Source organism: Pangasianodon hypophthalmus, chromosome 3 (genome assembly GCF_027358585.1).
Source record: "Pangasianodon hypophthalmus isolate fPanHyp1 chromosome 3, fPanHyp1.pri, whole genome shotgun sequence".
NCBI classification, from domain to species: Eukaryota; Metazoa; Chordata; class Actinopteri; order Siluriformes; family Pangasiidae; genus Pangasianodon; species Pangasianodon hypophthalmus.
Window position 1 is genome coordinate 8,716,622 of NC_069712.1, and position 115,130 is coordinate 8,831,751.

Below are 115,130 nucleotides of genomic sequence, written 5' to 3' on the forward strand. Positions count from 1 at the left end.
TGACTACGTCTTTAATAATTTTGTGTTTGCATTTAATTATTAAATGAAGCAGCCTGTTGTTTAAGTATTGGAAGGTTAGGTTAAAAAATGTAGGTTAAAAAAAAAAAGGTTGAAGAAGTTTTAACAGAGTCCAAAGTTACATTTAGATTCGATGACAGCAATACAATAAATTATTTTTTTAAACTGTACATAAGTAATCATATTAGTTTAGTTTACATTTATAAGTTCTTTGTACACTAAGCCTATTAAAAGTTCACTGGAAGTTGATTAAACCTTAAACGTACTAAATTGAATAGACTTAAGATTGAAAAGGTACAAGCTCTATACTGAATGTACATTCATATCTAAAGGAAACAAAAATAGAACTATAAAATAAAAATATCAGCACTGTTATTACTGAAGGCAGAGGATAGCAGGATATTTAATAGGAACAGCAAAATGTACTCTCAGAAAAAACTTACGAAACTGTACATTTCATTGTCACTGGGATTGTACCCTCCAGTGTACATTCTTTGGACCTTTAGTATGTATCTTTTACCTAGAAATGTGCATCTAATGTGCAACTTTAAAGCATTCATCTAAAGGGTAATTATGGTCCATTTATGTATTACCTATAAATACTTTTTAAGGGTGCACTACATGCACATTTCAAGTTGAAATATATATAGGTACAAAAGGTAAGGGTACCACTGAAGCAATAAGGAAAGACATAGTTTAGCACCCTCTTGTCTGAGAGTAATTTTAAAAAAAGACCAGGGACTAATAAATCTATCAAGACAGGTCATCATGTCTTATGAATAAAGGGCTATGAATATGTTATTATTTTATGCTTATATGTTTATATAGTGAAGTTTTTCTCTTTCAAAGATCGTAATTCCTTTTAATTTTTGTGGTCAGAAGCAAAGTACAGGATTGGAGATGAACTTCACTCATGAACTTTCCACCTCGCCGAATGTGGTCAGCAATGTTACACTCTACAAACCAGTATCATCATACATCTACCTTTCGGTTTATTCCATCAATGTCATCTTGGGCCTTCCAATACATTCCTATGTTTTGTGGCTTATTTGCACGGGAAAAGGAAGTGGAATAGTGGCAGAGTTCTTCAGCCTCAATCTCAGTGTTTGTGAGATTCTCTTCTGTCTGAGTAGTTTGGCCTTCCTTTCAGTCTCAAAATGTCCAAAACTTTATTATGTAGCATGTTTTATGATAGCACTACCCAATGCTGGCCGTCCTCTGATTAACTGTGTGATCTGCTTTGAGCGCTACCTGGCAGTGCTCTATCCTGTTTCCTTCCTGAAATACAAACCACTGAGATACAGACTGGCATGTTCTGCTGTAATCTGGATGACAACTCTTGGCTACTGTGTGTACTCTTTCTTTGTTTTAAGCGTAAATAATATGTACATGTTCCTTTGTGCTTACCTGCCACTGTACTTTCTCCTTCTCTTTATTAAATTGTTCTGCTCGTTGGCCATATTTAGAGCTTTGAAGTACCCAGGTCCAGGTGAGAAAGGGAAGGAAAGAGAGGAGGCCAATCATATGAAGAAAAAAGCAATTACAGTTATTCTGATAATCACAGTGACCATGTTTTTTCAGTATACTCCTATGTTTATTGTAGGGATTCTTTACAGAACTCTGTCAGTGGCAGAATTTAACCTGCTCTGGTGCATTGTGGTTGTCATCTTTTTGCTGTTAGGTTATGTAAGTCCATTTCTCTACATCTATAGGGTTAGAAGTCTTTCCTGAATTTCTGGAAACAGTTTTAGTTCCAAATAATTAAATATCAGATAATAAATTATTGTTTGAATATTAGTAAAAGAGTCCTAAATGCAAAATTTTATAATTTCAAGACGAAACATAGAGATTAATAACCTCAAAATTTTATTAGTCAGTAAATAATTATCGGTCACTGAGTGCCATTAACATTGTATAAGATGAAACACTTAAACTCCCAGAATCCAGTGGAGAGTCCAGACTTACATTCCTGACACTCATAAGCTCAATACATTTCCTATTAGTTTCACTGTAGTGAGCAATTCATAGCAGTTAGTAAATGATATGTTTTAAGGTGAATAATTCCATAGCAAGCTGAGACTGGAAGGGGTCATTTAGGCAATGTGTGTATATTCTACATATAATAAACAGAATGTTAATGAATTATAATGTGGACGATTTTGTAGTGCTTGCATTGTAACTCATATTTATGTTATGTTGGTGTATATGTTTCTACATTTAAAAAAAAAAATCTCTCAACTCTCAATTAATGCCCTTTAAAAATACATTTACATTTTATTAAAACAAAGTAGTGCTTGCTCTTTCACTGCCATGTTTTTTTTTCCACATTTGCATTCAGTTTGTGATTTATTTGCAAGCTTTCTGTTTTGCATTTGCAAAACGCATGATATAATGTTTCTAGGCTGTTGTTATACCTACACTTCTTAAACATGTAATGTCATACAGTTGTTAATAAGTAAACCATGTGCTTTACTTATTTTTTTCTTACCTTTCATGTTATAGTAACCAGTATCACTTTTTGAGCTCAAAGTGATTTTTAATGTGAATGCTTAACACTGTCTGACTTTTTGCACCCTTGGTGGATGCAATATTACTTGCATTCAGCATTAAATCACTTACTACAGCAACCCTAATCTTGAGTAATAAATATTAATTAATAAACCATGCTTTCTTTTGTGGTGACTGGACAGTTGTGATGCTTAGACATAGAAGTATGGCACTAAGTGAAAAGTTCAAGAATTAAAGCTCTAAAACAAAATTCAGAAAGTCAAACCATACAGAACAATGAAAAACTTGTAAAACAAAAAGGTAAAAGAAAGAGGTCCAATGTCTTAAACTGTAATGATTTTAATGATGACAAGCTAGGAGTATATATAGACAGTTAATGAACATGTGTAAGTATTGTGGAATGCCAAGTGGGTCATAAAGGAGAAGTCTGGGGAAGGTAGTGTGAGAATAACAACATCCATCTATATAACAAACCATCTATATTTTCTTACTTTATTTTCACAGGGAGCTAGAGTTAATACATATGCTATAATACATACAGCTACAACTACTTATATGAAACATCCAACCATTTTTTGTACTGCTTATACTATACAGGGTCTTGGGGAACCTGGAGCTTATCCTAGGGGACTCGGAGCACAAGACAGGGGACACCTTGGATGAGGTGCCAACCCATCGCAGGGCACAAACGTGCACACACACAACAGACAATTAGGAAATGCCAATCAGCCAACAACACAGGTCTTTGGACTTGGGTAGAAAGACAGAGAACCCAGCGAAAACCCCCAAAACATAGGGAGAACATGCAAACTCCACACATATAGAGCAGAGGCGGGATTCAGACCCCCAATGCAGGAGGCATGAGGCAACAGTGCTAACAACTAAGCAACTATGCCCCCCTAATTTGAAAAATATAAATAAATAAAGTATAGAAATATTATTTAGAAATTGCCTATATCAGCAAGTGATTTTATGTTATGATAATTCTACCATGCCTCACTTCAAGTTGGAAATCAGCATGAGTCTCAGTACAATGTATGTGCAGGGGTTAAATTGTGGAGCAGTGCATAATGATAATAATAATAATAATAATAATAATAATCATCATCATCATCATCGTGATCATCATCCTGATCATCATCATCATTGTCATCATCATAGTTCAGACAGGAATGAAATAATTTCAAATGAGTCAAATATTTTCCTTCTGTCAACCATTTATTTACTGTTGCATATTTTTATACATTTGCTCATTAAAACAATAACTTTATTTTTGAGTACTCTCTACTTCATATCACTTGAAAACATTTGTGTTTTGGTGAAGCAATGCACTGTATATGTTTCCAGATGAAAGCTATTTCTTGGCTAAGGTTCTAATGGCAAAATCACACCCACATTTTTATTGGCATCTAATGTTTAATTAAACTAGTATTATAGCTAGATGTATTTTATAACTGTATATTTTACATTTTATCATTATGGGGATGAGGATGGAGATTTTTTACACTCACATTACTTCATGTTCACGTCTCTCTCCTACTATTATTTTTACTGTTGCTTTGCATGAGATTATTTTGCTGTACAGGTTTTTAATGTGTTAATCCCTTTAGATAAATAGATATTACAGTGTTTGACAACCCAGTAGCTTTATCATTTGCATTTGTGGTTGGTAATTTCTTTGCATGCTTTTGTTTTGCATTTGTAGTGAATGTGTCATAGTTTAATACACAACGACTTCAAATATTTCCACAGAGCTTTAGGAACTATATTTTAATTACATCTTAGAGGCTAATATAAGCAATTACAGTATCTGGGCATTTAAAGAAAGTTGTTTTATTTATCATAAAGCCATGAACAAATGGAGATACTCATTGCCAGGTTTTAAAAGATGTTTTAATCTCTTAAACACCCAGGAACCTTTGATGGGCCCAGATTTGTTCTTGTAGCTACAGACCTTCTAAATTACTTTCACTGTTTTTTCTGAATAATTAGAGTAGTTGCTTAAAATATGCTTTACAATAAAAGGCTGAATAATCACCCCATTTCCCTGCCTATTTAACACCTTTAATAATAATGATAATAATAATAATAATAATAATAATAATAATAATAATAATAAAGAGCTAACATGACATCTCAATCCAGACAGTAGATATTGCTAGCCCAGAATTGTACCTACCTATGTAGTCATAATAAATGAGCATGATTAACAGAAATATGATTACCTTTGGCTTTATAATTAGGAACTGCTATGTTTGTGTGTCCACATGGACATACAGATGTTCCATCTGTAAAAAATTACAGACTGCCTCTAAGCAGACTCCACTCCAAGGTAGGTGTTACAACAAGCTCATCCCCCAAAAAGGCTTAATTATCATAGGGACCATTCATCTCGGTCTCAGCAATATGTGGATTATACCACCTGAAGTAATATTCAATCAATTATAGCATGGGAGCGGCATTGGGACATCAAGTACCATTCAGAAAGACATCTGTCTAGACAATCATATCACCCCACCATTTGGGTGGTCACACCTGTAATGACATCAATAATGTGAGAAAGGAAAGTGACCACTTCAATTGTTATCCTTAATTTACATTTAGAGCAAGACTTCATTTACATTACAGATGGGAAAACTAGTTTGAAAAACAGTATAAAATGTCTGAGCTGATATTGTTCAAGGTTCACTTTCACTCTGATGAATCAAAGCGCTTCATGTACTTTGTAACTGCTACGCTGCAATAAATTTATTCTTCACTGAGATCTTCGAAGTCCTCATCATTTTTTTCTTACACATCCATTTGGTTAACAGTAAAGGTCAATGATGATGACAGTGCATCTTTCTGTCAAAACTAGATTTGCATTCCTCCAAAGGTCATTTAATTTCATCGTTAGCTTGAACTATTGCTTCTCTTGAAGATTTTTTTGATTCTCAAGACTGTTTTTGATTCTAACAACTGTTTTAGTCTTGTTGGAATTCACTCATTGGACAGTGAATATGTTTTTTCATGTTATTTTGACTTGCTTGACTCACGAAGCTCATTGTTTTTGCTTTATTATTGTTGTTATCTCTTTGACCTTCCTAATATTGATGACAATTTTTGTTTTGCTCAACTCACCACATTTGAGTCATGCCCTCTCTCATCACAATATCACAGACTACATCAACCATTTCATGATATCATCAACTAGATTTTGCTAGTTGTATAGTTGTATATTTTCTATATGAAAATATCGATTTATGCGGAAAAAGTGCATGTGCATCAGATTTCTGCCTTTGTAGTATAAATGATAAGAACAGAGAACATGAAATTATTGCTTCTGAGAGAATCCATGTGTCTAATGCTATTATCTCCATTCCTTCTCTTCCAGAGATCTCTGCCATTCACATTAAGAAGCTAAGAGTATGCACTGCTGAGTTCATGATGGAAGGTTTTACACTTCAAACAAGGTAAATGCTTTTCTAGGTTTCTTGAGCCAACTTTATCTAACTAAATATTTTTCTCTAGCCATTAGGTTATTTGTAGTGAATCAGGAATGAAATAATAGGAAAGGAGACTTACACCCATGAAATCTTTAATCAGATTGTACCTTTTTAAAAAGCTTTTTTCACAAGCAATGGGGTTCTGAATCATCTATTTTATATGAATTTTAAATTTGCACATATGAAAACCTAAATAGAAGAAAGATAACACTCTATATATTGCAAACACATTTAAACTTAATTGGCAGAGGAAAGTTGTATAACTACAGAGCAGATGCATGTATATGTATATACAGTATATATATATATATATATATGTGTATGTGTGTGTGTGTGTGTGTGAGTGTGTGTGCATTCAGAAAGTATTCAGAGACCTATATACATCTGGAGGTATAAAGGTTTTCCTGTATGATGTGTCTTCTTCCAAAAAAAAAAAAATTCACCTGAAACTAACAAACAAGGGTTTCCAAAAACATAAGGCTTATCCACCAAATTGTAATTAGATAAATTGGGCCATAAGAACAGAAAGAACATACAGTATCTAAAATTCTTTAATCACATTCCACGATATAGTTCACATTTCAACATAATCTTGTTCACAATTTTAACTGTATACAGTGCAGTACTGACAGCTTAGTAGTCCTTATAAATATTAGTCAATATTCAAATTAAATTGAAATTACCTTCAAAGTTCTTTCACATGAAAGATCAAATGAAATTTATATATATATATATATATATATATTTCATTTGATATATACATATACATATATATATATATATATATATATATATATATATATATATATATATATATATATATATATATATATATATGTATGTATATATATAATCTAACTGCAACATCAGTGCCTTCGTCTGACCTTTTTCTGTGTCCTCTATTTTATCCTCCTCAGCAATTTAGTGACACAGACCATAGAGAACTCTTCATTTTTCCTTCCTACTGATGGTAATATGTATGTCTTTGATCTCTGTGCAGCCATCATTTTCAGCATACTTGTGCTTGTTGTGTCTCTACCACTCAACATATATGTTTTGCGGCTGATTGTAACGGGTGCCAGAAATGGAGTAGCATCAGAATTCTTTTCTCTTAACCTCTGTGTGTGTGAGATCGTCATTTGCTTCAATGTGGTGCCTAATATTTTCAACACTATACTCTACAGAAATCATGAAAAAAGCCCTTTATATTATTTTCTTGCATTAGTGTTCTCACTGCATAGTATCAGCCGTCCATTCTTCCAGTGCTGTGTCTGTGTGGAGCGATATGTGGCAGTGATCCATCCCATCATCTTCCTAAAGTACAAATCACTAACATATCGCATTGCATGGTCAATTGTTACCTGGATAATCATTCTAGGACTCAGTGTGCTTTCCTCAGTTATACTAATCAGATGTATATTGTATTATATTCTACTGCCAGAGTACTTACTTGTATGTTCTGTTAAGATTCTCTGTTCTATAGCAGTGCTTAAGGCTTTGAGGAAACCTGGACCTGGTGAGAAATTAAGTGTAAAAGATGCAGAGTCCAATCGTATGAAAAAGAAAGCTTTTTGGGTGATTGTGATTATTCTGGTTTTCATGATTATTACTTATTGTCCAATTATGATGCTGATATTTGTGTATGATTCTCTATCAGATGCACAGAGATGGATGAGTCTATCAGTGTTTTCTTACTTAATGATAATTGCTGGATTTGTGCATCCAATTCTGTATCTTCACAGGGTTGGAAAACTTTCTTTCATTCCATGCTTATGATTCTGTTCAAATTGCAGTGAATACCGCCAGCGCTACAATTTATTCATTTCTTCTAAACTATTTAGATGTTTGTGAAATAAGAAACTAATGTTTCTGGTTTTAGCTAAAGAATACACATGTTAATTTCTCACTTCAAAAGAGCTAAAACCTTTCAGTCTTCTGCATGGTAATGATTCTTTAGTAATAAATATTGATTGTGCCACACTGAAATGCAATCACTGTCCAGTCACAGCCTTAAGCTGTACTCAAGGTCATGGCTGTAATCAGAAAAGGGGAGTAGGGCCTCACTCTTGTAAATATGTACATTTCCTATTAGTTGCACTGTTGTGAACAATTCATCACCATTACAATATAAACAATATGTTTTAAGATGAATAACAGGATAAGAAGCTGAGACTTGTATGGGTCATTTAGGCAATGTGTGTATATTTATGTATGCTCATAAAATGTTAATGTAAAATTATGTAGAAGATTTAGTAGTGCTACACAGATGTGTGCTTAATGAATGTTCTCACCATCAAAAATGCATATATATTTAATTAAACAAATTAGTGCTTGATCATTCAGCCATTCAGTTTGTGATTTATTTGCAAGCTTTCTGTTTTGCATTTGCAAAATATATGATGTAATGCTGCTACGCTGTTGTACTGACTACATTTCCCAATATTGTATTGTTATGCAATTTTTAATAAGTAAACCATGTGTGTTACAGTGATTTGTTTGACACTTCATGTCGGTAACCACTATAAGCCTTCTAGTTCTGAATTATTTTAATGTCAACGCTTAATATTGTTTTTTTTTTCTCAGTGGGTGCAATATTATTTGTATATAATATTATATCACTTATTGCAGCAACCCTAATCAAGAACAATAAATATTAATAAATAAACATTACCTTCTTGTATTGTGACTGGACAATTACAATGCTCAGACAAAGTAAACTAAGTAAAAAGTTTCAAGAATAAGAGCACTAAAACAAAATCCAGAAAGCCAAAATTTAACATCCACCACTGAGGGACAGTCATTTTTAACATTCTGGAAAGGGACCTCTTGCCTCGCTGAGTAGGCATTACCAGGCATCGGTTGTTAACTGATCGCAGGTTGCCCAAAAGAACATAAACCTCGAGGAGAGTGTTGTGGTAGGGGGGTGCTGTTCCAGACAAGGTATTGTATATGAGCATCAAGGCCTTGAATTTCATGCAGGTGGCTACAGGAAGCCAGTGGAGGGAGACTAAGGGGGGTGTGACATGAGTCACCCATAGTAATAATAATAATAATAATAATAATAATAATAATAATAAGATACAGTTTCGCACTGTTTCAAATATACACTATACGGCCAAATGTATGTGGACACCTGACCTTTGCACCCATATGTGGTGCTTCCGCAAACTGTTGCCACAAAGGTGGAAGCACACAATTATATAGGATGTCTTTTTTATGTTGTACATTTAAGATATCCCTTCACTGGAACTGAGGGGCCCAAACATGTTCCAGCATGACAATGCCCCTGTGCACAAACCAAGATTCATAAAGACATTATCTGCCAATGTTGGAGTGGAAGAACTCGAGTGTCCTGCACAGAGCCTTCACCTCTACCTCACTGAGCACTTTTGGAATGAACTGAAACTTTGACTGTGCTCCAGTCTTCATCATCATCAGCATCATATTTCAGACAGGAATGAAATAATTTCAAATGAGTCAAATATTTTCCTTCCGTCAACCATTTATTTACTGTTGCATATTTTTATACATTTGCTCATTAAAACAATAACTTTATTTTTGAGTACTCTCTACTTCATATCACTTGAAAACATTTGTGTTTAAGTGAAGCAATGCACTGTATATGTTTCCAGATGAAAGCTATTTCTTGGCTAAGGTTCTAATGGCAAAATCACACCCACATTTTTATTGGCATCTAATGTTTAATTAAACTAGTATTATAGCTAGATGTATTTTATAACTATATATTTTACATTTTATCATTATGGGGATGAGGATGGAGATTTTTTACACTCGCATTACTTCATGTTCACGTCTCTCTCCTACTATTATTTTTACTGTTGCTTTGCATGAGATTATTTTGCTGTACAGGTTTTTAATGTGTTAATCCCTTTAGATAAATAGATATTACAGTGTTTGACAACCCAGTGGCTTTATCATTTGCATTTGTGGTTGGTAATTTCTTTGCATGTTTTGCGTTTGTAGTGAATGTGTCATAGTTTAATGCACAACAAACTCAAATATTTCCACAGAGCTTTAGGAACTATATTATATTATAACTATATTTTAATTACATCTTAGAGGCTAATATAAGTAATTACAGTATCTGGGCATTTAAAGAAAGTTGCTTTATTTTTCATAAAGCCATGAACAAATGGAGATACTCATTGACAGGTTTTAAAAGATGTTTTAATCTTTTAAACACCCAGGAACCTTTAATGGGCCCAGATTTGTTCTTGTAGCTACAGACCTTCTAGATTACTTTCACTGTTTTTTCTGAATAATTAGAGTAGTTGCTTAAAATATGCTTTACAACAAAAGGCTGAATAATCATCCCATTTCCCTGCCTATTTAACACCTTTAATAATAATAATAATAATAATAATAATAATAATAATAATAATAAAGAGCTAACATGACAGCTCAATCCAGACAGCAGATATTGCTAGCCCAGAATTGTACCTACCTATGTAGTCATAATAAATGAGCATGATTAACAGAAATATGATTACCTTTGGCTTTATAATTAGGAACTGCTTTGTTTGTGTGTCCACATGGACATAGAGATGTTCTATCTGTAAAAAATTACAGACTGCCTCTAAGCAGACTCCACTCCAAGGTAGGTGTTACAACAAGCTCATCCCCCAAAAAGGCTTAATTATCATAGGGACCATTCATCTCGGTCTCAGCAATATGTGGATTATACCACCTGAAGTAATATTCAATCAATTATAGCATGGGAGCGGCATTGGGACATCAAGTACCATTCAGAAAGACATCTGTCTAGACAATCATATCACCCCACCATTTGGGTGGTCACACCTGTAATGACATCAATAATGTGAGAAAGGAAAGTGACCACTTCAATTGTTATCCTTAATTTACATTTAGAGCAAGACTTCATTTACATTACAGATGGGAAAACTAGTTTGAAAAACAGTATAAAATGTCTGAGCTGATATTGTTCAAGGTTCACTTTCACTCTGATGAATCAAAGCGCTTCATGTACTTTGTAACTGCTACGCTGCAATAAATTTATTCTTCACTGAGATCTTCGAAGTCCTCATCATTTTTTTCTTACACATCCATTTGGTTAACAGTAAAGGTCAATGATGATGACAGTGCATCTTTCTGTCACCACTAGATTAGCATTCCTCCAAAGGTCATTTAATTTCATTGTTAGCTTGAACTATTGCTTCTCTTGAAGATTTTTTTGATTCTCAAGATGTTCTCGCTTCTTTTTACTAACAACTGTTTTAGTCTTGTTGGACGTTTTATTATCATCAACAGAATTCACTCATCAGACAGTGAATATGTTTTTTCATGTTATTTTGACTTGCTTGACTCACGAAGCTCATTGTTTTTGCTTTATTTTTGTTGTTATCTCTTTGACCTTCCTAATATTGATGAAAAATTTTGTTTTGCTCAACTCACCACATTTGAGTCATGCCCTCTCTTATCACAATATCACAGACTACATCAACCATTTCATATCATGAACCATTTCATGATATCATCAACTAGATTTTGCTCTACTAGTAATTTTCTGTATACTGTGGAAATAGACATATAATATAGATAAATAAAAATATCGATTTATGCGGAAAAAGTGCATGTGCATCAGATTTCTGCCTTTGTAGTATAAATGATAAGAACAGAGAACATGAAATTATTGCTTCTGAGAGAATCCATGTGTCTAATGCTATTATCTCCATTCCTTCTCTTCCAGAGATCTCTGCCATTCACATTAAGAAGCTAAGAGTATGCACTGCTGAGTTCATGATGGAAGGTTTTACACTTCAAAAAAGGTAAATGTTTTTCTATCCAGGTTTCCTGAACCAACTTTATCTAACTAAATATTTTTCACTAGCCATTAGGTTGTTTGTAGTGAATCAGGAATGAAATAATAGGAAAGGAGACTTACACCCATGAAATCTTTAATCAGATCATACCTTTTTTAAAAAAAACTTTTTTCACAAGCAATGGGGTCCTGATTCATCTGTTTTATATGAATTTTAAATTTGCACATATGAAAACCGAAAAAGAAAAAAAAGATAACACTCTATATATTGCAAACACATTTAAACTTAATTGGCAGAGGAAAGTTGTATAACTACAGAGCAGATGCATGTGTGTATATATCTATATATATCTATAGTGTCTGTGTGTGTGTGTGTGTGTGTGTGCATTCAGAAAGTGCACTTTATATTGCACTTTATATATATATATTTAGATATATCTATATATATCTATATATATATATATATATATATATATATATATATATATAAAGTGCAATATAAAGTGCACTTTCTGAATGCACACACACACACACACAGACACACACACACACACACACACACACACACATATATATATATATACATATAAATATATATATATATGTGTGTGTGTGTGTGTGTGTGTGCATTCAGAAAGTGCACTTTATATTGCACTTTATATATATATATATATATATATATATATATATATATATATATATATATATATATATATATATAGAATTTTTTTTTTTTTTTTTGAAAGAAGACACATCATACAGGAAAACCTTTATACCTCGAGATGTATATAGGTCTCTGAATACTTTCTGAATGCACACACACACACACACAGACACACACACACACACACACACACACACACATATATATATATATATACATATAAATATATATATATATATGTGTGTGTGTGTGTGTGTGTGTGTGTGTGTGTGCATTCAGAAAGTATTCAGAGACCTATATACATCTCGAGGTATAAAGGTTTTCCTGTATGATGTGTCTTCTTTCAAAAAAAAAAATAAAAATTCTGCTGAAACTAACAAACAAGGGTTTTCAAAAGCATAAGGCTTATCCACCAAATTGTAATTAGATGAATTGAGCCATAAGAACAGAACCAGACATACAGTATCGTTCCATGATATAGTTCACATTTCCACATAATATTTTGTGTCTCAGTTCACAATTTTTACTGTATACAGTGCAGTACCGACAGCTTAGTAGTCCTTATAAATATTAGTGAATATTCATGTAACCTTCAACGTTCTTTCACATGAAAGATCAAATGAAATTTTATATATATATATATATATATATATATATATAAATGTGTGTGTGTGTGTGTGTGTGAGTGTGTGTGTGTGTGTGTGTGTATACATATATATATATATATATATATATATATATATATATATATATATAAGCTAACCGCAACATCAGTGTCTTTGCCTGACCTTTTTCTATGTCCTCTATTTTATCCTCCTCAGTTTAGTTACACAGACCATAGAGAACTCTTCATTTTTCCTTCCTACTGATGGTAATATGTATGTCTTTGATCTCTGTGCAGCCATCATTTTCAGCATAACTGTGCTGGTTGTGTCTCTACCACTCAACATATATGTTTTGCGGCTGATTGTAACGGGTGCCAGAAATGGAGTAGCATCAGAATTCTTTTCTCTTAACCTCTGTGTGTGTGAGATCATCATTTGCTTCAACGTGGTGCCTAATATTTTCAACACTATACTCTACAGAAATCATGAAATAAACCCTTTAGTTTATTTTCTTGCATTAGTGTTCTCACTGCATAGTATCAGCCGTCCATTCTTCCAGTGCTGTGTCTGTGTGGAGCGATATGTGGCAGTGATCCATCCCATCATCTTCCTAAAGTACAAATCACTAACATATCGCATTGCATGGTCAATTGTTACCTGGATAATCATTCTAGGACTCAGTGTGCTTTCTTCAGTTATACTAATCAGATGTGTATTGTATTATATTCTACTGCCAGAGTACTTACTTGTATGTTCTGTTAAGATTCTCTGTTCTATAGCAGTGCTTAAGGCTTTGAGGAAACCTGGACCTGGTGAGAAATTAAGTGTAAAAGATGCAGAGTCCAATTGCATGAAAAAGAAAGCTTTTTGGGTGATTGTGATTATTCTGGTTTTCATGATTATTACTTATTGTCCAATTATGATGCTGATATTTGTGTATGATTCTCTATCAGATGCACAGAGATGGATGAGTCTATCAGTGTTTTCTTACTTAATGATAATTGCTGGATTTGTGCATCCAATTCTGTATCTTCACAGGGTTGGAAAACTTTCTTTCATTCCATGCTTATGATTCTGTTCAAATTGCAGTGAATACCCCCAGCGCTACAATTTATTCATTTCTTCTAAACTATTTAGATGTTTGTAAAATAAGAAACTAATGTTTCTGGTTTTAGCTAAAGAATACACATGTTAATTTCTCACTTTAAAAGAGCTAAAACTTTTCGGTCTTCTGCATGATAGTGATTCTTTAGGAATAAATATTGATTGTGCCACACTGAAATGCAATCACTGTCCAGTCACAGCTTTAAGCTGTACTCAAGGTCATGGCTGTAATCAGAAAAGGGGAGTAGGGCCTCACTCTTGTAAATATGTACATTTCCTATTAGTTGCACTGTTGTGAACAATTCATCGCCATTACAATATAAACAATATGTTTTAAGATGAATAACAGGATAAGAAGCTGAGACTTGAATGGGTCATTTAGGCAATGTGTGTATATTTATGTATGCTCATAAAATGTTAATGTAACAATTATGTAGAAGATTTAGTAGTGCTACACAGATGTGTGCTTAATAAATGTTCTCACCATCAAAAATGCTTATATATTTAATTAAACAAATTAGTGCTTGATCTTTCAGCCATTCAGTTTGTGATTTATTTGTAAGCGCCCCAGTTTACCCTGTCAGTACTGTATTGCATACAGGGTGAAATGGTAAACTGGGGCACTTAACATGATTATGTGTTATATGGATTTGTTAATATTGATATCATGGAAATCTGATTAAAACATTTTTTTTAGGTATTTTTCTCTTCTTATGGCTCAATTTATCTAATTACAATTTGGTGGACAAACCTTATGTTTTTGGTAATGCCTGTTTTTTTTAGCAGCAAACTGACAAAAATAATTTATTTTCATGAAGATGAACAAACAAAATGTAATGTAAGGAATCATCTTTCATATGAGAGAACTTTCAAAGTGCATAAACATTCATTAGTATTTATGTTTATGCACTTTGAAAGTGCTCTCATATGAAAGATGGTTCCTTACATTAGATTTTATTTTAAAAGATTATTTCAAAATGAAAAATTTAACTTAATATACAACTTGCTACAATCACTTTATAGTTTAGTTTACTTAAAAAAAATTCTAGGAAATCATTTTCCTGACCTTTTCCCCTAGTAGCCTGACTGCTTAGATTTGTTAATGTAACTCTTTTGGGTACTGTATATTTAATATAGCTTAAATACCTTTGTGTTTTGGTGAAGTAATGCACTGTATATTTTTCCAGATCAAAGCTATTGCTAGGACAAGGTTCTACTGACAAAATCACACCCACAGTTTTTTTTTATATGCCATTATTTTCACTCTTGCTTTGCATTACATTGTTTTGCTGTTCAGATTTTTAATGTGTTCATCTCCTTAGATAAATAGATATTACAGTGTTTGACAACCCAGTGACTATCATTTGCATTTGTGGTTGGTTATTTCCTTCCATGATTCTGTTTTGCATTTGTAGTGAATATGTCATAGTTTGGTGTACAACAAGCTCCCATATTTCCACAGAGTTTTTGGAACTATAATTGATTGCATCTTAGAACCCAATATTACTAATTACTGTCAGGGCATTTGTAAATTTTTTCATTTATCATTTTGTGTTTTCAAAAGCAATTAATAAATTGAGTTACTCATTGTCAGTGTTTTTACTCTTAAAAACCCAGGGCCTTTGGTGAGCCCAAAATTACATTGTTTGTTCTTCTAGCTAGACCTTTTCATCAGAGTAGTTTCTAAAATATAATTTAAAATAATCCTGAATAATTGTCCTTTTAAAATTGAACCACTTAAAAGGTTTTAAAGTGAATTTATAACATAAAGATTAATTTGATAATTTTATTTGGACAGCATATATTGCTAGCCCAGACATGGAATTGGAGCTGCTTCCCCACATCCACCCTCATTTACCAGTCATGTGCTGTTCCAAAGAGCCCTGCTGGTGCCTTCATCTGGGGCTGGGGCTTCTCTACTGCTTCTGACAAAGGCAGTTGCCTGCCTTGCTGGTTAGAGGCACTTGCACTGGTCCCTGGCGCTGCAGATGGTGTCAGCAACTGCCTTCAGCACCTGGTCATGCCGCCAACGGTAGTGATCCTCACCCAGCGCTTTGGTCCAGCAGCTTTAGAATGTGTTCCAGTGTTCCTCTTCTGATGCACAAAGGACATGCTGGTTATTCAAAGCTTGAAGAGGTTGGATGGGCTTGGTAGGATGTCATAGATGGAGTGGGAAGAACTTGACACTGAAATGTTCTGACAGTTGGCACCTGTCCTTGCCTGGGCTTAGTCGTAGGGTAGCAAGCCCTGCCCAGGCAGATACCATTGTCCCCACCAGAGCTCTCTGCCATAGCCATGATTCAGCCTGGTTTACTGAATCCTGCACCATCCATTTCCTCCCAGTTTGCACTTCAATGCCAGCCTGGTTGCCTTTTGTGTCACTTGACTCCCTGTGCTGGAGCACTTCACTTAAATAGGTGACCAGGGGCTCCTCACTCAGAATGCTCATGAGGAGCCTCAGTTTGGTGTTGTTCCTGTACAGAACGATGCTGCTCAGGCTTCATGGCTGGCCCAGCTACCTGTGGAGGTGATGACTGATACTCCATTCAAAGCCCTCCACATTTGACAAGGAGAAGTCTTAGACCAATAGTGTTGGTAAAGCCAACTCCTGGTCCATGACCTTAATGGACTCAGCATACCTCAGATTGCTGTAGGTGGTCTTCCCAAGGCTCTTGATCGGCTTCTCAGTGACTGATGTTATCCTGGTGCCTTCCAGAGAAAAGCAGAACTGGTCGGTCACCTTCCCCCTCTTCAGCACCAAGAACCTAGATTTCTCTGGCTTGAAGCTCATCCGAGCCCATGTGTTGAGCATCTGCAAGCCCTGGAGAATCCATCTGCTCCCCAGCACTGTGGTTGCTGTTACTGTTATGTCATCCATAAAGGCTCTGATGGGGGTTGTCAGACTCCAGACTTAGTATGAGGGCCTCTGCATTCCACCTCAGCTAATTTGACCACAATGTTCATGGCCAAGGCAAAAAGAAACAGTAAAATGGTACATCCAGTGATGACCCCTTTTTTCCAGGCAGTGCCTCTCTGACATGACTGCCCCAGAGGTAACTCTTAGACTGAAGCTATAATAATATTGCATTTTGTTGTCACTGTACTCATACTCTGACAATGACAATAAAGTTGAAGCTAACCTAACCTAATAGGTTAAAATGAGGACCCTGATCTTCCCTGGGACATGGTGCTGCTCCAGTGTTGTCTCCACCAGTTTATGTAGTATGTCAGGCTCCCACTGTTTTTCTGTCATCACTAGATTTTTATTCCTCCATAGATAATTTCATTTCATTGCTTCAATCCTTTAAGTGGCCTTTCTTTCTTTTTCTAGTGACTATTTTAGCTTTGTTGGAATTTTAATCATCATCAACATAATCCACTCATCTGACAGTGGATTTTTTTTGTGTGTTTGTTAATTTGACCTGCTTGATTCATTATTTCTGTGGTGTCCTCTTTGATCCTCCTAATGTTGATGAATATTTTGTTTTGTTTAACTCACCACATTTAAGTCATGCCCTCCCTCATCACAATATCACAGGCTATACAGCATTTAAGTGATACCATCAACTAGAACTTTGCTCCACTAATAATTTTCTGCATACTGTAGACATATACAGGTAATATAGATAAATAAAAAAATGGATTTATTTCTGCCTTTTCGATATAACTGATAAGAGCAAAGAACATGATATTATTGCTACTGATAGAAACCATGTGTCTAATGCTGTCCGTTCCTTCTCTTCCAGAGATCTCTGCCATTCACATTAAGAAGCTAAGAATAGGCATTGCTGAGTTCATGATGGAAGCTTTTACACTTTAAAAAGGTAAATGTTTTTGTATCCTGGTTTCTTGAATCAACAATATCTAACTAAACATTTTTCACTATCCATTAGGTTATTTGTAGTGAGTTGTTAACGATATGATAGGAAAAGAGATTTACATCCCTTAAATCTTTAATCAGATTGAACTTTAGGATTATTTTTCAAGTAATGGGGTTCCCATAGATCTGTTTTATATGAATTTTACATTTGCATATATGAAAACCTGAGTAGAAAAAAAAGACAAAACTCTATATATGGCAAACACTTTTCAACTTATTTGGCAGGAAAATGTTGTATCACTACAGGGAAGATGCATATATATATATATATATATATATGAAACAGGGTTTTTTTTTATAAATTATCCTTTACTTGAAAAATCTAATAAATAAGTTAACAAATAAACATAACAAACTGGAATATGCTGTCTATATTCCAGTCTCTCCAAGGCTACATCAAACACAGCACTAGATATAATATTATAATTGTACATTACACCCTTAGTAGAAAAAAAGGAAAAGATTTCTCAGGGGTTTTTGGGAGTTCTAACTTTCTAAAAGTGGGTCTATTTGGAACCTTTTGTGAAAGAGAAAACCTCTTATTTAGGGTGCTGGATATAACCTTTTGTTTAAAAATGTATATGTGGTATGATAACTTCCTTTGCATATTAATTGTAAAATCTAGGACAAATTAAAAATGAAATAATGAGATTTTGACTGCATACTTTTGAGGATGTAAATATTTTAAGTTAGTACATGGACAATGAGAATTTTAAATGTTAAAATTTCAGGAGGTTTTATAAAAGCATTAGGTAACTGCAACATCAGTGTCTTTATCTGACCTTTTTCTATGTCTTCCATTTTATCCTCCTCAGGAATTTAGTGATACACACCATAGAGACAGTCATGAACTCTTCATTTTTCCTTCCTACTGATAGTAATATACCTGTCTCTTCGCTCTGGACATTCATCAGTCTCAGCCTGATTGTGCTGGTTGTGTCTCTACCACTCAACGTATATGTTTTGGGGCTGATTGTAACGGGTGCCAGAAATGGAGTAGCATCAGAATTCTTTTCTCTTAACCTCTGTGTGTGTGAGATCGTCATTTGCTTCAATGTGGTGTTTGGTCTATTCAATATTATACTCTATAAAAATGATCCAAAAAACCTTTTGTATTCTTTTACAGTGTTTTTATCCTTAATGCATAGTATCAGCCGTCCTGTCTTCCAGTGCTGTGTCTGTGTGGAGCGATATGTGGCAGTGATCCATCCCATCATCTTCCTAAAATACAAAGCACTAAGATACCGCACTGCACTTTCAGTTGTTGCCTGGATAATCATTCTAGGACTCAGTGTGCTTTCCTCATTTATACTTATCAGATGTATACTGTATTATATTCTACTGCCAGAGTACTTACTTGTATGTTCTATTAAGATTCTCTGTTCTATAGCAGTGCTTAAGGCTTTGAGGAAACCTGGACCTGGTGAGAAATTAAGTGTAAAAGATGTAGAGTCCAATCGCATGAAAAAGAAAGCTTTTTGGGTGATTGTGATTATTCTGGTTTTCATGATTATTACTTATTGTCCAATGATGATTTTAACGTTTGTGTATGATTCTGTATCAGAACCACAAAAATCAGAAGTTATATCTGTGCTCTCCTACTTTACGATATTTTCTGGATTTGTGTACCCATTCCTCTATCTACACAGGGTTGGAAAACTTACTTTCATCCCTGGCTAAATGATCTCACCTTCAAATTACAGAGAATACTGCCAGCAATAAGATCTATTCTTTTCATTATGTTATTTTTATGTAATAAAATATATGAGTTGTCTAATGGTTAAATTCTTTTAGACGTTTGTTAAATAAGATTAAATGTTTCCATGTATGCAGCAGAATGACTATGATATGTAAATGAACAGTAGGACTTTTTTTTTTTTTACTAAACTAATGTTTCTTTTTTATATGAAGCATACTTCACATTAATTTCTCACAAAAGAGCTAAAACCTTGCAGTCTTCTGCATGATAGGGATTCTACAGTTTTATACTATTTAAAAACAGCAACAAAATTACAGCTGTACTATTTTCATGTTGCTCTTTCGTCACTTTTCTTTTAAGTGAAAAAAATAAGCATGAACAACAATACCATCTATATTTTATTATTTTACATCCAGCTTCAACAAGTAATATAAAATATAAAAATAAATAAAGAGAAAAAGAATGTAATTTCCTTATATGACATTGAAAATTACTTTGATCACAATATTATAATTTAAAAATAGCCTATATCAGCAAGTGATTTTATGTTATGCTACGATTGGCAAACAGGACAAACTTGGTCAGGCAAAAAACGCAGGAAACAGGGACAGAAATAGGATCGAACCAAGAATAACAAACACAATGATATGCAAGGCTCGGTAATATCAGAACACGAAATAAGCTAAGCATATACTTTGCCAAGAGCAAATGCCTGACAATATGTAGTGCTACCATGACCTCAAACCCACTGAACACCTTTGGGATGAATTGGAATTTCAGCTGTGCCCCAGGCCTCCTCGCCCAATATGAGTACCTGATCTCACTAATGCTCTTGTGAATAACCAAAAATTCCCACAACCATGCTCCAAAATCTAGTGGAAAGCTATTTCAGAAGATTGGAGGTTATTATAACAGCAAAGAGGGGAATAAATCTGGGCTGTTCAGCAAGCACATATGGGTGTGATGGTCAGGTGTCCACAAACTTTTGGCCATGTAGTGTATGTTCCAGTACCAATAGTGATTCACTGTCTTAGCACCACCAAGTGGCAACAGAAGTGAAGCTTCAAACCAAACTTGTGATTGATCAGGGGTCCTCATACTTTGACCAAATAGTGTAAATGATATAATTTCAACTGTATAAAATATTTTCCTTCAGTCAAGGCAAGTAATCATTGGTGTATACATTATATAGTTGCTCGTTAAAGCAAAATGTTCATTTTACTAGTTTAAAGTATTTGCTGTATCATGTGTCATTTTGCTGCTAAAACAAACAAGCATTACCAAAGACTTAAGGTTTGTCCACCAAATTGTAACTACCTTGTATGTAATACAGTACTGACAGCTTAGTAGTCTTTATAAATACTAGTGAATGTTTACGCAACCTTCAAATTTCTCTCATATGAAAGATGGTTCCTTACATTAGATTTTATTTAAAAGATGAATTAAAAATGAAAAATTAAACTGAATAGGCAACCTGCTACAACCACTTTATAGTTTAGTTTACTTAAAAAAAATCCTAGGAAATAATTTTCCTGATATAATAATAATTTACCTTTTCCCCAGTAGCCTGACTGCTTAGATTTGTTAATGTAACTTTTTTGAGTATTGTATATTTAACATAACTTAAATACCTTTGTGTTTTGGTGAAGTAATGCACTGTATATTTTTCCAGACAAAAGCTATTGCTAGGTCAAGGTTCTACTGACAAAATCACACCCACAGTTTTTTTTATATGTGTAATCTAATGTTTAATTAGAACAGGATTATTTTTTATAACTACCATTTTTTACATTTTAACATTTAATGAGGATGTGGCTTTTTTTACTCACATTACTTCATGTTCACTTCGCTCTCCTGCCATTATTTTCACTCTTGCTTTGCATTACATTGTTTTGCTGATTTTTAATGTGTTAATCTCCTTAGATAAATAGATATTACAGTGTTTGACACCCCAGTGAATATCATTTGCATTTGTGGTTGGTTATTTCCTTCCATGATTCTGTTTTACATTTGTAGTGAATATGTCATAGTGTGGTGCACAACAAGCCCTTAAAGTACAACATGCCAACAATTCCCATATTTCCACAGAGTTTTTGGAGCTATAATTGATCACATCTTAGAACCCAATTTTATTAATTACTGTATCAGGGCATTTGTAAAGGTTTTTTATTTTTAATTTATCACGACCTGTGTTTAAAACCAGTTAATAAATTAAATCACTCATTGCCAGTGTTTTTACTCTTAAAGACCCAGGACATTTGGTGGACCCAAACTTACATTATTTGTTCTTATACAGACCTTTTTTTTTAATCATGTTCACTGTTGCTACTGAATAATTCAGAGTAGTTGCTAAACTATAATTTAAAATACATTTTTGAATAATCGTCCTTTTAAAATTTAACCACTTAAAGGGTTTAAAAGTGAATTTATAACATAAAGATTAATTTCACAATTTAATTTGGACAGCATATATTGCTAGCCCAGACTTGTACTATTAATTTCTTGAATAGCAATGTATGAATCTTGATCCATCATGAGTTGCTAGGACCTTTACACAATTTCTTGATGCCAGATAGACTTTAGACTTTACACTTTACAGGCTTAGTGGTGTCCAGTTGTCCAGTTATGTTCAGATGCACACTCTATGTGTGAGGTATGAAAACTTTATGCAGTAAGAATGTTTAATCTCTGTCTGCTGAATTTAAAAAAAAAAAACATATACATACATGTGTTAAGGAAAAAATCTGATTACGTACTGAGTCATGTAAACTTAGAGTTTTTCCATTTTCAGATTATTTAAATACATATAAACAGGTTGATCAGATTATTAACAAAAATACATATTTTTAGTTATCAGGTTATGTAAATACTACTTAATTAAAAGTAGCTAATGGTTACAAGACAGTCACTAATCAGCTGTTGTCATTGAGTTTCGCATATAAATAAACACATTTAATTCATTCAGTTACATTCATGTCATTTAAAAGCATCAGGGGTACTGAATTCTATGTGTATGAATAGTGACATTATTTTTAATTCATTAGAACTGTGCTTTTTTTTTGACTGATTTACCTTTTAATGATGGTCAAGTCCACCACATTACTCTTTCACTTAATTTTATATTTTCCACTCCAGGGAGACCCTATGTCCTTTTGTGTGACATAAATAAATTATTAGAAAGTTTTAAGTGTTAAGTTTTTTACCCTTAGCTAATTATGAGGTCTTAATCATTGGTTATATCACAACAAGGACAATCTGCGTCAGTAATTCTGCATCAATGTGTCTTTCTGTCATCGCTACATTTTTATTCCTTCAAAGATAATTTAATTTCATTATTTGTTTGAACCATTGCTTTTCATAAACATTTTCAGTTCTCTATGTGGACCTCCTTCTTTTTACTAGAAACTGTTTTATTTTTGTTGGAATTTTAATTATCATCAAAATAATCCACTCATCTAATTTTTGGTTTTAAAATACATCTCAAGATGCCCTTGGATACAGTCATGTACAGGATCAGTTATGCAACCTGGGGTTATCAGGAGTTTCGGGCCTTTTAACATCAGACACCCTCACCCAAGTGACCCAGCTAGGGGTTTTCAGGCCCTGGCTTGTGTCTAAATAGCTTATATTCTATGGATTACCCTGCTTATCCTTCAGCCTTGCAAACATGTCTAACACAACCCTCCTCATTCCTCCCCAGTGACTAAGGTTTTAACAAGCCCCACTGGCACCATTAATACCTCTGCAGCCAACCTCTGTTGACTTGCCCTGTGCTCTCCACCCCTGTCTGTAGTACTCTTCCACTAAGTCTGCATACTTGGCTTGCTTCCTTTCATTGGTCTCCCTTGTCTTCCCCTCCCCAGCATGACAACCTGGTTTGATGTTTCCAAAACCAGCACTATGTCTGGTCTGAAGGTGGTATCTGTGATATTTTCTGGGAATCAGTGCTGCTTCCCCAGGTCCACCCTCATTTGGTAGTCATGTGCTGTTCCAAAGAGCCCATTTGGTGCCTTCAGCTGGGGCTGGGGCTGGGGCTTCTCTCCTGTTCTGACAAAGGCAATTGTCTGCCTTGCTGGTCAGAGGTGCTTGCACTGGTCCCTGGCACTGCAGATGGTGTCAGCAATTGCCTTCAGCACCTGGTCATGCCACCAATGGTTGTGACCCTCACCCAATGCTTTGGTGCCGCAACTGAGAACTTGCTCTAGTGTTCCTTGACTGAGGCACAAAGGGCATGCTGGTTATTCAAAAATTTCCCTGGCTGAGGACATTGGATGGGCTCGGTAGGATGTCGTAGGATTAAGAATTTGACATGGAAAGGTTCAGCTTGCCGCAACTCGGACCAAGAGATTCTCCGATCTAATGCCTGTTCCCATCTTGTCCATGCACCTTGTTGATGCATACCCACCTAATATGCTGGTCCTCAACCCTGTCTTAAACCTCTTCTTGGACCAGTTGGCACCTGTCCTGCCCTGGCCTCGGTCATAGTGTAGCGAACCCTGCTCGGCCAGATGCCATTGTCCCCACCAGAGCTCTCTGCTATAGCCATGACTCAGCCTGTTCTACTGCATCCATCATTGTCCATTTCCTCCCAGTTTGCACTTCAATGCCAGCATGGGAGCCTTTTGTGTCACTTGACTCCTTGTACTGTAGCATCTGTCTTGCACAGGTAACCAAGAGCTCTTCACTCAGACTGCTCATGGGGAGCCTCAGTTTGTTGTTGTTGTTCCTGTACAGAACAATGCTTCTCAGGCATCATGGTTGGCCCAGCCACCTGTGGAGGTGATGACTGATCATCCTCTCGAAGCCCTCCACATTTGACAAGGAGACGTCTTAGACCAGTAGTGGCCACAAAATCCCCCATCCCCTTCTTCAGCACCAAGGACCTAGATTTCTCTGGCTTGGAGCTCATCTGAGCCCATGTGATGAGCCTCTCCAAGCCCTGGAGAATCCATCTACATCTGGGTACTGTGGTTGTTGGGGCTGGGCCCCAGCCCCAGCCCCATCAGTTCATCCTTGAAGGCTCTGATGGGGGCTGTCAAAATCCAGACGTATGAGGGCCTCTGCATTCCACCTTGGCTGATTTGACCACAATGTTCATGGCCAAGAGGCCTCAGAGGTAACTCTTAGACTGAACCTATAATAATACTTTATACATTTCGTTGTCTCCGTACTCGTACTCTGACAATGACAATAAAGTTGAACCTAACCTAACCTGATAGGCTAAAATGAGGTCCCTGATCTTGCCTGTGACATGGTGCTGCTCCAGTTCTGTATCCACCAGTTTGTGTGGTATGTCAGGCTCCCACTGTCTTTTTGTCATCACTAGATACTTGATCCAAAAATCATTTCATTTCGTTGTTTGTTTGAACCATTGTTTCAACATTTTTCAATCCTCTAAGTGGCCTTTCTTCTTTTCACTAGCGACTGTTTTAGTTTGGTGAAATTTTAATTATCATCCATACAATCCACTCATCTGACAGTGAATATGTTTTTTCTCCATGGGTTTGGTTTTATTTCTGTTGTTACCTCTTTGATCCTCCTAATGATGATTAATATATATTTTTTTAACTCACCACAATTGAGTCATGCCCTACTTCATCGCAATATCACAAGCTATACAGCATTTCAGTGATATCATCAAGTAGAACTTTGTTCCACTAGTAATTTTCTGTATACTGTAGAAATATACAGGTAATATAGATAATAAAAATATGGATTTATTTCTGCCTTTTCAATATAACTTATAAGAACAAAGAACATGAAATTATTGCTACTGATAGAAACCATGTGTCTAATGCTATCATCTCCATTCTTTCTCTTCCAGAGATCTCTGCCATTCACATTAAGAAACTAAGAATTGCTGAGTTCATGATGGAAGCTTTTACATTTCAAAAAAGGTAAATGTTTTCATATTCAGGTTTCTTAAATCAACAATATCTAACTAAACAATTTCACTGTACATTAGGGTACTTATAGTGAATGATATGATAGGAAAGGCCAAACTCATAAAGAAGAAGGGTTTCTGTGTTATTGTGTTGATTCAGGTGTCCATATTTATTACTTATGGCCTGTAGTTAATGTTCATATTTTTGTATGATTCTTTATCTGATTCCCAGAGAGGGATAAAGGCATTTCAGTGTTCTCCTACTCTCCTATATATATGACTGTACATTCAATTCAATTTTATTTGTCTAGTGCTTTTAACAACTGACATTGTCACAAAGCAGCTTTACAGAAATAAATACATTCAGACAAAATTAAATCAAAATAAATTGTAAATGTGTGAATTTATCCCTAGTGAGCAAGCCAGAGGCGATTGTGGCAAGGAAAAACTTCCTGAGACGATATGAGGAAGAAACTTTGAGAGGAATCAGACTCAAAAGGGAACCCATCCTCATCTGGGTGATAATGGATAGTACAACTGTAAATAAATCCCTTCTATAACTGTGTATATAGAACACATACACATAATTATTTAGATTATATTTCTCTGAGGTTTATTGATTTCTTTGACCATGGTGCCTTGCAATGGAATGGCATCACACCCAGTGTTCCTGGGAGAGACTCTGGATACACAGCAACCCTGACCAAGATAACCACTCACTGACGATGAATGAATGATGATTTCTTTGACAAATTCACATGTTCATGTTAAGAGAATTGCATTTGAAATGCCTGATGCTCCTGCAGTAGAGCAACAATCTGAAATGGGATGTTCAAAAAAGCACATTATTGTGATGGTCAGGTGTCCACAAGCTTTTGGCCATATAGAGGATATAATAGTAGAAAATGTCTAAATTTGATCATGTGAGGGTTTTCTAGCTCGCCACACTTATCAGAGCCGTGCGCGCCCTCTTCTGGTTCCTGGGCGCATGTACAGCTGTGTTGGCGCAGGGAAGCCGCGAGGGGGCGCTCACACTAACGTTTCAAATGCAGCTCCACATGAATGATCCTGACGTAGGATTGAAGGCTGGCCAGGTAACGGTGTTGCTGGAAACTGGAAAATTTAATCAATCACAGGAGCTATTTTTGGAATTATTCGGGATAAAAGCGTCGGTATAATGCCTGGTAAGTCATATTAGATCTAAAAAAATCCTCCGTTCTGTTTTTACACGACTGTCGGACGACATCTCTGTGGGTTTTAGTCACTGAAAAACACGCGAGGTATTATTAGCTGCTAGCTAAATATTAGCCAGGTTGCAAGTGTTCGTTAGGTCCACGAGACACTCTTATTTTATCACTTGCTTTGCAGTGTGTTTGCAGCATAGTGTAATACTGTTAGGTGATAATATCCAAGTTGTGGATGTAAAAAAAAATAGCATAATCAAGGTGAAGAGCGCTGCTGTTGTTGAAAAGCAACGCCGTCGAGGCCTTGTTTCCTTTAGCTAACTTCAACGTTGGCCTGCTTCGTGATCTCGCGAGATTTGAGTGAGATTGCGCGAATCAAAATATCCCGACCTTTTTCTTTGTGTATAATTTGTATATGACGGAATTCCCCAAACTCTGCGCTACTCAAACGGGCTTCCAAGTGTTGATTCGAGTGTAAAACTTGGATGTGATGGCCAAGTACCAATTAAAAGCACATATCCAGCTTGTGCTAAACGCAGGGGGAAGGTGGGTGTATTAGCACACGATTCAGAGCAGCACTGTAGTGAAAAGTCAACATGCTTTACTAAGTCTATCATACAGTTGACTATAGGAGAACCTAAAGGAGTCTCATCCGGATTTTGTCATGTATCTTTTTACAAGATGAAATGGATGGATGTGCATGAGTGTCACAGCCTCAGGAGTAGTCGAGTTGATCTGAGACTTCCAGGGCCCCTAGGTCTGTGGAGCCTTTAAAAGGGCCTGGGCAAAATGGGAACAAACCATGGATCTTGAGCAAATGCATGCTATCAAGAACAATAAAAGGAAACTAAACCATTTCTGAAATACTCCCTTTTCCATGCAAAGGATTTTATATTCACTCATTCATGTTCAGTATGGAGTTTTTCCTGGTCAGTGGGAATCTGGAGCCTATCGCAGAAACACTGGATGGGAAAGAGGGAATACACCCTGGATGAGACTCCAGTACATCTCAGGGAACCAAGCACACATTCGCACACACTTGCACACTAGGAGCAATATAGCATCGTCAGTTCACCTACCAGCATGTTTCTCTGAGGGACACGGGATGAACATGTGCAACACTACATGCTGTTTCTCCATGTCACCCCGGATTAAATATGATCATTGTTGTTTTGTACATGTTTAACATAATTTGGACAGTAACTAAGCAATGATTTGTGGGATTTTATGAGCATACTGAATATTCTTTGCTTTGTTTTCAGACCACAGAAAAAAGTCTCCCAGTATTGCAGAAGGTTTTCTGTTTAGGGTTGCTCCAATCCAACGTTTCATTTTCTGTGTAATAGTGAACTGATTATGATACTGTCTCATACAGTCATCCTCACAGTAAACGAACCATTCATTCTGCAACTTTCTGTTCCTCAGGTCTGCAAAATATCAGAGACACGAATGCAGAAGACTTTAGAGAAACTTTAAAGCCATGTGATTATACAGCATAAACTACATGAGTGCATCACAAAATGTCAAATCCAACCCAGTGCCAATAGTCTTTAGTCGTTCATGAGAATTTAATTGTCAGCAGTGTTAGTGGAAGTTTTGTTTGTTTCTGGTTTAAAATTGTGATACGTTCATAGTATTTTCTACACTCTAAGCACTGATGGGTCACATCTCCTTCCATGTGGTTATAAAAAGACTGCAATTGCAATGACTGTAGACAGATTATTACAGATGGATTTTAAGTATCCCTTTATTCAATATCCATAGTCCTTTGGTGTTTAAAGGAGGTACTCGTATGGGAATATTCATTTGCTTAATCTCCCTCAGAGCCTGCAGATATTAACAGTCCTGAGGTGGCAAAGACACCAGGGGGCGGCAGCGGCCCTGGGAAAGAAGACAGCATGATGAATGGACACAAGGAAGGAGAAGCCAACCCCTTTGCAGAGTACATGTGGATGGAGAACGAGGAGGAGTACAACAGGCAGGTTAGTGTAACTTCTAATGCAGCTCAATGGGTTTTAGATGGATATGGATGGATTGGATTGAAAATTTCACAGAAAGATCTGAAAAGGGTATGATGTTTTTCTGTATTAGTTTACAGTATATCATACATGGAAAAAGTCTGTGTGGGTTTATGTATGTAATGAAGACAGTAAAACAAAAAGTAAGAACCTAATTATAATGTAAAAAAAATTCTGAGCTGTGTTTGCATCTGTAATTGTAGTTTATCTTAAATTCACACAGGTGGAGGAAGAGCTTTTGGAGCAGGAGTTTCTGGAGCGCTGTTTCCAAGAAATGTTAGAAGAGGAAGATCAAGATTGGTTCATTCCTGCACGGGACCTTCCTCCTGGAGTTGGACACATTCAGCAGCAGTTCAGTGGGCTGTCAGTCAATGACTCAGATGCCGAAGACATTGCAGTAAGTTCTTTGAGCTGGAACACTGAAATCAGTATAACATGAGTAGGGGTGTAACAACACACTCTGGTCATGATTCGATTCATGATACTGGCTTCACAATCAGATTCAATTCAATTCTCAGCATATTTTGAACAAAATTTGAATGAAGGAAAATTATGACTGAAAAGGCTCGTTTTTGGTTTCTGAAACATACACAATTGAAAAAAAATACAAAATACAGGCAAAAACAATTTTGTCTGTATTGAACTAAATAAATTAGAAATTGCCGTCACCTTTATCTTAAAAATAAATAAATAAACGTATAAATTCTCCCAATTATTTGATTGAGAAAACAAAGTCTCTGATTCCGTAGCAGCACCTGAGGCTTCATTTTAACCGGAAATGGAGGTCCATCGTTCCGTTGTTTGCATCATTACACCCCTAAAAATGAGAAATTCTTTCTAAACCAGTAGTTGTCTCCCTCTGCTCCAGTGTCTTCACCTCACCACATGATCTGCATGCATTAGAATAGACAGACAGATGGACAGACGTATCTGTCTGCAACAAGTTTTGCAAATTTAACTTTTATTCATGAAATGTTGATTTCTCCACACTGTAATATCTGAAATATGTAGCATCTAGTCATCCCACAATCCCTTGTGCATTTTCTCACAACTCCACAACGAAAATATAGTGATGATTAAGAGGGAGAGGACTCGAATAGTTCTAATCTAATAGTGGTTGTTAGTTTTGGTTCTCTCCGTTTTTGTTGCTTTTTTTTTTCTCTCATGAATAAATAACAAATTGTTAATTTATCTAAAAACTGAACACTAGAAAACATTTAAAAAAATCTGGTATTGTTTTACAAATGTTTGAGGAACTCGCACATTAATGTTATATCTTTTGTTTTTGTGTTTCAGCGCAAAAGCAGTTTGAACCCAGAGGCGAAGGAGTTTGTGCCAGGAGTGAAATACTAGGGATCTACTGGGCTCCCTCATAGAGACTCTTATGTGACTGCTGATGGTCAGCGGTCACCCCCACCTCATGCCTCAATTAAATTTGGTGTGTGTGTGGGGTTGGTGGGGTGGGGGGTTTTGATGCTCTTCTATAAGCTTTTTATTTTTATTTGTCTCCATGTGTACCCTGGGCGGGATATTGGGGTGGGCTGGGAAATCCAAGTAATGCCCCTATTGGACCGCTTCAGTTTGTGACTAGCTTTCTGAGAGGCAACTATGTTATTTCCACTATTGTGATAGTGACTACCAGTTTGTCCCTGGACATTGTTAAAAGTTTCTTCTAATTCCTTTCTTTTTCCTTTGTTTCTGTCTTCTGTTTTTTAAGGGAGGAAATGTGTCATTAGAGTGGGAGGGGAAAGGGGTGGGGAGAAGAATGATTGACACAAGGATCATTGGCAGGTGGACCAGTTCAAAGTGTTTGGAGCTGATGGCAGCTGACGTCCTGTAAGGGATTTCTAATGTGTTTATTTTTTCTTCTTCAATTGAAGTCCTTTCACTGTGCGACTTGCATTTACAAAAATGAAGAAAAAAAAGTATAATGAAATAAAAGAGTGGGTTCCCTCTTTGATGTGTTTTGCCCAGGATTTTAATGCATACAGCTCTGCAATGACTCAATATAGTGGGTATTTAAAGTGTTTTATTGTCTGAAGGTTCGCATCAGAGAAAATATAATGCACCATTATACAGTGTAAATTGCTAAAACTCTGATGATGATCATGGTGATGATGGTCAAAAGTTTCTGCTCAGGCTCATTTAGTGATGTGTTAAATATATAAATAAATTCAATAAGGCTGAGAAAGTTTAGATGGCCCTGGCAAGTTACCTTTAAGCCATAGCTGTAGAGTATATTGTTTGGTATTGCTGTATTAATGAATCGGATAGTGTTGTCCACTATCCTTAAGAAAAATTATATCACTGGAACTATAATCTTTCTATAATCTTAGTCACTAAAAAGGACTAAATGGTTAAAAATGTTTTTTGTTTGTTTGTTTTTTTCCCACAAAACCTTTACCAAAATTAATTTTGCTTTTTCTTCTAGGAAATCAGATTTAAATTTAATTATAAGAACTGCGTAATTTTTTTCCCAGGTAGCTGAGCTAACTCGATAAGCCTGGCATATTAAAACAAGCCCAGCTAATTTTTGTCAATTTTCAATTACCACAGTTGAAGCTAATCTTAAGCCTTGCGCAGTTACTATAGCAACATATGCTTTTGGACAAACCTGCTCTATGTCAGGCTAATGCTGAAGATTAGCGTAGCTAATTAGTTCTGTCGGAAATGCTGTGTAACCTCACAGTTCAGCCGGGCTAAAATAAGATTCTGTCACTGTCTAACAAATTGCTGCTAACCTAGGACATCTAATATTACATTATGCATTAAGTAGCCTAGCAAGTGGCTGGTGAGGCAATGACTGTTTATTGCGGCTATAACACAAGTGTGAACAGGAACAAACTTGTATTTCAGACATTAAATCTAACTTTGAACTGTTAAAATATGCAACGATTGATAAATTAAACATTGTAATCATTGGTAAATTGCTGTGATATAACTAGGGTTATTCAACACGTAGTTCTGGTCCACTAATTTGATTGGATGAGCAGTGTGCCAAGAGTGCATATATTTAGTATAACCACACTGGGACATTTCACTGTTTATATCACTCTGCTTGCCTGTGTTAACTACATAAAATTCCAATTCTAGAGAATTTACACTGAAACTGTTTACTGTTGAAACTGATGCATTTTTCATGAGTATAACTTTTGACTCAGTTAGATGAAGATGAAAAAGGAAGAAACGAAGCCAATTTCTCGGGAGCACTTTTAATGGGAGTGTACAAATCACTGTGGGCCCAACGAGCAGCAAGCTAATGGGATGTCAGGAACTCTCTGTGTTGGTATAGTAACATGCGATGCTCTATCAATCTGTGGCTTCTTCGGGATTTATTTCCACTAATGGAGAAAAAATAAACAAAATATTTGGCTATATTATGTCTAAAAATGTCAGGTACTCAATATTAATATCTTGTTTACAAGAGCCAAATCACAACCATGCCGATATTCTTGTTTGTTCATGTTAATGTGTTAAATAATGTCAGTTATGTAAACCTTAATATAAGTGTTATTAGTTTTGCCCATAATGAATTTGAATATTTATAAATGTTTTGAATTGTTTTCTTGCACATTCTAGAGTACCATTAATACTCAACTGGTTTCTTCTACTCAAGCTATTTCTTCATACTCTTAATGAGCAAAAGAAAAAAAATTACCCTTTCTACCTGGCATCTCACTGTCTTTTCCACTAGGAAATACTAGGACCCTAGAACTGCTCTTTGGTCTGTATGGCTCTGACTGGACCCGTAAATGTGAAGAACGGGTGTTTCTCTTTCACATGTTGTACTTTTGCAGAGGGATTTTAAATTTAAACATAGTAATTTTAACACTGGTAAATGTATATTTCCAGCACATTTTGAATAGCAAAAATACACGAGTATGTACACGAGTAATATATGTATTTTTGCTATTCAAAATGCAAAATACGTAAAAAATAATAACGCAAAATAATAGTATGATTTGTGATGTCCATTCGGGGGCACAGTGATATGGCAGCTGGCTTTTAGTGTTAGGCAAAGCCAAGGTTAAGGTCAAAGTTTTAGGTTCAGAATGAATGCTTTTTTTTAAAAAAATTGTGTAGGGTTTTTTTTTTTTTTTTTTTTTAGGATCAGAATGAACGCTTATGAATACACAAAGATTTCAAGAACAGCACTGTCTGTTTGATTAATAGACCTGTATTTAACCACGATGTGTTTTTACAGGGCTATACACGTTTGGTCTTCAGACTTCATTCTTTAATGTGGTATGACATTTATTCTGTTGCGGGGGACACAGTGGCTTAGTGGTTAGCACGTTTGCCCCCCTCTTCCGGGGCTGGGGTTTTGATTCCCACCTCCGCACTGTGTGTGTGTGTGTGTGGAGTTTGAATGTTCTCCTTGTGCTTTGGGGGCTTCCTCCGGGTAGTCCAGTTTCCTCCCCCAGTCCAAAGACATGCACCGTAGGCTTACTGGCATCTCTAAATTGCCTGTGGTGTGTGATTGTGCCCTGGGATGGGTTGGCACCCTGTCCAGGGGTGTGTCCCCTGCCTTGTGCCCTGACTCCCCTGGGATAGGCTTCAGGTTCCTGTGTAGGATTACAGAAAAAGGATGGATAGATGGATTTATTCTGTTGTAATGTGCCATACACGAGGAATGTAAGAAAGTGTGACAACATACCCCGCTCTCCTCTAATCATGTATCAGTAAGTCGGCTTTAATACATTCTCAGAAAGAGAACATGCTTTTACAAGAGAAACAAATGAAATCTTTGCGTCTTCGGCCACGTAACTGTTATAAATATTCTGTACTGGAGAGAGAATGTAACCCCAAATTATGCATGAAAATGTCACTGAAGCATAAGATTCGCATCAGTCGATCAGAAAGTTGTGTTATGTTGTGCAATGACGTTATTTCGATGAGGAGTCAGATGGGTCTTGTCGGTAGCTGGGCGGAATAAAAACTCGCCTTTTAAAGGCGGAGTAAATTTCCTCATTTACAGACCAGCAACAAGGCGAGTTTCATCTTCAAGCTGTACTAACTCAAATCTTAGACAGCTCACATTACCTGGACTTGAACCACCTCGACTTAAGCAGGACATGGACACCCATGTAAAACGAGGAGAGGTTTATTTACAACACCAAAAATATTCTGAGGTAAGCCTTCAGACACTTTTGTGTCGGTTTGTCTTTCTTTATTTTAGCACTTTAATAACTTTTTAAAGTAGATCTGAGAAACAAATCATATTGTATAAACGAAAAGAAGTTATATAGGCCTATATATAGGATAACACATTAGATAAGCCTATAATAACTCGGTCTACAAGTTGTATAGTATAACTTAGAGATACAAACTATTGGTCCTATTTATAACAAGAAGAAACTAATCAGATATTGTATCCATCTCTCATTAATGCCAGCATCAGTATTATTCCAGCCAGTTACCCACACAATAAAGCATATGAATAAATCTGTGCTATATAAAATGATTTAAGGTTCATTTTTCACATTTGTCTGAACAAGTCTTTCCATTTACAGCCCATGATGGAAAGTTATGTGCTGGTATGAAAGAGGTGTAGTGGGCTGGGTTTCTACATGTCAAGACAGAGCATACATCCCAGTTTGTTTCGCAATGTAGCACATTTTTGGTGACGCAGTTTCATACATTTTTATTATGTGATGTACCAAGAACCCAACCCCAAACACACACACTCACTCATGAAAGGAGGAACTGTTTATTGATTAATCCTCATATGGTTGCTAGGGCCTCAACCATGGTCCTGGAGTAACCCTTTTCCTGCACATTTTAGTGTTATCTCTGCTCCCATCATTCCTAATACACCTAATCAGATAACTAACAGCCCATCCCGAGTGGAAGTGTGTGTGTTAATGCAAGGAAAACTATAAAATGTGCAGGACAGGGGGTACTCTAGGATCAAGGTTGGGAAACTGTGAACTAAGCAAATCAGAAATATGGTCACCTCCTTTTTTGGACATCCTGTTCTCCAGCACTATGTAATTAATATTGAATATGCAAGGTATATAAAAATCAATCTCCATAGCTATACAGATAATGCACAGACTAACTACCCCAATGCTCAGATAAACTTGTAATAGCCTTTCTAGCATTGCAAATGGATCAATAACAATTTCCTGATGGATACATTTGACTTAGAAGGAGATTTTCTTTATACAAACTTAATAATGCAAATTGATAAGAGTCTGAACCATGCAGTTGTGTTTTTCTACAGAGTACTTTATTTTAACATTATTTGATCTAACTTGAACGTCTGTCACTACACTGTTTTCACAATACATTTTGCACCTTTTTTTCTGTTAATCATTATCTGCACAGCTTATTTTTATAATTTCTTTGTATATCCTTTATGTATATCTGAATTATTTTATTCTTATTTTTACTTATGTTTTCTTCTATTATTTGTATTATTTATACGCTTCTGCAGCACATAAATTTCCATTCTGGGAACAAAAAAATGTTATCCTTCATTTTACCTCCTAAAAAGAGAAGCTGTAAATGGTGCAAAACTTTGCGGCCAGAGTACTAACATGAGCTCGGAAGAATGAGCATGTTGCACCTACTGTGTTGCCACGCTGTCAGCACTTCTGTTTTTACTAAAGTCTATTCCATGCATGTTTTTCTCTCTGTACTCCTGACTTCCAATTTCCTTGGTCAGAAGTGGAAGCGGTATTGGCTAAACCTTTACCCAAACAACCGGAATGGTGTGGCTCGACTGGAGCTAACAGAAACAACTCCGGAACGATCGCCAGTTATTGTCCGGAAGCACCCAGACCGCAAGATTGTAAGGTTGGCTGACTGTATCAGCGTTGTTCGACTCCCCCCACATGCAGAGGCCCTGCCTGGGGACAACATGGCTGCCTTTTGTGTAGCTACAGATGAAAAGAGGCTGGTGTTTGCTGTAGAGAAAGAGAACTGTGGAGAGTGGGTGGAGAAGATCTGCGAAATTGCCTTTCAGGTGATGACTTGAACATTTTAGCTTAAAAATATTAACTGAAAATATAAGTTTTTCTTGTTTAAACTGTTTTAATTTATCTCCCATGGTGTGTTTGATGTCCTGGTTTCTACATTTAACAGAAGAGCAGTAATAATGTGCCACAGCTAGTGCTACAGATGGAAGAGAATCAAATCTATGCTTCCAGAGAAGAAGGTTGGTCTTAAGTTTTTAGTTTTATTGAATCAAACCAAACTGTAACCAAACTATCAACAATATTTGACCTCATTGCATCATGAATCACTAAATGTTGCAACAATATCTGAAATTATTCCTTTGACTGCCTGCTGAATGTCATTGTTCCTCTTCCTTCAGTGTTTGAGTTTCTTGTGACTGTACAGCAGTCCGAGGCATCAGTGCGCTGCAGCCTGCAGGGAGCGTACTGGTTGCAGGTTGGTGAAGACATGTTTATGCTCAAGGACACTGATAGCAAGCAGAGGGTGATGGAATGGCCCTACAAGCTACTACGCCGCTATGGAAGAGACAAGGTCAGTAAGGAGCAAGTCGACCAGTGGAAATCTAGACACCTCCATTGGAAAGCTAGATTGACAGATAATTTTAATTGTTAAAATTTAAATGCCTGTCATTAATCTTCATCTTCATTGAACTTATCACATTGGAAAGTTTCAGTATGAATCATTAAGTATGTAATTGTGATGCTGTGATCCACTTCATACCTATTTTTGTTGTTTAGTGATCAAATAAAGTTTTAAAAAAAAAGCAGCCAGTGGCAAAAATGATCAATCCACATCATACCAATGACTCAGTATGGCGAAATATCAATATTGACAATATGGACATAATGTCCCTTTCCAATATATTATATTATATACTATAGGCATTATATTGTATCAAATATATATTTCCAGTATATTTGATACACTATTATGTCTATAGTATGGATTTTATATAAAATTAAGCCTTTATAATCAGAGATTAGTTTACAATGTTTATTTTCTGTCACAGCAAATGTTATAGCCCTATGCATCAATTTTCTTCTCTCTTCCTATGTAATTTTTCAGACGACGTTCTCAATTGAGGCAGGCAGACGCTGTGATTCTGGTCCTGGCACCTTTATATTTGAGACCAAGCAAGGTGATGAGATTCTCCATCTCATGGAACTGGCCATCCAGCAGCAGAAGAGCCTGACTGTTACTGGAGGCAGCTCCACTGTTCTCTCACCTTGTTCGCCATTGCCTAAACGACCAGGTAGTGCCAACTTGCTGGACATTCACATCAACACCTATTCTGACTCCAGCTTAAGTCCTGTGTACTCAAGCCCTGTATGTCCAGGCTCAGCTGAACCAGAATACATCAAACCTGTCATCGGCTCTCCCCAAACAACACAGAGGCATCCCGGTGAACCCATTTCCTTGCCTGAAATTGTGTACTCAAATCCTGTTGATGCCGTTGGGTTAGACAAGTGTACGCATACACAACCAGTCAGCTCAGAAGTGACTGTGAAAAACAGCAGTCCTGGTCATTGCTATAATCAGGACTTAGAACCAGTGTATTCTGATCCTGTTGATGTTTTCCAGCCTACATTTAATCCCCAAAAATATGCCTCTGCCAATCTTGCTAAAACAACAGAAACACTTCATTATGTCAGTCAGTCAGAGCCAGTGTACTCTGAGATATCTCATTTCACACCATACCCAGCACAGAAACAGGGAAGCATGGTTCAGAATGAGGAAGAACATATCTACAGTTTACCCGAGGTTTGTGCAGTTCACAAAACACAGGAGGACATTCACACGAGCACTGCAAAAGACAGTAAGCAGAACACAAAATGTAACATGATAGAGGAAGTCATCTACAGTCAAGTCAACAAACCTAAGAAATCCACAAAGCCTCAAGACAAGTACACCATTTACAAAGCACAAGAGATTATGTCGGAAGACCTTGGACTGATTTAAAAGAGCAATGGCATTTCTACTGATTTTGATAGCCATTCATAAAGATTATGTAATAATCATATAAATAAAAGTTCCTATCTTGCTACACTCTCAATGTGTCCATCATACAAGTCCCTGTGTGAGTTGTTAATATAATCTATTAGAATGAGAGCATTAGTTTAAGCCTGTGATTTGAACTGCAGCTCTAACTACTATCAGAGCTGCTATTGTAGAAAAGAAATGATCACTTTCTGACCAGTCAGATTTGAGAACTCAACGTTGCTGTGGTATAAGTATAAAATGTTTCTGTGGTTTCTGATCATCAATCCTCTATTGTAGGGTTCTACATAGAAACTTTATGGGTTCCCCAGACATATATTTAAATAGATAAATATGTAGATAGATAAATAGATAGATAGATAGATAGATAGATAGATAGATAGATAGATAGATATTTTGTAAGTGTAGATTATAGTTTTGTTTTTTTTTTTACAGTAATTAATTTGCTCATCATCATCATCATCATCATCGCACACACATATTCACACCTAGGGCAATACAAAAATGTGGTATGGATTGAAATATAGTGTTTTATTTGTTATTACTATTATTATTAATATTATAGCTGTTGCCACAAAGTTGGAAGCACACAACTGTATAAGATGTCTTTGTATGCTGTAACATTACAGTTTCCCTGAAACTAAGCAGCCCAAACCTGCTCCAGCATGACAGTGTCCCTGTGCACAAAGCGAGCTCCATGAAGACATGGTTTGCCAAAGTTGGAGGGAAAGAACTTGATCAGCCCACATAGAGCTCTGACCTCAACCCCCTGAACACCTTTAGGATGAATTACACAATCTCACTAATGCTCTTGTGGCTGAATAAGCAAATACCCACAACCACATTCCAAAAACTAGTGGAAAACCTTCCCAGATGAGTGGAGGTTTTTATAACAGCAAAGGGAGACCAAATAGGGAATGGGATGTTCAACAAGCACATATGGGTGTGATGGTCAGGTGTCCACAAACATTTGGCCATACAGTCACAATTATTATTTACTATTCTACTGGAATCTTGCAAATCTTAATTTTTTATTTCAGTCTTAACTAGCTAGCTAGATATAGTACACTGTAGCTGTACTATATTTGAACAAACCCTGTTCTGACATATTGACATATTGTGACAGTTCATTCAGCCAATTAGTCATGTAACAGCCATATACGAACTCCAACTGCTATACCTAAGTACAAAAATATAGACATTAGGCATTTTTAAATGTCCGCCCCACATCTATGCAGCATGGAAGAAAAGGCTACTAGAAAAGTCTACTTCTAAATTCTTTATGTTTATTACACATTTGAATTTCATGAATAGAGTGAAGGCCAGCCATGTAGCAGTGTGGTTGCTGCATCAAGTTACTTCAAGTCACAGCTATAAACCTTTTTGTGTTTTATGTAATGTCAGTATCTTTATTATAATGTCATATGTTTTTGTGATTGGAGTATTTATGCTCTACTGGCCCCCTGTGGACTCACCCCACTGTTTTCCATTACTACCTCCCTGCATGCCTCTTTTTCCTATTGCACTTTATTTACATCCTGTCAGCACTGTGTATGTCACGCATGTGTGTTATGATGACACTAAAGATCTAACTTGACTTGAATTAGCTTAGCTGACCTAGATAACCTAGAGTTGTGTACTCTCTCTACTTCCATGTGTTATTGAATGGGGTACTCGAGATACTTGTCATGATGGGTTGTTGTATGGTCTTGTTGCAAAACTGGCAGTTTATATTGTCCTTGGCTACTACAATGTGCTATCACTAGACAGTAAATTGATTACACTATAAAGTTGTATTTTGTTCTGTTAGTCTGGTTTCCCCTGGGCTCAAATGTAATACTCCTGTTGTATTTATTTAAGCAGCATGTCCAGCATCTTAAACATGTTCTTTCCAGCTTGTAAAAATGTGGACCTTAAAGTTAAGTGTTCTTTCTGTCAGTCTAAAGGAGCAGGGGTCAAACATACAACCCAAGAAACCTTGAACCAGAGAATGCAACCTTTTAGTTTATAATGTGTTTGCTTCCAGTTTAATTACAGAAATAAGCCAAAAAAAAAAAAATCACTTCCAACACAATCACTTGATGTTATGCCCTAAAACTGCACATGTCAATTCACACATGTGACTTCATGTGACAATAAGGGATCACATGTGGAAATGTATGAATCATGTGATAATCCACGAAACCACGAGCTCTACATGCGAACAATTTATATACGGAAAATTAATAAATGAATCATGTGGGTGGTGGGGGGTGGGAATCAAATGTGAAAGTAATGCACTACATGTGAAAAAAATGTGTGATTTGTGAAGTGTCACTAAAAACCACGTGTAAATTTCACATGTGAACCATGTGATCATTCACATGTGAAGTTCATGTGGTTCTTCTGTAAGAGGAGGGAGAAGCAGCATTAGTTTCTATGTCCTGAACATCAATATTAAATCCTACAACATTTTATTTTAAATGTTCTGTTTGATAAAGTAATAAGCACACAATATCAATATTCGCTAGACGCCAGAGTGGTCCAACCACCAATAGTGTCAGTTTTTTCCAAGAGAAATGGATTTATTTTGGGACGTTTTTTTAAAAAAAAGTTAATTAAAAAATGAATAAAAAAATAAAAAAAAAACTGTGAGCTTGATCTGCTATCTGCTCACAGCAGGTGCATTACAATGCAATATTGACTGAATATTATGAATAGGCTGAATGGTGTTCGCTTTTATCTTATATTCATGAGAGCATTTTTTATTGCTGAAAATAAGTTGATTTGAATAGAAACACTGCTTGTGTTATCAAGCATTAAAGCAAATCACAATGGACACTTCTTTTTATTTATGAATTAATGTTCAGCTGTTATTCAATGTTTTGGCCCACAGCAAACTGGAAAATCATTAATGTGGCTTTCTGGTGAAACTGAGTTTGACACTCCTGGTCTAAAGTGGCTTATGTGGGTGTCTCATGAATGCTGAAATTCAGGCAGTAGGAGAATGGACTCCAGCCCAGAATGCAGCATACCAGAGATCCATTCTAGCATTTTCAAGGTGCTTTAGGCTTCTTATTGGGAACTTTGCATATCATTGCATTGGGATTACATTGTTTTTCCGAGGCGCACTTGCTTACGGCTACCTCCTCTTGGCAGTCAGAAGCAAACAAACATCTATAGCCTATATTATTTGACTTTTCAGTTTACTCACTCTCAGAAACAGTGCTCCTGTGCCTAGTGTTCCCTGACCAGGATAAAGCGCTTACTGAAAATGAATGAATGAATGAATGAATATAATGATTAATTATGTGTATAATCAGCTATAATGTATGTAATGATGAGATTGATCATGTATAGTGTTGATGTATACTTTCAGTGTTATTTTTTTATTAAGGTATTAAAGGTATGTTACATTAGATTGAAGCAGATGTTTGACGACAAGTAAAGATTAAGTCAGAAAATACATTATTTAACATACTAAACAACATAGTCTGAAAAGAGAGAGAGAAAAAAAGACAAAGGATTCTCTTCCTTTTTCCCAAATGCAATTTCATCATTAATATTTGGGGCTGTAGACTCAGGGCATTACATGGTAAAGTACTTCTCCATAAATTTAATAGTGTTTCTTTTTTGTTGTTTTGTTTTGTTTTGTTAATAATAAGCATTATGGACCTTTTCAGTAACTCCATCTCTAATAATAAATATATGTTAAATTTTGGTAAAAGTTTAGCAATTTTTTTGTTTGAATCCAGAAGTTAGGCTTTCAGTGTTTTTTCCTTCCTGTAGTGTGACAGACATCACGAGGGTCCTCGACGTCACTACTACAAGGCAGCCGGAAGTCTCGTGACGTCACCGGCGAACGGCAACAAGACGACGGTGTTGCAACAATACGGTTACATTTTATCAGCAAATCACTGTTCTGGCTTTATTTTCATACTAAAAGGAATTCAAGCGAAACGGCTCCTTTTCGCATACACTGAAAGAAACGACGGCTGTGTGTCGTTTCCGGTGGCTTTCATTATGTCGAATCGTCTGGCCTTTCAGACTCAGCTAGCCTCCATCATGGAGGTGCTGGCGAACGCAGCCGTGGCAGAAATCTGCAAACTGGTGGACGATGACTACGCGGTGATTAATCTGCAGATGTCTCAATGCCAGCGCGAAAACAAGGCTCTGAAGAGGAAACTCCATCTGATGGAGCTGCGAATGGCCCGAGGTTACGCCGAAAGGAGAATCCGCGAAAGCTCAGGAAATCGCTCCAATAGAGTCCAAGTGAGCGCAAATCTATCAGACAAATACAGAGCTCCTGTAGCTGGTACGTACCGCGATATCTGTCCGGAATAAACCACCAGCCACCCCAAAGCTGGTTCTTTTCCACTAATAATCCTCCCGAAGTGCTTTCTTCCTCTTATACCACAGCAGATTTACACCGATTACATTTTGTTTGTTTGTTTATTAATGGATTAATTAATGGAACTTTTTATCCGTTTATAGTTACAGCTAATGCTGTGGATCGACACAAATGAATTCCTGTTATCATTATCTTTATAACCTCAGTTATAAACAGTAAATCCCTTACCAATCTCTCTTTTCTCTCTCTGTCTTAAAGTTAAAACGTAGCTTGTCGTGTTGTCCTCACTCCTGAAGACTTTCCAGTACTTGGAAACTTACTGACCGTTACAAAGTGCTGGTTCTGGAGACTTGTTCTGTAACTGTTAAATAAACGTCTCCTTACACCAAGCATCACTATATTAACGATTGTACACTTTTTTTGTTAAATAACACATTTAAAATGTTTTATTAGCCTTGATTTATGTATACTGTTCGCCATACAAGTCCCTTTGATTAAATTATTACTACAGAAACCATAATGCGTTAATATAAACCCGTGAGTTGCTTTGCATTACTGCCACTTATAGAAATGTAATCGACACCTTCTAACCAGTCAGATTCGAGAAGTCAGAAGTGCTGTGGTATAAGTATTTGCAGTAGTTTTACACAGTTGTATTCTTCCATGTACTATAGTACAATAGATGTTGCATGTTCATTACATCCTGTTGTGTTTTGCTTTTCTGTTCCAAGACATTTTTCCAAATCAAGATGAACTCTACGGGAGGCAGTTAAATGAGGATGTTTGGAGAGATGGGGAACCTTCCAGTGCAGATGTGCAGATTGGGCATCCAGTCATCAAACATGATGAGAATGGGGTAAGCAAGGGTTGCACGACCTGCACAAACACCTGATTTAACTAATCTGTTCATTGTTTGAATTAGTGCTTGTGTCAAAGCAAGAAAACATCACAAAAGTGTGGATGAAGCCCTGTTGTGAATATATAACTACACTGCATTATGTATGAAATAATGGTTTCTGCAACTCCATGTACCTCACTGGTAACCCTTAAATTTATTGTCATCTCTTACATATACATGAATATAATGTAAATATTAAACTTCATAGAAGCATACAATACGCTAGACTCAGACTCCTACTAGACTGTGGTAACAGTGTAAACAATAAGTACGCAGGCCAACAGGATTTTTGTGAACAGGACTATGTTTCCACCAGTGTAAAATGTAACCGGGGAGTTTAATTAATTAATTAATTAATTGTTATAGTCTGTGCACGGGGCAGCAATACAGATACATGCTTTTTTTTGGAACAGCATAGATTGGTTTCTGATTAGCCATCAACACTGTGTCAGTGACATGTAATGTGTATATTTAATAGGGGAAGTAATAGGGGTTAAAAATACTTGAGTGATTTTCATGCTCAAACGCACTTACTAACTTAGTCATGAACTGAGTAGTTGAATCAGGTTTGTTTTAACAAAGAAACACCTAAATTTATTGGGCTCTAAATATACTCCACCATAAGAGATATGATTCATATCAACATCAGCTGATTAGAGAAATAAGTCTTATGTCTGTAATCTGCTATGAATCCCTGTAGTTCAGCTTCTGGTGTTTTCTCTCAAAAGCATGAAGACTCCAGCCAGGCTGGACCAAACGCTGTACTTGTTAAGGCTGAGACATCTGATGAGGGCCACACACAGCAGCAACTATTCATTCGAGAAGATGGTGAGTAGATGGATTAAAGATTTTATTGGCATTTATAAATAATAGAAAACCAACCATGTTTAAAATGAATAAAGCCATAGAGAAAATAGAAATAAAGCATTGCGTCATAAATATTAAAAACTGTTACGTAGAAGGATGTATGGTTATAACCTGTTGTGTCTATATTTGCATCTATCTCCCACTGTTTCTCAGGAGTGGCAGAACCTGTGTGTGAGGGTGTGGAGGCAGATTATGGTGCTGCTCATGTGGATAAAGTGGATGGTCAGAACTCCAGGACGCGGCACGAGGCTTTGGAGGTCAGTGGATCTGACAAAGTGCTTAAATCTGAGCCACAGTTTGAGAACGCTGAGGGGTTATCCCAGGAGCCCTTGGGAGGACAGGGACAGGCAGAGTTTGGTGTAAGTGGGGAGTGCGCTCCTTTGGGGGAGCTATTTATGCAAGGGGGTGATGATGCGGACCCACAGCAGCCGTCTTGTTCATACATGATGAGTGACAGTAAAACTGAGAGCCAACCTGAGCATCTCCCACAGAAACCAGAGATCATAGAGGTTGAGTCTGCAGAGGAAGGAGATGACGTCACTGTTTGGGACAACAATAAGAAATCAACAATACACCAGACTTTGCAAAAGTACCCAACCACAAGAACAGAGCACCTTAATAATTTTAGCATTCCTTCATCCAGCCTATCACGGTTGACCAGTGACTTTCCAGTGGTGGCATCAACATCTTCAGTTATACCAGATGTGGACAGTTGGCAACATGCCAAAGGCGTCAGTCTATACCAGCCAAGAATTGGACAGGCAAGACATGAGCGAGCTCACAACGAGAAACTCTTTACTTGCAAATATTGTGGAAAAGCTTTCAACCGCCCCAAGAAGGTGGAGATCCACCAACGAATCCACACGGGCGAGAAGCCGTTCCGCTGTAACACCTGCGGGAAGCTCTTTGCTGAGGCCGGAAACCTGAAGAAGCACCAGAAAGTTCATACAGGGGAGCGGCCCTACAGCTGCACCCAGTGCGGGAAGGCATTTGCCTGGATACGAAACCTCAAAACCCATCAGCAAAAATACCACCCTGATATGCTCACAGCAGAGGAACTACTGTCCCTTGGGCCAATCAACAACTGACCAAAATGACTTATGGACATGTAGATGGATCAAGCTGCATGCAACTGTGGGTTGTTTATAGTATATTGATATGATATACAGACATCTAGAATACTGATGAGAAACATCAGCTCTGAATTTGGTCCAACCAAGTATTTTACAGTCTGTACTGCTTGATTTAAGTGGGGTTCACTTTTTTCTTTTTTTTTTTTTTTTTTTTTTTTCCTTTTTTCTTTTTTTTTTTTCCAATAAATGACACAGAAATTTACTCAGCTGATAGTACTAAGTACCCAAAATGTTGATCTATAGTTACTGTCAAGCCCAGACATAAGTGGTTTTAGTGGCAACTATTTGGAACTGTATGACTCCAAAATAAACTTTGATTAATCAGTGCATTTGTTTACTCCTTTGAGGGGAAAATTGTTAGTTTAAATGATTTTGTAGAAATATTTTTTTTTTCCCCATAATTGTTGCCTGTATGACAAGGTTAGCTGTATTATCCAGATAGCTTCAGCTGAAACTCAAGACTATCCAATAGAAGAAGAGGTAAGAAGGGATCTGCACTGGTGTTTGTCTTACCTTATCTAACTGAGAAATCCTGCTTTGTAGAATACCTCTTAGTCAACCAAAAAAGTACTTGTAACATTAAATCACAACTATTTTGCTACTATCAACTATCAGCAAACAAGCAAACACTGGCTTTATTCAGTGGTCAATATTCAATAAAATGCCCCTTTGTAGAAACCTCTGAGCATGGGTATTATTGTGTGTTTCAATTTGGATCTCTTAGGTTCATGTCTGCAGACATATGTGTTTTGTAGAAAAATTAACTGGGAGCAAGGAGAGAATAGAAGCATAAGTGTTAAGCAAAAATGATGGATTCTACATTAAACTGTATACCTGTCCACACAACAAAGCCACAAAACATCAACCTTCCACTGCAAACTTTAATTAGCTAACAGGAGAGTGCTAGCTCTCACTTGAATCACTTGTAAATACTAGAAGTGTGCCATACACTCTTTTACCTTTCACCAACACACTTTTACCTTATGCTGATTATCTAATGTATGAACCTAATGTTAGCTAGAATATTAAGTTTTTTTTCTACACATTAATTAAATTTGGAGCATACTACAAAACTTTGCTCTATTACAATGCATCTGTGGAGGCAGAGCCTGTACTATGAAAATTTTTCCAAATGCATTACAACATGGCACTAAGCAAATATGTAACATACACCAACACCTATTTAATGGGCTGTTGCCGTGATTGTGTTTGTGTATGTAACATCAGGCCTCAGGTGGTAATCCTCAGTCTTTGTGTGTGTGTGTTTGTGTGTGTCTGCACTATAGTGCCAAAAGACAGATGACGAAGAGCCAGACGTGCTGTTCATCAAGGAAGAGCATTCAGAGCTGGAGGAGCAAGAAAGCCAGACACATGGTGGCATGACCCTGCAAGACGGTGAGTCAAAGCGAGTGAGGAGAAGTGATGAAATATAGTAAATGGGCCACACATCAGACTTGATCTCTCAAGGTTTAGTCCTGGTTATATGTGTGTATTGGGCAAAGCATGAAACTTTGCAGTACCCCATTTTAATGAATGAATGCAAGTGGAAACCTATGCTTGGCTTGAGTCAGCTCTTTCAGCTAAATATCTTGGTACCAAGATACCTTCTTATCTGTACTGGACAAAGTTTGCAATCTTTTGACCAGTGATTTGTTTTTTGCTTAACTATTTCTGAAATGGTTACATAAAATAATAAAAGCTACCTTTTAATTAACAAAGTAACATTTAAAATATTACATTTAACTTTTAATATTTTAAAAATTGTGAGAACAAATGTACTTTGTGATGCTTCATTAAGAATATTCATTTAATCTGACCGAAATATTAGGATCAAATTGTAGAAATTGGGGAATCACCTGATAATCATAATCACCTGATAATTTTGGGTTTTTTTCCACTATTAATATATTAACCAGTTTTGTTACTTGTCATACTGAAGTGAAACCTCACACATTCACTGTCATGTTACTATAAATTAAATATCCTCTTTTTTGTAAAAAAAAAAAAAAAAAAAAAAAAAAAAAAAAAAGCTCCACTGTATATTTATCCACTGAGGTTTTGTGTGCTCCTCAGGATTTGTGGAGTCCAGCACGGACGTTTGTGGAAATGGAGTCTCTTCCTCACCTGCACAGATCACATTAGCCCTCAATGTACAGGAGGTCAGTGTGGATAATACAGTGATAAAATCACAATATAGCTGTCAGTCTTGCTCTAATATCAAAGTTCTGTACTCTTATACTCAGTACCAAACATTTATTGTATGCATTCTTTTGGGTTTTTTTGGTCAAATGAAAGACTGATTATTTTGTTGTTTTCAGACTCATGAGCTGGAGTCATCCCTTGTTAAGGGTGAAAGCAGACTTCAAGAAGAACACCAGGGAACTTCCAGTCAGGCAACAGACATGCAGATGACTATACAGAGTGAGTAAGATATCTGTGCAATGATAATAGAAAAAAAGTTTGCTTAGTCACCAATTTCCTGTAGTACTCATTTAGTGACTTAAAGTAACTTTAAAGAATTGATTTCTTAATTTCTTGTTTCATTGGTGTACAAACATGTTTAAGATGAGCAAAATTCCTGATGCATTTCTTCTGTTATCCAGATGTGGTAGACTCCCAGACTGCTGGGTCTCTGTGTTCACGTGAGTCAGTTCTTCCTCAGAGAGAAGTCAAAGTGTGGGATATCTCCACTTCCCAGTCTCATCTCCAAGGGCCAGATGAGAGCAGCAACATCCCACTTTCAAACCAGAATGCTCAGAGAAAAACGGTAGTGTCTGTCGATGTGCTAGGGACAAATAGTACACTGTATGAGAGAGCAAAGGACATGGAGAGTTCTTTTCCACGATGGGCTGCGAATAGCCCCTCTGACAGTCAGCCATCTTGTTCTTATATTGTGGAAGTAGAGCAAGACCAAGACTGTGTTCTGGTGCAGCCGGGACCTGTGTCTGTTAGGGGTAGGCACAAAGCGGCTGCATCAAACAGGCTTCAGGATGCCAGAGGGCTTCATAGGGTGGAGGCAGAGTGGAGCACGGTCACTGCTTCAAGCCAAGCCCATACTCAGCAGTTCAGTCACTTCAACAGGACTCGATTAGATGCAGCAAACCGAGCAAATCTCACTCAGGCTGTTCCAAACTTGCCACATGCTGGAGTTTCTCTTGCTGGGCTACAGCTTCCAAGGCGCATGGAGAAGGGCAAAAGGAAAAGTTATATCTGCAGGTACTGTGGAAAAGCTTTTACTGGGCAGTCTAACTTAGAGGCTCATCAACGCATCCACACTGGAGAGAAGCCTTTCAAGTGTGAGACCTGTGGGAAGCTCTTTACAGAGGCAGGAAACCTGAAGAAGCATCAGAGAGTTCATACTGGAGAGAAACCGTTTGTGTGTAATCGCTGTGGGAAACGTTTTGCCTGGATCTGCAATCTCAGGACACATCAGCAGTCAGCTTCCTGTGGGGGAGTGTAAGGCAAAATCTGACCTGATCACTTGCACTGAAAAAGTGCAAATATTCACACAAAATCTGTGTGCTTGGTAAAAATGGTTGGATAAGTGGAATCAGATAGATCAGATTTAGTAATTATTAGACAATGACAAAGTGTTTAAACACATAGTGATAGAAAACTGCAGTGTGCAGTAGGGCTGGGCAATATGGCAAAATTATTTTAATATCTTGATATAATAACATCATGATACCCTTTTTTAATATCATTGGCTGTCAGTACTTTTATAACTCCTTTGTTACTCTGAAATGTAACTGACTGGCCATTATTTTGTACCAGTTTCATTTCCACCTCTTTTTTCCTTTCCATCAAATGCTTCAGACAAAAATCTGTGAACATATAGTAGCTTGTGTTGGCCTTGTTGTTTGAACCTCAGCAAAATTATATTGTGTATCATGAAGGTGTCTTTAAGTATCATGATATGATATTTTTGCCGTATCGCCCACCCCTAGTGTGGATGAGCGAGGATGAACAGAGTTTGAAGTTGTATAAAACACATGGTGCTTTCCTCTATATTGGTTTGGTGCCTTAATTGTTACATGTAGACTTGGTCTGATTTCAGAAATTGCAAACACCATTCTACCTCTTGAATTTTTCTGCGGACAAAAACAAAGCAATATGTTTGAACCAGATGGAAGAATATCCAATTATGATTCAACTCCAGAACATGTTCGCCTGGTAATACAGAAAATGATAGCAATGTACCATGAACTTCACTGTAAGCTGACTCATTGTAAAATAATGAAATGAATAAGATCACATTAAATGTTGGACGCATTTGTAAAACAGAAGTGAAATTTGTGAACACTTACACAAGGTAGGCTCTTAGACCACAGCGCTGCTGAATTCTCGATCCTGATTGGTCAGAAAATATTGATCCATTTTCTATAACAGGTTTATTTTAATGCTCTCTTTCTTATCGATTCTATAGTAACAACTTACACAGGGACTTATATGGAGGGCATTCCACATATTCTAAGATTAAAAAACATGCTATTTAAGAAAGAAAAAAGTATAATCTTTGATATGGTGACACTTTTTCAATTAGTTTTTTTTTATGTTAACATACACTATATAGCCAAATGTTTGTGGACACCTGACCGTCACACCCATATGTGATTTTTGAACATCCCACTCCAGATGTAGTTCCCCTTTTGCTGTTATAATAAACTCCGCCCTTTTGGGAAGGATTTGCTCATTCAGCCACAAGAGCATTAGTGAGATCAGACACTTATGTCAGGTGAGGAGGCCTGGTGCACAGTCAGTGTTCCAATTCATCCCAAAGGTGTTCAGTGGGGGTGAGGTCAGGGCTCTGTGCAGGCCAGTAGAGTTCTGTCACTCCAGCGTTGGCAAACCATGTATTTGTGGAGCTCGATTTCTGCACAGGGGCACTGTCGTGCAGGAAGGGTTGTTATTAGTATACTGTGCCTTTGGGACCTCATAACTATTAAAAAATGATTTAAGGTTTTAAGATGTTCTTTGAATATTCACCATATTTATAAGACTACAGACTACATATTTCACTAATATTTCATATTCGATGTTTCATTTCCAACAATATTTCATATGGTCCCTAAAAACCTTTTAGAATTATGCATTTTGTTATAGAATTAGTTTAATTCCTAACCATATCTGCATCAGACATCCTTTTTTCCAAAACTAAAGTAGCAGCAAACATCTTTGAACAAAATTTGGAATCATATTACTTGACTTCTTGTTATTTATAAGAAATCAATTATAATTTTTTTAGCTGTGAAGAATTATTGATTTATTTTAATAAAGCATGAAGATGACTGGGTGGACAAGAACATGACAAGGTGGACAAGGACATAAAGTGGACAGAGGTAAGACTGAGTTAAGTAATATATTACATTGTTGAAACAAAAGTAAACAGTTGTGATTTCATGAGAATATTTTGGTGAATTTGCAATATAAATCTAAAGAATTTGGATCTCAAGGTTTGTTCAGCTCATATTTAAATGCATCGTACCAGAACCTTTTGAACATTGTCAATGACAAAAGCCCTTGGCGAGGATATGAAGCCTCAAAGTATGCTGCAACCAAACTGATTATTGACACATAAAGTGAACTGATTTTAATGATGTAATGAATTTATTTGAACTATTTAAGGAAATGGTTTTAGACATTTACAGAACTGGTTTTAATGATTTACTTGAAATGCTCTTCCACATACTTCCAAACTGACCGCTCCAACTGGATGGAGCATCTGTTCAAGGCTTGTGGTTTAGCCGTAATGCACAGAATCTGCCCATCATTATACAAACAGGTATCTTCTCATGGACTTGGCCAAAAGAATTTGTTGATACTGTTGAGGTGCTTGCACTTCCCTTTAATACTGTTTTCAGCAACGTCCAGTATTATGCCAATTTTAAAGTCTCAAAATGATGTAGGCCTAATTTTTAGAGGCATCCTCACTGTGTTTGTGTGTGTCTTTTTTAACAACACGCCCTAATTATACACAAAGTAGGGAAACATTTTCCCCATTTCACAACCCATTAAAAAGACTTCAATCTGATGCCAAACAAGAACAGCCTCCCACACCTGTTAGAAGAAACCTCAGCAAGCTACAAAAAGTAACCAGTGGAACAGGACGGCCAACCACACAATAACATCAACACTGTAAACATAAAATGCTCAGAAACATTTGGGAAAAAATTTTTTTCCTTCTTATTGCTATTAATTTCATTATTATTATATTATTTTTGCTATTGTGATTTTTTTTCCTTCTTATTGCTATTATTTTATCAAACTTTTTTTTAAAATTGTGAGTAAATGTGTATCTCTGTAATTTAATGTTACCATTGCTTTGGCAATGTAAAACCTTTTACCATGCCAATAAAGCTACTTGAATCTTGAATCCTGAATTGTGTTCAATTCACATGAGTGAATGTGTTCAATTCATGAGGTCCCTTTCCAGAACCTTCAAACTGACTGTCCCTCAGTGGTGGAATGAACTTCCAACCTCAATCTGGACAGCAGAATCCGTCACTATCTTCAAAAACAGCTAAAGACCCAGCTTTTCCGTGAACACTTAACTAACCCCTAACTTGTCCCCACTCAAAAAAAATAAATAAATAAAATAAAAAAATAATAATAAAAAAATCTTCACTTAAACCACCTCTTATACCACTATTCTGTTCACTTTGTTTCAATAGAACGCAATTAAAAGTCTTGTATGGTAGCTCTACTTGTATTGTTCTCTGCTTGATGTATTTCTTTGGTGTATTAATTGAAGGAATGAATTGCGATGTATCTTAATTTCCTCCTTTGTAAGTCTCTTTGGATAAAAGCATCTGCTAAGTGCAAACATAGCAGAGGATGGTTTCGATCCATCGACCTCTGGGTTATGGGCCCAGCACGCTTCCGCTGCGCCACTCTGCTGTTGTCTGTGGGGGCCTTGGTTATCTACTACTTGGATTTGTGAAACAAATAATTCCTTGAATCTTGAACTGTTAGCGATACTCTGGTGGTACCACTCTTTCAGCTACTTAAAGCTTACGACCACTTTGGTAAATCATCCACAGGTCCACAATTTTTCTGATGTTTTAATACAATGATGTTTTAATTGAATTCAAACAAATTGCAGAAAATAAAATGCTTAGCACGGTCTTGTAGGTTCATTCTGTATAACATCAAGAAAATCAGACCCTATCTCACTGATCATGCCACACAGCTAGTAGTCCAGGCTATTGTTATCTCAAAACTGGTCTACTGCAACGCACTACTCCTGGGCCTCCCAGCCAGCTCCATCAAGCCCCTTCAGATGATTTAGAATGCAGCACGCCTTGTTTTCAACCAGCCAAGAAGGACCCACATCACACCCCTCTTCGTCTCCCTCCACTGGCTTCCTGTAGCCTCCTGCATCAAATTCAAGGCCTTGATGCTCATGTACAAGACCTTGTCTGGAACAGCACCCCCCTACCTCATCATTCTCCTTGAGGTTTATGTTTCCTCCCACAACCTGCGATCAGTTAACGACAGACGCCTGGTAAGGCCTACTCAGCGAGGCATGAGGTCCCTTTCCAGAACCTTCAAACTGACTGTCCCTCAGTGGTGGAATGAACTTCCAACCTCAATCTGGACAGCAGAATCCGTCACTATCTTCAAAAACGGCTAAAGACCCAGCTTTTCCGTGAACACTTAAGTAACCCCTAACTTGCCCCCCCCCCCCAAAAAAAATCTGCACTTACACCACTACTCTGTGCACTTTGTTTCAGTAGAATTCAATTAAAAGTCTTGCATGGTAGCACTACTTGTATTGTTCTCTGTTTGATATATTAATTGAAGGAATGAATTGAGATATATCTTAATTTCCTCCTTTGTAAGTCTCTTTGGATAAAAGCATCTGCTGAACATTAGCATAGCAGAGGATGGTTTCGATCCATCGACCTCTGGGTTATGGGCCCAGCACGCTTCCGCTGCGCCACTCTGCTGGTGTTTGGTTTTACTTGGTTACCTACTACTTGGATTTGTGAAACAAATAATTCTCTTTTTCAACAATATTTCATATGGCCCCTAAAAATCTTTTAGAATTATGCATTTTGTTGTAGAATTAGTTTAATTCTTAACCGTATCTGCATCAGACATCCTTTTTTCCAAAACTAAAGTAGCAGCAACAAAATTTGGAATCATATTACTTGACTCCTTGTTATTTATAAGAAATCAATTGTAATTTTTTTTTTTTTTATTTTTTTTTTTTTTTTTTTTTTTTTCAGCTGGGAAGAATTATTGATTTATTTTAATAAAGCATGAAGATGACTGGGTGGACAAGAACTTGACAAGGTGGACAAGGACATAACGGAGTGGACAGAGGTAAGACTGAGTTAAGTAATATATTACATTGTTGAAACAAAAGTAAACAGTTGTGATTTCATGAGAATATTTTGGTGAATTTGCAATATAAATCTAAAGAATTTGGATCTCAAGGTTTGTTCAGCTCATATTTAAATGCACAGCACCAGAACCTTTTGAACAGTGTCAGTGTAAAAATCTTGTATGGTAGTAGCACTACTTGTATTGTTCTCTGCTTGATCAAATTCAAATTTTGTCACATGCATAACCATACACAGTACTACTTGCAGTGAAATGCTTTATACAACTGTTCTGACATAAAATAAGAAAATATAGAAAAATATATACATAAAAATATATGAAGGGATAAAAAAAACTGTATAAGAATATTTATATGGATATATGGATGGAAGATGTAAGGTGCAGATATGTGCAGTTTGTGCAATAATGTGCAATACTAAATACTAAATTGCAATACTATAATACATTAGTGACGTTATATAATTTAGATGTAAATTGAGGTTGGGTGTTTGAAGATGTATGGATGTACTGCTTTGGTGTATTAGTTGAAGGAATTAATTAAGATGTATCCTCATTTTCCTTTCTTTGGATAAATGTAAACATAGCAGAGGATGGTTTCGATCCATCGACCTCTGGGTTATGGGCCCAGCACGCTTCCGCTGCGCCACTCTGCTGCTGTTTGTGTTGTTCTGGTTTCTCAGGATTCTCAGGATTCTCAGGATGTGTTTGATATTTGCTAGCAGTTATTGCTGGTACCTTAAAATATAAGAACGAGTTTGGGTCTCTTAGTTCCAGTGAAGGGAAATTGTAATGCTACAGCATACAAAGACATCCTAAACAATTGTGTGCTTCAAAGATTGTAGCAACAGTTTGTAGGTGTGATGGTCCGGTGTCCACAAACAGTAACAGTCACGGGAAAGTCCTCAGGACAGGAGATTCTGTGGTTTCTTGGTAACATGACAAGCTGTTTGTTGTTTCATTAAAAAAAGAGAAGTTGATGAAGGAACGACAGTTTATAGCTGTAATCACATAAGTGGCATCGGGAACTAACTTGTGTCGCGGACGCTCCACAACAATAAATAGAAATGATATTTTTTTTAAGGACCCTCAGTGACTCATATAATCTGCCATCTCAGTGAGTGCACAGCCCGGCTAGCTCAGTCGGTAGAGCATGAGACTCTTAATCTCAGGGTCGTGGGTTCGAGCCCCACGTTGGGCGCAACACGTCTTTTCAGACTTTCCGCCGTGAACGTAAGAACTACAACCCGAAGGTTTAGGGAGATGCTTCTCGGATGCAGTCACATGTCGAAAATAACATCCATCAATACACATTAATGGTGTTAGTAAGCATACTAAAACTAGATAGATAGATAGACAGGTCCCCAAACCCTTTTCCGTTTCTTACACATATAAAAAGAAAATACAACGATATAAATTCATACATATTTTTAAAAAAAGAATTTTGAGAATTTGTAGAATAGGGGAGAAGAAGAAAAGAGGAACGCCGTAGCAGAGGATGGTTTCGATCCATCGACCTCTGGGTTATGGGCCCAGCACGCTTCCGCTGCGCCACTCTGCTGGCGACGATGACTCTTGTCGAGCCTGAATATGAAACAGACATGGACTATTAAGGCGCCTAACGCGGAATTTTGTGTGTGAAAATTTTGTGAATTTCTTTTTTGCTTATGTTTTTGTACTGATATGACCATACAAGAACGGACGGTCTCATTTCTGAAATCTGATTGGCTGACCCGCGTTCGATTAACTCGCTCAATAAAATCGTTCAGCCAATGAGGTTTCAGAAATGAGACTTTAAAACGATAAATGACTCGTTTTAAAACGTAAACCTAGCTCATGACTTAGGATGAGGGAAAAAGACTTATTCCCTGACCGGGAATCGAACCCGGGCCGCGGCGGTGAGAGCGCCGAATCCTAACCACTAGACCACCAGGGAGAGGTAGAAACTTGCTTGGTGAGACTTACAGATACAGATACCTCATTAATTCTACTGGTGTTTTTAACCAGCACATTCACTAACCAGAGAAACATGTGGTGCTGTGTAATGTTAATTATGCCAGCATACATAGGCCATTCTACATATGAGTAGTATTGCAAGTTGAACCATGATCTATCATGTACTTACCCTCCAATCAAGCGTCTGTTTGGAGACAAAACATTTTAGCTGTTAATTAAAAAAAAAAAAACACAACGGGAGAAAACAGCTCTAAGGTGAGAAAAGTAAGTTAAATGCACACCAGAGCCCCCACCAGGGGGCGACAAATACCACTGCTTGCATACAAATAAAAAAAAATAGCAATAGTTTCTTTTGTGATGAAGAAAATCAGTAAATGTATATAACTGTAAGTAGGTCCAGATATGTATAGAATCAAAAATATAGGATTAGCTTATAAAGCGTAGATTAAAGTGTAGACTGTTATTCAGTGATTTTATTATTTTTAAATCAGTAGTAATAATCAGTCCCATTGCTAGCCAGTGTATATTAGCACTGCTCTACCGCACAGTAGTAGCCTATGTTCTGCTAGCTATTTGTTAACTTTAAAGCTAATATTATTAACAAATAACTTGAGAGAGTTTGGCTATCTAAAGAAATTGTGCTTGTCCTTTTCAGCTGACACCCCAAAGTATTTCTTCTATATACAGAAATATTAAAAATACAGTAATACAGACAAGCTAATTAGGGATTATCCCAAGCACTGAAACTAGCCTGCTGTCTAAATTAGAAGATATAACTAGTATTAAGGCTCCACTGAATAAATGTTGTGGCAAAATATATTTCTGTGTTCAACCAAATGTGCATGACTGATAAGTAACTTTTTTGTGAGTTAACACATCAAGGCCTATAGAGTAGTTAGCCACTTGACTTGAACAAAACACACTTAAAAGGTTAAGGCTCTAAAATGACAAACTTTTCCTTTATTAGTGTCAGGAAGAAATAAAAATTATTGAATAACATTAGATAAGGGGAAAGACCCCCCCGCCCCCCCCCCCCTTTTTTTTTAAAATTTTTTTTATTTATTTATTTATTTTTTTGAAAGCTTAGGGTTTACATAAGATTAGGCTAAGCAGCAAAAAATTCTATCAAAAAAAGAGGATAGTGTTTCTCGCATTTATGTTAAACTGCTGACAAGACAATATTTTACTTTATTCTAAATCACAACTGAAAATGTTTATCTCATCTGAGAGAGACAAGGACAAGTGCAGAAAGTTGGGTATTTACAAAATCATCTTTGCTCCACTGTCATCATCTCTCCTTACCATGTCCCGTCTTCCCCTTTTTTATCATCATTCTCCTCTTCCTGAGTGAATGTCTCTCCCTCTGTCTGTTTCATCATTTCTTTACTTTGTCTCTTCCCAAGTTCCCTCATCACACATGGCGTGAAGTTGACTAAAAACAGAAGGGAGGAGAGACACAGCAAACTGAAGACAGCTCCAACTCCAAATACTAACTTTCGGTTAGCAATTTTCCCTTCTCTATTCTCCACATCAGGAGAGAAATCCACTGCATTTTCTTCGTGATTGGGTGTCAACACTGCCCTCTCCAAGTCATCCCAGGCAATCATGTCATTGCTTGTATTTCCATCATAGTTAACGGACTTAAGGACTGCTTGTTCTTGTTCGAAGTTACGATTCACATTTGTGTCTAACTCTGCAAATGTATCTGATGCATCAGTCATCTCAAAGTCTGAATCTTCACTTTCTAGAGTCCAGAGGTCTGCGTCTAGATTCACCCTTATCCAGCCTGATCCTTTGGCTAGTCTCCGAGTCCCATGTCTCTCTTTGATCTCATCCATCTCATTGTGGGTAGACACGAGCTCACAGGTGGAGACCAGAAGTTCTGCTTTCACAAGGGGTCCTCCACCATCTCCTTGTGCAAGGACACGCTGTGATGGGGCAGGTGTTATAGCAACCACCGATTCAGCCAGTGAGGATAAATGTAGAGAGAAAGGGATTTCGCTAAACGCAGAGAGCAGAATGGCAGTGTCATCACCAAACTGTAGCCAAACACTAAAAGAAGCTTCCTGTGAGACAAGGGTAATGAGGAAAAAGAAACAAAAAAGTGCAGTTGTAGAGAAAATAACAGATTGTTAAAAAAGAGAGAAAAATCTGTCTAGATTTTTAATGAATACTTTTTAAATATGTGGCTGTAGTGCTGCATGGTGATTGGACTTGTGTCATACTCTTAAAGAGATTTCATATCCCATTCAATGTTTTTTTTTTGTAGAAGAAAAGAAGACCTTTGAAAAAGGGCCTTCAAGATTAAGTTCAGTCTTTAACCTTCACTTACTACTACTAATTTTAACAGATATTTTGTAACTGCTAGTACAAGAGTGACAGCCGAAACTATGAATACTTACTTGCCCATGGTTATAGAGTGTGTTATGAGAAGTCACAGTTGCTGTGATGACAGAAGGATTTGAGGAGCTTGAGGTGACTGACAGACCAAGACCACCCACTAAATGTACAGAAAGGTCACCAGGGGCCACAGGTTCAGAGGTCACAATGACATCAGCAGTGCCAAGCACACCATCCCACTGACTAGATATCAGCTGAGAAAGAAGGAGAAAGTTCTGTATAATGCTGTAAAAACTGATTCAGTATGTCACTGTACTATACTATACTATAATAACATCATAAGAATGTTGTATGTTTTATGGTAAATTCTTAGACTTTTAGGTACTAACATTTAGTGAAGTAACTCCAGGCTCTAATCCAATTACATAATTTTGCTCATGAAGAGCTGCGACACGAGAGTTCTCTATCCTCAGGCAATCACGAACCAGGTCTGTTACATCTACAAACCAATCAGGTGATCCAAGCATGTAGGTAAGTTGTCCCTGGGCTGACTGGGCACTGAACTGTGCAAGAATCTGTATGGTGGCCCTTTGATAAACTGGAATGCATCTGAAAGAGAAAGAGTAGGGCGGTTGAGAGAAAAAGACAGAGGAAGACAATTTTAGTTATGCTAATTTTACTTTCTAATTACATGCCTTCCTATTAGTTCCACAATGGTGTCTGGATTCAGTGCAGGGTCTCTGTGGAACTGAATGGCACACAAAGCACTGTCTATCTAGGTCGGTCATATATGCATTCACTCAGCTTAGTAACCGTTTTATCCTGATCAGTGTCAAGGTGTATCCATAGAACACTGGGTGCATCCACATATGGGCATGTTTTTGGTAAATGGGAAGAAACCTGAGATCCCAGAAGAAATTCATACAGAGAGAGAGAGAGAGCACATGTGAAATGCCACACTCAGCTCAAGGATTGAACCAGGGACTGTGTCACTATGCCACCACAAACTTGTACAACAGATTGAATTATTGAGTCATCAGAAGTCATTTGGAAATTAAAGCCATAAATGTTCTGTCATTGATACAAGAACCCATGCTACAGCAACAACAAACTTTGCTGATTTATATATACTGATGAATTTTTAAAAGAATTCTTCATTATTTCTTAAACTTATATATTTATTGTAATTGTATTCCAAGGACTGATGTGTACCTGTCTGTGTAGTAGCTCCAGCCCTCAATGGGGCTCAGGACAGTGTCAGAGAGAGAGATACGGAGAGGAACTACTGGAGCCCACACAGCCAGGCATAAAGAACCTCTGATCATGCCCAGAGAAAACTCCACCTCTACACAGGTGCTGCCCACCCCGGATTCACTTCCATCAACATAAGCAGCAGAGCAATCACTTGATACCTGCAAAAATGTGATCTGCATTGTAAGCACATGGAAGATAGCAGCATATTTAAAGCACATACCTACATACACCTTATAGCTAATGTAGCCTAACAGATAATTATTTTATGTAATGTGTAATGTGCTTTTCAAAAGTATCACTTTACCTTGACAATGTCTTCATTGGTTGATTGACAGTTTACTGCTGCAGTAATATCAAATACTTTGCCATCCTGCCCAACCGCCAGTACTACGACCGGAAGGGAAACTGATTGGCTAGACAAGATGGCTGTGTTCATTATTGTGTTGCTCTGTTAATGTAGGGAAAATAAAGAATGCAATGGTTTAAAGCCTTTCAAAAACAAAGCTCAATTCAGGTTAAGTTTATGTATGAAGCCCAAATTCACAAGTATGTCCCAATGGACATTGCAGGCCCTTAACTATCGACAATCCGTAGCTCCCCAGCCTTATAGAAGACAAAAGAAAAATATATAGGAGAAAATGGAATAAACCAAAGGAGACACCTCCCCCACTATGAGGATTTTCAATGTGTGTAACTAGCTACAGTATATGCTACGTTAGTGACTTACCACTGTGATGGGAGCAATGCCCACTATCTCTCTGTCCGAAAAGGAGAGGAAGGTCGTTACTGCCCAATGTTGTGAAACCAGCCTATTGCGCGTGGTGTCCTCCACCCACCAGTTTACTGGAACTGTCATTGCGACTCCAAAGCTCCTGTGTAAGCCCTCAATTGAGAGACAAGCCACCAGTCGCAGAGCTGAGGTGCTGAGCAAGATGATGGAGAGAGAAATGAATAAATTAATGAAATGATTTGAGATTTAACAAATGATTGACCTTTTTCACTCAGTAAACTCAGAATATACTGCACAGAACTAAACAGAAAAATAACGTAGTCAAAGACCAAGCAACATTAAAAACTGCATATCACTGCTAGCGCAATACTACAATCTAATCGTTTGAATTATTATCTCAGAGAAATATACTATGTAATATATACTGGAAACATTACACATTCACACTATTATGTTATAAAAACTTTTAACCTTACCCATGTCTGTCTAAAACAGTACCAGTTCTGTGAGAGATTATGGAAATTGTGTCATGTTTGGAGCCTGATGTCTTCTCAACTTTAACAGCCCACAGGTGAGAGTTTTTGTTTGGATGGGCTTGTAGTGACAGTAACCCTTTCTTCACTTTAAGCCTGAGCAAACAAAAAAAGCATTGCAGCATTGACTGTAAATTTCCAGAGTTATCAATCTAATATGTGTGATTCTAAAGATAATCAAACATACTTCACAATGAGGAAATCTCCACTAAAATTCGCCCTTAGATTTAATGAGACTCCAACTGGTTGTCCAGCTCTCACAGGCCCCTTGTTATAGTAAATCAGTACATCTGAATTCAGCCATAGCTCATCCTGCTCAAGTTCACTGGAGCAGGAAAAACCTTGCGTTGTTTTGTTACTTTTGGTTTCTTTATCCGGAAGAGCCACAGATCCAATGTAGTACAGATTTCTCTGTGACTGCTTGCCCACCACACATCTAGGAGGTGATATCTTATGGTTGGTCACACTGCCAAATGAAGAGTAGTACAGCTGGATCATATCACTAAGGATTCCGGGTTTGGCCCTGAGAGATGCTGGCAAGTTTTTTCCCCATGGGCTGTGGTTAGGGGATCGGGATCTGTATGGATGGCGTTGTTTGAATCTTTGGCTCTGGTGTGGTTGAACAGTCTGATCAGGCTTAAACCAGTCTTTGGGTAAAGTCATGGTGACCACACACAGCCCTAGAGGAGGCTTCCAATGAACATGGTGCAGGGGACAGATATTGGAAAAGAAAAACAACACAAGTATAAAAGAATGCAATACATCAAACATCATTGTTGCAAGCAGAAGGGTTTCAGCAAAACGACCTGCTTACTGGTTGCATAACCAGTTATGTAAATTATTTGTAAATGCATGATAGGCACTGGCTCTCTACAACGATGGAATCCTGCAATGCTTTAAAGCAGGGGTCATTAACTGGCAGACCACGGGCCAGATGTAGACTCAGTAAAGTTTTGGACCAACCTGAGTACAAAAGTTCAATCACCTTTATTTTTATTACAGATTTATTTTTTGAATAAAACTGTCCATAGTTCATTGACTCCATGACATTGTGGCTTCTGTAGCAGATCCTCTGTTGTGGCTTATCTAGTCATTTGCGTAAATCATGCATTTGTGTAAATTATTTAGCTGAGGGGAGACCAAAGACTAGCTACAATGCTAGAGACATAAGCTCAGAAAGGGGAGAGCTTTCAGCAGACTTTCATAGATTTTTCATCTGTATAGTCTAATTTTTTTCATCTCAGTGGTCTAATTAGTGAACTGCCAACATGGCGTGTTTAAAAATAAGCCAATGACAAATACAGAATGTTTAAAGCCAAATGGACAGTGAAGATTGTGTTTATTATCTGCATCAAATTCAAGACTGACATGTTTCCTCTGTTCAGTGGTGTTACTCAAAAGTGGTAATGCGCAGTGCCAATGTGAAACAAAATATAACCACTTCGAATTGTCTTACTTATTTATAGTCATAAACTAATCCTTAATGGTTAAGCATTAAAAGGTAACTGCTAACGTCATTCAGTTATGTTATTTGCTCATACAGACCTTTGTAAGCAAGGAATTGTATGTAAAGCTTGCCCTGCATCTTTGGCAATACCTGGGCAATGCAGGATGCTTTCTGCTCCTCTGTCTGTTTGAAAGCATGAAGGGTCACACATGTTCTTCTGCTTGAGTCACCTTTCATATGGAACAACACTCTGACTGTAAAACCTTCCCCTCGTTCAGCCTCCCACTTTTGTTCAACTGTTTTGGAAAGCAGGTATGCCACAAGAGGTACAGATAACGGAGCTAAAGGTTCAGAAACAAGCTGGACAAAAAAGAAAAACGGGGGAAGATGAGTAATGGACAAATACTACATTCAAACCCAGTAGAGGTTGAAATGAATTACAATTGAATGTTGGAAATGTACCTGAGTCACTGAGTAAGGACCAAAAGTAGCATGGAGGACTGGTTTAGAGTCAGTTCCTACAGGAGGCATGAGCAGCAGGGACTGCGTAAAGGAGAAAGGGCTGGAGTTGGTAAAGAGGAGGCTCAGATCAGCTTGAGACACGGTGAGAGAGTGCCATGGGGGAAGGACAGAGATTTGGACTGGGAGGGAGAGAGAAGGTGGAGGCTGGGTGTGGGCTTGAGATTAAGGAGGTGGGGAGAATAGAAAAGTTGGAGATGACATTGTGCATTGATAAGAGAACTGATTTATTAAACTCATATTTTGTAGACAAAAATTCAATCTTTCTACTAACACCACCACATTTAATAAAATCTCAGTGCTATTCATGGTCACTGTATGACAGTATATGAGTTAATATGTATAAAACATTCCCAAACTGGTAAAGAGTCACTGTTGGGCCCATGAGAAATGACCTCAACAATGTCATTAGTCCTTGGATTATTCCTCACATGTAAAAACAGAATGATTATGTGTTAATTTTAAAAGTTAAAATGCACCGTAGATACATGTTGTTTGTACAGGACTATTAAATTTAGTCATGGAATTCCTGGAATGCTACTGGTTTAAAGTATTTTAATAATTTCAGTTTCAACCTAATTGTGGCTTTGAGGAACCAGATGCTGGGAATCCAACTACACACAGCCTGAGAGGAGTCTTTGAGTGAAGTTGGAAGAGAGAGCAAATGCTATACACAAAAACTGACGTAAAGGAAAGTAATATATCAAATGCACTGAGGACATCATAACAATCAGAAGAATGTTGTCAAAACAATCCATGAATTTCCTGAATAAAACTCATGTACATGGTAATCATGGTAAACTGGGATTCTTTAAATGAACAGAAGCAGACAATTACAATATTAGTGGAAGCAAATGTGGTTGTTATGTGCGAATAAACTGTTTTGAACTTACAGAGCACCACAACGCAGCAGAGGATTATCAGTTTCATAGTCAAAGTGCTATATAGCGCTCCAAAGATTCTGAGCTCAACCATCACTTCATCCCTAAAACAACAAGAAAAAAAAAAACATCATCCCCCCAGTCCATCCTTATTTGTAAAATTCTACAAATTGTTGTCATGTATTCCTGAATTTAGGTTTGCTGACAAATTAAACTCAAATTTTTTTGGAAATTACATTGCAGAAAATGGTAAAGGATCACAGCTGCGAGTTACTATATGTCTATATGGCTGTAGCAGTTAAGAATGAATTTATTTTCTTACCTCATTTGTTTGGTGTCTCCAGAACATGAAACAGAACGTAGAATTTTGGCCTCTCCCTTCAGGCATCTTGACCAATTTAAAAGCATTTTCTCTGTGTATTATTTTCTTTCACTATGATACTGAGTTAAACAGCTACCTGTTTTGCCAGTGCTTCCAAAATGTCTAGTTTTGTTGAAAATGATTTTGGAATTGCTCTTCTCCATTTGTTTATATGGTGGTTTAAGTTTTTTCTCTTTCTAATTCTCATTGATCTATAGCCCTGGTGCCTGGATTGTTGCCTTCTAACTATTTTACTCTCTCTATTTCTCTCTCTCTCTCTCTCTCTCTCTCTCTCTCTCTCAATCCCACTCTACCCTGCACAGTGCAGATTTATTCATTTAAAATGGTAAATAATCCTCTTTCTCTGTTCCAATTCGCTGTCATCCCTCGCTTTTTTCATCTCCCTTTCTTGTTTGTTTGTATATACAAGGATATATACAATGTATACAAGGAAATGGTGGCTCCTCCAAAGTGAGGATACAGCGGAACTAAGAATTCTGACACTATTGTCTTTGTTATTTAATATACTTATAGTGTATATATCCACTTCAAATCTACACGCATAATGTGTTTTGACTTTGTACTTATAATGATGCATTAAACAAAGCATAAACAAAGATATTTTTATTAAAATTTCTAAAAACTGAACTGATAGGGAAAAAGTATATATATATGGCCAAAAGTTTGTGGACACCTGACCATCACACCCATATGTGTGTCTTCCCTAAACTGTTGCAACAAAGTTGGAAACACACAGCTTTATAGAATATCTTTATATGCTGTAGCATTAGTGAGTAGTGAAGTGACTTGTGGCCAAGTATGGTGACCCATACTAGGAATTTGTGCTCTGCATTTAACCCATCCAAGTGCACACACACAGTAGTGAACACAAACACACACCGTGAACACACACCCGGAGCAGTGGGCAGCCTTTTTTTTTTTTTTTTTTTGCTGCGGCGCCCAGGGAGCAGTTTGGGGGTTCGGTGCCTTGCTCAAGGGTCTCACCTTGCTCAAGAGTCTCACCAGGAGAGGGCGCTGGTCATTCACTCCCCCCACCCACAATCCCTGCTGGACCTGAGACTCGAACCCACAACCTTCAGGTTCACCTTCGGGTTACAAGTCCGACTCTCTATCCATTAAGCCACGACTGCCCCCTTATTACAATTTCCCTTCACTGGAACTAAGAGGGCCAAACATGTTCGAGCATGACAATGCCCCTGTGCACAAAGCAAGATCCATGAACATATGGTTTGCCAAAGTTGGAGTAGCAGAACTCGAGTGTCCTGCACAGAGCCCTGACCTCAACCCCACTGAACACCTTTGGGATGAACTAGAACTCCAACTGCACACCAGCTCACCTCACCCAACATCAGTGTCTGACTTCACTAATTCTGTTGTGGCTGAATGAGCAGAAATCTCCACAGCCATATTCCAAAATCTAGTGGAAAGCCTTCCCAGAAGATTGGAGGTTATTATAACAGCAAAATGGGACTAAATCTGGAACAGGATGTTCAAAAAGAACATATGATTGTTATGGTCAGCTGTCCACAAACTTTTGGCCATATAGTATGTGTATATATATATATATATATATATATATATATATACACACACACACACACACACACACACAGAGAAAAACCAGCAGTCACTCGAAAAGACTTCCAGGATGAGCTGAAAACATCAGGAACAACAGTTACACAGAGCACAATACGCAGTGAACTGCACCATTACCATCTACAACCCACGCAAAACTCCTCTGCTGAAACAGTAGCACAGATGCATGTCTAAAATCATTTACACAAACTCTTCTGGAGCAATATACACTGGCAATCATTTGACTTTGTTTATAGAGGATTTTGAAATTGCAAATCTATCAGAGGGACTCTTGTAACCTTGGGGAAATGAAGACGATTAGGAATGGGCCAAAACTGAACCGTGATGTTACAAAAAGCACATTATGTAGATGACTCGAAGCTGTAACTGCCAACAACGGCTGTGCAACAAGGTACTAATGTTATTCATTTGTGGTGTCTGAATACTTTTTCCCAATTAATTTTTTTTAAAAATCTTTGTTTATGCTTATGTTTTTTCATATTAATATGGACAAAATCCAAAGACATTAGGTGTGTAAACTGGAAGTGGAACTATACTAAATAACAAAAACAAATATGTCTGAATACATATTTCCCACCATTGTAAATGAACAAAAGTAGACATCACTTAAATTGACCATTTTAAACTTTTAATGTTTGATTTCAATAAGAGGTTATTAAGAGGGCAAAAATAATGCATGATGTATTAAAGTCATAATCCTGTTAGCATATATTGTGTGTGGCATATAGTCTGTATAGCATATAGTGAATTTAGATATTGTCTTCTCCATTAAAAGGGAAGTCAACATTCCTATTTTACTCTTACTTACACTATTCACCTTCTTTTCCCATATAATTATAGGTTTTAGTAGATAAGAGAAGTACCTAGCTACGTCAATGATATTTTACTTGAGGGCGGTGTTCATAGGCCTACTTGTGACCTAAATAAGTCCATTATGACAGCTGACATGAACCTACTTCTAATGGGTGTCAACTGTGATGAACAATGTTGTAACACTTTACATAAGCACTACGTTATGCCTATATAAGCCCTTTATGACACGTGACATAAACCTTAATAAACATTTATAAAGGGTTTTTAAAAGAGGAGTTAGTTGATATTTTTAATGACAGTTGGAGACAGTATGACATGTTTTATTTTACTTTATTTTTACTTATTTTACTTTACTATTTACAGGTTGTAATAATAAGCCTTTATAAATGCTAATGCAGTTTCATTTTACTTTATGTAGCCTTATGAACACCAACCTTAAGTGACGGGTTACCAGAGAGGAGGTCAGAATATTCCTTTATCAGATTCACTTCAGCTCAGTGATAGAATAGAAAGAGATTAGAGACAAAGAGCTTAGCATAAACCTATAGCATTAAACCACACAAAGCATTCACACACTCAGGATGTCAGACTATCGCAATCATTCTCCCACACACACCAACACACTGATAAACACAGATGTCTGCTGCTTATTCCTTTGCTCATACGTACTGTACCTCCATGCCTTTGGTGCTGCATAACTAAAACTGTACAACAAACCTTTTTTTGATCTATATGGCACCTTTGGTCATGTAAAAAAAAATATACAATGACATATTTAAACAATTAAGGCATAAGAACATACAAACCGCTTTATGCATACAACTCATATTTGTGTTGCAGTACATGCATGGAAGGAATGGATGATGGATGGATATGGAGGAATTTATTCGCTGTGCTAATCTCTACATGTAATCTGTTGTCAGCTGTCATTGTGCTCTGCTGCAACCTCATTCAAACTATAGAGATAATCCGCTTTTCTGACCTGAGGATGAGGAGGAGATGGCACTTATCCATCCACCCTCCCTCCCTCTCTCCCACACACTGAAACAAAGTATGTCTTATAGAAAATAGAATAGAAAAGTTTTATTTGTTCAATAATACAATAATATAACTGCTGCTGTAGATACATATAGAAATTATTCTATTTATTATTCTATATTAATTCGTTTTTAAGGAGATACTACGATTCATTAGGAAATGATAATGAATTGTGATTCTATATACACCAATGTTTCCTTAATTTTTTAAAAGTATTTTTCAAAACACTTATTATAACATAATTCTTGATGTTTTATATTTTTTTTATTATTATTATTATTTTAGTTACCTCACACATATTTTAACTAAATTTTTTTTTTCCAGTTTCCTAATTGTTTTGAAATTGGATAGTGTTAACGTCATACATTAGAGTCATTTGTGTATCTACAACAGACTTTTTAATCTAAAAGGTCTTGAAATACTCAGTAAAGCATCAAAAATAGTTTTTGATGTCTTTTTTATATTATTTAAATCTATATTGTTCAAGGTTACAGCTAAAAGAATAATAATAATAATAATAATAATAATAATAATAATAATAATATACATCACAGGTATGTTGCTTAAAATTCCTGTACCTCCAATGTAAACTGCTTTCTCGTGCCTTTTTACTTAGTCATATACACGTCAGCTGCCTATATCTATCTGCAGCAAAACAAAATTTCTGGGTGTGTACACGTCTGTGATACAGTACAGATATAAACACATGGGAAAGATGCTGAAGCACATGCATACCCTTACATTTATCTAGTAAAAACATTCTTAACCAAACATGCCTCTCTCACAGTTGCATTAGTCGTAAATGTTTCAGTACTCATAGTGCTTTATATCAACAACAAAAAATAATTTAGTTGGCTAAGCTAAGGATGGAAAAGGATAAAGTGGATCAAGAAAATTCTACCCAATAATACTTATCTTTATTAGAAAGAAAGGAAGGAAGACAAGAAATAGAAAAGAATGGACAGAGATAAAATAAATGAATGAGTGAAATTTGGACTCTGAAAGAAGCAGATGGAGGAGATCTTGTGAACCTGCAATATTTTTAGAGCAAGAGATAGAATGAACGACAGAAATAACACAAACAGGAAGTTAGTCCAAACACGACAGGAAACCACAGTGCTGCAAAGCTGTGCATTCATATTCTTCTCTGCCTGTCTCCCAGCATCACCTGCTCTCACACTCCCCCTCTCTCTCTACCTCCACCCGAATTCACACAATGGGAATCATGCTCTAACACACACAGTCACACACACACACACACACAGAGTGAGAGAGACAAAGATTCATCAAGCTTTATTTATTAAATAAAAGAAATAATAGTAACGCTTTACATTTAGATCCACTTAACTGACATTATGTAACACATTAGTGAATAAACCAATATTAATTACTAAAATAACTAACACTTAATAAATCAAATACTAAATAAGCCAAATATTCAACACCTGAATAAATCAATGTTCATACCATCAGGGTGTAAAATGAATCCCACACTGAACAAAATGAACCAACACCTTAGTTAACATGTTCGTGTTTGATAACTGGTCAAATTGAGAACTGAGGCTGAAAAGCAAGTTCCAGTATTTACACCTGGAGGCCAGAGTTCAGGAAGCTGACAGCACATAGCATCATGCTATCATTTCATTTTTACTAATATATGTGGACTTATTTTTCTTTCTTATTTTGAAGAAACAGTAAATACAGGTGTACTTCGTTAACAATTTAACAAAATCAATCAATACACAGTACTTATGGTTTATTAATGCTGGCGTTCATAGTTTGTTTATGTTAACCAATGCAGTAAATAATGCTAGTTACAGAAACCTTAAAGTAAAGCATTACCAAATAGTTATTTAAGCACTTCATTAAAACTGTATCACATTACATATTCAATCTCTACAACAGAATGCATTAATTAAAATCAAAATAGATACAATCTAAACAATATAACAATAAGAGACAATATAATAGACTATTAATTATTCAGAGCAAGAACAAGCAAATAAAGAACAATTTTGTTAGGTTTATGAATCAATCTCAGGTCAAAAAAGCAAACCAATAAATAAACTATTTAGTATGCCCTGTGGGACTAGTTTATCAGAAAGATTATAAATTTATGTGTTATAACAAAAGTGAAAACATATAAATTGGTAGCAAATTTATGAATTCATGAATTAATAGTGATAGAACATGTGGGTGCAGATGAAGTAAAAGTCTGGCTAACACTATGAAATATACATTATTTTGTTTGCCAAAATTTAATATCAGACCGGCTGTTACGATTACCATGTTGATCTTCACACAACATCAGAGCCTTCAAAAGAAATATTTTCACAAACTCCTACACTGTACGAGAGGAGTTTAACCGCCATATGAGTCGTAGTCACTGTTCCTGTTCGACGAAGGCTCTCTGCTGGGATTTACCGAAAGTCTTTCCAAACCTGGCAACACACAAAAGTCTAATTGTATCAAAGTGCCAGTGTGTGTGAGTGAGCAGAATTTAGGTAAAAGTCAAAATGGAGAAGATGCGAAATCATTAACAATAACTGACCTATATACTCAGGTTACTGTACTTATATTCTGAAGCACTTGTATTTATGATTTTCTTTCACTTAAGACTTGATATTTAGTCATTACGTTCCAAGAAAAAAAAATAGATTGGGTACTTTATAATCTACATATTTCGGGAAAGCTTCTAGCAGTTGAAGAACAGGGGGTTGAATGATTCCTTGATGTACATTTCTATATTTCATGTGTGATTGGTTATCTGTACACCCACAAGCAAGCACAATGGAGGTATACACCGAAAAACAACTATGAAAAGCTCTTGTGGTTCAAGAAATTTGGATAAGAAAAATCTATATTTATTTAACCTGTTTGCATTGACAATTAACTATTAGCTGCAGTCTAGTTTGTATTGTCAGAGTTATCATGCTAGCTAACATTTGAGCTATTTGGGATGCGCCTGTAGCTGTTGTTAGTTATGCTTAGTTAATGTTTGAGGATGTTCCTTGGTTCCTGGTCAGAAGTACATTAATATACAAATTCAGGGGTTTAATTTTGAATTCTGAATTAAAATGCACTTTAATTTAAGTAAAGAACAAGGAGGAACTGTACTATTATTTGAGTAAGGAATTTGTGTACTCTTACCAACTCTGCTAACAACGGCTTACTACCGGATGCAGTTTGCAGAGTCAGTTTGCTCAGGTTTGCAAAATTATGTTGCCTAGTTTAAACAAATGATTCATCTGCTCTTCTGTGTGGCTACCAGTGCTATCAAAAATAATGAAAAGAATCTGGAAAAATTCTTTTGAAGACCTATGGAGAGCAGTAGAAATAAATTGAATCTGTGGTGAACTTGTGGACTCGTCTGAATTGTTTAACGCAATTGCACTGGACTACATAGTTACAAAGTTGATATTTACATTAAAAGTGGCCTATTATTTAATGTGCTTTCATTAATGACATATAAAATGTTCTCTGTTAACCCTTTTTTCGGAAAAGGAAAGTCTGGAAATATCTATTCTGCTGAAATAAATATATATATAAATATATCTGATACTCAAATCATCTATCTGCAAAAAAAAAACATATGCACAGCACTGTACATTTCTCACGTCCTACAATTATTGCACTTTTTCAGTATTTATGTATTCAAGATTCAAGGCCTTCAAGTAAACTGAGAAAAGCGCAATATATACAAAATACACAAGAAAATAAATAAAATAACAACATAAAAATAAAAAGTACTAAAAAAGCAGTCATGCATTCAGCATCTGTGCATTGTCCTGGATATTGGATTGTGATCTTGGATTTACCTGTTTTAATTGACTAACAGTCTCTGCCTCAAGACTAAATAGAGGTTGCCGTCTGTGTGTGTGTGTGTGTATAAACACTTACCAGGATAGGACTGCCTCTTCGTTGTATTGTTATTGGGATTACCAGCCTTCCCTCTATGGTAGGACACTTGAAGAAAAAAACATCAAAGGAGAAAAAATATCAAAGAGTGAAAGATATTGAGTGTTCATTCACCTCTGCAAGAATGTTCACGTGTGGGGGTGGGGGTGTGTGTGTGAGTGAGTGTGTGTGAGACAGTGAGAGAGAGAGATAGAGAGAGAGGGAGAGAGAGAGAGAGAGAGAGAGAGAGATGACTCACCACTCTGGCTCTGTGTTGGGCCGATCCAACGATTCTGCTGCTTCTGTGAAACTACAGTAAATTAAAATAAAGACAAGTTAACCACATGTTGTATATGTTAATGCTGCACTAACATTTCCAAACTTGTATTAAGAAGTAAAAAAGTGATTCACTAATTGAAATATGTACCAGGGCATATGCTATTTTTGTGAGCAATTTGGAATGTCCACTGAATGTACTGTGAAGGTTTAAACAACTTAAAACCAAGTTTCACTATAAATGTCAGTATTTACAGTGAACATGAACGATTTTTACCCTATAAACTCCCAGGAGACATTGACAGGTACATGCATTCCTACTAGATTCAACTGTAGTAACTAAATAGGTTTTGGCTTTAGGATGAATAACTGAATAATAACCTGGGGGTTAGAAATTAAAAATAAAGTTTCCGTGACTCACATCTCTTGCGGACAGCTATGTACGTTGGCTGTGCAAATCGACAGAGAAGGATGGCAAGGATCAGTGTCAGTAACAAGCCTGTTATTACTTTATAGACCACCAGTTCTTTGCTTTCTACATCTGAGAAACATAAATACAGTGGTTACTGTAAATACATTGTACAAAATATGATTCTGTAATTTCATTGCATGTTACACACACACACACACACACACACACATATATATATATATGTATATATATATATATATAAATACATTTTCACACATTCATACACACATTGTATATATATATATATATATATATATATATATATATATACAAAACATGTATGTATATTTTAATATATATACATACACACACACATACACACCTTTGCAGGTAACGTATATTCCAGTGCATGCTTTTTCATCGGAACCAGTTAGGTTTTCATAGATCGTATAACCTTGCCACTCCTGGGGCTTCTGGGGCTTCTGGGACTTGAAGCCAAGGAACTCTCCACATCTCCTCTCCTCACATAACTCATAACCCAAATTGGATTTTATAATATAATCAGTATTGAAACAAAGATACTTCTCAGGTCGTGTATAATTTAAGGAGAAGTATATGAAGCCCTGACACTGGTTGTCCTTCAACCATTTCACCTTTATCCTGCCCACTGCAGGCGGCGGTGCCGCAATATTGGGCTTATTGGTGATTGTGGGTGCACATGTAGGTATGGAACTAGTAACATTATGAGCAGGAGTGGATTCAGTGGTAGTCCCGTTTCCAATAATTGATTCTGTAACAGAAATCATAGAGAATGTGAGGTTATGAAGTAAAGAAAAGTAAAGAAGTAAATTGAGAGGCAAACGCTGAACTGTTTTACATAGTATTTCGTAATAGTTATTAGAGTGGCTTTAGGTTTGAAACTGGATAAAAACAGTTGCTACGAAAATGGTTAAGACTATTTGCTAGTGATCAGAAGCACTGCGAGAGACCCACTGGGTGATACTGCGATTGGGGTGACATTTGTGTCCCACTGTTGTAACTTTTACAAATGTGTATGTAAAGTTAAGGAGAAGATGTACATTACAACAATCTATGAACATGTTTCAGATAAATAACATTAATAGAACTTGTCTAAAGCACTTTTGTCTGCCCCATTTTTGCCTGTCCCAGCCCAATATAACTATAATTTACCTTGAAATATAATCAATAAAATACTTCAAAAATCTTATTATTTTTGCATAAAGGTGTTAATCCATTTGCTTGAAATATCCTTTTCCACGAGTCATCTATTATAGGTTATGAAAAACATATATTTTCACCGTGTTCCACAACAACACATTCACATCCCATAAGTTATACTTGGATATTTCATCATCTGGATTTCCTTAAGATCATGGGAATATGGGACTCCAATTCTTTCCCCCTCTTATTGTGATATTGACTGACAAGGTCACTTTGAAAGTACTGCTGCTACCCAAATTATATATTTGGTATCCAGTTATATACATAAGTAAATTATGAATTTAAAAAAAATTATGTTAAATAATTAGGATGAAGTTAATGTACTCACACCATTAGCATGGATGTGAGTTAAGCACATTTTTTGTATTTGCTAATTCTGTGTTAAAAATCTCATCCCTGTTACGTTCAACCCTGTTACTCATTTAAGAACAAAATGCAGCCATTATCAGCAAAGAAACCTTGAAAAAAAATTAGACGTTGTTGCATGAGATAAGTTAACACGTTTTCCATAAGGTTAAATGCGTGTTTTCTTAAATTATTGAAAAATGAATGCAAAGTTTAAATGCATGTTTTCTTAAATTATTGAAAAACGAAAACAAAAAAATGTTACGAGAGGTAAATGGCATGCCAATTGTGCAATCGTCATCCCTCAACTACTCAGCTCTACACTCTGATTGGAGTCGTAAGTGAATTAAGCTTGCAAAATGAGTAAATGTAAATTCTGTAAAAGATCGTCTTCACAATTCTCACCACGAGTCAAAATTTTTTTATCATCCCTTATTATCATTTTTGGTGAAACTCCAAGAAATGTGTTCAATTTAAATTTTCTAATTCTAGAGTATCAAAGTGAGAAATGGGTATACACGAAATATGAAATATTTGCGACATTTTATTTTATCGGAAAACTATCTACATCTTACTGGAAAAGGCCGATCTAGATCACACTATCTAGGCGCTTGTAGAACACGACATATATTTGTCTTACACTTGACATTAACACTTTTAACTGTAAAACAAATCTAGGCTTATAGCAATTTACAGTCTTACAGTAACTGCTTCACTAAACAAGTGCACTTGTCTTTAATAAAGCACTCCCCATTAGAATATGTGAGTGGACGATGAATAAGTCCTTAAATACAAATATTAAAGTATTTGATGGAATAATTCTTTATTTTTTTTACCTTATTTATTTACCAGTAGTGGATAAACTGTAATAAAACATTAAAAAAAAAAAAAACCTTTTGACTGGCAGTGTATGTGAAAACTCAAATATGAACGCTGTCATAGCGCATCACTACTCAAATGTGTAAATCTATTGAAATGATTAGAATTCATTTTTACAAATCAGTCCCCACTATGCCACTGACTGAAAGTGATAATATTTTAATGCCAAAAACACAACTTTCTAAATTATATTTGCTGTTGTTGCCTTGTCATGACAAGCTTTTATAATGCTAGGTCATGACATACGACAAAATCAACATCTGCGGCTTTGCTCACATGCTCACATGCACTTTTGCTGTTTTTGTAGATAGCATTTGAAGACATGCTTCATTTTGTAGTCCTTTTTTTTTTCAAAGTGTGGCTTGAACACATTTGCACTGTGCAAGCTGAGGCTTTGCAGGATTTTTGATGGTGTGCTCAAAATCTAGACTGAGCTGCTAATATTATTCACATTAAAAACACTATGTAGGCTAATACCTAGGATGATTCCTAATCGTTTTTTAAGCAGGTATAGCATCAGTCATGACAAAGCAAACACTAAACTGAATTAATTTGAATTAATTTAAATATATTGTTTTATGGGACTTTAAACAGTACATTGTAAAATTAGTATCTTTGTAGAGTTTATGGGGCATACTGATGTATTTATAGTTCAGACGCAACACAGACACAATTTTAATCGTTGATAGAAAACATCAATCTAAAACTCAACGATAAGAATTTATGGAGTACGTTATGGTAAGATAAAGAATCCAGTAAATGGATCAGAAATTACTACATTAAAAAATGACTATATTAAAACCTTACTGTATTAAGGTAAATAAATAAAAACTTTTTGTTTTGCTTTTATTTGCAAAAAACTTTAAATGCAATAAATTCTGACAAATCATTTACATTCTGAAAACAAATAATTTATGTCTAGTAATGTTTATGCAGACTATCTGTGGGCAAGTGAATCATCTTCTGAAAAATGTACTTGTGAAATATATTATACAATCACTAACAGACCATCTAAGACCACAAGATTAAACCTATCACTTCTGCAAATCAGCTATTTAGCCAGGGACCCTGTTAACTATAAAGTAAATTCCATGGACCCTGAACTGTACAGTACAGGGTACAGATTTAGTTTACGAACAACATACATCTATTCAAATATTAGACACATAATTATATTCTGGCTATATACTGAAGCTGTAGATCTCTCATAAATATAATAGCGATGATAATGGTGGGTTGTTACATTTTCACCACTGTAAAACAAAACCAACAAAAACAGACCCCAGGCTATGATTCCCAGACCCCTGGATGTCCCCAGACACACCACTGGTATCGATAACAATATGTTGAGGGAGTGGTGGAAACTAAAATAGTTATCATTCCAACACTTTTTAAGCACTTTCAAGATTCAAGATTTTATTTGTCACATACGCAGTTATATACAGTATATAACTCACAGTGAAATGAAGGCCTGGCCTTTCACTCGGCCTTGTAATTTGTACACTGACAGAATAAAAAAAAAACAATTTGCAGAATGTGTTTGAAATTTTTCTACGGTTAAAGTACCGCAACTGCACAATGTCGGTGCATTCAATAGTAAGAAATGAAACAGAAAGTTAAAATGCATACTTTTTGGCATGAAGGAAATAGGAATCGGAGGTATTGTGGCTGTTTTCACTACAATTTTAACTGCGTTTATACAAATGCAACAAGCAAGAGGGTAGACGTGGACCTTGCATAAAGTGAAGTAGTGATTGTGATTGTAACCAGCCAAAGACATTATTGAATCAGTCGGCACTATTCTTGTAGTTTTTCCCATTACTTGATTATTACTTTACACATGATCATGTGATACATGACTGATGTTTGCACAGCTATAAACATAAGTATGGTTTTAGAATATATATAATCGGAATACTATAAGGTAGGGATCTATCCATCCATCCAGGCCTAATTAGAGTATTAATATGATCAGAATGATGTGTACCAGAAGATGAAACAGTTGACTACACTGGTGTCATGACATATGACAAAATCAATTTCAAAAGCAATCAATTTGCCGCTTTGCTCACATGTACTCTTGCTGTTTTCGTAGATTGCACTTGAAGACATGCTTCATTTTATAGTTCTTTTCTGTTTTTTTTTTCAAAGTGTGGTTTGAACACAGTTGCACTTTGCAAACTCAGGCTTTGCAGGATTTTTGAGGATGCGGTCAAAATCTAGATTGAGCTGCGTTAATATAATGATTAGCCAGTGGCGATTTGAAATGACGAACATGTATTAACTCATAAAATCTAAAACCATATTTAGATTGGATGATTCCTAAACTGTTTTTTAAGCAGATACAGGAATTAGTTGTGATTATAAAGGAAGCACTAAACTGAATTAATTTCCTGCATTAAATATACAGTATTGTTTTATGGGACTTGAAACAGTGCCTTAAAGAATTAGTATCTTGTGAGTTTATGGGGCATATTGATGCATCTTTTGGTCTTTAAGACAACATGTATAGTTCAGACGCAATAGGCGCAACATAGGCAAAACTGCTGATAGAAAACATCAGTTTACAACCCAATAATAAGAAATTATTATAATCGGCATACTATAAGGTAGGGCTCTATCCATCTAAAGGCCTAATTAGAGCATTAATATTATCAGAATATTGTGTAGCACTCTAAAAAAGATGCTACCAGAAGCTGAAACAGATGGCTACACTGGTGTCTGTCTGAGAAACTCTCAAACTTGCTAGCATGTCTAAAGTTAAATGCAGTTCTGCACAACACACACCCATTTCACCAATTAACTTCTGACATATAAAGTCACGCAACTTAGCAAAATCTGTTTTTGTGGCCCCCGTGGATTCACTCAGGTGCCCTTGATCTAGAGCAGAATCCACCATGGAATACATGTGATATGACAGATCATTCCCAATAAACGCTGTGGTGACATCGTGTTGAAACATAGGTCATGGCCCAAATTTTATAAATATAAAGAATGAAAGTAGTACTCACCGCCAGCGAGAACAGCCGGCATGAGCACCAGCAGCAATAGGTGGTCCATCAGTAACTGTCAGAAAATATGGAGACACCGTTAGAACTGAATTTACTTCTTTCACAGTTAGTCCAAAAATATTGTTTAAAATCGTATTTAAAAAGTGAATCTACAGCTATGTTTCCTGCCCATTTAAAAGCTGAATGCTGAGGGGTTATGAATAATATGAAGGGTGAAGAAAAATAGTATGAATAGTGAAGAAAATGCTGAGTTAAAAGAACATGAGTTAGTGAAAAACTAACACATTTCAATTTCCAAAACATCAGGCCTTTTAAATCAGCTTTGTCTTTGAAGAACAAATGAGCTCTTCATACCTGAAGATACAATCTTCCTCAACCACAGCAAATCATCACTCAATTTTATTGAGTTTGTAACCTCTAATAGGCCTGTATTGTGCATTTCGCCTTTAATCTTAAAAAGCAGATTGACTGCTGCAGATTTGTGTAAGGCCTACGCCTTGACTAAGTAGAACAGCTGTACTTTTTGTGACTGAAGGTTTAATGCTGATTTTAATCATGCAATGAAACATTTACATTTCTGGGCTCTTCAGCGAATTGAGCACAGATGATCACAGAATAAATATTACAGTTTGGCTATCTGGAGGAAAACAAAACATAATCTGGGACTACATAGCCTTTTCCTTGATGAACCACCATCTTAAACCAGGATTTTTAGATTAAAGTGCATCCCGTGTCAAGAGATACCCAAAAAGTTCTTACCTTAGCTGAAAAACACACAAAGCAATGTATAGAGCAAGCAACACATCCAAATGAAGCGAAAGGAAACAGGCAGAGGTGTTAAAACTATCCTTTTTTCATTTCTCCTCCCCCATCATCTCTGTCTAACTCAGTCTCTCCATACAGTGCATCTCCACATCTTGAATGTTGCTCTCTGCACACTGCTCCGCTTCCTCACTTCAAAGGAAGACTAAGAAAAAAAAAATCTTAAACTTGAGCAAAAAAGCCACGTAGACTGTAATAAGTGGGTGTTAGCACAGTGAGTGGCATAATAAACGAGGGCGAGAAATAGTGATGTAGTGTCGTGAGTAATTTTATCTGTGTTAATTTTTATACAAACTGTTCCTCTGCTTTTTGTGGAACCAACGCACTAAGCACTGCAGCATAAAAACAAGATGACAGAGTGATTATTTCTTTACCTTACTTCCTGTTTAGATGGCTGTAATGTTGAGGTTTTTAATGGGATGCACATGCTGGGTGTCTGAGCATTTTGTAGAGGACTAACCTTAATTCTAATGATTGTAATAAATCTGAATTCTAATAAACTCAAATAATTCGGCAAAGAAATCAAATTATCTAAAGGAACACGGATGGAACACCCTAGAACACATCTTTATGTAAGTTCATCAGGAATTTTATAATCTGACCCATTTTTGTGACCACAGAGTATAGTTTCTTTCTTTTTTAAGATGATGTAAGATGATGATTCACATACGTATTATAAATTTTAAATAAGAAAGCCCAAGAGGGAGGGCTAATTTTAATGACAAATAACAATTCAAGGTAAAACACAGAATGCAAATGATGCAAGAGCCTAATACCTAGTCGCTCATCATTTTTCTTTCATCTTACTATTGCTCATTTCTTCTTTTTTTGTTTACACCCTTTCCCTATCGCCTCTTTACCCTCCTTCACTCTCTCAGTCTTTGTCAAGCTTCGCTCTGTTGGTTTACCATGCCGTAGTGGTGTTGAAAGGCCCGTAAATTCTGGTTTGCCAAACAAAAAATCCCCGAAACACCTCCTCAAATCTCGATTATGATTCAGTTTTAACTGTATTTCAATACATTTGGAAAGTGAGTCAAACTGCCTGTTTTGCTTTACCTAATTAAATTCATAAAAAAGACTCTTAACTTAATGCCTCTAAAGCCTAAACACTGAGAATGTACAAACTCTATTTAAGATTCATTATATTAAGTGTTAAAAGTTTGTTTTCTGAATTCTAAAAATTTGATTTAAATAACAAGGGCAAAACAGGTAATCTAACTCCCTTTCCAGGAAATTAGAGGCTCAAGCATGATAATAATGCAGACGACGGCTTTCATAGATCAACTTCAGTGTTTAATATTCACACCAAAGGAAATAAAAATAAAAATAATACACTTAACAGGCTACAGTCATCACCATCAATCCCACAGAATGCCTTTCCTCTAATGCTGCACATCACAGTGTGCGACTAAATAAACACCCCATTTCCCCTCCTTTATTTTATGCCAGCTTTCTCCCTCGTTTCAGGTCCTGAGGACGGGCCATAGATGACAGGGTTTTGCTCCGAACCTGAGTCTTAATTACTGAGTTCATGAATTCATTAAAGCCACCTGAGGCTTTATTGGGGATGCCTCTAGTTTTTTTTTTTTTTTTTTTTGATTGCTTGTAAGTTAAAAATAATGTCTGATAAAATAAAATTCAACAGTTTACCCCGAGCATCTTTTCTAAAGCTGACGGTTCGCAGGCTCGCCCCCAGGCCCTTTTACCGTAGGGACGGAAGCTGTTATTGTGGAGTGCAAATGTGATTCAAAACGGTCATTCTACCAGTCAACATATAGAAGATACACACTCCAAAAGGCGGGGGTGCTGCAGGTAACTACATACAACCTCCACAGATACATACAGCCTTCATTTATATCCATGTCAGGTAAACCAGAGCTTTGCCGGTTATTAATAACATTTATAATTGAATTCATTAAGCCCTTATTACCATTACCATTGTAACAGACAAATAATACTTATTACCATTGTAACAGACAAATATGGGCTTACAAGATTAATCTGTCTGCGCAATCTTCATTTGAGAACATTTTCAGTGTCAAGATGGTTACAGAATGCTGTATGTAAACTCCAAAGGATGTTATGCAGCTCAAACTCCCTCGCGTGCTCACTGTGCTGTGTTATGGTTCCCTTTGCCTCAAACGCCACCCCATATACTGTGCTATAGCAGATAAAGATATGTTTATATTATATTCCCCTTGTTTTGTTTTTTTTTTATTTACCATTATTATTCATATCTGTTTATACAAATCACACAGTCTTCACTAGAGTATTTAAACAGTCCCTTCATGTAATTCTCATTGTTCTCAGTCAACAAGCTGTACATGGAGCAAGGGAAGTGTGAACAAAACAAAAATGAAAAAAAAGAAAAAGGTTAAGAAAGAGAGAAGGAGAGGAGAGGAAAAAAAAAGTCAGTTCAGCAGACAAGGAGATGAATGAGGGGAGTGAAGGAGCAGGTGCAACGTTGCATTAAATACAGAACTGACTACTCTCGTAACAAGGTACAGACAATATGATTCAGGGGTCAAATATTTCCACCCAAATAAAATGCCTGGAAATGTGGTGTTAAACATGTAGACAGTTTGTAAAGTAGTTTGTGTCTTCAGTGAATGGTAGTGCTGTTATTTTCTGGACAGAGGGGAAAAAAAAAAAAAGCGGCTACATAAACCAGAAAGTAGCCAGGTAATAAATGATTCTTATGATTAAGTAGTGTAACGTTTCTCATTACTAGTTAAATAAAAAGTTATGATTCTGAATTATGGACCATATCCATATGAGGCCAAACAGCAACACAATTCCACTGAATTGAAACATAATGGCAAATTCAATAAACACAATCAACAATTTGAAATCTCCGATCTGGAAACATGCTAGAACAGCCAGGAACTGAAGCAAGTCCAAAGGTGACTGACGGCCATTTTGGTCTCTGACGGATTTTTGGAGCAAGTCTTTCACTGAGGTGTCAGAGGGGGGGGAGAAAAACATGTGGTAACCGAATTTCAAACATTTTGTGCAAGCCTCAAACAGGAAGAGAAAATTTGGGGGTATGCAAACCACAAATCTCAGTGTCATTTGGAGGCAAAAGAGGAGGGAGGAAAGAGACAGAGCAGAGGTGAGGGAATAAGAGACACTGAGAGAGAGAAAGAGAGAGAGAGGGGAACACTGTGGTTCAGGAGTACGGCTGTGGTACACCAAACCCTGGCCTATAAAGCGGCCTACCTGTAGGTGACTGAGAAGGGGGCATATGGGAGCCTATGGGGTAACTATAACCTCCATAAGGGTATGGGCTGGGGTAGGGTGCATTACTAGGGCCAAACTGCCCAAACGGAGGACCTTGGGGAGCTGGAAATGCAGGTTGGGTGGGGTACGGGCATGTGGATGGGGCAAAGGCAGGCCGGGCAGCGGGGTAGCCTGAGGATGGAGTAAAAGCTGCGGCCTGGTTTGAGTAGGGCTGAAAAGCACCAGAGGGGTTGGAGGGGGCAGCTGTAGAGGCCGAACAGGGCTGGCTAGGAGGAGAAACGGGGTATGGAGTGTATGGTAGGGCACAGTTGGGCGGGTTGGCGCTCACGCTGGGTTTCTGCTGTGGCTGTTGCTGGGGTTGCTGCTGTTGCCACGGTGACACGGAGCCGGCCTCCGGATTGGAGCACGGCTCTGGTGTCACGCCAGACTCTCCGGCTCCTTGGTTCTTCTGGCGCAGAATCTCTTGCAGCTTCTCAACGCACACACGTCTTCTGTGAGCAAGGCAGCGGAGAGAGTGGAAGCGCTCAAGGAAGGAGTCTAGTGATAAGGAACCCTCTAGAAACTCATCAGCTAGAACCTGTGAGAGAGCAAGACTAAGACTGAGACAACAATTGGTGTGTGAAAGCAACTGAACTGATGAAAGATAATGAGAATTCTGACAGCTAAACATGGAATTAAGTGGCAATTGTTTATATACAGGTAAAGATAGTTTAATATAAGTTACACATCTTTGAATAGCCACTTACCTCTGACTCTGCCTCTGTGTTGGCGCCCTCTGCCTGTAGACGAGATGATAACCCCTCAGGAGACACCTGGCCCATAATCTCATCTAGAGAAAGAAGAGGAAAGGGGGGTGTTGGATAGAGAGAGTAGAGAGGGAGTGAATGAACCCATACTTTAACAGAGAACTGAGAATATTTTAATTGCAACTGCAATTCACTTTGCAGATAGCAAACTCCTTCTTTAAGCCTCCTCAAAAGGGGCTTTTTTATTGCTATGTGATGTATATCAGCTAGATCACAGTGACACAAATCCAATACAGCAAATAGAGCAGCAGTTCTCAATCCCAGTCCCAAGGACCCTATAAACAGAAGATTCTTGTGTTTACCTTGCACCATCACATACTAACACCCAGCAGACAAATATTGAGCCATTTATTAACAGATTCATGTTGAGCCCAAAAATGCCAGCACAGTCCCATCATATAACGCACAGCAACAGCAACAACAAAGATTATTCTTTGACTTTATCTCACACTGAAGAAAAAAGCAGTTTAACAAAAATAAATTACATCAATATTTACATACCTATTTATGAAAAAAATCAAAACAAGTATATATACACAAGTACATATTTAGGATAAATTGGGCAAAAAAAATTAACAGATAATAATGAACTATAATCTATAATCGTGGTGAGCAGCAAAAGAGATGGTAGGTTTAGTGTCAGAATTATGAATCCTTGGAACCAACCTACCTTGTGTCAACAGTTCACACTGGTGGTGAAACACTAATAATGTGGGAATTTTTTGTTTCTTGACACACACTGAGCCCCATAATACCAATCAAGCATCTTTTGAATGCCAGAGTCTATTTGAGTGTTATTGCTGACCACGTGCACCCCTTTATGTCTACAATTTACCCATCTTATAATGGCTACTTCCAGCATGATAATGTGCACATGACGTCACAAATATGCTTACACTATATTTGCACTATTGTCACTAGGTTCACTTTAAACAGAACTGTGTACTGGTCGGCGCTGCACTGGGACTTACTATGCTCACTGTCTGTCCCAGTAGTCACTGTACTGTCTTGTACTGTTTTGTACTGTCTTGTACTGTTTTGTGCTGTTTGCACTTGTGCACTTTATTGTATAATTTATGTAGTCCCTTGTAGTTCTGTGTTGTTCTGTGTTTGTCTTATGTAGCACCTTGGTCCTGGAAAAACGTTGTTTCGTTTCACTATGTACTTGTATATGGCTGAAATGACAATAAACTCCACTTGACTTGACTTGACTTGAAAAGGCAACTTGTCTCAAACTAGTTCCATGAATGTGTCAATGAGTTCAACGTACTTCAACAGTCTCCCCAGGCACTAATCCAAAACCTTTTGGCTGTGGTAGTATGGGAGATTCGCCTCATGAATGTGTAGCTGACAAATTGGCAGCAAACACGTCAACATGGACAGGGAAGGGGGAGGCAGTATTAGTATGGTGTTCCTAATTAAGTGGCTGGTGAGTGTATAATAGTCTATTCACACTGACCACCATAAGCATATTACCATTCACAGTACAAATCAACCTTTATATGCAAAACTAATAAGTATCTGTTGAAAATAAAACACGCATTCTTTGGTATGCAGTACTGCTGAGTACATGATGTTTAATACTCACAATCCACTCTGACGTGGGGAAAAAAAAAAAGAAGAAAGTCATATGAGCATACAAGGAGCATGTGTTCTCAATTAAGTCACTAAAAGAATGGAAAAAATGAGAAGAGAAACAAAATAAAGTCTGTCCACATTCTCCGTGACTCCCTGAGCAAGGTGACGTAAGTGAGAACACAACAGGATAAAAATAAGTCTGTATGACTTAAGAGAACAAACAGGACAGTCTTGCTGAGCAACATATTGCTGGACTGGTGGAAAATGAAAGCTTTACAAACACAGATGACAGGATAAGGAAATCATCCACACTGCAAAATTTCTGTGATTAGTTAGACTCTAGCCAAACTGCAGTTACTGTAGTTTATAAAGCCAATGTAGTATTTGCCCACTTAATAAACAATAACAGTAATTTTTTTCATCTACTGTTAATGATGTACCTATTTTTCAAGACAACTGATATTTTTTCTGTATCATGACAGTGTGGTTAAATTTAGGATCCGAACAGGATTCCCTTGAATTATATTCACAGTACAACGCCTCTAGGAGAAACCTGATAACACTATCACACGCCAACACCACCTAATTTTAGTACAAGTGCTAGCTGTGGAGGTGCACAGTAATTTCTTTTCATCTTACATACAGTGATGAGTTTTAACAATAGAAGCTATTGCTTTTTTCCTGTTGCACACATGACCTTTCATTTTTTAACAGTTCTCCTTTCCTTACTGTTGGCTCATATTAGGTAGTCTGTCTTATACTTACTTTTCCACAAAAAGGATTACCAGTTTTAATTAGTATACAAACTACAGACAATCAAATATATACGCAGACAATCAAACCTACTTGGAGAGTTTGCGATGCGACAAACATTTCTAAGTTCAGTTAAGACTTTCTTTTTCTACTTTTCCTTCAGGTCCTCAACTATTACCATATAGAGACAAGGTAATTGTTTTCTTTCCTCAAAGTTAATTTATCTCATGGTGCCGTTTAAAAACGTACAATCTCATTTATTCATCTTAAGTAACCTCTTTATAAGGTTAGAAGTGGATACGGAGCCTATGCTGAGAACACTGAGGGTTAGGCAGGAATACACCCTGGATAGGATGTCGGTCCATCACAGAGCAATATGCACACATACATATATACCTAGGGGCAACTTAGAGTAGTCAATCCATGTTTTTGGGAGGTGAGCAGAATCTGGAGAGCCTGGAGGAAACCCATGTGCACACAGAGAGAGCATGTGAAACTCCACACTGTGAGTTACCTGAGCTCACGATCAACCGGGGATCCTGGACATGTGAGACAGTATCACTAACATAAATATGTTTATGTACTAGTCTGTGTCTGTGCATAGTTTTGAAAATATTAAATCCTTGACATTGCTGGTAATCTGTAATGTTTAGAAACTTTTTCGTCTTTTCTCTTGCATCCCTTAAACTAACATGACTTCGGCCAACCTTGCTATCAGTGAACATTTCTCTTATTTGTCCCAGTTCATTACTTCTTTTTCCCTAATCTCTCATCTACACTTTACATTTCAGTATATCCAGTGTTTACCTCTGAGAGCACAGTGCTGTTTGTATCTCTCCCTCACTTCCTCCAGTTCATTATATTTCGCCACCAGCCGTTCTCTATCTCTCTCCAGTCGTGGTTTCATGTCGAGGTTCTGTTCAGCCAGGCTGCGGTTGGAAGCCAGAGCCATTTCCCTTTCCAGTTGAATGTTCTGGATCTATGAAGAGAGAAAGAGTCAAAAGTGACTGTTCATTCCTTGGACAGGGAGCATATTTCCCAGTGATATAAAGTTCCCACATACAGAAAGTTGAATTTATTTAAAAAAAAAATAATTTTCTGTTAGTTCATTTCAACTTAATAAACACAAATTACATTATCTTAATGCTTTATGTAAGGACGCCTTAGTCTAATGATATGTTATGGCATGCAGTGTTTGTATTGTGTTTCATTTGTGTGTCCTGTGAAAGTGACACCTGACTGGTGTCATGGTCTAACTGGATGTGCCCAAGCTCGTCCACATCGGAGACAGCAATTCCACTCAATGGTGGGGCTTCGGACGAACCAACCTTTAGAAACCTTCAATTCTGAGGGAGTGTAAGCAATCGACATATGCTGGCAAGCTACTGAAAACTAGTTACCATTCTGATATCTGGCATGGCAAGGATGTATGAAGATGCGTCATTTCTTTTTGGTCTGCTTTTTCACTTGGTTTTGGGAAAGAGTATTCTATTTTTGTTTCTTTTTCTTTTATTATTGTCTTATTTACCTGCTAGCCCACCCTGAAGCTTTTCTCCTGTGCTGAAGCTATGTGTTTGTGTTAGATAAATTAGAAGCAAAACATATTTACAACAAATTTCTCTCACTCAGCATTTTCCTTGTTTTCTTGGACTATGATCTCACTCAGAAACTGCAGGTGCATTGTAGGTATCCTAGTGGCTGCAACAGTATTAAAATAAATTTTAAATAAAAAAAAGATAAGTTCTTCACACTCTAAGTGTTATTGTTATACCTATTTTCGGTACCAGCATGAAGCTCTGGTAACCCTCTTGTACATTTTTAAGAAAGTGAACTAAAGCATCTTGGTGATGGTTATCTGTGGGTAAACAACCTTCACTGTCATTATCAGAAATGAACTTGACCAATGATTTTTGATGGAAATGTACACTAACAAAGGTGAATGCACTGCCAGTAGACAACTCTTGATTGGAATCTCCTAATCATCGACTGAATATAGAATTTTTGCGATTGACCTGTAACCTTACTACACTGAAATTCATATGTGCTCCTGACAAACGATTGCACAGGCCCTGGAAAATCGCTGTCCTCATTCAAAGCATTCCCATCAAATCAACAAACAAACCAGGGACTAAAAAAGTGCAGACACACCACCATAATGCAAATGCAAAAATACTTACACATTAGGGAAAATTATGAAAGCTGAAACCTATTGAATCTCACCTCATCTGACTCCAGTGCCATTGACTCCACCCGCTCCGAGTTATCCAGCAAATCCTGGAGCTCGGATTGTCTGAGATCCTGAAGCTTCTCCATTGATTTGCCAGTACAGCTGTCAATCAAAATTGCAGACAAGAAGACATTCATATAACTACTTATGCAGTGTTTCAGTCTTGTCAAGGCCATTTCTGTTTTTAGGAATAGTAACAATCTTGTTGGCTTCATAAACCAGTTAAAACACTATACTATCCTGAATCTAAATGATTACAAACCAGTGTTGTTTTGCACTTACCCAGGTGCAACTTTTCCACCTGCCAACCAACTGAATAATAAATACAGAGCAAACACAGACACTTGTTTCCTTGATATTACAAATACTGCTCATTATAATAACAGATATAAAAACAATATAATTCCTGAAGTAGATCTCTCCAATCTTTGATTAATTGGATGGACAGACTTGACATTTTGAAAGACTGCACCTGCATTCATTCAATATTATGGCACACATGGACAATAACCCTTTATATTGTACTAGTCCTTTTGTTTGTGCTCTTGCTTATATTAATGACTGTCTTTCAATATATTTCATGCTTCTGTCAGTTCTTTGTACAAGGGCATGGACAATCCTCTGATATACTGAACCAGTACTTTTGTATTTTGGAAAAAAAAAATTCCTGAATTATTTACAGACCTATTTATTTACTGCATATTCTACATAGGCTGCTACTATTCTTTTTTTGTATTCTTGTCATAATGACACCACTACTGTCCTACTTATATTTATTTGTCTTCCTTGTCACATATCACTGCTATCATGCCGCTGGAGCACTTTATTTCCCCCATCAGGGATTAATAAAGTTGAAGCTGCTTGTTGTTGTTATTGTTGTTGTTGTTATGTTGTCTTAATTCTAATTTAACCCCTGGCTAACAGGCACCGATAAATTGTGTATAAGCACAACAATACATGTATCTAACGTTGTCTGAATAGAGATCACGTATTTTATTAATTTGTGAAAAATACAAATACTTACAAGGTGCTAGCAAATCAAATTCCTCGGGTTAGAGAGCACATCGACAAACATCCGACTTGAATCGGAAGCCAGTGACGTAAAATGAACACGGAAGCGCTGCCCTTGGTTGTAAATAAAACTAATAAACATACGTCTCTGTAAATGTTTCACGCGGATTTAACCTTCAAATCACCCAAGAATCTGCAATGAAGCCGGTTATATCCGCTAATGTTTGTCGCTGTCTGCACGGCACTTTGCTCTATTTATCGAAAAGAGCCTTTTCAATCAGCTAAACAGCTAGCAGCCAAGAGCAAATATAGAAGGAAAAAACGTCGAATGAAAGACGACCACAAAAAGTACACGAAATCTCGTTTCTGGTAAAACGACGGAAACGTCGAAACAACGACAGCATCCAGGAAATGCTGCATTTAATAGGAAATATTCACTCTCTTAAGCGAAAGTTTCACTTCTTGCTGACAGATACCGCCGCCATATTTTGGTATAATCCACTCTCAATTCTGTCAAGGGGGGTTGGTGGAAATGCTACACGACACAAGTTGGATTTAAAACAAACAAAAAAAAACACTGTTTAAAGGAATATCGTCATTTAATTACAATATTTACTAGTTTAACATATAATATGATACATTTCGCAAGAGGTAATGGTAACATGTTGAATTTGTAACTAACTGCTGTTCGCTAGTGGTATCGTCCGTTGTTCAGCTGACTCATGGGAAACCCCAAAGTGACAGGAATGTTCCATTCTTTCCCTGGCAGCGGGGAGGCGCAGCACAGTGGCTTACTTCCATTACAACTGTTTTTGTATACGTTATGTTTACTCTTCAATAAACTCTTTATACTGCTGCTCATGATGAGATCACAGGAAAAGTAGACTGAGTATAATCGTTAAAAAACAAAACAAAACAAACAAACAAACAACAACAACAACAAAAAAAAACAGTAGATGTAACAAAAAGATTAAGTAAATACCACTATCAGTCTTTGCCAGCTGCTTGCTGATATTCTTACAATTTTTTTGTTAGACCTTTTTTTAAAAAGTTACATTTATTTCTGCAAATTAGGCCTTGTCTCATTAAACATGTCAATTTGCATGCTTTACATAAAGCCAAAAATCTACTGTTTGGATGATGTTAGAATTAAAATGTTAATTTCCCTGTAAAGATAAAGACCTTTACAGTAAATTTTGTAGAAATATTTCTTTATTGTTTAACCAAGAAAACACCATAGGTTGTTATATAAAAAAATACATTTTTTTGCATTTTCAGTAGGAAATCTAACATAAATCCAAAAATGATCACTAATCAAAAATAATCAATAATATGACATTAAAGCGCATGTAAAATTTCATGAATGCAGGTCATCTAGACACTGATATTGTTGGCTCTGAATATGGTAAAAACTCATTCTGAGGAAAATGGTTATAAAAACAGAGTGATTTCATGTTTCCACACAAGTGAGTGTGGTTTAAAAGGCTTTTTTTTTTTTTTAAATTGACATGTATTGTCATATACATTGACATACACTCACTGGCCACTTTAATAGGAACACCTGCATGAAGTTATCCAATCAGATAATCATGTGGCAGCAGCGGAATGCTATAAAATCATGCACATACAGGCCAAGAGCTTCAGTTAGTGTTTACATCAAACATCAGAATGGGGGCAAATAATGTAATCTCAGTGATTTTGACAGTGGCATGGTTGTTAGTGCCAGATGGCTGGTATTTCAGATACTGCTGATTTCCTGAGACTGTCACATAGAACAGTTTCTAGAATGTACACAGAATGGCGCAAAAACAAAAAAATACCTTGCTGATGAAAGAGGCCAATGCGGAATGGCCAGACTGGTTTGAGCTTACAGCAAGCCTACAATTTCTCAGAACACACAACTCGCCAAACCTTGGCAAAAAGCCAGTAAGCCTGAATAGCATGCATTAAGTCTGGCCATTTTCCTCTGACTTCACTCATCAACAAGGCGTTTCCACCCACTGAACTGCCGCTCAGTGGAGATTTTTTGTTTTTCGCACCATTGTGTGTAAACTCTAGAGACTGTTCCAATGGTCAAAGTCATTAAGATAACATTTTTCCCCATTCCACTGTTTGACGTTATCATTTACCATTTTACAATGTGCATCTACTAGCTTATCCTTATTATTCTTCTGTTGTTCTGCCTTCTGTTGTTCTGCCTTACACTTACAGCATTATACTGAATGCATTTTATGTAGGTACTGTGCATAGCTTCTGTACTGTCTCATATATTATATTATATTATATTATAGTATAGTATAGTATAGTATAGTATAGTATATGACAGTATAAAATCTATTTGACATGACCTCCAAATTCCTAAAACAGGCTCTGTGTCATTTTAAGTACTCGTAAAACCTGAATACAATATAAATATTTACAGTACCAATACAAAATATCTTAACTACCTTGCTTAGAAACATGAGTACCGAAAAGCATCTTGAAAATACATCTTCATGCTATATTAGGTTATTATATCTAGTGGTATGATTTATCAAATAAATATCCCAACAACTAAAATATCAAGTGTCAAAGTTATATAATCACAATGAAGCCTATGTGTAAAGTATGTCTAAAAAGTGGCATCTTTCATATGTAGTGTCCACTTAACACAAAATGCAGAACTTTTTTTACATACACTACAGTTTGCAGCACCATGCTTACTTTTCAAAACTTCATTTTTATTAAAAAGAAGTATGAAATTAAAAAGTATATAAACAAACATTACAATTTATGAGTTATACATCACATTTTACAATTTCTCAGTTATGCAAGTATATATGTTATTATACTGGTGTATTATAGGCTTGTTTTTTTTCAGTTTGTTTTCAAACCTTTCATAGCTGAAAATAAAAGGAGGCCTTGAAGAGTGAGTGCTCCCATGTCATAAACCAAAAGCAGTGCTGAGATTGATTTGAAATATTCCTGTAAGGAAACAAAAAAGGTCAAAGCTGTTGCAGATTTTAGAAACATTACGGCATTATCTGCTTAATGTTGTAAATGAATTAAGGGCAAATTCAAATAAGAACAGTCACTGGAGGCCTACAGCCGTCGAAACTCACAATGACTTCTTGTTTTGGACAAATAAATTCTGTAAACTCTTCAGATTCGCAGGTTTTAACAGATTTTATGTCATTGACTGCGTAGCCATAAACAACAATGGCACTCAATCCCACCAACAGCCCAAAGACACTGGCATACAGACAGCTTTTCAGCTAGAAAAAAAGAGAAAACACACAAAGAATTACAGTAATTGTGTATTATTGTAGCCAGTAGTACGCTATAATATTGTTATTTTTCTCCTTTTAATCTGCAGTTAACTACACCTAGAGTTAAAGTTAGAAATTTTGGCAGAGGTTACCTGAAGCTAGCTGCTTTGGCTGCATTCTGAACATAATCTAACTATTATATATTTCACAAACACATAATTTTGATTTTAAAAATAACACTTTAGATTATAAAAAAAAAACTTGCCAGTTTCCTGCTTGGAGTTCTTTCACATGCCATTGCAAACGATCCTCCACCCACAAACTGCACAGAGATGACATTACAGAATCATTATAGAAAGTTTATACATGTAATTGACTTGTGCTCTGTTATTTTTGTTTAATGTTTAAGGTAGATTGACAATTTTAAGATAAATTTTATGGTAAGCAAACAAGACATGAATTCCTTTGAGTGGTTAATTTGCAGGCATTAAATATGTGACTATTTTGCAAGTAGTGAAAAATAATAGACTATAAAAAAAAAACTTACTACAGCGCCGACAAAAACCGGGCACAAATGTAGTACTTTTATGTTGATGCTCATGTAGTAAGCTGGAAGTCCCAGAAGCACTTGGAACAGTCCAAGTAATATTGTCATAACCTATAAGATAAAGAGTACCATATTTCAATGGACTAATTTAACACTGAACTACAGCTAAATACCAATAAATTAATAGTAATAATAGAGTAAGTGCAGGAAAGTAACAGCAGCATCCATGGGGCCTTGGTGTCAGTTCGGACTACTTTTAATGTAACTTCACTGGTACATACAGCAATAAGCAAAAAGAAAAACTAGCAATAGATTTTATGGGGTGTCTGCAGTTTTGCGAAACAGAATAAATGATAAAAGCTTATCTAACAGATCCACATCTCATCCTCATGTTTTTTTTTTTTTTTTTTTGGCTATATAAGCCAATCACTCACCGCTACAACCTCAGGATCGTAAACCCTGAACAGACGATGCAGTTTGCATGGAGGTACAATCTGTGACTCTGCCATCTTAAAAGAAAAGGAATATGAACATCAATATATAGAAACACCTCTTACTTTAACAATCTTTTTTTTTACTAATCTTTTTACTAATTTATGTAAAATTTGATATTTTATTACAATTTCATATCATCTTATCCAAAGCAACATCTAAATAATGCAGAATGCAATCCAAAGCTTTTATCGGTCCTGTAAGCAAATTCACAAATAGACTTTGATTCCTTTCTTGTTGCTAAATAACACTGGAGCAAAGGTCTGCTCAAATGTTTATTCACAGAGCTGTAAATAGGTCAAAAATAAATGTTAGAAATTAGGCAATCTGGTGGTGTTTGGTGAAAATGACCTCCAGTCAGTATCTGTTGTGACACTAATTGTGCCTCTACAATGATTTATTGAATAATATTCCCAATAATCAGTTATGGTGCTCATGGGGTTTTGAAAGGGGGATCTCAATATAAATTCCACATTGTAAATGATTAGGCTCAATGTATGTAAAGTAGTAAATCAAATTTCTTTTTCCTGTTTTTCCATTTCATATTGGATTCATGATTCATTTAATTGGCTTGTGAAACAGCACAGAAATATACAATTTAATGGGAAATAACACTGTATACCTACCAGCAAATTATGTAAGAAAGAAAGAAAGGAAGGAAGAAAGAAAGAAAGAAAGAAAGAAAGAAAGAAAGAAAGAAAGAAAGAGAAAATGTGAATTTATTTATGTATTTATAGTTAGTTAGTTAGTTAGACGGTCTGTTTTAAACAGTTACATGGCTGGAATATACACTTGTTCACTAGCATCACCTTCTGGACTGTATTTCTATTAGGAAATTAAAAAAGAAGGGCAGGGGAAAAAAATCAGAATAAAACAGCAGTATCATTTTGTGTAGGTAAAATATAGTAAATGAATATACACTCCCTGGCCAGTTTATTAGGAACACCTGTACACATGCTCATTCATGCAGGTGTACAGCTATACAATCAACAGCGCAACGCATAATGGAGAATGAGGACAGTGAATGTTGTTTTTATAAAGGACTTTTAAACTGCCAGACAACTGACTGCTTGATATAATGAAAATTAAATTAAACAAATGCCTGAAGTACAAGATGTGAATGCAGGGTTGGCTTAAATTTAAAAAAAAAAAAAAAAAAAAAAAAGACATGCATAATAATTAGGGATGTACCGTATGTATCATGTCATATATTTGTATTTATAAAAAAATAAATAGAAAAGAAGGTCTGAGGATATGGATGTAGATTAGAGGTGCTGATGTTTGGTAGGCTGGTGTAAATCAGTGGCAAGGGAGAATGGCATAGTAGGAAAAATATCAAGGGGTTGGTGAAGTATTGCTCTGTCTCTACTTTAATCTTGGAGTCTGGAAAATATTTTTTTTTACCTTTAAATCTGTTTAATTCTAAACTTATTTTCATTTACATACCATATACATCTATAATAGGAACTGTACTTGTATATTGACTGTGAGCAAGGTGGACTAATGGACTAACACAGAATAATGGACTGATATTTGGGTCTTATGCCATGGTGATCTTGAATTCTCAAATCTTATTGGACAGAAGATGTGCATTATCTTTGAATACTGGAACATGGAACATGACTGATAGGTTTATATTAATGCACTCGTTCTAATACGTTATTGTTTCTATAGTTATACACATAATAGATTCTATAGATACACACAGATGGTCCACATAATCTAAGACTAATAATAAAAAATTTTTTTAAAAGAAAAAGTGTTAACAAAGTAAAATGTATAATTGTTGGTGTGGTGACTTTTTTGTTTTGAAAATTTATTTAACAGTCACTGTGCTTTGTGAAGTTTCTCAGCATGGGAAAGTCTTCAGGACAAAGGATATTACGCTTGGGAGTTTAAACTTTAGGCTGGGGAGCGATTGACTGTTTATCGTGGCTATAAAATAAGTGATAACCGAAACTAACTTGTCTTTCGGACATTCCAAAACATTAAATCTAACTATAAACCATTAAAATGTGCGGTGTCATTCATTAATAAATTAAACATTGTAATCATTGGCAAACTGCTGTGTTATAAGCAGAATAGCACACTCCAGTCTGTGCAGTTATACAAAAATAATGCACTTCGGGGTGATAATGGCGCTCCGCTTCGTGTTGTGCTGCATCACACCACCCCAGAATGCATTATTTTCACATAACCTCGCAGTCTGTCGTGTGTTATTCCTTACATAATACATTGGTTTCTTTGTTGATCCAAATGAATGTATTAAAATGTGTTTATGCATGAATGGTTTGTGAAGGGAGGGAATAGTGGAACAAATTCTTTATAGTGGTGAAATGCATACTGCAGGGGCCACAACTGACATTTACAATGATGCAGCTTCCTAAAAATTCTCTAACTTAATCCGTTCAGTCTACAAGTACTATTCTGCAGTGAACTTCAGGAAGAATGGCAAAAATATTAACTACAGTTTTATGAAGCAACTGAAGTGTGTTTATTCTTTCACTGGAGATTTCTGTACAGGAAGTGAGTGGATACTGGAACCAATCCAAAGAGAAAAAGATACGCTGAGAGAGAGAAAGACAGGGAGCTTTGATGAAAACCACATGTTCTGGTTTCAACATTGTGGAATGCAAACTGAAAGTGTGTTTGGAGAGAGATGCAGGCTCTACACTCTTCAAAACAGAGCTTCATATTATAAGACAAGAAAAAATGCATAACCATGCCCTCAAAAGCTGTGGGTTTCTGGCTCATGGATAACAAAAGCACTGACAAATGGACAGTTAAAATGGGGTACAATGAACTCCAGTACATCAACACCGAAAGAAGGGGTGGACTCCCGAGTTAGTGTTGCCAGATTGGCCAGCATTCAAACAATGATGAACATTTTTCTCCCCCACCTCCAGCAGTTTTGTAAGTAAGTAGTGCTTCTCTCACGGTGGCTTATAACATAAATGCATTATCATAAAAATACAAAATCTATAAATGCATTACTGCCATTTACTTAGCTATTTTTATATTTATTTCTCAGTGAGTGTGTATGCTTGTGTTCATAGGTACAGAAAGATGACAAGTAAACATATTAAATATATACACATAAGTATGCAGAAAGATAATGCAAATGATCTTTTTCATTATTTTTATCCTGTCACTACAACCCCTCTTCAGGGGACAATAAGAAATTTGTCAGCAATATATAAAGTTACATTTGTATGAACTTTTAAAGCCACACATGAGAGGGATAGGAAAAAAAGGAAAGAAGGAAAGAAATGGAAGAGAAAGAAAAAGAATAAAATTATGAATATATTAAAAAATAAAAACATTTAGAGAGAGAGAGAGAGAGAGAGAGAGAGAGTTATCATGAAAATCAACCAACCAAAATCAAAACAGAAGAATAAGAACGAATACATGGGAGGAAATAAATTTTCAAAGAACATTAAAGATACAAAAGGAGAAAAACAATACAATAGGGAAGTGATGTAAACTATTAAAGTTTGCTTAAATACAGACAAAAGTCCATGTACATAGCTAATCACATGCCATACAGGTTAAAAGTAGCAGTGAGATACACACTAAACTGTGCAGTAAGGCAGGCTTTGTTATGAACCACCTTCAGTTTGCTTCCTAAATAATTTTCTGCCTAGCTTTCTTCAAGTCTGACTTTCAATTTATACACGAAACAACATATTTTCTTAAAATACAGTAGCCTGGATTCAGTCTGAATCCGCTTTTTAAAAAACTAGCGCTATTTAATGCTAAAGCATTATATAGAGTTATGTGAAATTATATTTTGCCAACAAAATTACACCATGTATGTAAGAAAAAAAAATTTTCTCTTACTCAAAGCAGCAGTAAGGACAATCCATAAAACATACATGGCTGTACTAACTGAACTAATAGTAAGAGTTCGTCATGAAAGCACAATAACGAATACCACTTTGTGGTCTCTTTTGTCATGTATGGTGTTACAACAGGTTGGAAGAAATGATGCAAATGTACTGTGAAAAGAATATCAAAATAAATTTTAATTTAATATGATGATTTCTCCAAAAGCCATAAAAATGATCATGTATTGTTGAATAATAGGGATCAACCGAATAAAAAAATGCGTGTGATAAACAATTTCATTTGCAATTAAAATCCTAAGAAGCACTTCCTTTCTCACACCTGTTTATGTTAATGTGTGTGACAATAGGTGGAGAAGGAGGATACAGTGGTACACGTCTACAAACCAAGTATCAAGGCCCATGCAGCCACAAACAGATAGAGTGTATTATTATGTGTATTATTCACTATTATACCACAGAGCTCAAATCTGAGTGGTCAGAAGGTGTTAATTTTTTTGTAACAGCAGCTCTGACAATAGCATCAACTGTAATTCAAATCACAGGTTTATATTAATGTGCTTGTTCTGATAACTGTCTTTGCCAATTTAGTTCTATTCAGAAACTCTATTCTGTGTAGTATTTTGAATAAAGTGATGAATTTAATCTTTTACTCCATTTATCCCTTTACATCACTTTGTCATTAACTTATAACACAATCAAAAGCACTTCTGACATGTTGAAAACAACTTCAACATTCAACTAATAATATTAAAATGAGATTACATGAGATTCCACTTAAACCAAGACTACTTAGTTTAGATATCATTTGCAATATTATCAACATGATAAAAACAAAAAACAAACAAAAAACAAAAACCCTGCATGTCATGTGTAAATGAAAGGTATGTATACCCATAATATCTTACGGGTACATTTTTGGCTTTAGGTCCAAACTCCTGACCGCATAGCAGTCTAACATAGATTTGTGTTTCTCTTTTACCAAACTGAGCATAGCAAATGACATTTATAATTAACCAATGAGTTGAATAAGATGTATTAAATGATGTAGATTGGTAAACTTTGTTCTCTAAAGCACTGCATTACTGCAACCCATGCATTAGGGGCCATTTTTAACAATCTGGCAACACTGTCCCCAGTTGTCCTAGGGCCAGTTATCCCCAACCACCCTCCCCCCCCGCCCCCAACCCACACACACACACACACACACACACACACACACACACACACACACACACACACTCTTCATTGCTAAACAACATGATGTCTCAGTGGCAAGTGACAAAATGGTGACATTAGTAGTTTACTAAAAAAAGACTGAAACCACTGCACACACCTTACTATTAGGATGTACTTCTCCTACACACTATACACACACTTGTAACATTTGAAACATCTGAAATGAAAGATTGGTCTAATTAGGTCTAATCAGAACCATGGACTTACTTTGACAGCAGCAGTTGGTTCCTCAGTAATCACTTTATTCAGCAGGAGGAAACAGAGCTGGAGTAGTGGTGATGTTTTCGAGGAGCACAGAAAATAAAGTGCGCATGTATTAGTGCACTAGGGAGTGAGGGAGGAGGGGGCTGCTGGAGGGAGCACGTCTTTCTGAGAAACGGGAGGGACGTTAAGTGTGTGCACTTCATCAAGTCTCTCTCGGGTTCATTTTTGTTCTCTCGACTGAGTAACTGAAGTGGAGAGTTTGGAGCAGTCTGAAGATTTCCACACTTTAGGTAGGTTAATAGGGTAGCATTAATGATAATAATTGGATATCTTAAAAAAAAAAAAAAAAAAAAAAAGTTAGCGGTTTGTTGCTAGTTGTGTGTCGTCGTGTTGGTGTCTGAGCGATGCTGCCTGGAGCAGTCACCCTGTTTACGTCGGCTGCGTCCCAAACTGCACACTCACGCACTACAGAGTAGGGAAGAGTAGTACACCACAGGGTTAGTGTGTGGCTTTGGACGTGGTCTCCGTGTAAAGTTGGCTAACATATTCTTAACTTCAGCGGATTGTACCTGAGTGAGCTGCTATAAAAGTCCCAAATTACTAGTTAAAAACAACAATTTCATAATTGAGCATCTTGCAGAAGCAGCCACAGTTCTTCTGATGACTTTGACTGTCACAATTACTTCTTATTTTTGCAAAAAAAAAAACCCCAGCAGCCTTCATTATGTTTTTTCTGAAAAGTGGTCTCTTACGTAATCTGCTGCTTTCTTTACTGACATACAAACATTTTCCTGTAACATTTAATTCTGTGCCAGAAAACTAATGTTTTGAAATCTAAAATGTTTTTGTACTGAATCAATAATGTAGAAATCATAAAATTTAAATAAAAATCTAGAACAAAGTTTTACTAAAAAATATAGAGTGCCTAAGACTTTTGCACAGGACTGTATATCTGTATATCTTGCAGAGTGGGTTGATACATGTGACATCCGTCTCCATCATGAATGTGTCACTCATCCTTACAAGAATAGTTAAAGAGCATGCTAATGACCTCCACCATTGAAGAAAGAATGAAAAAACATTCACATACACTCCACTTTGCTCACTTTTTATTCTTACCTCATATCAAATCTCTTGTAGCCCAATTTAAGGAAGATGACCTCTGTGGAGATAGCTTAACATTTTATTATCAGCATTTTTAACAGCACCCCATGGTGAACCAGATATAAATTCTGTGACAACCAACCCCATCCCCCCTTTGTTATGTTGCTGTTATATTATTAGCTATAAAACTATATTGTTTATTAATCTATAAAATATTTTCATATTTGTTCCTGAGGTTGTTCAGAGGAAGTTTACTTTTTTAAAGGAAATTACAGGTTAGTATAATACACCATATACCCAATTGTGACGTGTGTGATGCAAAGCAGCGATAAACTTTGATTAATTCATCCAGTCATTCATTCATCTTCTGTAGTGTGCTTGGTCGCGAGACCCTCACCAAGACAATTCATTTATCTTCTGTAGTGTGCTTTATCTTGGTCAGTTGGGAATGCACCTTGGATAGGATGCCAGTCCATCAAAGGCAACCATGTACACACACATTCATACAATCTTTCATACCCAGGAGAAATTTAGAGTAGCCAGTTCTCCTACTGGCATTTTTTTTTTCCGGAGGGGATTAGAAACAAGGGAACTCAGTGGAAATCTAGTGCAGACACAGAGGGATCACGTGAGCCAGCAACACTATCCTCTACAAGCTTTCAATATTGGTTAAACTGAATTCAGATTAATTACATCCTTAATCTGTATGAGTAAAGTTTTCAGAAAAAAAAATTCCCCCTTTCCTTAGTAGTGTCTTATTTATGTAATTTTAAAAAAAACTAATAAGCTCACTAAATAAGCTTTGCTCGAGTAGAAACCTACTCTTTTATTAAAAAAAAAAAAAAACTACACTGTTAAATGCTTCTCTTTTTCTTGCATGTCCAGGTGCTGAACAAGAATGGCATTGACAGTGTCAAGTGACTTGTCTGTCAGTGTATCTACAGACCAGAATGTTAATAAATTAACAGACAAACAGGAGTTACTGAGAAAGAGCATACAGAAAGGAGAACCCAAATCAATAGGGGTAAGTCACTGTGTCAAGTGGAGCCCAGATGTTCAGTATTCACTGTTATATATAATATAAAGTTGTTAACAAGTTTAAAGTGTGAAATACAGGCCAGGAAAAGGCATATGAATGTTTCATGATCTCTGTGATGCTAAAGTGTTCTCATTATAAGCCTTACCTGATATCAAACAAGACGAGTCCCACCTTACTGAAATAAACAGTCTCCTCCTAGATTTCCCAGGTCGTGCTTGGATTTCTGATCATATCTTACTCTGTGCCACTGCTCTCTGCCAATCTCACAGAGGTCGTCATGTTTGGCGTGCCGTGGTGGAGCGGCGTATCCGTAAGATCATTTTTTCACTACCATCAACATTACCACATGCTGTTAAGTTGACAACAGGCCTACATCAAAGAAGTCCTGTTATCAGTCAATAAAACTTAATGTACATTAAAACCACTGTCACCTCTCCATGTGTTTTTTTTTCTTTCTAGTTTGTCATTGCAGGTGCTGTTGCTCTTGTAATGGAAAAACATAACAGCATTTCTTCGGTGAGTTACACTTGGTGGAAGGTTCCCAAGATGTTCTGCTATTCAAAATTGGAAATTGTATAAGTACCAATATATTATCATAAAATTAGTTTTCTATAGTAACAGGTAATTCACAGGGGCTTGTAAGGCATATAATCCACATAATTTAAGCCTAATAATAAACTGATTAAAACATGCTGTTATTAACAAAGAAAACATGTAAAGGTTAACATGTTTTTTTTTTGTAAAGAGACATTTATTTAACATTTATGGAAGGCATCCATAAGTTTTCCAACATGGGAGAGACTTCAGGACAGAGGACTTTGTGTTTTGTGAAAAACTGCAGTTTTTGTCTTATTAACTTGAAGAAAGAGAAAAAAGAGAGAGAGAGAGACTGGTGAGGGAAAAACTGTTTCTAGCTGCTATAACATAAGTGATAACAGGAACTAACTTGTTTCATGAACGTTCCACAAGATTAAATGGAAATAAATGTATAAAATGATCAAAAGTATGACATATTGTTCTTTAATTAATAAATAAATTGATCATTTGTGGTATAAGAGGTTTACATCACTTCAGACGTGCTTCGCATTGGGCCATATCACACTGACCCTTCGTTGATTATTTTCCTATAACAAAACGCCCTGTTGTGTTTTATTCCTTACTTATCAAAAGTAGTGTTAAAATGAAGCAAAACACAATTTGAGCACTGTGCTGTTAAAGGAGCAGAGACTGCTAAATGTAAGGTTTCCACCAACTGACCAGAAAAAGGTGCAAGTTGCGGTAATGGGAGTCATCATACACCTTCAGGTCCAGTGTGCTTGCAGTCTCTGATACAACAAGCTAAAAGGAGAGAAAGTAAATAGTGATGTTAAAGTAGGACAAACGAGTGTTATTTGTCATGGTGGTTATGATGCAACAAAAGCTCAACCCGTCCCCATCTCATCATTTCCACTGATTATTTCCTATGATATTTGTTTGTTTACCATCTCTAGGTTTTTACATGCATGGCGGTCACACTGTTGGCTGCAGTCATCTCAGTCATTGCAGTAATCTTCTACATCGTTGACATTATGAAGCACCCTCAGACTATTTGCAAGATAAACTCAGGACATACATGTGATTTCGAGTATTATTCCACGGTATGGTAGAGACTATTGTGCCATCCTGAACCTTTACATCTCAGTTTCTTTAATGTTGTAATGCATGCGAAAACCTGGCAGCATGTTTTATTTACTTTTACATGCTACAAGCTACACTGAGAAATCACTGATTTTACTTTTGATTTTTTCCCCTTTCTTTTTCTTAGAGACTCAGTGTAGACATGAAGTCAATTCTCCTGTCCCTCAGCATGGTGCAGACTGCCATCTCTTCTGCTTTTGCATTTGTTCTGTACAAAGAAAAGCAAAATTTTAATAACTACCAGGTAAGAGCTATACATAAAAACATCTGTCTTAACTCCTGACCCTGCTCAGTTCTGCTACTGTATTCTCATCCTAGAGGGTTAAATCAGTATTGCTGCACAGCTGGTGCAACTTGTTCAAAGGTTCATGCACTGGTCAATCTATAACCTAGTGATGGGAAAGTTCCAGAGACTTAATAAATTCTCTGCCTCCAAAAACATCTAAAATATTCAGTTATTTATTTTGCTAACTAAAAACATTTCAAGCACCTAAACCAAGAAATGTGTTGCCAACTTTGTGACTTTGTTGCTAGATTTGGTGGCTTTTGTAGTCTCCTTTAGCACCTTTATTTAAAAAAAAAAAAAAAAAGCTTAGCAACAAATCAAGGAAGTTTTTGAGCAGATGTTAGCAACTGTGATGCACTAAGTATAACTCTTTAGCTCACATCATAGTTGCTGGTTATACAAGCTGAGAGAGTATAACCAACTTTAACAAACATCTGGAAACTTAAAGAGATGTTGGCAAATGTGGTCTGAATATGAGGCACAAACAAAGGTCTCTTCATGATCAGTTTCCTTTGATTGCATTGTTCTTTGACTGCGTAACTGCCTTGGCGGTTTCCAGCTGTTCCCTGCAGAGTACTACAGTCACAAGGGTGTATTACAGCTGCACGTGTAACACATAACAATAGTAAAGTTTAAAAACGGCATTTTAAAAAGAGTACTGTTTTTTGTTTTACATTATTACTTTATAAATCTTTCAAATGTTGAAATTGTATGATATAGTATAATTACTTATATTAATGGTATCTACATAGAACTTAAGCTTTTCAAAGAGGATAACACTACTTAATGGCAGTGGTTTCAGGAAATCTGCCAAAACCTTTACTAAATTTGTTAAGATCGCTTTTAACCATAGGTAGCTTAAAACTCATCAATATTTCTACTAATCTATGTCTAGATAAAATCTATATAGATGAATCTCTCTCTCTCTCTCTCTCTGTCACCACATAAAATCAGATCTGTACAAGCTACAATATTCAGCTCTTTTTGATGCTATCTGTGTCTCTAAATCTGTCTAAATCTGTGTCTCTCTTTTTCTCAAGTTTGTGAATTAAGGATGTGCTGTATATGGGGGAAAAAAATTGACGGATCTGGACTTCAATCAACCAGTCACCACACATCTTTATTTTTACATACTTCTATAATACATGGGTTCATTTATTCTTAGATATAATGTATTGTATAATGGACAGTATGTATGGGATGCATTGGAAATTGTATTAACATTTTATAAAGTAGGCTGCATATAATAAATCTTTCTAATCGCATTACAAAATTGTGTTGTAAAAGAGTACATTTCAGCTGCATACAGAGTTCTAGCCTACTGTTTTGCTCATTTCCGTGAACATACAGTACAAGCTGTGTTGTGTCGACTCTTGCAGCTGGTGGCCTTTAACCTTACAAAATTCTTCCACAAGTCCCCACAGTATTTCTGTCTCATAACAACAGAAGTGCTCAGCTCTTCTGCTTCATCTGTAACGGGAAACAGTCTACAGTGTCTGTACAGTAAAAATGTCCCATAATTTCTTATTATCCTCCAAATTTAAAGATGCCAAAAAATGAATGTGCACATTCAATTGTTAGCTACAGCACATTTGTTTTGTGTTGTTTTTCTTTCTTAAAATGTATTGATTTGTGTCTTTATATGATAATTTCAGAGAGAAAAATATCAAGGAATTTTTATTATGTTTTCTGAATGTTGCAATACAAGTAAGTTCGTATAACACATTTATAATGGTATATATGTTGCCTTTTTATTAAAAAAAAAAAGTCAAAAACTTTGAATGCTTTTCTGATTCTTCCTGCATAATCTTCCACAGATAAGGCTGTAGCAAAGACGCGTTCACGTGTCATGCCTTAATGTTTACTGTGCTGCTCCCTTGTTTGATAGACATTTAAGTTCTTCCTGTTGTTCTGAAAGACTATTAAAGCTCAAGACTGTCCAAAGAAGTAATGAGTTCAATATGTTATGTTTGTTTTTTTGAACAAAAACCCCTCCAAGCTGCACTACATTAAACTCTAGCCTATGTATATATGTATAAGCTTGAGAGCAGCATTTTGTTCATAGGTTTCTTACATTTACAGTTTGTACATGATGTTTTCAGGTGCTTGTTTAATACTTTTAAAATACTTTTACACCTGTTTTACCACCACTTTTGATGTTCATTTTTGCTTTGGCCCATGTTAAACTTAAGACTTAAAATTCTTGAAGTGATACACTTCTATTAATCCAATGTTGCAGTGGTTTATGGGATTGAGTCAACTTTGAGTTCATGTTTTTTGGTGGATTTTGAGTCAAACATGACAGAAACCGACTCATCCAACTGGTTAGATTCAGGGCATGAGTGATGTCGTTCCACTCGGCAAGTTTCCTGCTAGGTTTTCGGGTTTTCAGTTCCTTTAGTCAGACATGGCCGGCAACACTGATGTTCTGTTTACCAAGTGAGTTGATTGTGTCATTTGCCCAGCAGTAGGGAAGGGTTAGACTACTGACCTTTTTTTTTTTTTTTTAAATTAAATATTAATAAATACTACTAATAAGTAATACCAAGAATAATATCCCGATGCAGATACTTTAAAAAAATCTTTTATGTAACATAAATGAGGGACATGTGTAAAAGGAAGCATATAAATTGGGGAAATTTGTGATTTCTATAGTGAGAAATATGGATATCAAGAACTTTCTGTGAAATTAATAGTTTGAGACAGAGTCGACTCCCAGCTTTCCAACAGCTGGTGTCCAAGAGTCGAGTTGTTTGTGAACAACACATCACTAATATATTGGATTTATACACTGCTGTATAAACTCAAAAGATGGATCACTTTATTAGTCTTCAAGTGAGCAGCTTGTCTTTTTCTGAGTTATTGTTCCACACTTCTCTTAAATAGTTTAAGTAAATCATTGTTGCATGTTTTGTTGTTGGATTTGTGATCTGCGTTTGACCTGATGAACTAGAGTAGACGTTTTAAAGACTAGTCGTTTAAAGTAAGCACTAACTAGTCCAAACTGACCTCTCTAGTGAAACTATATATCTGGATTGCAGGAATAATGCAGCTTGTGTGTGTTTTCCTGTTTTATTTCACTGCCTTGTGTGTATGTGGTGGGAGGAAGACACATTTTGTCAGAAGTTGAGCTTATTGTTGAGCTTACAGTTTCCCAGTTCACATCACAGCTGCTGGTTATGTGAGTTGAGAGGGCAGGTTGTTTGACTTGACCACTAGTGTTTAAAGCCTGAATTAGTTGTGCTTCTGCGAGCCAACATTCCCAACAACCAATCACTGATCACCATTGTTGCCAACAACCAATCAATGATCACCAGTGTTCCCAATGAGAAATCACTGATCACCAGTCTTGTACCTTCCTCGCACTTCATTGTTGTTTGCACATGTAACAGCAATAATACTAATACTAATATTAAAAGTGAATTTTTCCATCCATAACCGTTTCCTTCATATCCGTTACACACTACCACTGCTTCTTTTCGTCTGCATCCTTGATTTTAAAAAATTTTAGTATTTTGTAAATGTGTAAAAGGTTAGTTTGTGGTGCCATGACCATAGATGACTTTTTTATAGTATAGTTTGTGTCAAGCACTTTGCATGCTAGTTTTATAGGCCCTTTCATTTCTCTCTGAGACACAGAATGGGATTTCAGATAAATGGTTACCTAGCTTTCTCTGTGATTCTGTGGAAATTGATGACTACCGTGCCCTACAGGAGTTGCTGAAACAGATAACAAGATGTTACAATTCTGACTTTACATTTGCAAAAACAATATAAAAATTTCTCAAAAGACTTAAATACCCAAAGTAATTACCATTTCAAAGTAAGTCCACTTTTTTTCAGATATTCTTCTCACCCTTTTCAGATATTCTTCTCTAAGGACAGATATTCTTCTCACCTTAAGTAACTTTAAGTTCAAAAAAGTGTCTTCACTGGACATGAATAGAATTCTTATGATGAGTTAAGATGAGTGTTAATTGTCAAGACTATGATGGTGTCAGTCCCCTATACACGGCCTGTGAGCTGGGAAACATGAGCGTGGTGAAGTACCTGCTGAGCCTTGGAGCCTCCACTGAGCTGGATGACCGTTTTTTGGAAACACTCCCCTGCGGCTGGCCATTAAAACAGCTACAGTTATTTTAAATAAGTCATAAAAGCCATGAAGAAATGCTCTCCTGATTCTACATTTTTCAAGTGTTACTTCATTCAGTCGAGTGGTTTGTATACACTTTACCTCTTCTTACTTAATTCATTAGGACAACAGTGTTTATAATTTTTAACCATGCACCATATACCAAAATCCAATGTTAACTGATTGGTTTAACTGGTAAAATCAGTGTTATGAAGTCCTTAGATAGATCTAGATAGATCTGTTTGATGCAGTATAATTATAAGCTGAGTAGAGTGGAGCAAGTGCTCAGTTTAGTTTATGACATATTTAAATATGTATCAGATAGGTTGGTTTGGAAAAATGTGGAAGTCAGAAGACTGTGGACCTTTGACACTAGATGACTGTAACATCTGTCTTGGACATTTCTCCACAAAGGCGCTAGAGGGCACCCTCCCCTGAAGTTTGAACCACTTTTTTCTGTTGTCACACTCAGTTCCTGCTGGTTCAGTATAAAAGCACGCAGAGTCTCTGTGAAGCCTTATGGGTTGCACTGTCATCCTTGTGAGTTCTAAGCTGGTTTGTTTGGATAGATGACCTGCGTATGGCCTTGCCTTGCCTCACCCTGCATCATCTATGCCTCTGTCTTTGCCTAGCCCTATGGATTTGAAGATATTTCTGATCTTTGATATATTGACCCTGCCTTGTCTTGTGACCACACTGTTGTGATTTTCATGTGTTTTTGTCTCAGAATGTTTTGACCCTAATATTTGTACTAATAAACCTCTTCCATATGGATCCTTACTGTCTGAGAGCCCTATGTTAAAACAATTCAGTGCTGGTTACCTTGGAAACATTGTCAATACACAGTGTCTGTACATTCAAAGTAACACACAGTGTAACGAAAGGCCTTTTGACACCTTTTGTATCAATGTCTTGACCAATTTTTTTTTGTTTGTTTGTTTGTTTTTATTTTCTCTGGTCAGACCACTGCAGTGCATGGTGTTATATATTTGCATATTGCTATTGTACATTGATTTCTTTCTAGACTATTTATACATCTTTATACATCTGAACAGTTGAGCATAAAGGGCCTTGCTCAGGGGCCCAGCAGCGGCAGCTTGGTAGTACCAGCCTTTGAACTCATGAACTTCTGATCAGTAGTCCAACATCTTAACCACTGAGCTACCACTGCCACACTTACTACCTTTTACAAAGCACTGACTGACACTCCTTCGTAAAGGTTACCTAAACATCTAACAGAAAACCTCACCATATCAATGATTATACGCTTATCTTTCTTAACAACACATTTTTAATCCGTTTATTATTGTGCTTAGATTATGTGGAGCTTCTGCCTTACAAGTCCCTCTCAATTAGCTGTTACAGGAATGATAAATTAAGTAGCCCTGCATGAGCTCGTTAATATAAAGCTATTCAAGATTCAAGATTTTTATTTGCCACATACACAGTTATATTCAGTATACTGTATAACTTGAGGTGAAATGAAAACTTGGCCTACTTCTCCTGTGCATTTAAATAACTAAATTAAAAAGGAGACATGAACAAGAAGTAATAAGAAATAACAAGAAATAAGAAATGTTTGTACAGGAATGTGCAACAAAAAAAGGAATGCACAAAATATGCAGTTATGTGAAGTGTAGTAACAATAAAAAGTGCAGTGTGTGGAGGGATAATGGAGTGCAAAGTGATAAGAGAGTCTTTGTGGAGTCCTAAGGGGTCTGTATGGTGGACATATCTGTGTTGAGGAGTCTGATGGCCTGAGGGAAGGAGCTCCTCCTGAGCTTCTCAGGTTTAGCCATCAGACTACGGAAGCTTGCCTGATTGCAGCAGGCTGAACAGAAAGTTACCGGGGTGGGTGGAGTCTCTGAAGATTTTAGCAGCTCTAGTACCTCTTTGCCTGGTGTAGATGTCGTGCAGAGAGGGGAGAGGAGACCCGGAGATGCGCTCAGCCAAGCGCGCCACTCTCTGCAGGGCTTTGCATTCCTGAGCTGAACAGTTATCTTACCATGCTGAGATACACTGAGCCCCACTAGTATAGAACGTTTTCAGGATCGCCGGGGAGACCCTGAGTTTCCTCAGCACTCTCATGTGGTACAACTTTTGTCTGGCTTTCTTCACTTGAGCTGGGATGTGATGAGTCCATGTCAGGTTCTCAGAGGTACCTGAAGCTGCCTTGGAGTACACATCTCTGAGGACCTGACATGGACTCATCACTTTACAGTGATATTAAACATACAAATTCATATACATATTAAACGTGCTGTTATAGAAAATTAAACAACACCTTCTGATTTAAGAATTAAACTGTGCTGTGGTTTAGTTAGCTATTGTAATCAACACGATTTCTGTTAAAAGTAACAAAATCTTTGACTAATTTTTGGGCATGACGTCACAGCGCACGCCCAGGTATGCTGCTTAAAATTCCAGCACCTCCAATATAAATCACCTTACAGAGCCATGAGGGCAGAGAAAACACACTGTAAGCTTTGTCAGTTGCATAAGTAGTTTAGGCTGTAAAATGGCAAAGTTTTTGGTCATGATGGTGTTTATTTTATCTACACTGAATCTTGAGAGAGTGTGTGCTGTGTCAGAGATGGTCTCGAGCATGTGGCAGAGTGCACACTCTGCTGTTAAGAGCCTGGGGGATGATGCTCACTCCTATCTGGTTTCTCTCTTCGGGAAACAGACAGTCAACACACTGCTAAAGGTAAGTAGGCATAATGTCCTTCTTTAAATAGGGGTTTAAAAATCTGCCCAGTCTAACCAGCAACAACATCTCACAAGAATAACTTCCTACGTGTAAAATGAAGTGGTATAGTATATTGGGCACAGGCTCACTGAAACTGGACAAAAGAAGATTGGATAAACCTGGTCTTTTTCCAATCTTCAACTGCCCAGTTTCGGTGAACCTGTGTCCACTGTAGCCTCAGATTTCCCGTTCTTGGCTGACTGGAGTGAAATCCGTTGTGGTCTTCTGCTGTCGTAGCCCATCTGCCTCAAAGTTCAGCTTGTTGTGCATTCTGAGATGCTTTTCTTCTCAGCATGGTTTTAAAGAGTGGTAAATTAAGTTACCATAGTCTAGCTGTCAGCTATAACCAGTCTGGCCATTCACTCTTTTTTTTGCATTTTGTGTAAGGTCTTGTACCTGAAAATCTCAAGAGATCAGCAGTTTCTGAAATACTCAAACCAGCATATTTTCTCACATTTTCCCCATTCTGATGTTTGATGAGAACATTGACTGAAACTCAAGACTCAGTGGTGAAAATTGGTTTTATTTTGTACCTAAGCCTGCATATGTCAGGGCATATTTGAGAGCCAGAGTGTTCTATAGGTAATGTTTTCTTCAACGCTTTAAACAGACCATAGGGGATGGCATAAAAGAGATATCACAGGCTGTGGCTCACACTCTGAATGCAGTGGCAGCGTGCATTACAGAACTTCTGGGTGCCGCCGGAATTGATGGTGAGTTTATATTATTATTATTACTGTAAGTATCAATAATAAATTCCACACAAGCATGAAGTGAGCATTTACTATTTTAAAATCACATGGACCACTAAAAACCTTAAAAGACAAGCCACAAATTTCTTTGTAGTCTTTATGGACAAAATTTCATGTTTCCAAAAGTTTACATAAGATAACATTTAAACATTGAAAGCATTAGTCTAATACATATGTTTCTTTTTGTCCAGCCAAACTTCAAAAGCTCTTCACCCCTGAAGGTGTGGTCTTTGTGGCTCAGTGGGCCTTGCTGGCTGTGCCTGGGTACTGGTTGCTGTCTCTGGCAGTTTGGCTGTTTGCCTTTGTTATTAGGCAAACATTGTTTCCACTGAAATTCATCTTTGCTATTCGCAAAGCATTCAAGATAATCAAGGGGCTGGCAAGACAGCTGAAAGAGATAAAGAGGAAGAGAAAACAAAAATGAGAGCCACTAAAACTAAATAAGGGATGGGACTAGAGCTGGAAAACACCTATTTTAGGGGTGAAAGTTTTTATTTATGTATTATTATTGGGTAAATAATTATATATACATTATATATATTATAAATAATTGTATAATACATTCAGACAAATGGAGTACTTGGAGTGCACTGTGGTTTGAATAGATGTATTTATGTCTTATTCATTGTGTACATGTTCCTTCTTTAAAATAGACATTTGTTTTTCCAAAACACTGCATAATTAGATGGGAGTTTGTGGAATTATTTTAAAAGTACAGATGCATTGGTCTACTGATTAAATGAGGACCTTAACCCACTCTTAGAGTAGGAAATGGTTTCATTTAAGCAATCATATAATTGCTGATTCCAGTTCTTCTTGTTTGTTTGTTTGTATAATCTTAACGTCAGTTATAAAGAGATCCATTTTTCTGTATTATGAATAGGGATCTAGAAATATAATTAAATCAGACACCTGAAGTTAGGTAAGATGTGCTTATAAAGTCTATCAATCTTGTACACAAAGGGCTGGTGTGGTTGCAGGTTTTTGGTCGAGCCAAAGAGGATCATTTGAAGACCAAAATCAGCAAGTGGAATTTGAATAAAAGCCTGCAGCTACACTGGCCCTTGGCAGAGAACCTATTATTAAATTGTTAAATTAATGTTCTGTCCAAATAGGATTTCCATCAACAGCTACACTATAACACAAAACAATTGTTATCCCAGGGGCAAGCTAGGCTAGACAGGTGACAATTTAAAAGGAAAACCAGTGGCTCTGTTATACTGCAGCATTTCTTTTTATGCCTCTGCCACTAGGTGGTGGAGGCGTTATGTTTTTCGGGTTGTCCATGAATATGTCAGAGATTCTCATTAGCATGATATCTCAAGAATGAGCAGTTGAATGTTGTTAGGATTTAAGGGAATTAACATTATAACCAGCAAATGAACTGATCAGATTTTGGAATTGATCAGGGTATATCAAAACAGAGGTTGATGTTAATTTTACATGCTGATATGATTATGATCATTCTATACCAGAGGGAAAACTGGGAGAAATGCTTTTGGCTGTCTTTTGTTTTTCAGGTCTGGGCATGAAAATGAAACCCTCATATTACCACATTCTTCCTCGTGGTGTCATAGGTTTTCCATGGAACATAAGGGGTTTTGTATTCTGCTCTTAGCTGGAATATTGTTGAATAAGATCTTTTTTTATTCACAAGAATGCCTCTAAAGGATAGCATCAGTCAAAGTATAGTACACTCTACAGGTTAACCTGTGTTTCACAAATAACATCGTAACCTTGGTTTTAGAAAAAACAAAAACTAGTACTTGTTTTTGTCATTATTAAGTGAATGCAAAGGAAACTGCATAGTCAGACATAGTCTCAGTCTTGAGGTAAGGGAAAAGCCCACCATGAAACACATTACATACTGTATATTTATATTAAAATATTTGTGATGCATTTATTTACATGCTAATTTGCTGGTCAGTGCTGAATTTTCATTATTCCTGTGTGAAGTTAGCGGCTGTCTGCCACTCTGATGTTCTGACATTGCTTGTGCAGTTACAATGACATTTAATAGGAGGAAATAAATCAAAGATCTCAAACATAAGGGAAATCGAGTTTCACTGTTAACTGCTGAAAACAAAAGGGCAAGAGCTTCATTTCTCACTCACCATTTTTCAGTGTAGTTCAATATCATATTAACGAGAAATTCAGCAGTAGTGGAGACAGCAAATTTAAAGTTCCAGAATGCAATGCAACTATACAACACAGTTTTGCTGAATTATGGCAGACACTTGGCTTGGCTAGTAAGCAATTTACATGACAAGCACTATGGCATTGATGGTGGCATTAGTATGAAAGTGAGCTTGTCTGTGGGCAACAAACATCCTGGATATTGGGGACGGAAGCAAGTGATTACCAAAAAATATCCAGGTGCTTATGGGTGATGATTCAGATGTAGGGAAGTATACACTCAGTGACTGTGAATATTATAAGGTCATGATCGTCACTCTGAACACAGTCACTGAGTTCCCACTGTTGAAGTTCTTACAGCATTATAAGTGTTATGACATAACAGTCAAGAATGGGCATCTTAATATTGTCTTATAATTTGATATGCAGGAATAGTACATATACAGTATATTTGGAACTTTGATATAATGCTTGGTGAGCAGACTATCAGCTACAATCTCAACTAACTATAAACAGGCCAAGGAATTCTTATTAACATATACTGTATAGGACTTACAGAATTTCAGTAACAGAGGTATGAATGACTGTTTCCTGAATGAAAAGCAATTTTAGAAATTTGTCTGAGAAGAAAAAACTTTAGAAAAAAAGATTTATTTAGATCTGAGGTCAACTGGTGTATCATGACAGGCATGGCGTGAGCTGCAGGTGTGTTCTTCTATATCAAAAGGTTGAACTGATAAGTTTACAGAACATGTGACTGTGTGCTCCTATTTTGAAATTTGTTTCTTACAACATGCAATACCAGTTACTGGTCAAATGCCTCAAATGCTTCTTTATGACAAATGCATCAAATATTCTTTACATTAGCTGGGGGTTTGTGGACAAGCAAGAGATGCAGACATCAGGATAAAGAGAATGTAACCCACTAAGAACCTAGATTGCATATGTAATTCGCTGAATGCTTTTACAGCACTCAAGTTATGAATAATGTGGGAAAAAATAGAATGATTTAATGGACATGGGGGTACTGTAGAATACAAAAACCTGAATGGGCCAAAAAGGAATAAAACACAATTTAAGAATACAGAATACATGACAGCTGTAAACAACTGATACTTAAAGATGGTTACAGCTAACATTACAAGAAGGTTTAGTGAGCTTTGAGATTTAAAGAGAGACACAGACTCAAACTGTTTAAAATCATATCAAAATTTAAAAAAAAAAAAAAAAAAAGACTTCTCTATTGCCTTATTTTTGAGTGATAACTCATGCAAGCATACTTTGATGTTTTTGTGGAGCTCCCACACAGGACCTGCCAATGCATACCTGGTAATACGCTATAATCACTGATAAATGCCACTGGATATCGTATATCATATATTGGATATATGATATTTTGTAGGGAGGATAATATCTTTATATTGGACAAGCCTAGTGTTCAGTTACTTTTGGGGGGGGTTGCAGTGGTTCATAGACACCTTATCTCTTCTCTGTTAGTCCATGAGAACAACAGTGCTCAATGTTGTTAAAAGAATATGTTGTTAAAAGAATTATTTTTAACCATGGACCATAAATCATCATCTGATTTTAACTGAATGGTTCTATTCTCGTGAAATCTGTGTTATGCAGTGACACGACAAATACTTGTAGTAAGTCCTATAAGTTCCTATAAAATCCTTTCTCTCATTCTTTCTCCACTAGTGACCCACCAATTCCCCATTTCCTCCCTGCTATTCATTAAAAGAGTCTTTACTGGGGAGGCTTGCTGTCTAGCAGAAGCTGAGTTACAGCCCAAATTCTGAGAATTCTCCCCAATTTTTCAGTTCCAAAATCACTCTTCAGTGCATATCTACATAGAAAAGGTCATTACCAATTGTTTAGGATTCTGAAGGACTACAATCAATTTTTGCACGAATAGAGAAGGTGTGGGACAAGAGTGAATCCTCTTGGGAGTTACAACATTATCTATGAGGAAGGTTATAGATGTGTATCTTATCTAGCATGGATGATTCCACCAAGAGCAAAAACAGAATTCCAGAATTCTTTTCTAAGAAGGAAACAACAATGAATTAGTGAGCATGGTTGCACTTCATCCATATTGTTTCTGGGTATTAAAGCTTAGGTTTAGCAGTTGGAGCTTAAACTAATGGCATTGCAGGGTGTTATATATTTTACATATACACTATATGGCCAAATGTTTGCGGACACCTGACCATCACACCCATATGTGGGCCTTTCCCAAACTGTTGCCACAAAGTTAGTTCCTCGCTAAGCAGGCATGTCTGCAGCAGAAACCACAGAATGCACCAACACTCTTATTCTCATTCTGATTATTTGTCTTTCCACATTTTATTCAACACCTTCAGCATCTGAATTGTACATTGTACGTCCTACATGTCCTTCTAGACAAGTTCACTCTGCAGGCATTACGGCATCGCACCCAGGCAGTTATGAAAAAAAGTCTTACAAAAAGACTCCGATCCTGTCCATATGGGGAGAGACCCATATACTAGAAACAGATAGACATAGTCTACGTAATATGTGATCTTTGGCCCCAATAACACGAAAAAACAGTACTTCAAAGGTTGCTGCGCCCTCCTTCATTACAAACAAAGCACCTTATTATTATATTTTAAATCCATCCATCCACTGTAAGGCTTATCCTACACAGCTCATGGGGTAGCCTGGAGCCTTTCCCAGGGGAGTCAGGCACACACAGCCAGGACTTGAACCCCCAGCCCCAGAAGTGCAAGGCAACACCACTAAGCCACTGTGTCCCTTTCGTTTGTTTGTTCTTTCTTTCTTTACCTATGTAAAACAGCCAACATGCTGAGGTTTTGACACATACAGTTTCTGATACAGGTCAATTAATTTTATTTTTAGAAAATATTAGCCATAACAGAGTTTACATATAGCCCTATAGAGGATTGTAGGGGGAAAAAACTTTAACATTTAAATACTATCAAAGCTTAGGGGGTAATAGCTTGAAGAAAGTTACTATTCATTACAAATATACACTGATCAGCCATAACATTAAAACCACCTGCCTAATATTGTGTAGGTCCCCCTCGTGTCATCAGAACAACTCTGACCTGTCAAGACATGGACTCCACATGGCCTCTGAAGGTGTGCTGTGGCATCTGGCACCAAGATGTCCTATAAGTTGTGAGGTGGGACCTCCATGCATCAGACTTGTTTGTCCAGCACATCCCACAAATGCTCGATCGGATTGAGATCTGGGGAGTTTGGAGGCCAAGTCAACACCTTGAACTCTTTGTCATGTTCCACAAACCATTTCTGAACAATTTTTGCAGCGTGGCAGGGCGCATTATCCTGCTGAAAGAGGCCACTGCCATTAGGGAATACTGTTGCCATGAAGGGGTGTACCTGGTCTGCAACAATGTTTAGGTAGGTGGTACATGTCAAAGTAACATCCACATGAATGCCAGGACCCAAGGTTTCCCAGGAGAACATTGCCCAGAGCCTCACACTGCCTCCGCTGGCTTGCCTTCTTCCCATAGTGCTTCTGGGTGCCTTCTCTTCCCCAGCTAAGCGATGAACACACACCTGGCCGTCCACATGATGTAAAAGAAAACATGATTCATCAAACTAGGCCACTTTTTTCCATTGCTCTATGGTCCAGTTCTGATGCTCACCTCTCCATTGTAGACACTTTCAGCAGTGGACAGGGGTCAGCATGGGCACTCTGACCGTTCTGCAGCTACGCAGCCCCGTAAGCAGCCAGCTGTGATGCACTGTGTGTTCTGACACCTTTCTATCACAGCCAGCATTAACCTTTTCATCAGTTTGTGCTACAGTAGCTCTTCTGTGGGATCAGACCAGACTGGCTAGCCTTCACTCCCCACGCGCATTAATGAGCCTTGGGGGCCCATGACCCTGTCGCTAGTTCACCGGTTGTCCTTCCTTGGACCACTTTTGGTAGATACTAACCACTGCATACCAGGGACACCCCACAAGACCTGCCTTTTTGGAGATGCTCTGACCCAGTCGTCTATCCATCACAGTTTGGCCTTTGTGAAAGTCATTCAAATCTTTAAGCTTGTCCATTTTCCCTGCTTTCAACACATCACAACACACTTCGAGAACTGACTGTTCACTTGCTGTCTAATATATCTCACCCTTTGACAGGTGCCATTGTAACGAGATAATCAATGTTATTGACTTCAACTGTCAGTGGTATTAAAGTTAGGGCTTTTTGGTGTAAATTCGTGAGTTGCCTTGACAGTTTCACAATGTCTGCGGTCATTAAAATGCTCTTGTTTGTTTGTTTGTTTGTTTGTTGAAAAT

The 115,130-nt window shown here is 36.8% G+C and overlaps 7 protein-coding genes, 6 non-coding genes and 2 pseudogenes across 16 annotated transcripts; 5 read left to right on the forward strand and 10 right to left on the reverse strand.

The window, feature by feature from the left end:
• Positions 1-16,138: 16,138 nt before the first annotated feature.
• Positions 16,139-17,437, reverse strand: LOC113541193 (uncharacterized; annotated as a pseudogene).
• A 6,037-nt stretch (positions 17,438-23,474) lies between these two features.
• On the reverse strand, positions 23,475-25,083 carry LOC113541182 (uncharacterized; annotated as a pseudogene).
• A 1,589-nt stretch (positions 25,084-26,672) lies between these two features.
• On the forward strand, positions 26,673-30,809 carry paip2b (poly(A) binding protein interacting protein 2B). The gene is made up of 4 exons (XM_026932353.3): positions 26,673-26,831; positions 28,656-28,813; positions 29,073-29,246; positions 30,146-30,809. Exons 1-4 carry the CDS (start codon positions 26,825-26,827, stop codon positions 30,200-30,202), a joined length of 396 nt encoding a protein of 131 aa, XP_026788154.1. The 5' UTR covers positions 26,673-26,824; the 3' UTR covers positions 30,203-30,809.
• A 2,510-nt stretch (positions 30,810-33,319) lies between these two features.
• On the forward strand, positions 33,320-37,858 carry dok1a (docking protein 1a). Its single transcript, XM_026934625.3, has 5 exons — positions 33,320-33,981; positions 35,520-35,819; positions 35,939-36,011; positions 36,171-36,343; positions 36,878-37,858. Exons 1-5 carry the CDS (start codon positions 33,925-33,927, stop codon positions 37,769-37,771), a joined length of 1,497 nt encoding a protein of 498 aa, XP_026790426.2. The 5' UTR covers positions 33,320-33,924; the 3' UTR covers positions 37,772-37,858.
• Positions 37,859-41,601: 3,743 nt separating this feature from the next.
• Positions 41,602-51,411, forward strand: si:ch211-89o9.6 (zinc finger protein sens). The gene is made up of 8 exons (XM_026934975.3): positions 41,602-42,104; positions 42,872-42,996; positions 43,767-43,866; positions 44,059-44,162; positions 46,325-46,433; positions 47,112-47,197; positions 47,357-47,459; positions 47,642-51,411. Exons 1-8 carry the CDS (start codon positions 41,813-41,815, stop codon positions 48,496-48,498), a joined length of 1,776 nt encoding a protein of 591 aa, XP_026790776.3. The 5' UTR covers positions 41,602-41,812; the 3' UTR covers positions 48,499-51,411.
• A 452-nt stretch (positions 51,412-51,863) lies between these two features.
• Positions 51,864-51,935, reverse strand: trnam-cau (transfer RNA methionine (anticodon CAU)). The gene has a single exon. It is a non-coding gene; the product is annotated as a tRNA-Met (tRNA).
• A 980-nt stretch (positions 51,936-52,915) lies between these two features.
• trnam-cau (transfer RNA methionine (anticodon CAU)) lies at positions 52,916-52,987 on the reverse strand. The gene has a single exon. It is a non-coding gene; the product is annotated as a tRNA-Met (tRNA).
• Positions 52,988-53,968: 981 nt separating this feature from the next.
• On the reverse strand, positions 53,969-54,040 carry trnam-cau (transfer RNA methionine (anticodon CAU)). The gene has a single exon. It is a non-coding gene; the product is annotated as a tRNA-Met (tRNA).
• A 472-nt stretch (positions 54,041-54,512) lies between these two features.
• trnak-cuu (transfer RNA lysine (anticodon CUU)) lies at positions 54,513-54,585 on the forward strand. The gene has a single exon. It is a non-coding gene; the product is annotated as a tRNA-Lys (tRNA).
• Positions 54,586-54,873: 288 nt separating this feature from the next.
• Positions 54,874-54,945, reverse strand: trnam-cau (transfer RNA methionine (anticodon CAU)). The gene has a single exon. It is a non-coding gene; the product is annotated as a tRNA-Met (tRNA).
• A 303-nt stretch (positions 54,946-55,248) lies between these two features.
• Positions 55,249-55,320, reverse strand: trnae-cuc (transfer RNA glutamic acid (anticodon CUC)). The gene has a single exon. It is a non-coding gene; the product is annotated as a tRNA-Glu (tRNA).
• Positions 55,321-56,416: 1,096 nt separating this feature from the next.
• tmem132a (transmembrane protein 132A) lies at positions 56,417-64,933 on the reverse strand. Of its 3 annotated transcripts, XM_053232499.1 has the most exons (12): positions 63,367-64,933; positions 63,057-63,148; positions 62,107-62,187; positions 61,795-62,004; positions 60,385-60,887; positions 60,141-60,293; positions 59,662-59,857; positions 59,239-59,382; positions 58,893-59,092; positions 58,070-58,289; positions 57,743-57,934; positions 56,417-57,406 (listed from the first exon to the last, which is right to left on the reverse strand). In XM_053232499.1, exons 3-12 carry the CDS (start codon positions 62,173-62,175, stop codon positions 56,639-56,641), a joined length of 2,655 nt encoding a protein of 884 aa, XP_053088474.1. In that variant the 5' UTR covers positions 62,176-62,187; positions 63,057-63,148; positions 63,367-64,933; the 3' UTR covers positions 56,417-56,638. The 3 variants fall into 3 exon arrangements, with proteins under 3 accessions (XP_053088474.1, XP_053088475.1, XP_026790586.3); XM_053232500.1 differs by lacking the exon at positions 63,367-64,933 and having other exon boundaries at positions 63,057-63,315; XM_026934785.3 differs by lacking the exons at positions 63,057-63,148; positions 63,367-64,933 and having other exon boundaries at positions 62,107-62,459.
• Positions 64,934-68,051: 3,118 nt separating this feature from the next.
• On the reverse strand, positions 68,052-78,899 carry LOC113539440 (T-cell surface glycoprotein CD5). Its single transcript, XM_026935185.3, has 7 exons — positions 77,695-78,899; positions 76,936-76,990; positions 71,841-72,248; positions 71,468-71,587; positions 71,030-71,080; positions 70,774-70,839; positions 68,052-69,314 (listed from the first exon to the last, which is right to left on the reverse strand). Exons 2-7 carry the CDS (start codon positions 76,982-76,984, stop codon positions 69,235-69,237), a joined length of 774 nt encoding a protein of 257 aa, XP_026790986.1. The 5' UTR covers positions 76,985-76,990; positions 77,695-78,899; the 3' UTR covers positions 68,052-69,234.
• A 129-nt stretch (positions 78,900-79,028) lies between these two features.
• vps37c (VPS37C subunit of ESCRT-I) lies at positions 79,029-90,626 on the reverse strand. 2 transcript variants are annotated; one of them, XM_053232510.1, is made up of 7 exons: positions 90,474-90,626; positions 87,386-90,336; positions 86,644-86,673; positions 86,355-86,463; positions 84,942-85,113; positions 81,744-81,826; positions 79,029-81,574 (listed from the first exon to the last, which is right to left on the reverse strand). In XM_053232510.1, the coding sequence occupies exons 4-7, from the start codon at positions 86,445-86,447 to the stop codon at positions 80,927-80,929; spliced, it is 996 nt and encodes a 331-aa protein (XP_053088485.1). In that variant the 5' UTR covers positions 86,448-86,463; positions 86,644-86,673; positions 87,386-90,336; positions 90,474-90,626; the 3' UTR covers positions 79,029-80,926. The 2 variants fall into 2 exon arrangements, with proteins under 2 accessions (XP_053088485.1, XP_026790939.2); XM_026935138.3 differs by lacking the exon at positions 86,644-86,673.
• Positions 90,627-96,976: 6,350 nt separating this feature from the next.
• Positions 96,977-102,999, forward strand: tmem176 (transmembrane protein 176). Its single transcript, XM_026935251.3, has 7 exons — positions 96,977-97,237; positions 98,937-99,075; positions 99,290-99,400; positions 99,550-99,606; positions 100,581-100,727; positions 100,895-101,011; positions 102,094-102,999. Exons 2-7 carry the CDS (start codon positions 98,950-98,952, stop codon positions 102,103-102,105), a joined length of 570 nt encoding a protein of 189 aa, XP_026791052.1. The 5' UTR covers positions 96,977-97,237; positions 98,937-98,949; the 3' UTR covers positions 102,106-102,999.
• The last annotated feature ends 12,131 nt before the right edge of the window (positions 103,000-115,130 follow it).

Excerpts from the sequence above, each read along its gene's own strand:
- vps37c (XM_026935138.3), bottom strand. The coding sequence starts at position 86,447 with ATGGAGAAGCTTCAGGATCTCAGACAATCCGAGCTCCAGGATTTGCTG. Across the intron at positions 85,114-86,354 it reads TGGCACTGGAGTCAGATGAG|ATCCAGAACATTCAACTGGA; the intron begins GTGAGATTCAAT and ends CTCTCTTCATAG. Across the intron at positions 81,827-84,941 it reads ACAGCACTGTGCTCTCAGAG|ATGAGATTATGGGCCAGGTG; the intron begins GTAAACACTGGA and ends TTCTTTCTCTAG.
- LOC113539440 (XM_026935185.3), bottom strand. The coding sequence starts at position 76,984 with ATGGACCACCTATTGCTGCTGGTGCTCATGCCGGCTGTTCTCGCTGGC. Across the intron at positions 72,249-76,935 it reads GCCGGCTGTTCTCGCTGGCG|AATCAATTATTGGAAACGGG; the intron begins GTGAGTACTACT and ends TTTCTGTTACAG. Across the intron at positions 71,081-71,467 it reads CATAGCTGTCCGCAAGAGAT|TTTCACAGAAGCAGCAGAAT; the intron begins GTGAGTCACGGA and ends AATTTACTGTAG.
- tmem132a (XM_053232499.1), bottom strand. The coding sequence starts at position 62,175 with ATGCCTCCTGTAGGAACTGACTCTAAACCAGTCCTCCATGCTACTTTT. Across the intron at positions 60,888-61,794 it reads AAGCATCCTGCATTGCCCAG|CCTCCTCTAGGGCTGTGTGT; the intron begins GTATTGCCAAAG and ends GTTCATTGGAAG. Across the intron at positions 60,294-60,384 it reads GGAGATTTCCTCATTGTGAA|GCTTAAAGTGAAGAAAGGGT; the intron begins GTATGTTTGATT and ends TTGTTTGCTCAG.
- dok1a (XM_026934625.3), top strand. The coding sequence starts at position 33,925 with ATGGACACCCATGTAAAACGAGGAGAGGTTTATTTACAACACCAAAAA. Across the intron at positions 33,982-35,519 it reads AACACCAAAAATATTCTGAG|AAGTGGAAGCGGTATTGGCT; the intron begins GTAAGCCTTCAG and ends TTCCTTGGTCAG. Across the intron at positions 36,344-36,877 it reads GCCGCTATGGAAGAGACAAG|ACGACGTTCTCAATTGAGGC; the intron begins GTCAGTAAGGAG and ends GTAATTTTTCAG.
- si:ch211-89o9.6 (XM_026934975.3), top strand. The coding sequence starts at position 41,813 with ATGTCGAATCGTCTGGCCTTTCAGACTCAGCTAGCCTCCATCATGGAG. Across the intron at positions 42,105-42,871 it reads ATACAGAGCTCCTGTAGCTG|ACATTTTTCCAAATCAAGAT; the intron begins GTACGTACCGCG and ends TTCTGTTCCAAG. Across the intron at positions 43,867-44,058 it reads ACTATTCATTCGAGAAGATG|GAGTGGCAGAACCTGTGTGT; the intron begins GTGAGTAGATGG and ends ACTGTTTCTCAG.
- tmem176 (XM_026935251.3), top strand. The coding sequence starts at position 98,950 with ATGGCATTGACAGTGTCAAGTGACTTGTCTGTCAGTGTATCTACAGAC. Across the intron at positions 99,401-99,549 it reads CGTGGTGGAGCGGCGTATCC|TTTGTCATTGCAGGTGCTGT; the intron begins GTAAGATCATTT and ends TTTTCTTTCTAG. Across the intron at positions 99,607-100,580 it reads AACATAACAGCATTTCTTCG|GTTTTTACATGCATGGCGGT; the intron begins GTGAGTTACACT and ends TACCATCTCTAG.
- paip2b (XM_026932353.3), top strand. Across the intron at positions 28,814-29,072 it reads AGGAGGAGTACAACAGGCAG|GTGGAGGAAGAGCTTTTGGA; the intron begins GTTAGTGTAACT and ends AAATTCACACAG. Across the intron at positions 29,247-30,145 it reads CAGATGCCGAAGACATTGCA|CGCAAAAGCAGTTTGAACCC; the intron begins GTAAGTTCTTTG and ends TTTGTGTTTCAG.